Source organism: Diachasma alloeum, unplaced genomic scaffold (assembly GCF_001412515.2).
Source record: "Diachasma alloeum isolate Michigan unplaced genomic scaffold, Dall2.0 Dall_scaffold_00198, whole genome shotgun sequence".
NCBI classification, from domain to species: domain Eukaryota; kingdom Metazoa; phylum Arthropoda; class Insecta; order Hymenoptera; family Braconidae; genus Diachasma; species Diachasma alloeum.
The window spans coordinates 1,404,757-1,538,414 of record NW_021680363.1 but is presented as its reverse complement, the minus strand read 5'-3'; the positions used below and the strand labels follow the sequence as shown (position 1 = coordinate 1,538,414).

Below are 133,658 nucleotides of genomic sequence, written 5' to 3'. Positions count from 1 at the left end.
CGCGGTTCAGCGAACTACGTCTGGTGCACGACAAGCGTCCTCGGCAAGGGCGCCACCGGTGCAGTCTTCCAAGGAGTCGACAAGAACAACGGCCAACCCGTGGCCGTGAAGACATTCAACCAGCTCTCCCACATGCGCCCAATGGACGTCCAGATGCGTGAATTTCAGGTCTTAAAAAAGGTGAAACACGAGAACATAGTGAAGCTCCTGGCGATCGAGGAGGAGCAGGACGGTCGTGGCAAGGTGATAGTGATGGAGCTGTGCACGGGTGGCAGCCTCTTCAACATCCTCGACGATCCGGAGAACACCTACGGCCTCTCGGAGTCGGAGTTTCTCCTCGTTCTGGAGCACCTCTGCGCCGGGATGAAGCACCTGCGAGACAACAATCTCGTCCACAGGGACTTGAAGCCCGGCAACATAATGAAGTACATCGCCGACGACGGCAGTACCATCTACAAGTTGACGGACTTTGGTGCAGCTCGGGAGCTACACGAGGACCAGCAGTTCATGTCGCTTTACGGCACCGAGGAGTACCTCCACCCTGACATGTACGAGCGCGCGGTCCTCAGGAAGCCAGTGGGCAAGACCTTCGGGGCCACCGTCGATCTATGGTCAATCGGTGTGACGCTGTACCACGTGGCCACTGGTAATCTACCCTTCAGGCGAGTAAACACAGTTAGCTGGGTCAATTTATTTCAGTAGCCAAGTGGTAAAACGGTTTAAGGGTGACAAGTGAATTTGGCGATTACCTTGAAAATTTACATTCACCAACAAAGTTATAATTTTTTTAATTAATAGTATTAGACAGATGGTGAACATCGGTGACGATTTTAAAATTTTAGAACTTATGGATATCGAGAAATTAAATGAACAAAATCAGTCTTATACACGGCCTCTTATGGAGTTTTGATTAAATTGAACGTTTCAACCCCCTAGGAACTCAAGAAAAATTTGAAAAAATTTGAAGATATGGGGAATTATGTGTCAATGTGATGGCGATAAAAAACAATGGGGTAGCGGGGTGAATAAGAGAGATATTTCAATCCGCCGTACCCATTTGATCTCATGGTTTCTCGAGATTCGTCACGTGAAATAGAGGATTTTCCGCATTTATTTTCTCGATGTCTAGTTCCGGTTGCGGGTTTGAAATTTCGTCGGATGGATGAATACATATTTCTCCAATGATGGAGGGAAAGAAAAAATGTTTTTTGAATCTTTTTTCAAATTCACTTGGCACCCTTAAGGGGTCACAGAAGGCCACCGTTTCCTCGAAATTTTCAGCTGTGTGAACTTGGACTCGAAGTTTGATAAATCGATTGTCTTTCTTATAGTATCGTAAATTAATTTTTTTTTGCATTTTCGTTTTTCACGATTATCTCGGAAACTATGAGAGATAGAGCCTTAAAACCTATTCCATTCGCTTCCTGAGGAAATTTGGGTTCCCCATAGGCAAATGGACGGCTCAGAATTGCCTTTTTCCACTTCCTAGGGCTTATACAAGATGAATTAAATTAAATTTTTTTGGCATTTTCGTTTTTCGCGATTATCTCGGAAACTATGAGAGATAGAGCGACAAAACTTATTCCATTCGATTCCTGAGGAAATTTGGGTTCCGCAGAGGTAGATGGACGGCTCAGAATTGCGTTTTTCGAATTCCTACACCCTATACCAGATAAATTAAATTAATTTTTTTGGCGATTTCGTTTTTCGCGATTATCTCGGAAACTATGAGAGATAGAGCGACAAAACTTATTCCATTCGATTCCTGAGGAAATTTGGGTTCCGCAGAGGTAGATGGACGGCTCAGAATTGCGTTTTTCGAATTCCTACACCCTATACCAGATAAATTAAATTAATTTTTTTGGCGATTTCGTTTTTCGCGATTATCTCGGAAACTATGAGAGATAGAGCGACAAAACTTATTCCATTCGATTCCTGAGGAAATTTGGGTTCCGCAGAGGTAGATGGACGGCTCAGAATTGCGTTTTTCGAATTCCTACACCCTATACCAGATAAATTAAATTAATTTTTTTGGCGATTTCGTTTTTCGCGATTATCTCGGAAACTATGAGAGATAGAGCGACAAAACTTATTCCATTCGATTCCTGAGGAAATTTGGGTTCCGCAGAGGTAGATGGACGGCTCAGAATTGCGTTTTTCGAATTCCTACACCCTATACCAGATAAATTAAATTAATTTTTTTGGCGATTTCGTTTTTCGCGATTATCTCGGAAACTATGAGAGATAGAGCGACAAAACTTATTCCATTCGATTCCTGAGGAAATTTGGGTTCCGCAGAGGTAGATGGACGGCTCAGAATTGCGTTTTTCGAATTCCTACACCCTATACCAGATAAATTAAATTAATTTTTTTGGCGATTTCGTTTTTCGCGATTATCTCGGAAACTATGAGAGATAGAGCGACAAAACTTATTCCATTCGATTCCTGAGGAAATTTGGGTTCCGCAGAGGTAGATGGACGGCTCAGAATTGCGTTTTTCGAATTCCTACACCCTATACCAGATAAATTAAATTAATTTTTTTGGCGATTTCGTTTTTCGCGATTATCTCGGAAACTATGAGAGATAGAGCGACAAAACTTATTCCATTCGATTCCTGAGGAAATTTGGGTTCCGCAGAGGTAGATGGACGGCTCAGAATTGCGTTTTTCGAATTCCTACACCCTATACCAGATAAATTAAATTAATTTTTTTGGCGATTTCGTTTTTCGCGATTATCTCGGAAACTATGAGAGATAGAGCGACAAAACTTATTCCATTCGATTCCTGAGGAAATTTGGGTTCCGCAGAGGTAGATGGACGGCTCAGAATTGCGTTTTTCGAATTCCTACACCCTATACCAGATAAATTAAATTAATTTTTTTGGCGATTTCGTTTTTCGCGATTATCTCGGAAACTATGAGAGATAGAGCGACAAAACTTATTCCATTCGATTCCTGAGGAAATTTGGGTTCCGCAGAGGTAGATGGACGGCTCAGAATTGCGTTTTTCGAATTCCTACACCCTATACCAGATAAATTAAATTAATTTTTTTGGCGATTTCGTTTTTCGCGATTATCTCGGAAACTATGAGAGATAGAGCGACAAAACTTATTCCATTCGATTCCTGAGGAAATTTGGGTTCCGCAGAGGTAGATGGACGGCTCAGAATTGCGTTTTTCGAATTCCTACACCCTATACCAGATAAATTAAATTAATTTTTTTGGCGATTTCGTTTTTCGCGATTATCTCGGAAACTATGAGAGATAGAGCGACAAAACTTATTCCATTCGATTCCTGAGGAAATTTGGGTTCCGCAGAGGTAGATGGACGGCTCAGAATTGCGTTTTTCGAATTCCTACACCCTATACCAGATAAATTAAATTAATTTTTTTGGCGATTTCGTTTTTCGCGATTATCTCGGAAACTATGAGAGATAGAGCGACAAAACTTATTCCATTCGATTCCTGAGGAAATTTGGGTTCCGCAGAGGTAGATGGACGGCTCAGAATTGCGTTTTTCGAATTCCTACACCCTATACCAGATAAATTAAATTAATTTTTTTGGCGATTTCGTTTTTCGCGATTATCTCGGAAACTATGAGAGATAGAGCGACAAAACTTATTCCATTCGATTCCTGAGGAAATTTGGGTTCCGCAGAGGTAGATGGACGGCTCAGAATTGCGTTTTTCGAATTCCTACACCCTATACCAGATAAATTAAATTAATTTTTTTGGCGATTTCGTTTTTCGCGATTATCTCGGAAACTATGAGAGATAGAGCGACAAAACTTATTCCATTCGATTCCTGAGGAAATTTGGGTTCCGCAGAGGTAGATGGACGGCTCAGAATTGCGTTTTTCGAATTCCTACACCCTATACCAGATAAATTAAATTAATTTTTTTGGCGATTTCGTTTTTCGCGATTATCTCGGAAACTATGAGAGATAGAGCGACAAAACTTATTCCATTCGATTCCTGAGGAAATTTGGGTTCCGCAGAGGTAGATGGACGGCTCAGAATTGCGTTTTTCGAATTCCTACACCCTATACCAGATAAATTAAATTAATTTTTTTGGCGATTTCGTTTTTCGCGATTATCTCGGAAACTATGAGAGATAGAGCGACAAAACTTATTCCATTCGATTCCTGAGGAAATTTGGGTTCCGTATAGGCAGATGGACGGCTCAGAATTGCGTTTTTCGAATTCATACACCCTATACCAGATAAATTAAATTAATTTTTTTGGCGATTTCGTTTTNGCCTTTTTCCACTTCCTAGGGCTTATACAAGATGAATTAAATTAAATTTTTTTGGCATTTTCGTTTTTCGCGATTATCTCGGAAACTATGAGAGATAGAGCCTTAAAACCTATTCCATTCGATTCCTGAGGAAATTTGGGTTCCCCATAGGCAGATGGACGGCTCAGAATTACGTTTTTCCACGTCCTACACCCTATACAAGATAAATTAAATTAATTTTTTTTGGCGATTTCGTTTTTCGCGATTATCTCGGAAACTATGAGAGATAGAGCCTTAAAACCAATTTTGGGTTCCCTATAGGAAGATGGACGACTCAGAATTACGTTTTTCCACGTTCTACACCCTATGAAAGATAAATTAAATTTTTTTTTTGGCGATTTCGTTTTCGCGATTATCTCGGAAAAATTCAGAAAAACGTTTGTATCATTTTTCTGAATAATCTACGACTGTTTTTGAAGCTCTCAATGGTTTGTACTTGGTCTCATTATCATGTACAGTAAATTGTTCCGTTTGTACTGCGATGGGAGTGGAAGTACGGAAGATGAGACGTACCCATATCAAAACTTCACGAACTACATATGGAATCCATTACGATGATTTTACGGTTGATAACAATGGAATCAGGTGATTTGATTAGAATAATAATAATAATAATAATAATGAATAATTTTCGTTGGTACAAACTAGTACATACTAACGATTTAGAAGCTATCTGTATGTTTTCCTGACGTCCTTCATACATTTAAGATTTTAGAAGCGGGTAAAGTATTGAAGGGGTTGATAAATGAAATGGAAAAATATAGTACATACAAGTACTATCCATGCTGAATCCTTGCTCATGAAAATTTTTTCCGTACCTTCATTTCCGACGCTGCACGATTTTTTCAGCACCCCTTACGTCTAGGGATGCGGGGTACAAACGAAAATGAATGTGGTACGTTCAGTTACTCACTGAGTACAATCTATACTATAAGAAAAAAAATCGATTTATCATACTTCGACTCCAAGTTCACACAGCTGAAATTTTCAAACAATTTCGTGCTCAATGTTATATTAATATTTTTTGAACCCACAGCACATTGATCTTGATCATCGCATCTTGGATATTAATGTGCTTCGATTTGTAAAAATATCGATGGCCTTCAGCAGGAAATTTGTTCAAAAATTTGGCAAATTAGCGACATTCTGTTACTCCTTAACTCGACTTATCTGCCAGTAGAGTTAGTCCGGAATATTTCCGAATCTAAGGGAGATAGCGAAATTTTCGTAATTACATTTTTTGTAGCTCTCAATCGGCTCTACAAAAAAGGTTATAAGACAAATTTTGCTATCTTCCTTAGATTTCGAGATATTCGTTGAAAACTGGTCAGAAGTCAAAATTGACTTGTACCGTTTTGTACCATTGATTACTAAACGATTTGCAATCACCCTCTGCTCTCAGAATTTATTAATGTTTATATGTCCCTGCTAACAACCATTGACCCCTTCAGGCCGTTCGGCGGTCGTCGAAACAAGGAGACAATGTTTCACATTACGACGAAGAAGTCCTCGGGGGTGATCTCCGGGAGTCAGACGACGGAGAATGGGCCCATCGAGTGGAGCCGGGATCTCCCGAAGAACTGCAGACTCAGCTGTGGAATCAAGAAAATCGTGACTCCATTGTTAGCAGGTCTTCTAGAGGTCGACAGACAGAGGATCTGGAGCTTCGACAGGTTCTTCAGCCAGGTGACAGACATCCTCTCGAGAAAGGCCTTTCACCTCTTCAATATGCACACGATGCAGTCGATCGTCATCTACCTCCAGCCTGATGACAAATTCCACACGCTGAGGGCTGCAGTGCAGGAGCAGACGGACGTCTCGCCGAGTTCTCAGGTCATTCTCCTCGGGGAATCCCCGATCTCTCTGCTGATTGAGGAGTCGACGCCCGCCAGAGGGTACCCCCTGTCCAAGATCTCGGCGGAGAGCCCTCTGACGCTGTACTCGAGGGACAACAACAACGTCGTTCCACCGATCGTTCCCATTCCCGAGACGAGTAATATCTCTCCGAGCAGTGGTCAGGGGACTGACGCCAGCCAGACGTCTGTGACGTCCTCCCTGTCGTCTGCCTCGACTTCTGACAAGTTGAGGTCTTACGCGGGCATTGAAACGCCGATTGTTTTTCCGACATTCGCGAATATTGTTTCGGTGGAGAACGACGCGAGTCAAGCCAAGTTGGCGTGTTCGGCTGGGCATTCCTGCAAGAGGACGATTGACAAGCTAGTCTCCTCGAGTAAGCTGTCGCAGGAGGCCGTGACGTCCTTCATTGGACTCTTAATCTCGCAGTTGACAAAGCTGCTGCAGAAGGTTGATCGTCTCAAGGAACTGACGAAGGCTCACGAGAAGACGCTTCTGTCCGTCGAGCGTTACGAGTTCTTCTGCAGGCAGGCGTTCACAAAATTGTCCCTCGAGAAGACGATTCGTCCTGCGTCGGCTAGTGAGGCTCTTCAGTTCGACGTGAACGAGTGGAAGAGTGAACTCCAGACGAAGACGAAGCAGTTGTTCAGTGAGATTGCACCGGCTGTGAGTCAGCTGTATCAGAAGTACGTGAAGGACGGGCTTTTGAAGGGGGAGTGGGACTCCTCGACGAGACAATTGGTGTGTCCTTGGAGGAAGAAGGCCAGTGAGAGGGCCTCGGCCCTCGTCGACAGGCTGAGGGATGGCTGGCAGCATCTGCTGAGGGACAGGGCCACGAGAACTCTCACTTACAACGACGAGCAGTTTCACGTTCTCGAGAGGATCAAGGTGACCGAGACCGGGAGGAGGATGAAGATGCTTCTGGAGACGGAGTGCATTCCCTCGATCATTCAGAGGTCGGAGTCACTCGCCGACTGGTACAAAATGGCGCAGACTGTCTACCTGCAGATTCAGCTGTTGGATAAGGATCTTGATAATTACGAACGTAGCTTGGAGGCACTGGCCTATCGACTCGCGGATGAGAGCGCAGAACGCCACGAGGCACTTTGTAAATTACTCGATCAATTACCGAGTGGGCAAACTACGGAGAACGGCTCGCATCTGCCAAGTTGCATCAGGGAGGAGGGGACCAAGATGTGGAGGAATATCTGTGATACGCAGCTGGAGATTCGGGGGATTCTCAAGGAGAATAACGATCTTTTTGATGGCCTTGCCAGGCTTTCGGAGTCCTGCAGGCTGCAGAGGCATAGTGAGGGGAAGAGCGATGGTGATGGTGAGGAAGATGAGGATGAGAAGTCTGGGGGCGATGGCAATGGTGGAAATGAGGAAAAGGAGAATATTCAAGGGTATCGTAAGAATTGCTTTATTAATCATGAATAACGTTTAATAAAATATTGCTGGAATTTACGGATGTCTACGTGAGATGTAGATTTACTTGATCTTTTGTTTTTTGGTATTAAAGATATTTGGTAGTTTTATACATTACTCTATTGGTCAGTTCAAAATACCTCAAGGCCTGATTGTTTTGGTCTTTTTCGTCCTAATCCATTACGTTCATTTTGGCTTCTTTGATTCCCTCCATTTTTTGTCTATCGTTTTCTTAATTGCGACAAGCGTCATTAAGAATGTGGTGACTTGCGTTGCAATGACCAGAGTGCATTCAGGGGATAGGCATTGGATATTCAAGGGTATCGTAAGAATGACTTCATTAATCATGAATAACGTTTAATAAAATATTGCTGTAATTTACAGATGTTTGCGTGAGATGTAGATTTATTTGATCGTTTGTTTTGCGGTATTGACCCTTGAGTAGTCGCAGTTCTTCACCGAACATTGTTGGTCGCACGGCGGGCGATTCGCAGTCCCGTGTATTTTACAATTTTTGTAAAAAAATATTTATTTGTAGTTTACGGGCAATTTCGAACGTTCAAGGAAAAAGGAATGGAGATATCAAATAAGAATAGTGGACGAATAATCCTATAATTTAATTTAATTCAATGGCGAACTGCTAAAATGGTACAAGTCAATTTTGACTATTGACCAGTTTTCAATTAATATCTCGGAATCTAAGGGAGATAGCAAAATTTTTATCATAACCTTTTTTGTAGAGCCAATTGAGAGCTACAACAAATGTTATTACAAAAATTTTGCCATCTCCCTTAGATTAGGAAATATTCCTCAAAAACTCAACTGGGAGATGAGTCGACTTAAACCCCTTTACCATTTCACTACTGAATTTAATTTCATTAGATACAAAATGTTGATCTTTCGAGTGTAAACACTGGAATTTTTTGCGAGTCGAGTGTTCAGAAGATTCTGATAACTGATTGGTGCAAGTATGGACCAAAAAAAATTGTCAATGCGCTCGGTTTATTTGAGAATAGAAACACAAATTTTCATAAATTTTTCATTTACGAGTTTTTCACGTGAGAAAAAAAAATCGACAAAAGCTGCGATTCCCCCATAGTGCGACCACTCAAGGGTTAAGTATATTTGGTATTTTTATACATAATTCTTTTGGCCAATCCAAAACACCAATCATCTCCACCCCTCCTCGCTGTTTCAAGCCTCAAGCGAAGCAAAATGGTTCAAAACCAGTGTTTCTTCCCTCCACAATCACAAACTCATGACCCTCGTCTCACGTCCCCTCAGAAACATCCCTCTCAACAAGTAAATTCAGCCTGTGCCGATGTTTCAGCTCCTTGTGCTTCTCCTGAACACTCTCGAAGTGCCGCAGAAGCCTTCCAAAATCAATTTCACCGTTGCCCCCATTCCTCCCTCCCCTGTCCTTGCCGTCACCTCCAGCAGATATACTAGCTGGAGGAATGGCGGCTAGTCTCCGATGTAGCGTTCCAAACGCATCGCTCTGGGGCAGGATCATGAGTAGCCCATACAGCGTTCGAACGAGATCCTCATTTCTCTCCCGCTCCAGCAGTTCCAGTCTCAAATACGCGAAAATCGGCGACTCAATGAGCTGCACGAGCTTATCAATTTCCGTGAGAAACTCAACAGTAACTTCGATATTGGCAAAAGACCTGACGAGATCACAGGCGTGTGAGTAATTCTGCCCAAGCAAGCAGAGAGCAACAGTCGCCACTGGATTGTGACACCATGACTCGTACAAACAGACAAAAAGCCCTCGACTCTCCTCAGACTTCAGGTTCTTCAACTTGTTCCTGAGATCAAACAGCTCTGAACTAGTCAGCAGTATGACGTTCAGCGACTGAATCATTATGCAAGCGAACCGCAAGTTCTGCTCCTCCAGGAGAATCTCAGCAAGTGTTTTATAGATCTGCTCAGCACTCAGCAAAATACACAGCTCCCTGATGATAAAAGCCCCCCTCTCCTCCAACAAATGTCGATTCTGGGAGAATAGCCTCAGCAGATTAACAATGAACTTCGTAAAGTATTTATTGCCAACTGAGCCAGAGCCATAATCCCCACTGGTGCCGAGAGATTCTTTACTGAATTCTTTATCGTGCTCACTACCAGTGTAATCCGAATTCGATCCGATTATCTCGGCCAGGACAACGAGCGTTTGCTGAACAACATCGTCGGATGTATCCCCCAGAATTCTCATTAATACTGTGAATAATTCCTCGATGTGGTTGTACATTTTGTGGGGAATGTTCAGGAAGAGTAGGTGAATCCACTTTAGAACGGCCACTTTGGTCTGGACTGATGTGTGCATCAAGTGTTTCGTGAGGACTTCTACGACTGATACGAGGTCCAGGGTCTCCACCAGGATCACTCGGTCCTGATTGTTCTGGTCCTTTGGGCTTTGGTCTTGGGCGTTTTTGGGGCTCTCCATCTGTTCTGTCTCTTGTTCCTCGGGAATGATGTTGGCTTTCGATGGAATCGTTTCCTTACTGGTGATCAGCTTCATCAGGGAACTGTTGACCTGCGTCGCAGTGTCCTTTATGCTCTTCCTGTTGTCCCCGTCGTAGGCTAGGCAGGGAAGAATGGCTGTTAATATTCCAGAGGTGTAAGGCAGCATCGTCGGCCCAGAGAGATTCACGAACTCTTTGATCCAGGTGATGGCTGTCAGCTGCAGCAGGTCGTCTGTGCTCTGGGCGTGGGTTATCAGGATGTTTATCATTCCTGCGAAGTCTATTCTCAATGGGTTGGCCTTTATGCTCCGAAGGAACTCCCCCAGGACTGTGTCGGTTATTCGTTTTATCTCCGGGGTTGGGTCCTCCAGGATTTTGTAGAGGCCGTCCAGGATCTCGGGGAGGATCACCACGAAATCCATGTCCGGCACTGCGTCCAGGACCGACACCCAGGATATCACGAACTGGCGGCCGAAGGGGTTCTTTGTGTAGATCTGCTCGCGGAGGAGAGGCATGAAGCCCACTAGGTCGAACATTCCGCTTTCTGTCACGATGTCCTGGAAATTTAAAGGGAAGATTTCATTTGATTTGAAAGCCTTTATTTTCCCCTGTAAACACTCAAGTAATTAGATCACAATAGAAGCACAGTAGTGTTAAATTGAAATTTAAAAGTCTTTCGTATCTCATTTGAGCCTTCTTATCCCGTTGCTACTGAATTGATAGATTGAATTGATGATCGAAGGAGCTTCTTGCGAGGAGTTTATTGGGAAGAGGATTTGCATGAGAGTAGAAACGTAAAATTCATGTTTTTCAGTGAATTTGAAAGCGTCAGAGGGGAAAATACGACAGGAGCTTTGAGAATACTAAATTTTGAATGAAGATGTTTATATGAATTTCAAATGAGCTCTGATGGCGCTATGTAAATATAATATGCTCTTGACTGAGAGGAAGGAAATTTATGAATGAAGTAGACGGTCGAAACTCAACATTTCGAGTTATTATCCTGCAACTGTGGGTTTACATTTGCATGATTGTTGAGAATTTTTGTAGTTTTTTTAAGTTTAAAAACTGAGATTAAGCCTCGAGATGAATGAATATAATGGTCATACCTATAGCAGGGAATCCGAAATATTGTACCGTTCGGAAGGAATATATGAAAGCATCCTGTGGGATTTCTCACGTATTCCGTGGGGACTCAATACGAAAATAATGGACAGTCCAGGGTACTTCACGAGGAGATCACGCGATCATGGGATCTATGGGGATTACTATACACTGAGAGAGAAATAAAAATGGAGTAGTGAAAAATATTTAATTCAACAAAGCTCTTTTTTTCGAGGAGTTTTCAAGGAATATCTCTGAATCTAAGAGAGATACCGAAATTTTCATAATTACCTTTTTCATAGCTCTCAATGTGCTCTACAAAAAAGGTGTTGGCAAAAAAATTCTCATCTCCCTTGGATTTCGAGATATTCATTGAAAACTGCCCAACAGTCAAAATCGACTTAAACCTTTTTATCGCTGCATTGCTGAATTTTTTCTTACGTGCCCACATTGAGAGAAAAACGACAAAGTTCACAATCAAGTCTTACTTGTCCCGAAAAATCTTTGTTTTATGCGAAACAAGGGATAGTAGTTTTTCGTTTCGGCTGTCTAATAATCAGAGACAACAAATGAACCCTTAAATGAAACAATAATAATGACATGATAGCAATCTTGTAACTTGGGGATAAAATATTTGTTGACAAATTTTCCTCCATGAGATATTTTCACCCCGAAAAGGCACCGTCTGGTGTGAATTATCCGCCTCTTGACCCAAATATTTCGTTGCTGTCGAAAGCAGAACAATTATTCGCGTTTGAGACTTTCAAATTCGAACGAAACAAATTCTTTTTTGCCAATTTTCAACTAGCGATTTTGTTGGCCCAAACAAGATCGCAAACTTGTTTGACAACGTGTTTGTTTTTCTCTGAGTGCACCTGAAATTCCTCGAGATAACTTCATCACTCCGAAATTCCACAATCCCCTTCAAATTACCTTCATCAATCTGTCCAACAACTCGGTTGCATTCTTGACACTCTGTTCAGGATCACAAGCGAGTTTACTCAAAGCCCCAAAGATATCCGTGAAAAGTGGCAGAACAGCGCCTCTGGCTATCTTCACGACATTGTACAGACTCTCGCAGGCGTAATAACGTACATGAACATCGGGATCTGAGAAGCACGCCAGAATGGGGTGGATTAGCTCCTCGGTGTACTGTCCAGTGTCCTTTCCCAGGCCAACGGCTATCGCGGCCAATCCTATCAGTCCACCCTTCCTCGTGTGAGAATTATGAGAGGTCGCGAAGTCCTGCCCCAGAACCTTCAGAAGCTTTTTTATCTGGGGAGTGTTGTTTCTCGCTGAAAATTCTTTGACCATCCTGAAAATATGATTTTTTTATGAATAAAAAATTAGCTGATATCATGTAGAAGTCAATATTAAAGTCTTTCATTGCTGAATATTAAAATGAGAAATTTGATTCAACGACCAATTTGTGTATTCTAAAAATATTATTTGTAGAATGTAGGGGAGGTTGGGGTAAAACGGACACTTTTGATTTTTTTTCAAATTTTAATGAGGGGTTGAAATGTTGATGAAATTTAATAATTTTTTTTCAATACAAAGAACAACTCTTTCCCTTTGTGATGAGCCTAAACTTAACTCAATTGATAAATTTGTTTCTGAGTTATGAATAATTTTAAAAAAAGTCTAGTGTCCATTTTACCCCACCCTCCCCTATTCTAGAAATTCTATTAATAATATTACTATTCAATTTACGTAATTATTTATAGAATTTATTTTATAAATGAATAATAAATTCTCTATTCATCAAAAAATGAATAAATGAAAAAATTATCTGACTTTTTCCATCGACAGAAGCCTTTTTATTTCGGAAATCTCATTTCCTGCTGAAAATGCTTTGGCAATTCTAAACATTATATTCTTAGATGAATAAGAAATTATCTGACTTCATATGGAATATTAAAATCCTCTCATTGCTGAATGCTAAAATGAGAAATACGATTTGATGACGAATTTCTGTGAAAATATTTTTGGAAATGTCTTCTCAACAATTCCACAAATTCACATGAATTTAAACAATCATTCTTCTCCATCAGATACTGGAATTATCACTATCATTGAACAGTAAGCAATGCATAGGGGAGGGTAGGGTAAAACGGACACTAGACTTTTTTAAAATTATTCATAACTCAGAAAAAAATTGATCAATCGAGCTCAGTTTAGGCTCATCTCAAAGGAAAAGACTTGTTCTTTGTATTAAAAAAAAAATTATTAAATTGTATCAACATTTCAACCCCTCATTAACATTTTAAAAAAAGGCAAAAGTGTCCGTTTTAGCGAACCTCCCCTAATAACGAATAAATAATAATGAAAGATAAACAAACAGTAAATCACTGGATTCGTAAGAGAATGGACAGAAGAAATTGTTGTCATTTTTTCCATCAACATACGTAAATAATGCATAACCTTACTTCTCAATTTCCACAGCAGCTGGTTTTCTCTTCTCATACATCTTATCATTCAGAGATCTGACACAAGCTGCACTCAGCGGTGCATAATCCCTCTCGGATATCATGACTATTCACCCCAATTGTTTATCCCTTCTCGTTAATCTACGCTTGATAAATAAAAACAAACTGTTCAGCCGCACAATCACACGAGACAGAACTCCCTGTGAGACACGCCCCCTCCATCTGCTCACAAAACACACATGCCCGCGCTGATAACGAAACGTCAGATCATTTTATTTTTTTGACACTTCTGGACATGTCTCCGGACGTCGCGTGCCTGCAGAAGTGACAATCACGTGATACAGCAGAATTCTAACGTATCCCTGACCCCATTACTGACCTGTCTAACGATACCCAATATTTAAAAGGACGTGGAGTTTTTTTCACGGACGAAAAAATTTAATAGAAAAAACCAGCGAATTCGTTAGAAAATCCTATTGAATTTCTGTTGAACTATTCTATTAGTTTTTGGCCGATTCTATTGAAATGTTCAATAGAAAAAGTCAATAGAATCCAATTTTTCTATATAACTTATTCTTTGAGATATTTTCTATAGAATTTCCTCGCCTCAAACTTTCCAAGTTTTTTCGTTTGATTTTCTTGGTGAGAAGAATAGAAAAATAGAATGAAAAAAACTTGGAAAATTTGAGTCGAGCAAGTTCTATAGAAAATATATGAAAAGAATAAGTTACATAGAAAAATCGAATTCTGTTGACTTTATCTGTTGAATTTTTTCTATTGAACATGTCAATAGAATCAGCCAAAAACTAATAGAAAGTTTAATAGAAATTCAGTAGAATTTTCCAACGAATTCGGTAGGTTTTTCTATTAAATTTTTTCGTGCGTGTTCCCCAAGAATTTTGCAAAAAAGAAATTTAATAATTGCAAAAATACAACGGAAAAGGTCGAGATAGAATTTTTCGTGCAGCTTTTCAGGCCCTGAAATTATGTATAAATATTGAATAATAATTCAGTAGCGAAATGGTAAAACGGTACAAGTCAATTTTGACTATTGACCAGTTTTCAATGAATATCTCGAAATCTAAGAGAGACAGCAAAATTGTTATTATAACCTTTTTTGTAGTGCCAATTAAGGGCTACAACAAATGTTATTACGAAAATTTCGCTATCTCCCTTAGATTCGGAAATATTCCTCAAAAACTCAACTGGGAGATAAGTCGACTTAAACCGTTTTACCACTTCGCTACTAAATTTATATAGTGACAAAAACAAAAGAAATTGAACGGAATAATAATCTCTGATTTTATACAGAGAAAGAAAATTAATCGTTTATTTAGTTTATAAATTATTTATCAAAAAATGCAAAAAACATATCAGAGATCATAAAGAGGCCTGAAAAATTCTATCAATTGCAAAAATACAAATAAAACTGTCGAGAAATGGGTAATGAGAATAATAATCTAGATTTTTTTTATTGAGGAGAGATAATCGTCTCCTTAATTTATGAATTATTTTACGAAAAACTTCAAAAAATTGCAAGTAAAAATATCGAAAAATTGAAAAGAGAAGATATAATTATGAAAAAAAATCTAGACATTGAATAAAAAAATCGTCTGGGAAATGATTTAACTCCACTAATTTTTATATTTAAAAAATATAATTTATTACATTAATATCGACGAATCAAGTATATAACAAATATCATGTCACAATCTATGAATCCTCATACACCTGACAGATCCCTAAATCATATTCGGTAAACATTAAAAAGATCATTCCATTATGAGTGATAATTAATCTAATTAATTGCCCCTGTTTACTCTACCATTATGAGATTACACTGTAACGAGATTCTCTTTAATACATGAACCATGATTTTTCCTAATTAATTATCTATGTATACAGTACATAATTGAACCCTACCAACACCCCTGATGCATTGCAGAGTGACTAATTTCTATGTAAAGTGACATAAAAATATCCTGAACTATTTATATCAAATAAATTAACGATACAATCAATTCTACCCTAATACAATACAATTATAGAAAAATAATAACACTGCTGCTGATACTGGTTGAATCACATGTCTAATCGTCAGTCAATTGACAACAAATTCTCTCTTTTCTATAATCATATCAACAAATTAATAAAATCATTATGTACAATCAATTCATTATCAGATGCAAGGACGGACCAATATATCATAAAGAAAGCAATTACTTTCTCAAATAGCTAAACTCAATACTAATTTATTACTTTATTCAACTGAACATGTGTCAATTTTATCATCAATGGGGTTGTGAATGCTTTCGGGCTCACCAAAACCTTTTTTCAAAATTTTGAAAAATTCATTTGGATGAAATTAACATTATATTAATCATTCATCAATCAAATAATGATTTCTTGGTAAGCCCCTGCGTTTCGGAGAGATTCACAGAAAAATTTGCAAATATAATACCTTTTACACAATTCTAGAGGATCCTAAAGTTTCTGGTAATGTCTCAGGGACTGGGTTTAAAAAATGCAAAAGACATTTTTTCGTTTTTTCCCTAAACTCATCGAGCCAAAGATATTCCCAGAAAAATTGCGCCCAATCTTCATTCATTCCTTTTCACAGACCCCAAATCCCTTCTCACGTCACTGTGGCTGTTTGACCTCCAACAACTGCGGATAATTCTCCACAATATTCAGCAGAATCCCATCGATATACGCCCTCAACTGAGCATTGACCTCCTGCTGTTCCTTGAGGGCCTGCAGCACCTCCCCCAAACTCCTCTTCTTCCCCTCCCCATCCAGACTGTCCCTGGAGCCATCCGACATTTCCACCGCAAGACTCTTCGAGTTCTTCTCCAAAGTCGTAGGATTCAACAACAGGAGTTCCCTCCCCACCTGCAGAGCAGCCGCCGCCTGGAGTTCATCCCTGGCCTCTTCCAGACTCTTGTTCTCCGTCTTGAGCCTCGCCACCTCCACCAGCAGCTCCTCAATCCTCCCCCGATCCCTCGCCCTCGCCGCCAGCTCCTCCTTCGCAGCATCCAACATCACTCTCAACTCACTCTCCCTCAGCACAGCCGACCTCTCCCCCTGTCTCGCCCCCTCGCAGACTGCATTCGCCTCCTCCAGGGAATTCTCCAGCCTCTCCCTCTCCTCCCTCGCGACATTCAACTGCTGCCGCAGTCTCGTCACCTGCTCCCTCAACTGGCTGTTCTCCACCTCGAGGCCCTTCATCTTGATCCCACAGTTCTCCAGCTCCAGCTGCTTCTCCCTCTCCAGCCTCGCCATCCACTCCTTGTGCCTCCTCTGTTCCCCCAGGAGTTTCTCCTCATTCCTAGCCTCCGCGTCCTTGGCCGCCTCCTCCAGCATCAGCACCCTCGCCTGCAGTGTCGCATTCTCCTCCTTGACCCTCGCATACCTCTCCGAACTTATCGACAAACTCGACTGATTATCGACGAGCGCGTCCATCTGCTCCTGTATCATCCTCACCCTGTGATTCAGATCGATAACGTCATCCTCCAGCGAAATGTCACTGTACATATCGTCAGTTGCGTCGCAGGTGGAGCCCCTCCCAGAGCTGTTGAAACTTCCGCTCCTGTAGAGTTGGCTGGCTAGTGCATTTGAGCCGAGCTGTCTCTTCCCAGTGGTCGGGGTGCGTCGCAGGGAGGTCCTCAGCCACGTGTGTCGCCCTAGGGTGCCCACAGGGCTGTTGTTGAACGTCTTCGTCGAGTTGCTCGACTGTCCATTCGTAGGCGATGGCGCTGAGCTGCAGCTGCTGCTGCCCTGACTGGGCGACAGCTCCTCGACGTAACCGAAACCCTCGTAATTCTCCTCCAGAACTAGGCCTGATGTGATAGTCGGGGTCCCACCCGGGGCATTGGACACTGCTGTCGATAGGGATGGCGGACCACTCTGACTCTTCGCACCTAGGGGATCACTGTCTCCTGACAAGTCACGCCTACCGGCGACATTCTTGAGGGGAGAATCATTGTGAATGCTGGGAACAGTCTCGGTCGCGGCGATTGTCGTTACTGAGGTCACGGTACTCCCATCACTCAGTGGGGTGACGTCATTCAGTCCCATAGGTGGAGTGTAGGTGGGATGGACCACTTGGGCATCACTGGCCACCTCTGGGCGAGGGGGGCTGCGGGGGTCGAGAGAGTCCGGGTGGCCTTCTGCGGCAAAGGCCCAATTTACCATTCTATGGGGCTCGCGGTTTGGGGTTTCAGCTCGCTTCGCGTCGTCTGGGGCTCATTTTTTGGGAGGGTCATGCTGAAATTCGAGGGAAGGGCGTTAATAATGGGGAAAGGGTTTTGTCCGATGCGGTGGGTGTTGTGCGTTATGCATTGAGAATTCTCAGTGAATTATCTTATTTTATTGGGAGGGGAAAAATTATTTCAACTGAAGAGAATAATTTTTTGAATTCTTCCGTTGAATTTTTAACTTTCTAAAGAATAATTTATTTTTCTAATCATTAAAATCTAATATTCTACTCTTTTAGGCCTGTTTGGTCATTGGATTTTGACATTTTTTGAGGAGGCATACGGAAATTCGAGGGAAGGGAGTTAATAATGGGGAAAGGGTTTTGTGGGATGCGGTGGGTGTTGTGCGTTATGCATTGAGAATTCTCTGTGAATTATCTTATTTTATTTGTTAGTTATTGGGAGGGGAAAAATTGTTTCAACTGAAGTGAATAATTTTTTGAATTCTTCCGTTGAATTTTTAACTTTCTAAAGAATTTATTTTTCTAATCATTAAAATCTAATATTCTACTCTTTTAGGTCTGTTTGGGTCACTGGATTTTGACATTTTTTGAGGAGTGAAATTCGAGGGAAGGGCGTTAATAATGTGAGAATTCTCGGTGAGAATTCTCAGTGAATTATTTTGTTTTATTTGGTATTTATTGGGAGGGGAAAAATTGCTGCAACTGAAGTGAATAATTTTTTGAATCCTTCCATTTTTAACTTTCTAAAGAATATTTGATTTTTTTAAAATTGAAATCTAATCTTTTACTTTTTTCATAATGTTCATTATGCATGAACTCCTCTTTTAGAATCAAATAAACGATTTATTTAATTCTAGTAAAGGATTATTAGATGTGAAGCAATTAATTCTCTTCACCGTTTGAGCAATTATTTCAGTTCTAACTATTAAAGTCTTTATTTGGATGGAGTTGAATGGAGTTTATTCAACTCAAACTCCTTCATAATTATTCATGCATCCCGTTATGACTAAAAAAATCCTACTTTCAATCACCAAAACCAACGATTCCCTTCGATCTCTCAAACATAAAAACCTCTATCCCTCGCATTTTATCATAACAAATTCTAAAAAAATCCGAGACCTAATTAACTCGTAGGAGCTGTTCCACATGTGGAAAAACCCATCGGAAAAAAGCGGAAGCGCATGAAAAAAAAATTTATAACAATCGGATTTTCAGTTTTATTAATTTAAATATCCAAACAGAGGATTATTAAGACTTAATAAATTAATTCTTTTGGCCGTTTGAACAATTATTCTATTGACACTGAAAAAACTACTTATTTGACTCAAATAGAATTTATTCAATTCAAACAAACTACTTTGTAATTTTCTATGTATCCCGTTATGAATAGAAAAATCCTACTTTCAATCACCAAAACCAACGATTCCCTTCGATCTCTCAAACATAAAAACCTCTATCCCCCGCATTTTATCATAACAAATTCTAAAAAAAATCCGAGACCTAATTAACTCGTAGGAGCTGTCCCACATGTGGAAAAACCCATCGGAAAAAAGCGGAAGCGCATGAAAAAAAAAGTTTATAACAATCGGATTTTCAGGTGCATTAACAAAAGAACAACACCTTCTAGGGGGAGAGGAGGGGGGACAGACAGAGGTAAAAGTATCTTGACTTGTGATTGTACACGTCAACTTTCGCCGAAAATAGAATAGAAAACAATGGAATATTTTCCTACTGGCGATGCACTCTGATTGTTTTTCCACCGGTTCCCAACAGTCCAAAGGAATTATTTTCATTTTTTTTTATTCTAGGGGGGAAGTGGTAGTGGACTTTTAGTTATATGAATTATTGTGCTGAGAATTACCGTGAATTATAATGCGAAGCAGCTGTTGTCTGTGAGTGCAGCCATACTTGTGCGTATACAACACAAACACTTATTCAGTGGTACCTGTGGTGAACAGTTTGCTGGCACTGAGGTATTTAACCTTAAATTTGAGGGTGAATTTTCGGGAATTATGAAGAATTACGGGGCTCGGGGGGTGGTTGGAGTTTTTCGGGGGTTTTGGGGGGCTCGGGGGGGCGCGATAACGATGGAAATTCAGTGTTTTGGGGAGTGATGAGGGATTTTACACCTGTGCATACCTGTGCACTACTGAGACTACCTGACGAGTGGAGCCGAGTGGAACCGAGTGTGTCGGGCCGTACCACACCGTACCAAACGCCCCTTTTCGTACTATCGGTGGTATTGTATCGCGAAGAGAGGTGGGATATCAGCGGCGAGAGGATACGAAATTGGACGAAGGGTCATCGGGAAATATTCACGGGTTTTTCGAAATAAAATCAGTAGCGAAACGGTAAAACTATTCGTCGATTCTGACAATTGGCCAGTTTTCACTGAATATCCCGTAATCTGAGGGAGACAGCACAATTTTTGTCATGACCTTTTTTGTAGCCCGGAATTCGCTCTACAAAAAAGGTCTTTACGAAAATTTGGTGATCTCCCTTAGATTCGGATTTTTCCAGGGATAGCCACATTCATAAATCATAATTACCGTTAAATTTTGAAGCTGTCGCTTAGCAGACATTACTCTTAAATTTTTAATTATTTTTAGTAATCATTAATTTAATATAATATAAATTGATATCATATAATTTAGTATAAATTGATTTAATATAATTTAGGTAATCCTTTCAAGAAATTAGAATAATTTACATGATGAGAAATTCACAGTCCCATATTATCAAATATTTAATTCATCATCAATCGCAAATTTAAATTATCAACCTCATACTCTTTCTATTTTGATGGGGAATATTTAAATCTTTATCAATGTAAGTCGCAAATTCCTTTAATATTGATGGGTTTTTAATGGTGAATTGTCGTCGAAACAAGTGGTTTTAGGAGAAAATAAGATAAAATCTTTTTTGTAGGTGATGAAATTTCCAACAAAAAATGTCTATTGACTTTTTGCTTCACGATCACTCATCGCCGAGATAATTGCATAGTTAGAAAAAAAACATTTCGAAATTTTCGTTTCTGTTTTTATACTTGTATGTCATGAAAATATCTGTCAAGGTCCCTTCAAATTTTCTCGTGGGCTAGCTTGTTTCACAAGATAATGTCGAAATAATAAATGAGTCTATCTTACCTACTCGTTTTTCGAGATTCTCTCTGCACTTCTCCACTTCAGATAATTCTCCGAGTGAATGCGTGAGAAAAACCTGGTGACTGTGTGGAAGTGATTCACTGAGTCAAGCCTTTGTGACTCTACGTTTGCTTAATGATAATATTGTTGATATTAAAAATAGAATGTTAGTTTCTTCTCAAGCTTTTCGAAATATGTGGAAATATACTTTAAAATAGCTATCATTCATGGAATTTCTGGGGGAGGGTTCGAAAAATAATGTAATCGCTCATAAAATATATTTATTGAATAGTTCTGATATTCACACTTGCATTTTCATGTTCCGCAGAACGTGCTGAATGTCTCGATCATGAGAAAGAAATGCTAATGCAATCATCAAAATGATTCATTAATTCCGCGTCAGTTCTTCATTCCCCCCCCCCCTCCACATATTCATTTAACAATAATATCTTGGAGTTCAAACACATAATCATCACGTCGTGAACATTTCCCATTTTCATTAAAAAAAATCATTTTCCTGCTCATAATTTCTCTAGTAGTTCTCCTCAATATTACTTCATTCATTTATTATACGCTTCCTTACAAATGTCTTCGCAAACTCCTTATATTCTCAAATTCTCATGTGAAATCACTTTTTAACACAAAATAAAAATTGAATATTCGTCTTGCCATAACAAAAAAAAGAAAATCCCCAACTCTTCAAACACATTCTTCACATTATGTACATTTGCCACTCATGAGAAAGTGGTAATTGTCATCAAACTAGCCACTCATTTCCATGGGGTCCACCCAAGACTCTCCACTGGTATTCTCATTACTAATATCATTCGTCGAATCAGTTCCTCCCCATTCGGATTTTCAAAAAGTTCATTAGAGTCTTCGCAAATTCCTTTTATTCTCAAATTCTCATGTGAAGTCACTTTTTAACACAAAATAAAAATTGAATATCCGCCTTGCCATAACCAAAAAAAGAAAATCCCCAACTCTTCAAACACATTCTTCACATTATGTACATTTCCCATCTTCATGCAAAAAAATCACATTCTCGTTCACAATTTCTCTAGTATTTCTCCTCAACAATGACTTCATTCATTTCTTATACACTTCTTTATAAACCATCTCCTGTATCTGCATCCTCAGCAACATTTGCCGCTCCCCCGATAGCTTCTGAATGTGAGGTAATAGACTCATGAGAAAATGGTAATTGTCATCAAGCTGGCCACTCGTTTCCACGGGGTCAACCCAAGACTCTCCACTGGTATTTTCATTACTAACGTCATTCGTCGAACCCATTCCCTCCCCATTCTGTTTCTCAGAGGTTCTGTTAGAGTCCTCGCAACTCGTAAAGCCTTTATCAAAGTCCTCGTCCTCATCCTCCTCTCCATTCTCCTCAACCTCATCAGGTACGAACTCCGGTTCTTCCTTGACATCGATGAAGTTGACGTCCTCACTATCACCGTCGGCAGTCCCAGAGGCTGATGCAGCGCCCCTGATCTTCGTCCTCTTGGTCTTCTTTCCAGAAGTTTGAACAGTCGATGAACGAACGCTCAGGGTCAGAGGATCCACGAATTCCCATCGACCCGAACGGTCCGAGATCGGCGGCTTCGGGAGCATCTGCTCCTTCAGAAACTGAAGGTCCTTGTAGTGCCTCCAAGTCGGCTTGTTCTTCGGGTCTGCCGTCTTCCGGTAGAGAATGTCTTTCTTCATCTCATACCTGAACCTGTCCCTCAGGCCTTTCCATTTTGTTTTGAGATATGGCTCTGGAAAGTTGAGAAGAGGAAAGTCGATCAGTTCACGTTCAAGTTCAAGTTTCCAATAAGGATGTGCAATGTACGTGAGACATTCCAGCAGCGAAGCGGTAAAACAATTCAGTAGCGAAGTGGTAAAGCCGGCTTATCTCCCAGTTGAGTTTTTGAGGAATATTTCCGAATCCAAGAGAGATAGCGAAATTTTCGTAATCACATTTGTTGTAGCTCTTAATTCGCTCTATGAAAAAGGTTCCAACAAAAATTTTGCTATCTGCCTTAGATTCCGAGATATTCATTGAAAATGACTAGTGGTCAAAATCGAATTGAATTGTTTTACGCTTCGCTACCGATTTCATTGCAATTCAGACGCCAGCAAGAATGCTCACTATTTTTTCCACCGTTGCCTGTTATGATTTCGGAAATTGGTTTGGCTACTTCACGTACAAAAAATATCGTAGAAAAATTTAGGGAATTGTATTTTTTAATAGAAATGTTTAATGATAAATATTCCATTGAAAAAGTCAATTGAATTCGATTTTTCTATACAACTTATTCTGTTGAGATATTTTCTACAGAATTTTCTCGGCTCAAATTTTCCAAGTTTTTTTCCTTCCATTTTTCTTTTCTTTTCATCGAGAAGATCGAACAAAAAAACTTGGAAAATTGAGCCAAAGAAATTTGATAAAAAATATCTCAATAGACTAAGTTGTGCAGAAAAGTCTAATTTCACTGACTTTTCTATAGAATACTTCAATAGAATATGCCAAAATCTAATAAAAAGTTCAATAGAAATCAAATAGAATTGTCTAGCGCATTTGTTAGGTTTTTCTATTAAATTTTTTCATACGTGGTTAAATGCCTCAATACGCTCTCTTCAAAAATTTATTAGTTTCTGTGCATGATAGAGTATCTGTCTCCATCTTTCTTCACTCTACTTCTATGTCAGACCACTAGCTTTTCGTTGTATTCTTCAATAGTTATCAATTCCTCTTCATTTTTCGATGATGAACGTAAAAATTCATTTAATAAATAAATAAATAATAATAATATAATATTATAATAATATATAATATATCATATATATCATATATAAATAATATAATATAATAAATAAATAATAATTGCATAAATAAATAAATAATAATAATATAAAGTTCAATATAAATTCAATAGAATTGTCTAGCGAATTCGATTGTCTAGACAATTCTATTGGATTTCTATATTGTTTCGTAGCTATTGGCCTCTGCGGTCATTTGTTGATTTGAGGTGATGAAATTTGTGATGTCCAAATAATAAAAATTGATCAAGTCATTTCGAATGAGTTGTATAGAAGAATCGAATTCTCTCAACTTTTTCTATAAAAAAAAATATTTTCTATTGCACATTCCGACAGAATCAGCCAAAAACCAATAGAAAGTTCAACGGAAATCCCCAGAATTATCTAGCGAATTCGCCAGGTTTTTCTATGAATTTTTTTAAACGTGTTATGCGCAATACCGTTCATGTCACCTAAGTCACATTCGGTACTGATCCTATCGTGACTCCCCGGAGATTCTAGTTCTATTTCGGTTTCTGGCTCTTTCTTGATCTCCGGGACAGGTTCGAAATCCGCCTGAAAATTGGTCTCGTCTTCAGTGGACGGAGTATTTGGAATTGTTCCAGCTTCCTCATCATCCTCGCGACTTTTTAATTTTCTTTTACGCTCTCTCAACGCTCTCATGCGTTCAGCCCCACTTTTTGACGGCTGTCGGGAACTCGACGGCAGGTACAATGCGGCTCTCAAGGCATCATCAGCCTCCAAAACCTCGGGATTAATTCCCGCAGCCAATAGTCTCTTCCGCGCGCGGCACGCTCTCATCCGTTCGGCCCCAGTTTTGGGTGTTCGCCTCGGGACGACTTGCAATGGCGTCCAGTTGGGGCTGTTCAGAGAGATTTCCACGGGGAATTCCCTCACACCTGCCCCCCGGTTCTCCTCCATAATCGCGATTGTATTATTTATTCGCGGCGTCGATCGACTCGATTGCCAGTCTGACATGAACGGTTATGTCACTGTAACGACTATTTTTAAGGTAAGTGACGCAGGCTTGGTTATGCCATCCGCGTGACGCTCAGTCACACCGCGTATGGGACTGGCCAGTGTCGCCCGAGCCGCAATCGATGCTCCCCTTCACAACTTCAATCACTACCACGTGGGTGACGCTGAGTGACGCGGCGGCCATGAGAAATATTCAATAAAAATTACCAGAAAAAAGACGTAAAATAGTATATTTCGTAACGAGTGCAAAAAAGTGTTTTTTGGCGAGTGGGAGGTTTATATCACGAGCCGAAGGCGAGTGATATAATCCTACGAGCTAAAAAACATTTTTTCACGAGTTACGAACAATATTTTTAGGCTCCGCGTGCCTAAAAGTCCAATTTCCGCCACATTGTGATGAAAATTACGTTTCGAAACGTAATCTGGGAGCGAAGTAAAATGCAATAAAAAGTGTCAATCGTCACGTAAATTCTACGATCTGTTCCGTAAAAATTACTCATCCGTCCGACGCCTCACGGCTATCCATGAGTCACCGTGAGGGGGAGATTTTAACAACACGTTCCGTAATTTTTCCGGAACTTTTCGTAAAAATTCTTAAACATCCAAGAATTTTCATGTTCTGAGGCATAATAAGTCTTGAAGTTTCTGTTAGATTTTACAACTTCCAGAAAAATTACGTGACTTTTTCGTATTTTTTCGGTGACAGACCCGAAAATTTACTAAATGTTTCAGAATTATTCTCTTATATTGCTATAGAAATTCACTGAAAACGATTCTCGCTTGCGGATTTCGTGAAATGTTCCGTAATTTTTCGTGAATATTTCTCTCACTGTAGATTGCTATTGGGCTTTTGGCGGATTCTATTGACAAATTCAGACTTATTTAAAGTTGTTTTAAGTGTCAAAAGTGTCGGAGACCCCTGAAAAGAATTTGTGCTCTTCCCCAAGTACCCAATCTCGCCGAAAAGTTCACTTTTCGTCACAGCGTGATGAAAATTACGTTTCGAAACGTAATCTGGGAGCGAAGTAAAATTCAATAAAAAGTGTCAATCGTCACGTAAATTCTACGATCTGTTCCGTAAAAATTACTCATCCGTCCGACGCCTCACGGCTAGCCATGAGTCACCGTGAGGGGGAGATTTCAACAACACGTTCCGTAATTTTTCCGGAACTTTTCGTAAAAATTCTTAAACATCCAAGAATTTTCATCTTCTGAGGCATAATAAGTCTTGAAGTTTCTGTTAGATTTTACAACTTCCAGAAAAATTACGTGACTTTTTCGTATTTTTTCGGTGACAGACCCGAAAATTTACTAAATGTTTCAGAATTATTCTCTTATATTGCTATAGAAATTCACTGAAAACGATTCTCGCTTGCGGATTACGTGAAATGTTCCGTAATTTTTCTTGAATATTTCTCTCCGTGNGAAGTTTCTGTTAGATTTTACAACTTCCAGAAAAATTACGTGACTTTTTCGTATTTTTTCGGTGACAAATCCGAAAATTTACTAAATGTTTCAGAATTATTCTCTTATATTGCTATAGAAATTCACTGAAAACGATTCTCGCTTGCGGATTACGTGAAATGTTCCGTAATTTTTCTTGAATATTTCGCTCCGTGTAGATTGCTATTGGGCTTTTGGCGGATTCTATTGACAAATTCTGACTTATTTAAAGTTGTTTTAAGTGTCAAAAGTGTCCGTTTTGCCCCAACCTCCCCCACTGCGGAAACCCCTGAAAAGAATTTGTGCTCTTCCCCAAGTACCCAATCTCGCTCTTCATCCCAACGTAATAATAAAAACGAAACAAACACAACTAAAGAATATAACCTTACTCTGAACATTCAGTATCGCCGACAGCTCGATCCACATTCGATTCGTAACTTCCCGATTGTGATACAGCACGTGTTTCTGGTTCCACAGTGCCGGTCGCTTGTGCATTTCCGCTATTAACCGAGTAACGTCGACCGTGCAATCCACCTCCTTCATCTTCGGCAACGTAAAACCGCACGTCAGCGATAGCCGTCAACAAATGATGTTCTGTTTTTGCGGTCGTCCCACTTCTAGGTTTTACGGGCTGTTTATCCCTTTTTCAACTGATTGACCGTTATTTTTCAATCAGGATGTTCTGATTAACAGTGGGAGTCGATTGTAATGATTATAAAATTAAAGTCACTTTTTTTAGAAAAAAAAAATTTTACATTCGGAAACAATTCTCGTAACCATGGGGATGAAACCGCTCGCGCGACTGTGTCGCTAGCGCTAGTAATGATCGAGTTCTCCAGTGATTTTTCACTTTTATCTCCTCCGATCCCCGAGATTCAGCAATTTTTTTAGTGTCTGAACGTGAAATTCAGGAGTGCATCCTCGAAATTTGAATTTTCCGTCAATTTTTAGAGTTTATAAACTTTTTATTTTTATTTTTTCGTGTGTTTTGTTTCGTGTGTACACGCTGCACGTCGCGAGTACTATTATTACTATCTGCTAGCGCTACTGCGCATAAAGTGGGACGCATGATGAAGAGTGACGCTAATTGGAAACACTCGCCCGTCCACTCGTGTCAATGGAAACACTCGCTAAAACATAACCACGTGCCGTGTTTTGTTTACTCGTGGGTTTTGCATCCTCACAATTTCATGATTTCATAAATAATTTATTGATTGATGGATTCTCCGGGATATTGGATGATTTAATTAATTGAGTCAATTTAATAATCTATTATTTTTAATAATCTATTATTTAGTTGATTGAGTTAATTGGGGTAGGAATCCGGGGGAAATGGTTCGCGAGGGCTTTGAGCTCATCGCACAAGGCGCTGAAGCGCGAATTTACAAGGGCTCTTACTTGGGGAGGGAAACACTTGTCAAAGAGAGGTTCAAGAAGACTTACAGACATCCGGATCTTGACGAGGCGTTGAGCAAGGAGCGGGTGAAGAATGAGAGTCGAGCTATCGTTCGAGCTAAAATAGCAGGTGAATTATCACTTTAATTCGTCACTAGATTAATTTATACTATTTCATTTTATTTTCATTTCCGTCTTCACAGTTAGATTAATTTAATTGCGCTTAATTTATTATTTTTTGTTTTTTCTTAATTCACAAGAGGTTAAATTGTGTGAAGATCATGATCTGTAACAATTGTGTTAAAGATCAATAAAAAGTGCTTTTTCTTTGTGATCAAAACAAACACAAAACTAAATTTGTTTGACATCTCATTTGGGTGATGGAAAAAGTGGGCGGGAAGGAGTAATAAATTAATTATTCAATGTCTACGGAAAGTTTTGGAATAGATTTTTTTTCGGGCGATGGAAGAATTAATGACGGAAATTGAGAAGTGGAGACTAAAAAATTTAACGGATTATTATTATGCAATTTTATAAATTATAATAAATGAATAAGAAAAACCGGGAAAGTAGACCTTGGAAACCACTAATAACCAAGATGATTAAGCAAATAAAAGATACAGGACAAATAAAATATATGACAGATTCCAAATATTTCACCGAACATCCGTAATAAAACGATTTACATATAAATAAATGAAATTTTTAGCAATTTTGGAATAGTTATTTTCCCAGGAATCATTAATTTAATATTTTCGAGTTAAAAAATGGATTATTCAAAAAAAAAAATCCTTCTGCTCCAAAACAATCTCAATTTAATGGAAATGAAAAATTATCGTGGGGGACTTCCTCGCAGCTCTCGCCTTTCTTTAACGAAAAAGAAAGTTATAAATCTCCTGCCCTCTCCCTTCCATTTCCAGAAAAGAAATATTATAAATCGTCTGCCATCTCGTTCAGTCCCCAGATATTCATAAAAAAGTGAAGTTTTTGATGAATGAAAAATTGAAGTTTTAATGAATAAAAAACTGAAGTCTGATTAAAACTGATTCCACCACTAGATCATCCAGCTCCGACATGATAACGATTTTTCCAGGAGTTTCCACTCCCACAATCTTCTACGTAGACCTAGAAGAGCGCTCCATCTACATGGAGTACATAAATAACGCGATACCCCTGAAACTCCACATAGACACGAAGATTGAAAACAAAATTGATGAGAAAATCTGGATGAATGGCCTCGGCGAGTCTCTGGGAGTATTGATAGCCAAACTCCACTCGAAGCATCTCATCCACGGTGATCTGACCACATCCAACATTCTCGTGAAAAATGAACTGATTGAGGGGGAGGTGACGCGAAACGATGCCTTCATTTTCATCGACTTTGGCCTAGCGAGAATTGATTCGACCGCTGAAGACAAGGCTGTGGATTTATACGTTCTTGAACGCTCGTTATTGAGTTCTCATTCGCAAGTGCCGGGATTGTTCTCGGTAATTATGAATAGTTATCAGGGACATGTGGACGATAAACAGAGGAGGGAAATTGTCGCCAAGTATGAGGATGTGAGGGCTCGAGGGAGAAAACGACTCATGATTGGATGAACTGTTTGTTGTGCTTTCATTTTGTAATGAAAAATGTACTATAAGTGAAATGTTTGGATGAACTATTTGTTGCCCTTTCATTTTGTAATAAAAAATGTGTTATAAATCAATTGCGTTTGGATGGTTTCAATTTTTTGCCCATTTATTTTGGGATAAGAAGAGATGGTTGATTGACGATTGAGGAAAGTTCAATGGAGATTGGGGAAAGTTCAATGGAAATTAATGAATTCTCTGCGATTTCAGGACATGAACGAATTTGTTGGTGATTCTTCTCAATAAATGACACAATACCAATTGAATTATGGGAACGGTTCATTAAAACAAAACAAAGAGATCTTTTTATGATGGAGTCGACAACAAGTGAAGTTTGAATCTTAAAGCAGAAGTCTCTAGGGTTTATTATAATAATTTTGATAAAAAGAGATAATTTTCTTTTTTTAATTTTGAACAAAATTTATTGCAAGAAAAAAAATTTTTGTGTAGCTTAAAATAAGAATAAAAATTCATAAATTTCATTCACTTATTAAGAAAAATAGGGGAAGGGAGACCCATTTGTCTTCAACATTGAACAACACCATCGATTAATCAATAAATTTGTGTTTTATTTTGTTCAAAACGTTTTAAATGTTCAATCGACAAGAAATAAAATGAAAATTATTGGATAACAATATGGAGACGCTGAGCGAGGATCTGAGATACATATGTACAGTATTGAAAATGCAGAGTGGGTGAATCCATGTGCTCAAGTCTGCATATTATGAGGAATTCATGAGTAGGAAATTTGTTCCTGAGACTTTATGTCATTCGAAGTGTAATCCGGAGTATATTATTATCCAAGTCACCTGGAATGCGACCAAATCCAATTAATTAAATTGATTTAAAGAGTGAAATTCAATACAAAAAAGGTAAATATGTTGAATTGTTGTAATTGTTGAAATAGAATTTTAAATGTCAGGAAAAACTTTTTTGTAGAGAATAATTTAGAAAATGAATAAAGAATTCAGGCGCGAAAAAAATTACTGAATTTGATCTTTCTATTCAAATTATTTATTTGAGATATTTTTTATAAAATTCTTCAGCATCAATTTCCATGTTTTTTCCACTCTATCTATTTTCTCTGCATTGAAAAAATTGAACTAAAGAACTTGGAAAATTCATGTCAAGGAACTGTTACAAAAAAATTTTCAATAGAATAAGTTGTATAGAAAGATTCAATTCTATTGACTTTTTTGATAAAATAGTTTCTATTGCATATTTCATTTTAAAAAATTGAAAGAAGGGCTTTAAAAAAATCCATCAATACTTTTTTTGTAAAGGATTTCAAGAGTTTCAAAAAGTTCTCTTAATAAATTCTGAAACTGTTAAGGAGGGCACGATTGATTACCAAAAATCCTGCAAAAGACGTCATAAATCCTTCCTTCGTCAATTCCCAGATGCCCCCAAATTCCTCCTCATCAATTTGTTGGAAATTACTAATGTACAAATACGTTATTCCAGCATTAACAACAACAAATCTGCAAGAATTCAAATTAACTTTATAAAAAATCTGAGAAAAATTCCGATTGTTTGTCAAATGTCCCGTACGAAAAAATTCCATTGAAAAACCTAGCGAATTTATTGGAAAATTAGATTGGATTTTTATTCAACTTTCTATTAATTTTTAAGCTTTTCTGTTGTATAATTTCGCAGCTTATCTGCACCTTTTTGTCAATAGAAATATTCAATGGAAAATATTGCAATGAAACATTTTCTGTAGAAATTTCCAAGTTTTTTCAACTTTTTCTTTAAAGAGAAAAAAAAATTGAGTGAAAAAAAAACAGAAAATTCGTGTCGAGGAATTCGTATAGAGAATTTCTCAATATAAAAATGAAATTCTACTGATGTTTTCTATAAAATTGTTTCCACTGGACATTTTCTATAAAAAAAGTCGCGCAGCAAAGCTGTGAAATTATTCAATAGAAATCCAATAGAATTCGCTAGGTTTTTCTGTGAAATTTCTTCGTTCGTGATCCATAATATAGATACTGACAGCAACAATGCAACAAAGCCTTTGAGGGGGATTATCCCCCATGCAATTCCAATGATCAACCCTATGACCTGTCGACTCCAGTAGATAACATCGAGAAATTCCTCCTAAAACCATCAATTCCCCCCCATTAATTCATATTTCGTAAAAACTCGGTGAAATAAATTTGGAGTCAAGTGTACGAGGTTATGTTTACCTTGTCAGGCCACTCTGAGTTGGCAGTTATGGCACGCGTCCATATACTCAGCTCTGATTTTGAGCCGTTGGCGAGTTTATCACTTTTGGATGGAGACATTACTTAGAATTTATCACTTATAACACTGATTTTTAAGTAAAAAATTGCTTCAGGGGGAGATGAAGGCAATCTATTGCTTATGACTGGGATAACCTCAACTCAACAATTGGGTTGGGATTTTCTTTACCGACTGGTTTCGTCAACAATGCGCTGATTGGGGGGATCAAAGGAGCCGTTTACCGTTTACACCGGGACTTCTTCTGTCCCAATGTGATTCCCATGTCTACTATAATTATCTCAGCTTAAATGTTGTTATGAATCCACTGACTCAAGAGAACACGATTCTTAAAAAATTAAACTTTATTAAAGTTACCATCTCAAAAAAAAGAAAATAGAAATGTAATTGTTTTTAGTAATTTTTATTTTGGAAAAAAAATTTATTCAAAGAAAGATATTTTGACCCTGTCAACAGAACACCCATCCACTTAGTAACCACACTCAACGCTGCTTAGCTTTCCATAACACCATTCGCATTTCTTAATAATACACTGACAAGAATATTATTTAGATTGCGACACGATTCTTGAAGAATCCCAGAAAACAGATTGTGCCAGTGCCATCTAAAATTTAACAGGACACCGGCAATTTGTCCACAAATTGTCGACATACTGTTTGCTGGGATGAAATTGTACTCAAACTATCCACTCAAAATTAAGAGAACATGGAATAGTTCATATTTTCAATAACCTATATTTTGAAAAAAATAAATTATTCAAAGAACATTTTTGCCTCACTTCCTGGTATCATCCATCCATTTTAATTCTGCTCAACCATTTTATCAATTCGCTGACAAGAGGTCCCTTTAAGAAATGAAATTTTATTAAAGTTATCCTCTCAAGAAAAAAATATAAATATAAATGATTTTAGTAATTTTTATTTTGGAACAAGAATTTATCCCAACAGACTCCTGGCATTTCCCCGGTTGCCAAGACACAATTCTCAACTCTCAAAATCGTATTAGACGCTTTCATGAATAATCAAAACAATCCGCGACTACGATACGAAATAAGGAAATAAAAGTCGTGAATAAAATCCCATCAAAGGCACTTCTCAACCTGGATTTATTTCAAAATGTTCATCCTCCATCAATCCATAAAAAACCTACGTCTCATAATACATTATTTCCTAGACTACATGATCATTTCCACAGGGCTATAGATATATCTATTAAAACATGAATATTATATACAAATAAAACCACACAAATAAATTCACTCGTACAATTCCAAGCGTCTGAGCGACTGTTATCACATACCAGAAAATTCACTTATAATAAATGCTCAAACTCCAAGTCACAACTAGAAAATTCACTCAATTTCCTTCACAATATTTGCATTAAACAGAAAAATTAATGGAGAATTCTTAATTTCACGCGATTTCCTAGACTAGGGAATAAATACAAATGATTCTGAAGATGAAAAAATCAGTAATGGAGTGGTAAAATGTCAAATATTGTTGAATCTGAGGGAGATTATTTCAAAATTTTTATGAGGGTTTTTTTGTAGAGAAATATCAAGCTGTTAAAAGTACTATTGACAATTCTACAATTTTTTTGACGATTCTATTGAAGAATTCTGCAGGTTTACTGCCCGTTTTTTAATAGGAAAATTCCACTAGAAACCATTTTATAGAAAAAAATAGAATCTAGTAGTTTTATATAACTTTTTCTATTGTGACATTTTCTATAAGAATTCTTCGACATGAATTTTCCAAGTTTTTCTACTCCTGTTTCATTTTCTCTTCCTAGAATAATCAAACAGAAAAAACTGAAAAATTTGAGCCGATGAAATTCCATAGAAAATATCTCAATAGAATAAGTTGCATAGAAGTATCGAATTCTATTGATTTTTTCTACAAGTTATTTTCTAACCAACATTTCTGTTAAAAAAACGCGCAGATGAGTTGCGAAAATTTCCGATAAAAACTATTTCAGTAGCGAAGCGGTAAAACGGTACCAATTTTGACTCAATTTTGACTATTGACCAGTTTTTAATGAGTATCTCGGAATCTAAGCGAGATAGCACAATTTCTATTACAACCTTTTTTGTAGAGCCGATTGAGAGCTACAACAAATGTCATTACAAAAATTGCGCTATCTCCCTTAGATTCGGAAATAATCCCAAAAAACTCAACTGGAAGATAACTCGACTTAAACCGTTTCATTTCATACCGAATTTCATACTTTTATGCAAGTTCTTCTATTGCGACATTTCCAACAAAAATTCTTCGACATGATTTGTTCCCCTCTAGGGGAGGTTGGAGTAAAATGGACACTTGACTTTTTTAAAAATGTTAATGATAGCTTGAAATGCTGATGAAATTCATTAATTTTTTTTCAATGCAAACAACATTTCTTTCGCATTGTAATGAGCCTAAACTGAGCTCAATTGATAAATTAGTTTCTGAGTTATAACTAATTTAAAAAAAGTCCAGTGTCCATTTTACCCCATCCTCCCCTATTTATCTTTTCTTTTAATTAAAAAAATCACGGAAAAAGTCATGTAAAATGTCCACGACTTTTTTTCGCACAAAGAAAATAAATCCCCTCCCATTTGAGACATTTAGCAAAACCTCACCTCCAAATGACGGTTCCACCGAGTTCTACCCTCCCCTCTCCCCCGCTCCAAAATGACGATTGATGACTGAGCGAATATAAACTAAATCCTTAATAAAAATAATACGAAAATTGGCAGTTCAACCGCAGGTCTGAACACTGGTATTGCCCTCGCCATTGTTGTTCCTCCCGAAGCCTCTGGTGCCATCGGGCCCTGAGGGCATCCTCGTCACGTTCTCGGGCAGATGCGCCATGAGGACGAAGCCACTGTTGCTGCGGGACCTGAAGCCCCCGCAGGACTCGGAAGACGAGGAACACGAGGAGAGCCTCCTGGTGGCCTCGTAGCCGGAGTCCCTGCTGCAGGTGGAGAGTCTCCTGAGGAAGGGCCCGCAGTCGGTGGAGCCTCTCCTCGTCGTCTGGTAGAATCCACTGGGACTCCCGTAGTTGAAGGGCGGTGACTGGCTGGGGCCGCAGCAGGAGTACCTCCGCGACTGATTCGACCAGTAGTTCATCGGGGGGTAGAGGTTGTTGTGGGCATTCTGATGGGGATTGTGGAGGACGGGGGAGGTGTAGCCTGTGTCGGAGCCAGAGGAGCAGGTGGAGAACCGCCGGGAGTAGTTGGAGTAGTTGGTGGTGTCCGAGCTGGACCCTGAGAGACGGCGCACGAGGAGGCCACTCTCCAGCTGGTCTGTCGCTCCTATCACGCACGCGGAGAAACGACGCGGAAGCCAGACTTCCGGGGATGGCGGACCTTGAGACGTTTTTAAGGGGTTTATTTATTTATTTAAACCCACATATAGCCTATGTTGGAGTTCACATTCAAAAATATTCTCAAAAATTCCCAAGTCATTGAACAAAAAAAATTGACATTTCATTAACCCTAGATTGGTCACCATATGAGGAAAACGCCGCAGCCCGTCGTTTTTCTTGAATTGCCATTGAATGGCTGATCGGAAAAATGCAAAAAAATTTGACTTTTCCAATTAAAGTATCTAAAAAATTAGAGTAGTGTCAGAACAACATAATTCTCGAAATTCCTTTAGAAAACAATTTTTTCCTTACAGAGGAATTATTTTTTCCCATGTTGAATGAAATTGCCTGTTACGCGACGTTGCCGGAAACTCGCTAAACGCGCCCGGGCAGTGTAGAGTGAATTTGGCAACGTTCGGGCCTAAATAACAGGGCGGCACTTCCCCGCGGACGTGACCAAAGTCGGCGGCACTTCCCCGCGTAGGGTTGACCAGACTAGGGTTAAATCTCCCATGAACTGAAAAAATTCGTCCGTAAAATTTCGTGCATAACAATTACCTTGATAGGGTATGGGTTGTGGTCCACTGGCGGTAAACCCGTTCTTGGCCCCGGAATCGGTCCTCCTGCCGCCCCTAGCGGCCCTGGAGCTGCGGACCTCCTCGTCGGACCCACTGGGACAGCTAGAAGAATTATATCCATTCTGTCTCGCCGCAATTCTGCTGGCCCCGCTCTTCTTCACCGTCGGCCCCTGTCCCTCCTTGACGAGAATCGCCTGCTTCCGTTTCTTCTCGCCGGCGGACGTCTGCAGTTCAAACATCTTCGCCTCCCCCAGAGACAGCCCCACCGCAGCCCTCGCCGCCGCCGAATCCGTGAACTCAATAACCGCGCATTCCTCATCACTTCCCAGCTCAGATTTCTTGGCAATGGCCTGACGAATCTGTCGACAAACAAATCAATAAATTAACCAAACGGCTCATTAAACGCGTCAGCAAATAAATCAAATCCCAGAAACATAAAAATAACAGAATGAATAACTTGTTTTTGTACCTCTGCTGGTACAGGATGTCCGGGTTTGAGAATTCTAATGAGTGCAATTTCCCCGCACTGGCCAAACAATTCAGCGACCGATTCAATCGTTATTTTATCAACCGGAAGTCTAGCAGCAACAACAGTCCTCGACGGCAGTGTCTGATCATACTGGGGCAGGGGATTGAGCCTCCGCAGCTTCGTCCCCTGTTCATTCACCTGCAACTTTGTCGATTTGGCCCTGAGCGACGCCCCAACAACCCGCCAATCTCTGCTGAGATGCTTCACCCTTTTGAAGCTCGATATGAGCTTCAGGGAGACATAGCCCTCCTTATTTCGCTTGACGTGCTTCAGGAGGAATGCGTCCTTGACGATGTTGTCGTCGGAGAAGTAGAACTCCACCTGCGCAGCTATCTTCTCCGCCAAATCGTCGCTGACCGTTATGATCTCCTGCTGGGGGTCTTCGGCGACCTGCGGCTCCTCACCTGGCGCCTCAGGTGGTGCGGTGTCTGCCGTGTCCTTGAGATTATTAACGCTATTATCACACTGGGTTTGAGAGTCCGAGAGCCTCTCGTTGTCGTCAGTTCCGCTGTTGCAGTCCGACAGGTCAGCCTCCTCCCCTTTGGAACCGCGACGATCAAAGGACAGGCTGAGATCACTGTCCACTGATGATATGCTGTCACGAGTGTCCGATTTCTTCATCGGCGGCGGCACATGCGACAGACTTCCCACCGCGTCCAACGACTCCCGCTGAATCTCCAACTGATCATCCATTCTCACGACTTCTCGGGGTTTGATTTATTCGATGAATTTTCGTCACTTCACTTCACCTCAACTCAATTGCTAGGGTTTCATCGTTCAATTGCAACACCTGAAATGTTTTTTCAGAGGATGTGCTACTCCTCTTTGCGATTTTACGGCCGTCGCTGGAAGAGACAGCTTCGGCGGTCGAGGTGGCAGTGGCCTTTCAATTTGAATTACCTCAGACCTCTTTAAGTACTTTCCCCGGCTGTTGTGCGCCTGCGCCTGCACTACGAAGAGTCTCTTCCACCACCATTTGACGCACCAGGTTCATACCACCTCCATTTCTCGATAATCGTTTGGGGGGTAATGGTGATTATTGTGGTGGGTTTGAAAGGCGCGAGTTACGTGAGAGTATTAGACTCGTTTAACTTCCTTGGGGGAATTGTGGTAGCCGGCAGAGGTTTGTGGCAGGGTCACCAGGACCTCGGCTGGGGTTTCGACCTTCCAGAATGCCGGTCAAGAGTCACTCTATCCTCGTACCACTGAGGCCAATGTTACGTTATTTATAGGTTGTTAACTGGCCGGTTACGGGGATTTTTCGACCGGCGACGGGGGTTGCTCGAAAATTTTGATAAAATCGGGGGAATCACGCACGGAACAGTTTAATAGAAAAACCTATAGAATTCTTTAGGAAATTCTATTGATTTCTATTAAACTTTCTAGCTTTTGGCTCTTTCTATTGACATGTTCAATAGAAAAAATTCAATAGAAAAAGTTAACAGAACTCGATTTTTCTATACAACTTATTCTTTTCATATATTTTCTATGGAATTTGCTCGACTCAAATTTTCCAAGTTTTTTTCATTTTATTTTTATTTTTCTTCTCATCAAGAAAATCAAACAAAAAACTTGGAAAATTTGAACCGAGGAAATTCTATAGAAAATATCTCAGTACAATAAGTTATATAGAAAAATTGAAGTCTATTGACTTTTTCTACTGAATATTTTCCATTGAACATTTCAATAGAATCGGCCAAAAACTAATAGAAATTCAATAGAATTTTCTAACGAATTCGATAGGTTTTTCTATTAAATTTTTTTCTCTTTTCAATTTCACTTTAATTTCAAATTGCATTTGCAATCAAAATTAGAAAATTGAAAAATCGGTCAAAAACAAGGCTTCCATTCTAAAGCAAAAACCGAATCAAATTTCCGGCAGAATTTCAATAGAATGATAATGCAACTCCAATAGAATTAAAAAAAAAATCTTTGATGTACGCAAAATAATTCAGTTCAGAGAATATCGCATTTCCCGATATTTTTTTCCAATTAAAAAAATTATCATCCAATTGCTGAGTAAGTTATACCAAAAAATAAACATCTGTTGACTTTTTGGTATCGAAAAAAATCCTTTTAAAAACATGTGACAAAATTGCATAATCGTGCAACAATCAAGTTGTTTTTTTTTTACAATTTCCTCTAATTAATTTGCAATCAACTTCACTGAAAAAAAAAAGACAGTTCGACCGGGAATCAACCCGAGACACTTCCAACTGATTTATTCGCCCCCGAATCACTCAATCTATTTAAATATCTCTAGAAAATATTAACGTGTTATACTTGAACGCAATCCATTGAACTCCGTTCGAGCTATATCTGGATCTTCTTCGAAAATCCATTGTTGAACGATTACTCAAGAAATAATTGCTGAATTTACTTCATTCATAGCTCGAGATAATCGTCTCAATGGACTGTCTGCGATCGAACATTATGAAATTCGCACTGTATCTTCCCGAGTTATCCTTGAATTTAAGTATCTTCGTGAGAGAAAGCAGGGCTGAATGGATTGTCTTCAATGGTCAATAACTCAAAACTCAAGAGAGTGAAATTCAAAAAATTTTGACCCCATTTTTTAAACAATTCTTGGGTCCAAAATGATGATGGGAAAAGGTAACGGAAATTGAATTCATAAAGTATTGAATTTTATAAAAAATATTAAACTAAAAAAATTGTATATTTCTTTCCGAGTGCGTAAAAGTGTTTTTTCATCACTAGTGCCTAAAGTAAAATTTTACGCACGCGAAGCGGAGTAAAATCCCACTTTCCAGACATCGTGATGAAAAACCGGATTTGACATTCGTGGGAAAATTGTTCTTTGTAGTATATATAATATAATATATAAAAAAAAAAAGAAAATTAAAAATAGTACAGTAAAATTGTATTTCTCAGGGGGGAAATAGTTAATTCATTAAAAGAAACCACAAACAGATGCCTAAAACCTGCAATCAGCCACTTGTTATGACCTCGTGGGGAGGGAATTGCCTCATTGAAGGATTATGATCCCCAGCAGTTGCGGAACGAAGTTTGTTTTATTGAACTAGAATTAATGAACACAGATAATGGAAGATTTTATTGGGTTCGAATCAGCCATTGATTGGAACGATATAAATTATTTATCTATTTATTTGCAACAAAATACATTTATGAGTGAACGTTTCATTAAACTGCTCGACCTTCGCGCGATCGTTCATTAAAATTATTTTTTGTTTTTCTCTTTTTAATTGAAGTGTTTATTGACCATTCTGAGACATTATTATTACGTTTGATTGATCAGTTCAATCGATAAAGTGTAATTGATTGATTATTTCGCAAATGAGAATGTGTAGAGAGAAAATATCAGAATATCGTTTGCAATAATTAATCAAATAGGTAAATTATTATTACATTTAATAATTATTACATTTGATTGATCAGTTTAGTCGATAAAATGGAATTAATTATTTCGTGAATCAGAAAGTTTAGGAAGAAAGTATAAAAAACGGTTTGGAATAATTAAAGAAATTATGGAATAAAATAAAAAATGTAGAATAATCATGTTTATTTTTAATTATTTTTGTTTTTCTGTTCTTGATTGAAGTGTTTATTGATAATTCTGAGACATTATTACATTTCATTGATCAATCGATAAAATTTAGGTTCTTAATTATTTCGCGATCGAGAATGTTTAGAGAACAGTTTAGAATATCATCTGAAATAATTCATTAAGTAAATAACCAAATAAATGAGTTTGATGGGCATTGTTGAGAAAAATAGAGAATAATCATGTTTATTTTTACAAGATGCTTCATAAGATGATTTATCAATGAGTCTCTCATGAAAATTTCATAAAACTCGAAGATATGATGAATCTCGAATCAAACTTTGACGTCACACAAATGGAATAATATACCCACGAGCCAGTCAAAGTATCGAGAAAAATATGAAATAGTAAAAACACAAAAAGTTCCGAGAAATCTCCAGGATATGTTTTCTCATATGAGAAAAAGAAGGATGTGCAAATGTACGAAGGCCAACTGGATTGAATAATACACGGACTATTGATAAATCAAGAATGAAAACTCTGGGGGGGTACACGAGACGGATAAATATATTACATTGCGGAAGAATATTTTCGTAATAAATAGTTACTTTATGTAGACAACTGCAATTTAATCATTCCAGACGATTAGACGGGGCATAACAAAGTGAATGCTTTGGAATTGAGAGAAATAATGATAAACAGAATAAAACAGGAGTCGAGCGCGGGAATAGGATAAATGGATTTTACTTGAGATGAGAATAGATCAGTTGCATCTGCAAATATCTCAGGATTGAAGACAAATAGTGCATTTTTTTCCGCATTTTTTTCGTTGTTTTAATTTTTTTATTACGAAAAAAATTAATTGATTATTCAATTGTTTAATTAAATGTTAAAAGAAATTTTTCGTGTCGTTTTTTTTTGTTTTGACGTTGTTATAACAACAGAATTTGTTAATCAATTATTTTATGTTGTTAATTGTTCATTTTATTTGATGATTCATTTTATTTGTTTGTTTAATTGTTAATTCATCTTCAATAGGCTCGAGGATATTCAATGAAAATTGATCTGCAGAGTTGAGTGCACGTTCTTAACTCATTAGTATCTCCTAATTAAATGATGCGGAACATTTTTTTTCGAAATTAATTGAAAAAAAAAATTTACAAACAAAAATTTTTCAATTGTTATTGAATAATTTTTATTGTTAATTGTTTTTTAATTGATAATTTAACAACTACAAAATTTATTATTCAATTGTTAATTTATCTTCAGTAGATTCGGAGATATTCAATGAAAATTGATCTGGAAAGTTGACTGGACCTTCTTAAATCATCAATATCTCCTGACCAAATGATGCGATCGAGATAAAACAGGTCTCATTTGAAACCCAGAAAAAATATAATCAAAATGAAAAAAAAAATTAGTGAATTTCACTCTGCCGATCTTGAGTTATTGATGATTAAAGAAGCACTCGATTTATTCCCTCTTCCCTATTGTTTCACTCCTTCAATAGTGAATCGAGTTCTAACGAAATATAAATCAACGGGGTATTACATATGTACATTACATTGAGTCTGATAACCTCCAAAAGATCAACGCGATTCGCACCGCATCCGGACGCTGCGAGCATAATAAGATATGGGTCAAGTGCGGCTGGTGTCGCGTAAGGAGCCTTATATCGCCTCGGGGGCACTCAAAGGACGTGTACAACACGTTTGTTCCTTCTCACCAATATGTGGGTATTGAGGAGAAAAAATCTATTTCGAAAATTCGAGAATGTGTTCACAGATCGCATTGCATGAGGAGTGTTTTACTTTTTGAACCGAAAAAAATCGCAAAAAATGAATATTGCAATTCAGGAGGGGATGGCAAGAAGAAGAAAGGAAACTGTTCAGAAATAGGATTAGGATTTTTCTAAAGAGGAATTAAGGTGTTTTAACTTTGGAAATTACAATCCTAATCCTAATTAATCCTAATCCTAGGCAATTCTAATCCTAATCCTTATTTCGGATTGCTTCAATTTTGAGAATTAGGATTTTTTTCATTAGATTAGGTAATTGGGATTACAATCCTAATTCTAACACATCCGAATCCTAGTCAATCCTACGAGTTTTTGAATTGTAAAAAAATGAAAATTGCAATTCAGAAAGGAATTGCAAGAAGAGGAAAGAAAACTGTTAGGAAGTAGGATTAGGATTTTCCTGAAAGGGAATTGAATTGTTTTAATTTTGAGAATTACAATCCTAATCCTAATTGATCCTAATCCTAGGCAATCCTAATCCTTATTCCGTATTTCTTCAATTTTGGGAATTAGGATTTTCCTCATTTGATTAGGTAATTAGGATTACAATCAGTATCCTAACAAATCCGAATCCTAATCCATATTTTTTAGGAATCAGGATTTAGAAAATTACGAAGTCAGGAATAGGTATTATATGTTATTCTTTCACTTCTTCCTCACAAACTCATGCTTCTCATTTGCATGATTAGGAGCCGCGAAATGTTGAATCAGGAAGCTAAAAAATCAGGATTTAGGATTATCCAAATTACGCAATCAAAATTTTTACAATCAGAAATGTAAAATTTATGATTTTTCTAGTCATGAAATTAGAACTCACAAAATAAAAAATACATTTGTTTATTCGTTCCCCTCCTTTTTAGGATTCGTCATCCTCTGATTCTATTATCCACAAACACATTACGCTCCCTATTTGCATCATTAGCAATCAAGACATTCAGGATCAGGAAGATAGGAAATTAGGATTATCCTAATCATAAAATTAAAATTCAGAATTTTTCTGATCGTAAAATTAAGATTCACTAAATGAAAAACTCAGGAATAGATTTGTTTCTCCTTTCACTTCTCCCTCACAAACCTATTTGCATAATTAGGAGTTGCGAAATTTTGAATCAGGAAGCAAGAAATCAGGATTTAGGATTATCCAAATTGTGTCAATCACAAAATTGATGATTTTTCTAATCATGAAATTAAAACTCAGGGAATGAAAAATACATTTGTTTATTCGTTCCCCTCCTCTTCAGGATTCGTCATCATCCTCTGATCCTACTAGCCACAAACACATTATGCCACCCCACGTGGTGAGATGAACAAGCACGTTACCAATCACCCGTACTACTCCAGCGATAGAATATTACCCGTCAATAATCAAATTAACACGTTTACGTAAAGTTATTGGAGTCACCAGAGCATTCACATACAGGACAATAACAGTCGTACGGTTTCCCCCGGCTATTACGTGAGTATCTAATGGATTAGTTTATGAGATTTTATTGTGGCGAGATGAGAAAATCCCCGGTGATTTTTTTTTTTTCGATAGTACGGTAACTACTGCATTATACCGGTGAATTCGCTCTTTGCGTGATTTACTTTTTCCCTTTCAATCGATAATTGAAGATGCGTCATGCACTTGTTTACAATGCGTTTTTCTCCGACTGTTTTTATGATTCAGTGGGAATTCATGAATGCCGTTACGTTGTTTGGTGTATGCGAAGGCTGCGGATAAAATAACAATGGAGTTATGAATTTTTTAAAGATTATTTTATGAGGAGAACGGATCGAGTGAAAACATAATTTTTTTTCTTAATATTTATGGAATTATCTTGGAAAATAGTGGTTTTAGATGAAAACATCAGCTGAGATTTTTTGTAGCTGATGATATTTTCTGCAAAAAATATTGTGTGCGATTTTTCTGTAGCTCCACTCATTACTGAGGTATTTGAGGATTAATTAAAGGTGACTGATGTCGTAATGTTTTCGTTGATGGGTGAATTATGTTGGGGATGAGTAGTATTACGAAAAAAATTTTGGTAATTAATTAATTAATAATTAACTGATTCACTATTAATTATTTCTACATTGCATTAAAAAATGAGACATTCCCGAGTTCCGAGTTTGGTTTGCAATTTTTTCATGTTTTTTAGCCCATTCTCCAACCGAGGAGTACAACTCGCAAATTCAGATCGAGATAATGCAATTAGCCGCCGTCAGGCTGACGATAACGTAAAAGCCCTAGCGATTTAATAAGTCGGACGCTGCATTTGTCAGTGGGTCTTCCTCTCACGACATGTTGAATAAATCTCCTCTTGAACTAGACAGAGAAACGTTTGATATATCGAATTACATCAGAGCACATCATCGCGGATTTTATTGAATTATTACGAGCAGTTGTGACATAAAACTGAGGGGAAAAATTTTGTGGAGAGACCTAGCCAATTCTATTGAACTTGTCTAGTATTTTTTGGCTGATTCTGTTGAAGAATTTCGCTGCTTTACTGCCCTTTTTTTATTGAAAATGTCCAGTAGAAAATATTTTGTAGAAAAAATCTGTAGAAATTCATTTTTCTACGCAACTTTTTTTTTAGACATTTTCTATAGGAATTCCTTGACATGAATTTTTTTATTTTTTCTACTCTATTTTTTTACTTTTTATTCAATAAAACGAACGAAAAAAAATGGAAATTTGAACCAAGGAAATTCTATAGAAAATAACTCTATAGAATCAGTTGCATAGAAAAATCAAATTCTATTGATTTTTTCTGTAGAATATTCTCCAGTGAACATTTTTTTTATTTCAATAAAATTCGCAAAAAAATTCTATTAGTTTTTGGCCGATTCTATTGAAGAATTTCGCAGTTTTACTGCACTTTTTTTTATTGAAAATGTTCAATAGAAACTATTTCACAGAAAAATTCAGTAGAATTTGATCTTTCCATACAATTTTTCTATTGAAACATTTTCTATAGAAATTCCTCGGTTAAAATTTTCCAAGTTTTGCTTGTTGGATTTATTGAATGAAAAAAGACGGAAAATAGTGAAAAAAAAAGGGGAAATTCATGTTGAGGAATTTCTATAGAAAATGTCTCAATAGAAATTTGCACAGAAACATGAAATTCTACTGAATTTTTCTATAAAATCGTTTCTATTGAACATTTCCATAAAAAACACGTACAAATGAGCTACGGATTTTGAAAATAGAATCACCCAAAAACTAAAAGAAAATTCGACAGAAATCGAATACAATTTTCTACTAAATTCGCTAGATTTCCATTAAATTCCCTCGCAGAATATTAATCTTTCCCAATGTTCAGCACACAATTTCATAACTTAATAATCATCTTGTCTGAGAATATTCTTCTTTCCCACTGGTGTATCAAGATATTGAAGAAATGAATGAGCAAAAATCGTGATCACCAGTGAAGAGCGAAGGACGAGCATTCGACAAACATTAGCAATACGTCAATAAACATGTGATAAATGCACAGGATAACACATGCGAGATTCCTACACTCGACGCTTGTGCCCTGGGGCTGCATCGAGTGTAGCACGATTGGTTGGAGCCGCTGGCAGTAGTTCGCGAGACAGGAATCATATACCATGGGGGCCGGAAACTGGGTCAGGGTAGCTTGCCAAATATGTGGATCAGTTTTATCCCGATTCATCATACGAGGAGATTAAAAATGGATATAATGCCACGTGAATCAGGGAGAGTCACTGATTTCTGAATCCAAGCGATTTTTTTTTTCATCTTCGGTTCATTTCAATTCCACATTTCATTCTGTATAATTGATCTTTCGGTGAACATCCCGGGTTTAAAGGGAGTGAGGAGAATTTTTGCGGAAATGTCTTGCGTTTACAGAATAAAAATAAGTGAAATATGAAAATGAATGAGTAAATAATTAAGTGAATGAAATCAAGTTAATGCATGAGGGAATAAAATTTAAAACAAGTGGGAAATTGTTTCAAATTTTCACAGTGTAATATATTTTTGCTAATAAATTGGCAATTTGCTTCGGAATTAAATTTCTATGACGATGTATTTTAAATTGGATTTAATTATTAATTTAATTCGACATTGCCCCAACGTAAACATTTTCTACCTTTCTCTACATATTTTTTCCAAAATAAATTTTTTCAACAACAGATCCTACAATAAATCACATGATCGAACTCAATCAAGACGACGGTGGGAAGAATATTTTAAATCACAATTGGATTTATTTAAACAATTATTTTTTCTGTTATCATATCGAATATGCAATTGCATATTCGAACTCCCGAGGCCAAAATTAGTTACCCTGCCCCAAAAAATTGTAAACTTCAGATTTGACGAACACAATGTTTCCATTCGCCAGCAAAAACGAATGAATAAAAAAAGCTCAAGTCAAATAATTTAATTAGTTAATCTATTTATTTTCAATATTCAATCTTTTCAATCAAAAACAAGCCGAAATGTTGAATAAAACATTGACTTAACGTATTCCCCCGCTGAATGTAAATTGTCGTACAGATTATGATCTGATATTCCAGTCTCAGACATTTAGACGCGAACGAAAACCACTCGAGAATACCAGAACCAGATACTAGTGTATTTGTTAGATACATCATAGTATAATAGTTACACGAGTGCGAGGCCCCCGGGGTGATTCGCCACGATGGCCATGACCATATTACGAGACAGAGGCTCGAGGCACTCGCGGGCCAATAGACAATGACTTTCATCCATCCAAATGACATATCCGCACAGAGTTTAATGCTTTCAATGAGTCATTACAGAAATACATACGATTCGCTGTATTGTCCCCAAAGTGGGCTTCATTAGACTCAATGGCGGTTTGTCAAGTCATCGGAATGATTGATTTGTCGTTAATTGATCGCAGGGAAATGACGGAGAAATCCTCACACGGAGAGAAATATTCAATAAAAATTACCTATCTTTTCCGTAATTCCCTAACGAAATGTGGCTGTAGGAAATTTTACGGAACTGTCACTGAATTTTTCCGGAGCGTTCCGTAATTTTGATCTGAATCTCCTGTGATAAATTACGATACCGCCGCTTAAATTTTCTGAGTCGATTCCGAAATCGGTGAGTGAATTGAGAGTTCCGCAATTTTTATTGAACATTTCTCTCCGTGCACTCGACTATTAATTTGGGAATTTTTCATTGATTTTAGAATGCATTTTTTTTCTTTTGCGAATTTTTTCGCCTATTTTAATCACTTGTGCGTAAAGTCAAATTTTACTCACGCCCCACGCGCGCGAAAGCCTTCGGCGAGCGCCATATATGGGTCGAAAAACGCTTACGCAATCGTATCGAAATATAATATTCTTTAGATTGACATTTCTTTCATTCATTTTGGTTCGTTTAATTTCCACAAGTATTTTTTTAATCCTTTTCATTAAGTAGTAAATTTTTTAACAATTCTAGAAAGCGTTTTTTTAGGAAACACATTCTATTTTTTTTGTTGTTCAGGTTCTTTTTTTTTTCTGTTTCATTTAATTTTTCACAAAAAGTTTCGCAGCTTTACCACGCTTTTTTTTCATAGAGGATGTCCAATAGAACCTATTGACAGAAAAAAATCAATAGAATTTCATCGTTCTACAGTGTACAGAATCTACACAACTTTATCTATTGAAATTCTATTATCTATGGGAAATTCTCAACATGAATTTTCCCATTTTTTTCCACTCCACATTTCATCTCTTTTCGTTTAAAAAAATCAAATGGAAAAAAATCGAAGAATTGAGCCGAGAAATTGTTATTATGGAAAAATCTAATTCTATTGATTTTTTCTCTAGATTATTTTCCACTGCAAATTTATATTGAAAAAGAGCACAGATGAGCTACGGAATTTTCCAATAGCATCGACCAAAAACTAATAGAAAATTCAATAGAAACCCAACAGGATCTCCCAGCGAATTCCCATCAATTTTTTTTGTACGTATCTCTAATAACAAAAAAATTAACACATCTATTAAAACAAGCAAAGTACCCATAGCCCGAGGCATTTTCCACGTACATATGAGTGTCCGTGCGTGTCCCATAGAAAGTTTTCTGTCGAGAAAATCATTAAAATCAGTAGAATTTAATCTTTCTGTACAATTTTTTCTACTGAGACATTTTCTGTAGCAATTTCTCAACATGAATTTTCCAAGTTTTTTCCACTCCATTTTTCCAAAATTTGAGCCGAGAAATTTCTATAGAAAATATCTCGATAGAATAAATTGTATAGAAAAATTAAATTCTATAGAATATTTTCCATTGAAAAAAAACCCACAGATGAGCTACGGAATTTTCTAATAAAATCAACCAAAAACTAATACAAAATTCCAGTCAAATCCACCAGAATCTCCCGGTGAATTCGCTGGGGGTTTCCCATCAAATTTGTTCGTACATGTCTCTAATAATAAAAAATAAGAAAAATGTAGAAAATTTGAGCCTAGAAATTTCTATAGAAAATACCTCAATAAGAATAAATTGTATGAAAAAATCTAATTCTATAAAATATTTTTCATTGAAAATTTCCATTTAAAAAATCCGCAGATGAGCTGCGGAATTTTCCAATAGATTCGACCAAAAAGTAATAGAAAATTGAGCAGAAATTCGCCAGAATCTCTCAGCGAATTCCTCAGATTTTCCCATCAAATTTGGTCGTACGTCTCTAATAATAAAAAAATAAGAAAAATGTAGAAAATTTGAGCCTAGAAATTTCAATAGAAAATACCTCAATAAGAATAAATTGTATGGAAAAATCGAATTCTATAAAATATATTTTCATTTAAAAAAACCCGCAAAATTCAACAGAAATCTACGAGAATCTCCCAGCCAATTTGCCAAGTTTTTCCATCAAACTTTTTCGTACGTGTCTCTAATAATAAAAAAACTCACACATCTATTGAAAAAAACCAAAGTACCCACAGCCCGAGGCATTTTCCACGTGCATGTGAGTGTCCGTCGAGTGCGTCGCACGAACAAACTTGAGATCCCTTGACCCAGTAAACAATATATCGTGTACATACCAGCAATGTCCTTCGATTCGAACCCGGAGACGTCTTTGAGTTCTTCGTTTTTTTTTCCTCTGATTTTTGAGTCTCGTTTCTCCGCCCCTCGCACAACCCTGTGGAATTTTTCGTTATTCTGCCCTTGGCTTGAGTTTTTTTCAGCACTCGTTTGTTGATATATTTAGTTTTTTTTTTATGGAGCTCCCGGCACTTTTATTACTCCAAATATATTCGGAGTAATTATGTCTCGGGTTTTATGATATTAGTATATTTAGATGTCTGGAGCTGCGCGGTTTATTACCGAGGGGTGAAAATTGTTACAATTAGACCATTATATTTGTACTCGACCTCAATTTTTTTTTTCTCTCTACCTCGTCTTTGTAGACTTGTTTTAATGACTTAAAATGAGAGTACGGAACAACAGTGTGTAATGATAGATATTTTGAGTAATGACGAGCTCAAGGATTTATCTTCGTGTTTAAAGTTAAACTTGTTTGTCGTGTCTCTCATTAAATCCCGATACCGATGCAAATTTGGTGTTTAATTGGTGCACTCGTTGAAGGCGTGATATTTTTCATAGGGAAATGATAATTTCACGATTCCTATGCGAATTTTTCCAAGAATAGCTCGGAAATGAGTGAGTACAGGAGGAATGTCAGGAGATATTTCTCGAGAAAAATTTCAAGAGCTGTAAAAAAAAGAACTATAAAAGAAAAGACAAGTTTAGCTTGGAAATGGAGAGAAAAACTTTTTTTCTGTACTTCGTGAATATCTCGGGAAATAATGGATTTATCGAAAAATATGAGAAGAAATTTTTTGTTGAACTGGATATTTTCTACAACTTTGTTTTCGAGCATTTTCCGATAAATCCATTATTTGCGGAGATATTTGCAAAGTAGGTTTGGTGAAATTTTGAAATTGTCAATATTGATTTTTCCTTCATTCCGCGAATATCTCCGAATCTGTTGGGTTCTGGAAAAAATGTCACAAACATTTTTTGTAGAGAATTGCTAGGGCTATGAAAAAGTTCTCTGACATTTTTCCCTAAACCCAATAGTTTTCGAGATTTTGGGGAATAATTCTTTGGAATTATTCTGTTTTTTTCTAATTTTTCAATAATTTTTTCATCTCAAACCCAGCATCACCGCTTTATTTCAACGCCTCTGAACACTATATGTCTTTGGAAAATACCGAGTAATATAAGAGAAGGTTCTCAGAATAATAAAACCAAAATTCTACCGAGAGAATTACATCAAACTGAACAATGACTCGTTAATCCTTCATTACACTTGTCCTAACAAAAACAAAATGAAAAAAATCACGAAATCTCTTCGTTAATTATTCTCGTGAGACTGCACTGGGGATTATGATGCTCATTACGCGCTTAATATTATTTCTGGTATGAATTTATTACGCGTAAATTATCAATTGATCCAACGCAACGTTATTTCACTAGCAAAATGATAAAACAAGACAGTATGTGAAGAAACGATCCCCCTTCAATCCCCAATATCTCAACATTGGCAGAGTGAAAATCCAAATATCTTACGACATTGTCAAGGTATTTTTCCACCCTTTAAAATGAAAAAAGATTTATTCAAATCGGATCATTCGTTCACGAGATATTGAGTATTTAACACGGATCGTTTTACCTCATTCTCTGAAATTTCGATTTCGAAAAAATTGAAATTTCTCGTTCTTTTCTTCTTCTAGTGATTTCTATTCGTCATCATGCTCAGAATCATCTCCATTTAATTCAATCATATAATGCTTATATTCTGTGCTTTATAACTTTGTTTACATATTTATAGTTATTGTATCGTTTCCTCACAAATTGTTCATCATTTCTCATCATTTTGGAAAGGCGTTAGCATTAGATCAGATTAGATTCCCCGTTTATTCGTGTGGCTTCAGAGTAACGGAATGAATTACCCCCTGACGGATGAACAATACATTTCAGGGGAACAAAGATTCATCCAAATTACCGTGATTACTTGTTCACGAATATTCAACAACAATCACTCTCTCTCATCCTCTGAAATGAATTTCTATATCCATTGAATTTCCGTATTCCTTTTATTTACTTCAATCAATAATCATTTTATTTTTCATTACACTTCTAAAGTCATCTTAGCACGACACATTATCATTAATATGAAACGCTGAATTATGGCATTAATGAATGATCGAAAGATGACAACTACTAACATAACAACAATGCACACCTCGAAATTCACGTAATGAATGCCTCATCTCGATGATTCATTCACCATTTGTTCTCATAAATTTTCTCAATTCATTAGAAATTTATATTAATCCTCTGGTTTTTTGTCTCTTTAATGCCATCAGTCATCAGTCGTAAACACGTATGAAATACTCGTTGATTTAGACTAATTAACATTACACATTTTTCATGATGTATAAGAGCTCTTTAATTCCTACTGTCTCATCATAACTCCCATTTTTTTAGACACACGTATTCGTTATTATTTATTTTTACTCATCAACTATTCTATTATATGGTGAATAGCGCTTTTATTTCATAGCATTTTTATATATATTTTTTTTCGTTTATTATTTATTAATCTCTCAGACGTACACTCACGTAACTTTACATAATACAGTATTTTCTTACTTAATTCATATTTAAACACTTCCATAATTATCTTCAAGGAGCTCTATTGTCTAGTTTTTTATCCTCTTGTTTTTAATCGGAAATTAAAAGTCTTTGTTTGCATCAGATATTTGTAATGATTTATTTAGAGAAGTGGTTGAACGAGAGAATTCAGGTTTTCGCGGATTAATCTGCGTATATCTCGATGAATAATGGATTTATCGAAAAAAGTCACAAAACGTTTTTTGTAGCTCTTGACATTCTCGAAATTTTGTGTCATGAACATTTTCTCGATAAAACCATTATTTTCGGAGATATTCGCAAAATAGTCTTCATGAAATTTTCAGATCAATTGATCATTGTTGCCAGAATGTTTTTAAATCAATCATTTCCTCTGGATTCATCTCGGCCATCACTTTCCGTCGATTGAACTCATCGTGTCACGAATTTTCGTCATATTTTTTATAAAGAAAGCTTCAAAAGCATCGTCCTCAAGCGCGGGGAAGTGAAAGGTAACAATGGTGAACGATTAGCATTTTTTTCCTCCTTTAGTCATTATTTTTTTCAGTAAAGTTGAGCGAGAATAAAGACTGATAACAATTGTTCGTTAATATTACCTTCGTCCTTACCTCGGTTTGACTCCTCTTAAAATCATATCAATGATACATTATTGACTAGGTAATGTAAGTTAAATAACAGTAATTGGGTGATTGAATGAATGAAGAGGTGAAACTTTTCATTCTCAGTATTTAATAATCTAAATAATCTCAGGAGTCTTGGTGGAAACAGCGATTATGTACAAAACAATGACATGGTCAAGATAAAGCTGTAATATGTAATAAAGACTCGTTAACATGTCTAATTAACTAGAACGAAAAAAAAAAAATTAAATAAGTGATTGGGGAGAGTGAAGGGTTGTGACCGAGGCTTGAGGATGAAAGAGAACTTAAAGTACGAAAGGCAATGAAGTAACTGGAGGTACTTAACAGATAATTACGTCATAGACTATTAATAATTATCGAAGATTAGGGTAGACATGTTTGGTTTTGGGGAAAAAATTATTCGAGGGTAAAAATGTTTTTCAATACTCCGTTTGTGGATATCTCTGTAAATAATGGATTTATCGAAAAATATCATAAGAGATTTTTTGTTGTCCTGAAAATTTCCTACAATTTTGTCTTTTGGACATTTTTTGATGAATCCATTATTTACGGAGATATTTGCAAATTAGTTTTTAGGAAATTTCGAAATCGTCTAAATTGATTTTTCTATTATTTCGCGAATATCTCCGAGTCTATTGGATTTTTGAAAAAAATGTCACAGACATTTTTTGTGGGGAATTTCAGGGGCTGTTTAAAAGTCTTATGACATTTTTTTCTAAACCCAATAGTTCCAGTGATTTTGGGCAATTCTTTGGGAAGAATGGCTTTTTCAAGCTTTTCGATAATTTTTTCTCCTCAGACCGAGCATCATCGCTTTGTTTCAATACCTCTGAACACTATATGTCTTTGGAACGTACCGAGTACCATGAGAGAAGGTTCTCAGAATAATAAAACCTGAATTCTACCGAGAGAATTACATCAAACTGAACAATGACCCGTTAATCCTTCATCACACTTATCCTAACAAAAACAAAATGAAAAAAATCACGAAATCACTTCGTTAATCATTCTCGTGAGACTGCACTGGGGATTATGATGCTCATTACGCGCTTAATATTATTTCTGATATGAATTTATTACGCGTAAATTATCAATTGATCCAACGCAACGTTATTTCACTAGCAAAATGATAAAACAAGACAGTATGTGAAGAAACGATCCCTCTTCAATTCCCAATATCTCAACATTGGCAGAGTGAAAATCCAAAAATCTTACAACATTGTCAAGGTATTTTTCCACCCTTTAAAATGAAAAAAGATTTATCCAAATCGGATCATTCGTTCACGAGATATTGAGTATTTAAGACGGATCGTTTTTCCTCATTCTCTAAAATTTCAATTTTGAAAAAATTGAAATTTCTCGTTCTTTCCTTCTTCTAGTGATTTATATTCGTCATCATGCTCAGAATCATCTCCATTTAATTCAATCATATAATGCTTATATTCTGTGCTTTATAACTTTGTTTACATATTTATAGTTATTGTATCGTTTCCTCACAAATTGTTCATTATTTTGGAAAGGCGTTAGCATGAGATTAGATTAGATTTCCCGTTTATTATTGTGGCTCCAGAATTACAGAATAAATTACCTCCTGACGGATGAATGAGATCTTTCAGGGGTGAAGATTCCATGTTTTCTCCAATTGTCAATTTCATCGTTAATCTACTTAACTTTTTATCGTTAATACTTCACTCATTGTCAATTAAATCAACAAGACGAGAACCAATAGCCAGGAATATTATGCAGTTTTCCGAACAAGTCTTTATAATTTCAAAAATTAAAAAGAAACAACATTTCGTATCAACATTTTAGTAGAGGAGTGGTGAGACGAGGTGAATGGGACTTTACTCCATAATTAGTTTTTGGAAAATATTTAGAGATCCACTAAAAATTTTCAGTCAACAATTTTCTCATCTACGAAATAAAGTCTGTTTTAAATGAAAAAAAAAATTATTGACGACTTTTTCTCAGTCTGACATTTTCGTGAATATCTAGAAATCCACAAGAGATGGCAAAATTTTTGTCGGAACCTTTTTTGTAGAGAATTTTCTCACCTTCAAATAAGATACATATGAAAATGTCTCTATCTCCAATAGATTCAGAGATATTTACAAAAAACTGAACATGAAATGAAAAAAAAAATTACTAATAACTTCTTTCTCAATCTCAATCTTTTGTAAATATCTAAAAACCTACCAGAGATACAAAAATTTCTGTTGAAACCTTTTTTTCGAAGAATTTCCTCACCTACAAAAAACATCTGAACAAAAATTCGCCATCTCAAACAGATCCAGAGATATCCCCCAAAAACTAAATCCCAAATAATCTCATCCCACCAAATTCCTCTCAGCCCCCCTAGAACTTACTACTCGACTTCTCCTCCCTGCTGAGTTTCAATGCCAAAGCAAGATCAGCCTCCTCCTGCTCCTTGATCCTCTTCCTCTCCTCCTCAGCCCTCAAACTCTGCTGTGCAGCCCACTCCAACTGCTGATGCTCACTCAAATTCCCAGTGATCATTGACGCAGCCTCTTCACTCCACACTTTACCATTATTATTATTCTTGCTCTTCTGCAAGTTGTTGTGACCCAGGCCTAATTTATCCTTGAATGCCTGTGCAATGCTCACATTATCAGACCTCTTTGTTCGTTCTCTCTTGATCGATGAGAATGCCTCATCAAAATTAATCGGCTTGTTCACTGGCTTCGGTGACGATGAATTATTATTACTGATATTGCTATTTTTCTCAGGTGTAAAACTGAACTTGTCATTCTTGGACTTGACAAAAGGCTGAGAAAATGTCTTCGAGAAGTCAGACTCAAAGTCTCTAGTGAATGGATCCCTCTTGCCATCGTTCGTCATCTCAAGACCGAATGGATCGAATTTAACGTCTGTTTTTTTATCCTTCGTCTTCAATTCATTCGCATTTGTCTCGTCATCAGCGAATGGATCAGCTATCTCGAAGACATCCTCGTAACGATAGTTTCGGAAAGGATCTTCAGTGAAGTCTGGCAGCTTCTGGGGTGGGGAAACTGCGTTCGAAGGTCGAGAGGCCACTTCCGGCTAAAGCAGGTTTTTTCGTGTTGGTTTTTTTTCGAGTTATTGAGGTTTTGAGATTTTTTTTGTTATGTGCTTTTGGTTTATTTATTTATTTTTTTTGCGAGTTTTACTGAAAAGCAGAAGAGGGGCGAAAACCCTGGTTATTGGCTTGGATTAGTTTTGGGGTGAATTATTGTGAAATTGCAACGAAAAAATTGCTCAGGGAATTGAGAGGTTTTTGTGAATGGGGCTATTTGACACTTCAGGATTTGCTCATTTATTAAAAAAATATTTTTAATATCTCTCAAAATCACTGATTATCGAGATAATTTCGTAATTAATGAGATGAGAAAATTAATTTATGACAATTCACCTTTTTTGAGAATGTCAAATTTTCTACAAAAAATGTTCCCCCACAATTTTTCAAAAATTGTTCATGAAATATTTTACGAGAATTTTTGCTAATCAATCATTTATCCTCTATTGAAAAATAATAATCTAAATGTCAAAATCCCCTCCTATCGATCAAAATGATCACATGCTCTCAATAATAAAAAAAATCACGGAATCAATGAAAAAATAAATAAATAAACAACATAACAAAAAAATCTATAAACGTAAGAAATATGGGAATATTAAACACAAAAAACCATCGAGTATTATTTGACAATTACGAAATTATAATAGAATTAAAGAGTAGAAGAGGGGCCCAAAAACCCTGGTAATTGGCTTGGATTATTTTTGGGGTGAATTTTTGGGGTGAATTCATTAAAAAGACTTCTTTAACATCTCTCAAAATCACTAATTATCGAGATAATTTAGAAATACTGAGATGACAAAATTAATGTTGAACAATTCTGCTTTTTTGGAAGATATCATAAAATTTTCAGCGAAAAAACTTTCCTCATATTTTGTTTAAATCGAGAACTTTCCGCTGTTCACGGATTTTTCCTCCGCATTGAAAGGAAAAAACCAAATATCAAATTCCCAATAATAAAAAAAATGATGGAATCAACGAAAAAATAAATAAATAAACAACATAACAAAAAAAATCTATGAACGTAAAAAATATGACACTATCAAGCACAAAAAATAATCAGCATCGAGTATTATTTGACAATCGTGAAATCAATTGAATTGAAAATGATAATTCGAGAAAATTGATTGATTACCTTCGAGTCGAAATTAGCGAAATCAGCGAATCCAGTGATGGTGGAGCCAAATCCAGTGTTTCCATTGTTGTTGTCATTTTGTGCAGCGAATGGATCAGAACTTGTATTGTTGAAGGGATCAGGCGTTGGTGATGGGGTTGGTGGGGCTGGTGCTGCTCTGAGATTTGGACCAGCTGCTGGACGAGGTGGGGCAGGCCTTGGTGGTGGCTGTTTCGCCTTCTTCGGTGGAAGAGCTGGACTTGGACTCTCTGCACGTGTTGGGGCGTGGAGATTGGCGAATGGATCGTCACCGAAAGGATCTTTAGTCTGCTGTTGAAATAAAATAGAAAATAATTAATCTCAATTTATTTCAATAATTTTTTAAATTTATGTAGCTCGTTAATGAGTGGTTCTAGATGAAAATGTGAGAAGAACTTTTTCGTGGAGGAGAAAATTTCCAACAAAAAATGTCTTATGACTTTTTTGGCTAAAACTACTTGTTGACAAGGTAACTCGAGATTTTATCAAATGTAAAAATTGATTTGTTGAGTTTTATGACAAAATAATGGCCTCAAATCTGATATTATCCCAGGAATCAGTTTTTAGTCGAAAGTATCAAGAAACATTTTCTTCAGAGAATGAAGTTTCCAGAAGAATGTCTTCCGATGTTGAACAAAACGAAATAAAAAATAACAAACCAAAAAAAAATTATCATCTTCCTCAACTCCAACGCACCTGTATGCTCTCCCCTCCAGCTTTATCATTCCTCCTGCCGTCCCCGAAGGGATCGTAAGCCTCCTGCTTAGCAGCAAAAGGATCACTGGTAAATCCACTCGAGGCACTGTTCCTCCCATCGAAATTGGCAAAAGGATCTCCCCCAGAATTCCCAAAGGCCTCAGCAGCCTTCGAGGAAGCGAAGGGATCCTCCTGACCAAACCCATCACTGGCCCCATTGACCCCCGTGAACCCGTCCTTTCCCGTCTCACTGACCCCATTGATCTTCGCTGACATTTCACTCTCGATCTGCTCCACAACATCAATGTCCGGATGCAGTTGGAGAATTGCGTCTGACACCAGCGAGGGATCACCAACAGCTAATGCTGAATCGTACATGGCAATTGCATCGTTCATCTGCCTCTGCTGCTCCTCCAGGTGCGTGATCTTCAGCTTCGCCTGGCTGATCTGCAACTGAGTGTTCTGAAGATTTTTCGTCAACTCGTTCAATTGGTCTCTGCTTCTGTTTTGCTGCGTCTCAAGCTGCTGCTCCTCCTGGCGCAAGCCCTCCAGCTCCTGTCTCTTCGAGTTCAATTCCTCTTCCTGGGTGCGGAGGACTGACTCCTGCTCCTCAGCTTGCTGACGGAGTTTATCCACCTTTTGGAAACGATCTTCATGAGTGATGAATGGAAAAATCAGGGAGAAGGAAAATGAGAGGATTTTTAAGTTTTGGTTTTTGGAAAATAGCTGGGAATTGGAGAGAGCTAGCGAAATTTTCATTGAATACTTTTTTGTAGGGGGAAATGAGAGCTACAAAAAAGGGCATCAGGAGTTTTCTGATATCTCGCTCGAGTGAGGAGATATTCAGGAAAAACTAATCAAGTTGAATTTTGAAAAAATGAGAAAAATGAATTTCACGTTCAGATTTTGGGAAATATCTTCAAATTAGTAGGAGATAGCCCAATTGTTATAAGGACCTTTTTTCTGGAGAATTTTCTCAGCTACAAAAAAGGTCCTCACGAATATTTCCGTATCTCCGTTAGATTCTGAGATATTTCCGGAAAACTAAACATGAAAATCTCTTCACGTTCTGTTTTTCTTTTGATGAATGTTTTTTTCAATATCATTGTCGTTTTTTCATATTGGGCAATAAAAAATATGCAGATGATAGGGGGAATGTTGTCTAAGTGATGGATGTAATGATCAATCATCCTCGACGAAAAAAAAAATTATCATCCCATATCAATATCTCATTCATCAAATGCTCATCTGTAATGCATTTAATTTCATCCAAAGTGCATGTGCAATGCTATCTTCAGTGTTCGATAATCTCATGCAATCATAAAACAATAAAATTACCTTGCACGTAATGCGCTCGTTAATATGGAAGCCACAGTCGTCATTCAATATCTGAATTACCATTTGGTTTTATATCGGTTTTCTTAAGGGAAAGAAGAGAAAATAAAAGAAAAAAAAATTGAGGGAATAATTGTGTACCTTTTCCTGCTCCTCACGCATTTCCTGCTCGACCTGACTCAATTCTTTTTCTACATCATCCCGCTAGAAAGGCCGAATAGTGACAACAAAAAAATTTCATAAAGTAAACAAAAAGAAATGAAAAAGGCTGATTAAAATATTGGCAAAGTGGTAAAACATAAAATGTTGTTAAATATTAATTTATCTCAATGAATATTTCTTTTAGAAGAAAATTTCAAGAAATATCTTCTCCTGAAGTCGATAATTGTCAAGATAATTTCATAAATAATGAACAAAAATGAATGTTACCTCGATCCGGAAATGGAATTTGTCAATTGTTTCATTATCTCAACAAAGAAAAAGGAAATGTTCAAAATATTTCCTCCTAAATTCATTCAAACCCCAGATAAATTTCACATTCAACACAAATATTAAAAAAATTCATGGTTTATCAATTCTTTTCAACAACTTTTAAAAATTATCTTCTCTTAGAGTTGATAATTATTAAGATAACTTGATAATTAATCAACGAAAATGAAAACAGAGTCGATGTAAGAATGAACTTTGTTAATTATGTAATTATCTCCTCAAATAAAAAACAAAATATTCAAAATATTTTATCCTTAATTCACTTAAACCCCAGATAAATTCCACATTTACCAAAATTTTCAAAAGATCACGTTTTACCACTTCAAAACTTAAAAAATAAATAATCTCAAAAAAATGATAAATCATAAATAATGAAAAAATAAATTGAACTTCTACTCCTCATGTCATGCATGCATTCAGTGGACATTCTGTCGAACTTTAGATTTAACTCTGGCTTTAATCGTTCAATTTTAATGCAAAGCTGATATTGTTGACTTTAATTACTTGAATAATCTCACCTGAGCCTTCAGATCATTCAATCGCTTCTGGGCCTCGCCCCTCTGATTCTCCAACTGCTTGAGTGTAGCAGCCAGCGTGTCCAGTTCACTCTGAAGACTTTTAATTTCACCGTTTTTAATTTTAATATCCGCCTCCTTCTGTGCAACATCCTGCTCCATTGCTCTACGCTCCCTCGCTAATTCCGCAATGTCCTTGCTGATCATGTCTAGTTCGGGATTGGAGTAGCCCGAGATATTATTGTTCTCCTGCGAAACAAAAGAAAATTGAAGGATTATTCAATTCAGCAGTGACTGATGATCGAAATCATCAGGGAGAATATTCCCAGGAAAATATTTGTAATTTTGCTCTTTCATTCAATTTATTTGATATCCTTGACTGCAACATTTAAATTTTCTAAGAAGTTGGAGGATATCAGGAACAAGTGGAAGAAGTTCTCGAAGGGAAAGGGCAAGGGCAGGAGATTCTCCTGGAGATCAACCAGTTGGAGTCTCAGAGGGCGAATGAAATCTTGAGGGCTTTCCACGAGGAAAGATGAAAGGATTATTACAAGTGTCTGGAGCCCGAGGTATTGTTTTCCTGTAAGACAAAAGGGAATCAAAGCCCGAGATGTTATTGTTTTCCTGTGAAACAAACAAGAATCGAAGATTTAATCAATTCAGCATTCACAGACTATGGAAATAATCAAAATCATCATGCAGAATATTCCCAGGAAAATACTGCTTTCCACGAGGAAAATTGGAAGGATTAGTACAACCGTCTGGAGCCCGAGATATTATTCTTCTCCTACGAAACAAAAGGGAATCGAATGTTTATTTAATTCAGCATTGACAGACGATTGAAATCACGAAAATCATCATGAAGAATATTCCCAGGAAAATGCTTATAATTTTGCTTTTTCATTCAATTTATTTGATATCCTTGAGTTCAACATTTAAATTTTCTAAGAAGTTGGAGGATATCAGGAACAAGTGGAAGAAGTTCTCGAAGGGAAAGGGCAAGGGACAGGAGATTCTCCTGGAGATTAACGAGTTGGAGTATCCGAAGGCGAACAAAACCCTGAGGGCCTTCCACGAGGAGAGGTGGAAGGATTATTACAAGTGCCTGGAGATGAGGCATGCTGCAGCTGGAGTTCATAAGACTCTTTATCCTGCCGCGGTGGTGACAATGCAAGGATCTTCAGTATTGTGAGTTTTATCGTGATTAATAATAATTAGCTCTCATTCAAGGGTTGATTAATTATTTTTCAATTAAAAATGTCCAATAAAAACTATTTTATTTAACACTACGCCCTCTGTTCGCTAAACCCCATATGACCCCTATGATCCTTATTCTGACCCTTAAGACCTTGATTTTGACCCTTAATTTTGGAGTCTTATTTCGAGCACCAAATTTTCATCACCAGAACTCGATTTGGATTTTTATAATATAGAGAGAAAATCATCAGAATTTCATCATTCTATACTTTTTTTTATTGAGAATTTTCTACAGGAATTCCTCTACGTAAATTTTCCAAGTTTTTTACACCCTGTTCTTCTCCTCTTTTCATTAAAAAATCCAAAAATTTTCCATGGAACATTTCTATTGGAAAAAAACGCAGATAAGCAGAGGAATTTCCAAATAAAATCAACCAAAAACGAATCACAAATTCAGTAGAAATCCAATAGAATTTTCTATGAAATTTTTTGTAAATTTTTTCTTGTTTAACAAAAAAAAAATTTCTTGAAGACAGACTCGACTGCGGAATTTGCATCTCCCCAAGCGAAGTTCACACAACAGAATCAATCGAATGGTTCTACAACAGCACGACGGATGGTAATTCGACGAATGTGCCAGTGAATAGCGACGGATACACCATAATTTCCTCGAGCGACAGGAGCCTCCACATGTTCAACATTGGTGCGGACAGAGAGGGCTTTTACTGGTGCCAATTGGAGGACACAATGTCCAATCCGTTTTACGTGCACGTCAATAACGAAACGGAGTCGCTGAGGGCTGTGCAGGGGGAGGAGGCACCTGATGCCCTCCATCCCGAGCCTCCGGAGGTCATCGAGGAGTACGGGCTGAGGGTTTTCACCGACTGGGCCACGTGGTCCAGCTGCTCTAGGTGCGATGGTGTGGGGAGGAAACAGCGGTATGGATATTGCACGATAGAACTGGTGAATTATGGAGGGAGGGAGGTCCGGCGGAGGAGGAATGAGGGTAAATAAGATATTTTTGATGGAATGCACAGATTAATTTTCCGCATTATGTCGATTTTTCTTCTGAGGATTTTTGTTTCAATAAAAATCGCAAATTTTGTGATATTTTTCGTTGAAAATGTTCAGTCCATTTCAGAAATATATTTGAAAAACTGAACTCTTCTTGCTCAGAAAAAAAGACAATAATTATTAATTTTCACCATTTGTCAATTTTTTTGGGACGAGTTTTCGAGGAGGAAAAAATGTCAAAACATGTCTTACTGGAAGTTTTCTTCTCTAAAATGAAATTCTACACGAAAATTTCGCTATTTTTCTCCATTTCGGAGATATATTCAAAAAACTAAACCCTTTTCGGTCACAAATTTATTAAAAAATCTTTCTTACGAAATAATGATTACTTTTTCCTGTTTGTTAATTTTCACTATGAATTTTTCTCTCTGAAAATGGAAAGTTTCGTAACATTTGTCGTTTATGTAATGAAGAGATTTATTATATTGATCTAAAGAATAAGAGTTTTCAGGGAAAAAAATATCAAGAAACATTTTTTATTGGAAATTTTCTCCTTCAGAAGAAATTCTTGCACGAAAATTTCGCTATTCCCCTTTATCTTTGAGGTAAATTCAAAAAACTAAACCCTTTCTACTCAAAAATTTATTCAAAGCGCTTCCTTATCCTTTTTTCTGTCACAAAAATAGATAAAATAATAATCTGAAGTGAATTTCTCCATCTCCTATTTCCCAAAAACCCATAAAAATGAAAATATCGAAAAATTCCTCTGATATTATTCCAGACATTGAAGAACCAATGGAATCCGACACAGACCTCTCATCCCTGATCGAAAGAATCCTCATTTTCTTCGGTAATAAACTCCCCTGCAGATCCTTCTACACTCCCAAGAGGATCCAAGAACTACCCCAGATAAAGAAACGAATGAACGAAGTGATGAGAAAATTCTGCAAAGTCAAATGCCAGGAGAATGTCATCTTCGAGATACGAGACAAGTATGGTAATGTCATCGAGAGTGCAAACAACAGCGCTGGAGTTTATTCGGTATTTCAGGGTGTGCCTGACCCCCTGCCACCAGTTCAGCGTGAGACATTGTATAGTAAACATAACAGTAAAGTGGAATTGAAATGCCCTGGGTAAATAATCTCAAATGACGATTGAAGAAATCATTTGGAAATGAAAAAATATTACGAGACATTTTTCGTAGCGAATTCCTAAATCTATGAATTTTACGAACTAGAAGACCTTTTCAACAAAAATTTAAAAGTTCTATCTCTTAAAATGTTGTCTTTTCTTTTGATTAATGACGAGATGAACGAATGAATTAATTCATCATTAATTATAAAATCAATGAATGTCCGATAATTACTGAAGAAATCTTTTGAAAATGAAGAAAGATCACGGGACATTCTTCGTACAGAATTCCTAAATCTGTGAATTAATCAATGAATAAATTAATTAATTAATTCGAATTGATTGATCGATTAATTTGATAATTCTATGAATTTCATGAACTAGAGGACCTTTTCAAAAAAAAATTTAAAAGGTCTATCTCTTAAAATGTTGTCTTTTCTTTTGATTACTGACGTGATGAATTAATTAATTAATTCATTATTAATTATAAAATTAATGCACAAATGAATAAATCGATAATAAAATTGATGAAAGAAATGAAAATTGATTATGATTTTCAGAAATCTGGACAGTGACACTCCAATCACATGGCAAATAGCCAGCAAAACCGTGAATCCATCCTCAATAAGTCAGGATTCAAACGGAAGAATATCCCTAGACACTCACGATCGATTGATCTTCAAGAAATTGCGTTTCGCAGACTCCAATGTGTACAGCTGCTGGCAGAGGGGTAAACTTGCAGGGACTATAAGACTCGAAGTCACTTATGAAATTGAAATGAAGGCTGACCATCGAGTCATGATGGTTGGGGCCATTGCCATTGTTTCGACTTTTCTCATTGTCTTCTTGCGTGCATTCAGGGGCAGAAAAAGATACACTAAACATTGAGATACTTTCGAGCATAAAATGCAGTGAATTTCAAAATGATTCCTACTTCTCGGCCATTAATGGTCATCACAGCAATGTTAATTCAAAAACGAAGAAAGGAAAGAATGAAGAAAAATAATAGAGAATTTGCATGAATTTTTCTCAATTTTCTAATCTCAAGTTTAGGACCTGAATAATTCATGTTGTATTCACAAACGTTTCAAATATTGCTCATTAATTAATAATTAGTTAAAAGTCCAATTTTTTTCGTTAAATTCATATTGTGGAAATAATTAAGGAAAGTTTTGCCAAGTGAAGTATTAAATATCGAATAAATTATTGATTACGACCTCAGCATAATTTAAAGATCTTGAAATTCTCTAAAAAGAATTTTTGATATTTTCTCCTCACAACTCATTACAAAGATAATGAAACTATTAGTAATAGACGTTAACGAATAATTCACCACTTCTCGAACAACATTTTCACTTGCGAGTAAATGCAAATGAAAAAAATAAATGAAGAAATAAAATTATTTCAAATAAAAAAACGGACTCACCACTACACCTCCGTCTTTAGCTTTCCTGAGAGAAGGTGGCATCATTTCAGGGGTCAGTGCCTGAGGTGGATCAGTACCCCTGAGTTTCTGTTTTATGAGCCACATGGCAAGAGCAAACTGTTCCTTATTGAGTTTCCCACTCTGGCAGATGTCACAGAGGCCCCTGTAGCATAATTCATTCAAAATTGCATGAGCTATTCATGAAAACCCAAATACTTTAAGGAGAAACGGAACCCCTGTGTCTATATGAACTTCTGGAACTGTTTTCTCCTATAACTATTAATTTTTATATATGAAACAACTTTATCGACTCGATCATTGCATTGTTGAGCCAATGATGTAGTTTTATAACTAAACAAGTGGGAAATTGCTCTTGTATCGCCTATAGTATAGTTATTTTTTCTAATAAACTAGCAATATGCCTCCGAATGGTTATTTTGTACATCATTTCCTCCTATCGCATATAATTCATTGTTTATTTCATTTTATTGAATTGAATAAGATTTATTTTCAACTAATTTTGTCAGATTTTCAATTTAGTTGAATGTTATCATCATCATATTTCTTATTATGCCATTCTCCTATACAATCGATTGTCTTTTTTACAATTCTATCTCCCCCCTCCGCGCTTCGATAAAATGTTAATGGACAAATTTTATTTACGTTTTTTTAAGTTACAAGATCACTATCATATCATTATTATTGTTTCATTTAAGGGTTCATTTCTTGTCTGTGATTATTAGGCAGCCGAAACGAAAAACTATTATCTCTTGTTTCGCATAAAACAAAAAAAAATATTTTCTTGGCACAAGTAAGACTTGTTTGAGAACTTTGTCGTTTTTCTCAGTGCAGACGATCCGTTCTTTCTCCTGACTTATTTCATACTGCCAACTTTGTTACATACACACACGTACGGATGAGATCTAAAAATTGCATTTTCGGACTTTTTGGACCATATTGGGCCGATATAACACAAAAAATCCAAAACTGAAATTTGAACGATAAAAAAACTTCCATTCGGAAGCAAAAATAATAATTGCAGGAGAAAACGCAATTCTAAAATTTTATGTAGACACAGGTGTTCCGTTTCACATTAACGAAATTGAATTTATACCAAATGTGAGCTAGAATGTTCTGGGGCAGTCCACTCTGTAGAAAGACGTCCTTGATCTCACCACCAGACACGAAACCATCCATATCCATGTCAGCCTGGAGGAAGAGTTTATCAGCTGCTGCCTGATCCTCTGCTGTCACTACCCACTGCACTTGAGGCTGGGGTGATGGTTGCTGGGGTGGCATAGGCTGTAAAATCATCGGCATGAGTATTTACTCATAAGAATCGATGATAAATTAGGAAGAGAAGATAATTTAATTTCTCTATTTTAGTTTTTGTTGCATATCTTGAAATCGGAGGGAAATATGTGCAAATTTTGACAAAGAACATTATTTTTTGCAGCTCTCACTTTCATTTTCAAAAAGGATTACATGAAAATTCAATTATTCAGAATGGATTCAATAATATTTAATGAAAATGCATGTGTTGTTATGAAAATTCAGCTCAACTCTTTTTAATTATTTTTCTTTGCTGAATATCTTTAAAATGAACGAAAATGGAAAATTTCTTCTGGTTTTCAACACATTCAACAAAAATGGAATGTGCAAATAATAAAACAGCTCATCGAACAAATAAATTATCTTCAATGGCCATTCTGCATTCTTAATAATCTCAGATACCAGAATTTATCTGTAAATGCATGAGAAACCATAGGGATTTACCTGTATAGACTCCAACCCAACTAAATTATTAACAGCAGCAGCTGTTGGTAGAGGTGGAATGGCTGGTGGTACTGGGGATGTTGAATTCATAACGAGAGTCTCTTTTCTCTTGCCAGGGGGCATAAGTTCTGGTGGTAAGACACTTGGAATTGCGTATTTCTCCAGTGCTTTGTACACCAGGTGCATTGCCTGCATAAAAGAATAAATAATCTCCATAAAACTTGATTTCGTTAACATTGTTTTATAAATATTTATGAAATTATCGTCTCATTGGCAAAATAATGGAACATTCTCGGAATTTCACGTTTAATTTTTGTGTTTTCCTATAAATTATCCGATTATCTATGGAATTTTGTAGAAGAAATGTGCCCCGACAATTTTGTGTACAGCTACTCATAAACGAGATAATCCAACAATTAACAAGAATTCACCCACAATTTTCTCGTCTTTGTTAATATGCAATTATCTCGTTAATGAGTGGTTCTACGAAAAAATGTCAAAAGAACTTTTTTGTAGCCCATGAAATTCTCTACAAATTTGACTTTTCATATTTTTCTCTAAATTCCTTAGTTCTCGAGATACAAGTGACAGAATGCAGAAACTCACCACAACAAACTCATGTCTATCCAGCATTCCATCCTTATCCATATCAGCAAGATCCCAGATTTTTCCTAGTGTATCAAGAGGCAGTTTACTGTCCATAAGCACTCCCTTAACTTTATTCCCAGGTATGTAACCATTAGCTGGCTGAAGACTATCGAACAAACGATCGTATTTGATCCTCTCAGCTGGCTTTATCGCCCAATCCCCATTGGCAATTGAACTTATCACTGGTGGAGGTGGTACAGCTGGACTCTTCTTCGGTATCACTGGTATCTCACCCATTTTTGGTGGTGGTACATCGATGTTTACATTGGCAATATTTAACTCATGTCCAGCCTGGGCGAAGGCACATAATTTGAGGGCAACAAACATGCCAGATTTGTCGAGGGAGCCACGGGACTGGGGATCCGCCATGTCCCATATTTTACTGAGGATGATGTCACTCAGCTGGGATTTCTTGAGAAACCGAGCCGCCTCCATGGCTCCAATCCTTCCACAATTATTTGGATCCACCTGGTTGTCAATTAATCATTAATTAATCCAGAATAAAATTATTTATGCATTCATTCATTTATTTTATTCTTAAGGATATCCAAGTACTCTGGCTATTTTTTTCTCCAGTGAAATGTTTTTTCTCCTTTTGCGGACATTTTACAATGACTTTATTATTTAAACTTTGCAGGTCTGAATTTGAATATCGATATCGAACGGTTGGAAAACATTTTAATAATCTAAAAAAATGGAAAGTATAGTTTTGGAGGAACATTGATGAAAGAATTTGAAAATTCCAATTTTTGAAAATTACAAGCATTTTCTATAAATAATTCATGAACAATCAGTTTTTCAGTATAAAAATCTTTTGCTCAGAAATGTAAACAAATTTATTTATATTCAGAATTTTACCACACATCGATTTCATGCCTAAAAAAATCAGGCTTTCGAAGTTTAAATAATTGCAATTATTTATGCAAACAAGGAATGTTTAAGAGAATAATGATTCAGAGCAAAATTTAATTTGAATGACGCTGAATATTCATATTTTTTGTTCCAATTTTTCTCACGCGATTCAATAATTAACACAATTTCATGCAATTTAATAATTAATGGAAAATTTCAGAATATGAAAACGGTTTAAGTCGACTTATCTCCCAGCTGACTGTTTGAGTCATATCTCCGAATCTAAGGGAGATACCGAAATTTTCGTGATTACATTTTTTGTAGCACTCAATCGGCTCTACAAAAAACGTTATAACAAAAATTTTGCCATCTCCCTTAGATTCCGAGATATTCATTGAAAATTGGTCAATAGTCAAAATTGACTTGTACCGTTTTACCACTTCGCTACTGATTTCACTTTTAAAAAAATAGCCACAGTACTTGCATCCCCTCAGATCCGAATCCACCCCCGAAAATCAAAACTCAAATAAAATAAACTTGGTTAGAAACTCGAAAAATCATACATCACCTGATGATAATACGCTTCATAAATGGCGACATGGCTTCCAGCCACCTGAAATAATGAGCTCAATTGAAAATACAATCACGAGTGAAACAACAATGATAAATATATTATCAGTGACCTTCTCGGCTTCCTCCAGCCGAAGAGAAGCTACGACTTGTCAAATTCGATAAGAAAAAAATAAATTAAAATAATCAATAAAACCCGTGATTAAACGACGAATCAGTGATGCTGGAGTCACTGAGACATCGTTTACCCATTTAATATCACGAATGAGAGATTATAATAGGTAAAAATTGTTAATATACCTGCGTCGGTGACGGCAGGGCAGCCATACTTGCATGGACTACTGGCTTAACCAATCGGACGTTTAAATCGATAGCACTAGTACTTGTTTCTAAAAATTTTGTGCCACATTTCTTGACAGTACCACCACCAACAGCTGATAATATTCACCACTGAGAGAAAGATAAGATACGAAATTCCTCTCGTTTCCCCGTGATTACGGATTTTCTCGTTTCAGAGATGGAAAAATTTATGACTTTTTCCAGCGGAAAACACTCAACACCTCACGTATGCCTTAATTACATTCAGCCAAGGAGCACTTGAACGTTTTTATTGGTCGTTGTTGCATTTGACGGGTTCATCAATTCCACTCAACACTTGTACACTACAACAATATGTCCGGAGAGCGATTTTATTGATAAATTATGATTGAGAAAATAGCGCTGTGACGAGGGCAAAACGCCGCAGAATCGATGATTTGTGGTGATTAAGGGTTGGTGGGGGAATTTATGGGCGAGAATTTTGCACTTTTGTTGGTCCTGCGAAAATAATTGAAAATAAAATCTAAGGGACCCAGTGAGCACGACTTTCACGATTTTATGCCCTCGGGGATTTTTACTCGTCAACTCGCGCCACTTGCCATCGGCCGTTACAACTTCGCGTTTTTGGCGAGTGCTTGCGACTTACGGGTTTGCGTCGTTTATCGCCGTTTGCGATTGTTGGGTTTTTTGTGTGTGTCTGTGTGTGGGGGGGGGGGCTTTTTGGGGTTCTCACTCACGCCCTGAGCAAGTGGGAAATGGAGTCGGTAGGTGTCGCCTGTTGCTGGACCCTTCGGGTAAAGCAGGAATGGTTTGAAAATTATTTGGAGGGATTAAGGTGGGTTTAAAGGACTCCAGATGAGTCGTTGATTGTAACAAGAAATAATGACTTTTAGATGTGAAAAAAAATTCTTCATCATTGATTTTTACTTTCATGAGTGTACGAAATTGATTCATCAAATAATTTTTTTTAAACCTATCGTTTGACCAGGGTTTTTCAGAAACATAAATTATTTATTGCGCAAGCTTGACATTGACGATAATTTTCATATTGGGCATAGAATTTTTATTTATTTTTTCTGATTTTTCGACATTTTTCTATAGTTTAATCTTCTCTCCAAAAATCCATTCTCTGGCGACTCTCACATCACAACAAATAGTACAAATGCTTCGTGAGGTCTCCGAGTATTTCAACTCGTTGCTCAATGCACTATTAGCTGCATCCGCAGATTGCAGTGCACCCCCTTTAAGTGAGGATCTCATAGATAGAAAGAAATAGTGGATTTTTAACAAAAATGTGGAGTTTTCAACAACTGGATTACTATCAGTTTGACCGTGACACTTTGAACTACTGATACCAATTCAGTTGTTGAAAGCTCCACAATTTGTTAATAATCTCTTCAATAATCTCTTGTTCAAACCCCCCCATAACCGATGGCATTGAAGACTATATAAAAAGATTGACCGGATCCATTGATATCAGTGATCTTCATCCAAGCGATAGACGATGAAGTGCCTTGTCTTCTTGCTTCTACTTTGTGTTTCAACAATATTTTCGATTGATGGTAATCCAAAGGTGATTATCATCGGCGCCGGACCGGCTGGCATAGCTGCAGCTTCTAGATTACTACAGAATGGTATTAACAATGTCACCATTCTGGAAGCTGAAGACAGATATGGTGGAAGAATTAAGAAAACAAAAATAGGTAAAGCAATGAATTTTTGTCTGAAATTTCCGGTACAATTTTTGAAAATTGTTATCGAATTTAATTATCACTGAAATTTCAAGGAATTTCGTAATTGAAAATTCAGAATTTCGTGGAAAAATCAAAGAGAACTGTAAATTTCAGTTCCATTTCTCCCTAAAAATGAATAGGAAACCAGAAAGATCTAGTAAATTAATTCTTGAATTTTCAGAATAGTGACAGTGAATGCGATTTAGGGGGAAAAATCGTGAAATTTCAGATTTCACGGAAAATTCAAATAAATTAAGGCATTTTCGTCTTTATGCTGCTTAAAATTCTGGAATTTTACTGAACTTTCAGTGAAATCTGAAATTTCACAATTTTTTTCCCCCTAAATCACATTCAGTGTCACCGTCCTAAAAATTAGTAGTCAACGGTCCATGAAATTTTATTATTTTTCCAACAGTGCACACTGATAGAATGATTCATTTATTCCAAACAAGATTCGTTAAATATTAACGAATGGTACAGTTGAATATGACCAAATAAATATTCGTTAATAGTTATGGATGGTTCACTTGAAAAATGAAAGTCGAGTCAAACAAGACTTCTCAAATATGCATTCGTTAACTATTAACGAATGAACATTTGGTGAGTCTAAATAGACCCTAGCCTTCAACCAAATCTATTTGTTAACAATAACTAATCCTGTCTATCAGTGCATGATTCATACGGTGGAATTTTCCAGGGGAATATATCACAGATCTGGGGGCTCAATGGGTCCACGGAGAGGTAGGAAATGTGGCTAATCAACTCGCTGCGCCATTAGGTCTTCTGTCGAAATCCGTGAGGCCGGGGGATACCGAGCCAATCTATGATGTCATGGTTTTCGATTCTTCTGGAACAAAACTCCCGGAAGAAGTAATCCGTGGGTTTCCAGAATTCGGGGGGGAAATTAAAGGTGACATGATCGGGCTTGATGATTTGAAAAATGGATCTTTTGGAGAATACATGAGGAAGAGGTGAAATACATACATAAAGTATAATAATGAAACAACTAAATTTACATTGCATTACATTTCAGTTGTCTTTTCCCGGTTTCGCATTGTTTTATTCATTTTGTGATTTATTTAACTAATAATTGTTCTAGTAATTGAGGACAATCAATATTGCCTTGCACTAACTTAATTAAAACAAGTGGGAAATTGCTTTCATCACAACATAGTCAATATAGTTTGATAATAAATTAGAAATTTGCTTCCGAATGGAATTTTTATGGCGATGTATTTTAAATTGAATTTAAAGATTCATTGGATTCAACATCGCCCCAACGAGTGGCTAATTCATTGGAATCAATTTCCTAAAAATGATAAACTTTCATTATTTATTTCAGAGTTGACGATTGGTTCGCGAAACGCCCCGAGATTGATCCTAAATTACATAAACCTTTAACTCACTCAATGGAACTAGTTATGATGGCGATAGTTGGAGCCGAAAGCTCAGACGATGTATCTGCACTGGGAGTTAAAAACGCTCCTGCATGTCCTGGGTTTGGGGACCTCAATTGGAAGGAAAGAACTTATGGAACTATTTTGGATATACTCATGGTGAGTATCCAGGGAACATCCCCTTCCTTGAAGAGCAATAATAATTTTCATAATCCAGAAAAGGTATCCAAACCCCGAAGAAGAACTGCCAGTCTTGAACAAAACTATGCTAAACAAAAAAATAACGAAGGTTAACTATGCGGAGGAAGGACCAGTGAGAGTGACTAGTGCCGATGGAGAGGAATACACGGCTGATCATGTTATTTTTACCGCTTCATTGGGAGTTTTGAAGGCCGATCATGAAAAACTTTTCGAGCCCCAGTTACCAGAAAAGAACAAGAAAGCTATTGAGGTAATAATCGGCAAATTCAAACTACACTATTGGAAAATTACTCCTGAAATTTCAAGTAAAAAATCTTGTAACTTTTAAGAATCACTCATTCACCCGAAATTTTCATGTATTTTGTTATTGAAAAATCAGTTGAATTTGCGGGTATTCAATCGAATTGCAATTTTCAGGTCCTTGTACTACTCTCATTACGTTTTCCAGGGGGTTGGTGATTTTTCAGAAGATTGTCCTCAAGAACATTCTCCAGTAGGAGTTGTTTATTTTTTTTAGATATATCACGTTCAAAAAATTTTTTTTTGTGTGAAAATCGCAAAAAAATGACCATTTCACCCTTTTGCTACCCTCAAGTATCTTTCCCAGGAGGTGGGTGATTTTTTAGGGGATTGAGGGAGTCCTTAAAAACATTCTCCAGTGGGAGTTGTTTAGTTTTTTTAGATATATCATGTTCAAAAAAATTTTTTTTTGTGTGAAAATCGCAAAAAATGACCTTTTCACCCTTCTGCTACCCTCAATTATCTTTTCCAGGGGGTTGTCGATTTTTTAAGGGATTAAGGGAGTCCTTACGAACATTCTCCAGTAGTAGTTGTTTATTTTTTTTAGATATATTACGTTCAAAAAAAGTTTTTTTTTGTGTGAAAATTGCAAAAAATGACCGTTTCACCCTTCTGCTACCCTCAATTATCTTTCCCAGGGGGTGGGTGATTTTTTAGGGAATTAAGGGAGTCCTCAGAAACATTCTCCAGTAGGAGTTGTTTTTTTTTAGATATACTACAACAGTCCGCGCGCTCCGCGCGCGTATGTCCTATGCCATGGGGCTCAATAGGTAATATATGTAAATTGTAGTGAATAATCTTATATTAAATTTATAAAGTTAATATCAAAGTTTCCGAAGGAAAAGTTTCAGGCATGTATCCTATTTTTGATGTAAAATAAATCAATTTTGTCCGCTAACTGTATTTACCCGTAATAACCAGTGACCATTAACTGTTTCAATATTTTATTAACAAAAGTTGATTCCTATTCATTGTCCTCATCTTTGTAGGCACTTGGCATGGGTAAAAGTGCTAAGATATTGCTGTATTATGAAAATCCGTGGTGGGAATCCGGAGGACACTGGGCCATACACACATTTTTATGGACTGAGGACGACCGCAAAGCCCTAGAAAATGATGTAAATGAAAGGATTCTCGCTAATCATTCACTTGAAAATCGAATATTAATATTTTCATTATACATTACAGCCTGAGAGAGCATGGATGTTGGGCCTGACGTACGGCTTCGAGGTCGAGTACAAGCCGAAATTGTACCAGATTTGGTTGAGTGGGCCTCATTTAGAGCAGATGGAGCGCCTTTCCGAGGACTTATTCAAAAATCAAACTCTGGAAATAATTCAAAGATTTTTTGGCAAAACGCACAATTTAACAGAACCCACCGAGATCCAGAGAACATCGTGGAATACTAATGAGAACTTTCGTGGAAGTTACAGTTATCCAACGATGCAGTCAGTGACGACAGTGTCAGGCCCTGCCGAACTAGGCGAGCCAGTGATGCGCGGGGGAATCCCCGTTCTATCATTTGCAGGAGAAGCTACCGAACCTAAGTATTTCGCAATGGTTCACGGTGCAATAGCCTCCGGCTGGCGTGAGGCAGATCGCCTCATAAATTTGTATCAACAATAACAATTCGGTTAATAAAGCTGATTAATAAAGTTAAAATTGTCATTTTTAATTGACGATCGACTCTTTTCAGCTCTCAGTTACCTCAGATTTGTTCCCCGGAAAATCGTTCCCCATATTTCCCATACTTTATTTTTATTTTTCCTTTCCGTTCTTCAAATTTCCAGCCCCGAAGAACTGTACTCTCTTTCTAGTTGACAAAATCGACTTTTGCCAAGTTCTTAGTCTCGACAGCAATGGGTTTTAGTACCTCCCTGACATGGATGTCACGAGAACATCCAGTATGATTCTCACCTTCACCCAAATAGATACAATGTCACCCTAATTTCACATAAAAAATACTTGACTAAGTTCATCGAACAAAGTCTATTACACGTTTATCTTATCGGTGTCGTCTACCTTATCCCACACAATCTGCAGCTGTAGAACCACTCACTTGCGGCATAGTCCACACGCAATACCCCCTCCCGTGTGCACTTCTAGTGCGGTAAGGTTTTGAGGTGTTTTCTTATGTTTTCGGGTATGAGAAATCCGAATCCGGTGGTATTTTTTATGTAAGTGTACCAGCTCTTTCGTTTGAGCCCAAAAAAACATTCATATCTTGTCTGACATCGCTGCTACAAACTCGGGTCTACAACTCGGGCCTTCAATTGAAAGCCCGAGTTGAAGACCCGAGTTTGTAGCAAAGATGTCAGACAAGATTGAACAACAGTGTTAATTCATTCATTTACCCCCGCTTCCGATTGATCATTGAAACGCGATCGTCAGAAATTGATATGTGGATGCGGATGAGTATTTTTTTCGTTTTCAAGTAACGGTGTGGAGTTGTACAGATCGATCATTCGCTCGCTTCACCCTCATTTCATTGAATTTTGACTTCTATGTAGGATTATCTTCTTTGAATTACTCCTTCAATTGTTGCATCCATGACGAAAGCATCAAAATGATGTGAAAATGGGTGCGTACGCGACACGGAAGAGGTTCGAGCGGACTGCGCGCGCCGCGCATCCTCCCGCGTTCACCTGGTGGACCATATTTCGGCAACGGATTGATGGATTTCGATTTAAAAAATTGATCATTATTTATTACACAAAAAGGAACAACTTTTGTTATGAACATTTTCTTCTATTTGCCAATGTTTCCCATAAAAAAAAATCATCAAAAAAACCACTTAATTTGTTTATAACTATTAATTGCACGCATTTACATAAAAAATACCACCGGATTCGGATTTCTCATACCCGAAAACATAAGAAAACACCTCAAAACCTTACCGCACTAGAAGTGCACACGGGAAGGGGGTATTGCGTGTGGACTAGCATACGCCCCGGCCTATTACGAAGATGTTATGACTTGCATTAGTTGACCATTGCCCCCGCTGATTTATTTTTAATCCATCATCTTCATAATTCGCAAGGCGATATCCCACTCACGATAACGTGATTTCATTGAAAGAACCGAATTGATAGAAAAGTCTGTGGTTTCGAACTGATAAATCTGTATCGAGAGTTCGATGCTGCACAGTCATATAATTTTTCAACGAAGTATGATTGATGGCTCTTTGTGAGGATTGGATTGAGTTACTGACATTAGTTATCAACAACTGAGTAATCAACGATGAAGTATGTCTTGTTTTTCCTTCTGTTGTGCATTTCAAATACTTCATTGATGAAAAGTAATCGAAAGGTGATTGTCATTGGTGCTGGTGCCGCGGGTATAGCTGCTGCCTCGAAATTGATGCAGAATGGGTTTGATGATGTCATTATTTTGGAAGTTGAGAACAGATATGGTGGGAGGATTTATTCAACGAGGATAGGTAAACCTATTCAATTAATTCAGTAGCGGAGTGGTGAAACGGTACCAGTCAATTTTGACTATTGACCAGTTTATAAATAAATATCTCGGAATCTGAGGGAGATAGTTAAATTTTTGTTATAACCTTTTTTGTAGAGCCGGTTGAGAGCTACAATAAATCTGTCGTAATTACGAAATTTCGCTATCTCCCTTAGATTCCGAAATATTCCTCAAAAACTCAACTTGGAGATGAGTCGACTTAAACTGTTTTACCACTTCGCTACTGAATTCATCATCAAATGTGAATAAATGATCCATATCTCTGGGGGAACATCGCAGGGGAGTACTGGGGGGATTTGGGTGCCCAGTGGGTCCACGGGACAGAAGGAAATGTTGTTTATGAACTCGCTTCGCCATTGGGTCTTCTCTCGACCTCACGCGGCCCAGGAGAACCCGAAGAGCCGCCTTTTCAAGTCAAACTTTGCGGATCTTCGGGGAATACATTACCAGCGGAAGTCACGCAAGGTGTGTTTGATTATATAGATACTATTATGCATAATTACACAGGACTTGAGGATTTGAAGACTGGTTCTGTTGGAGAATACGTAGAAACCAGGTAATGGAATTGAAGCGAATGGGAGAATTCTTTGGATCAATATTTCATTCATTCTAGATTCAATGAGTGGTTGAAAACACATCCGGAAATTAACGATGAGCTTCGCAAATCACTGTTGCATAATGTAAAATTAACGACGCTGTCAGAGGAGGGTGCAGATGATTGGAATAAAGTATCCGTATTTGGATCTAAAGATGCTCCTGCGTGTTTGGGTTTCAATGAAATCAATTGGAAGGAAAGAGCTTATGATACAATTTTCGATATTATGATGGTGAGTAAAGAGTGAAAACACAATCACGACCGGAATTCTGAGACGCAATAAACGATTTCAATCTCTTAGAAACGGCACCCAAATGCCGAAAACGAACTCCCTGTCTTAAATAAAACATTCTTGAACAAAAAAGTCTGCAAAATAAATTATGCCGAGGAAGGGCCGGTGAGAGTGACTACTACAGATGGGCATGAATACACAGCTGATCATGTTATTTTTACTGGATCGTTGGGAGTTTTGAAAGCTGATCACGAGAAGATTTTCGAGCCTTCGCTACCAGAGAAGAACAGAAATGCTATTCAGCGGATTGGAATGGGCAGAAATGCTAAAATTTTGATGTATTATGAGAATCCCTGGTGGAAACCACGAAATCACACACTCAACTCGTTCTATTGGACCGAGAAGGATAGGAAAGAAATTGAAAATGACGTAAGTGTCAATGATATATTTTAATTTTAATTAAAGAGCAAATAAACAAAAAAACCTGCACTGGTAAAATTTTTTCGAAATTTCCCGGAAAATATGGTAGTAATTCTCATGAGAGTGACATTGACATGAATTCAAGGAAATTCATGAGTTTTCAGTGACAGTGAGACGCAAATTTCACAACTTGATTGAATGTTCAATGAACATGAACATTGAGAAAAAAAATGACATGAATTTTCAATTTTTCCAAATTTTCCCGGAAAAATGGAACTGAAAGATCAAAATTTTTATTGATTTTCAGATTATTTGAACAGAAAAACAACGGAACATTTGATTTTTCAATGACAATATTTCCTCAAATTCAGTGAAAATTAAACATGATAAAAATTTCCGGGATTTGATAGTAAAAATTCAGACGAAAATTTTTAACAGTGGGTTCCAAGCAATGATCGGCATCAATCATTATTTCTGAAATATTAAGAGTATTATTTCCCCAAATAACCGAATTCATTCGTTTATCATTGGGACTTGGAAAATAATAAATAATTGAGAATTAAAATTTTTTCAATAACTATTAAATAATTGGAAATTTTTTCAAAAAAATATTGGAGATTATCAAATAATTGTCATTCTTCCGAATTCGATTATTGATTGGTAAAATAATTCGGAATTCAGATATGTAATTGTTGATTAATTTAATAATTGAAAATTGTTAAGTTCTATTACTTGATTGAGGATTATGAAATTAATGGCAATGATAATTTATGATTATGCCTATCTCTGGTCCTAAGAAAACGATGTTTTCAGCCTGAAAGGAGTTGGATATTGGGAATAATAGACGACAGCATAGTCGAGTACAAGCCGAAATTGTACCTTCTCTGGATGAGTGGACCCTACGCTGAGCAAATGGAGCGAATACCTGATGAACAATTCAAGAAACAAATAGTGGAATTTCTAAGAAAATTCTTCGGAAGCACTTGCGAAATCACAGAGCCAACCAAAATTATAAGATCCTTTTGGAACACAAATGACAACTTCCGGGGGACTTACAGTTATCAAACTATGCAATCTGTTAGAACGCACGTGGGACCGCGTGATCTTGGAGCGCCAGTAATGCGTAAAGGGGTGCCTGTTCTGCAGTTCGCGGGTGAAGCTACTGATCCGGCCCATTTCTCGACTGTCCACGGCGCGATAACTTCCGGCTGGCGTGAGGCGGATCGCCTCATAAATTTTTATAATCAAAAATTATCTGACCAATAAAGCATTCTGCCATTTTCATTCCACTCTTTTTCTGCCCATACGGAAATATATATATTTTGAAAATTATATATTTTATGTATGGAATTGACCTGATTGATATAAAAGTTATATAAAATATAAATTTATATATGACGAGAAAAAATGGACGAATAGTATTATTGGATGAAATAGCATTGGACCAAAAGATATTGGACCAATGAAAATTGGACGAAAAGTACCGCTCCCGTTCCATATATATTTTATATAAATCTTATATATATTTGAAGAATATATTAAACTGGCCAAAGACTGAGGCAGTCAATTTACTTATTTGTAGGCAGAGTAACCTTTTTTCTTTTGATAAGACTAATTGTAAGTTACGTTGTAATTGATACTAGTCAAAACGAAAATTTTGTATCTAGTTATTAGATCAGTCCCTATGGCATTTATATTTTTTTTTTGTGATTACGCAATATTGTTTGTAACACGTTATTATACTCAACATTTCTATCTGGGAGTTAATATTAAAGGGAAGGGAACAAAAATGTCAAGACCCGAGAGGGTATACATATGGATGAATAAAATAAAATAAAATATTAAACTGGCCTATATTATATGTATTTTGTATCTATTTTTCCATGGAGGTGACTGAAAAAATTCCCACGAAAGACAATTATTATTATGGTTGAAGACATGAATAGCGATTGAGACCACACTATTTTAAACATAACAACGAATTGAAAATTGTAGTAAACACTCCAGGAAATTTTTCATTGTATAGCATCAAACAAGTGCGAATTGGGCTGTTCTTCAGCGTTGATTTCTGGATATTTTAGACGAAGAACAGATTGGAGTCCTCGTTATATTGAATTTTAGAACTCTTCAGTTATCAGTCTATTACAATTTTTGCTAAGAAAACTGCAAAAAAACGAATTAATAGACCACCCCATTTTAATAATTATCGTGTCCTTTCTCCATTGAAGACACCATTACAATTTAAATATCACAAAAACACTCAGCATGATTCTGACATTCACACAGACAGACACAACGTCACCCTAATTCAAACCCAAAATACACGGCCAGTTCGTCGCAGTAAAGCCTATGAGGCAGACGTGTTGTCACGTTTATCGTATTATATCGGTGCTGGTCTATTACATCTCGTCCCACATAATCTACATCTCAGAAAGCACTCACTCGCTCACGCATGTGTTACATTGACTTGCATCGGTTGACCATTGCCCCACTGATTTATTTTTAATACATCATCTTCATAATTCGTTAGGCAACAACCCGCTTACGATAACCCGATTTCATCGGAAAAAAATGCGAGATAGGAAATCCAGCAGTTTTAAACTGATGAATCTACATCGATAGTTCAGTACTTCACGGTCATCGAATTCATTAACAAAGCAGTCGATTGCTGTATAAAAGGATCGGATAGATTTAATAAAATCGGTTATCACCAATCGAGTAATCAACGATGAAGTGTTTTGTGCTCTTCTATTTATTTTGCATTTCAAAAAGCTTGTCGGTTAATGGTAATCCAAAGGTGATTATCGTTGGTGCTGGTGCGGCGGGTATAGCAGCGGCTTCCAAATTAATACAGAATGGGATTGATGATGTCATCATTCTAGAGGCTGAGAACAGATATGGGGGGAGGATTAACTCAACGAGGATCGGTAATGTTAATTAATTCACAATGTTGAAAATTTTCGTCTCAATTTTCCCTGCCAAATTCTGGAAATTTTTATCGTGCTGAATTTTCACTGAAGTTTCAGGAACTCAATTCAATTATTTATTTCCTTGGTAACAACAAAAATTTTTCTTTGTTTTATATCTACATATGATTCTCTCTTCCTTCACCATAGAACTGCACGGGGAATTCGTTAGAAAATTCTATTGAATTTCTATTGAACTGTTCTATTAGTTTTTGGCCGATTCTATTGAAATGTTCAATAGAAAGTATTCAGTAGAAAAAGTCAACAGAATTAAATTTTTCTATGTAACTTATTCGATTGAGATATTTTCTGTAGAATTTCCTCGGCTCAAATTTTCCAAGTTTTTTCGTTTGATTTTCTTGATGAGAAGAAAAGAAAAATAGAATGAAAAAAAATTAGAAAATTTAAGTTATATAGAAAAATCGAATTCTGTTGACTTTTTCTATTGAACATGTCAATAGAATCAGCGAAAAACTAATAGAAAATTTAAGAGCAATTCAATAGAATTTTCTAACGAATTGGACAGGTTTTTCTATTAAAATTTTTCGTGCGTGTGAGAAGTTTCAAAAAATGTTGTCATCGAAAAATCAAATATTCCATTGATTTTCGGTTCGAGTGATCTAAAAATCAATAAAATACTTGTTTTTTTCAGTTCAATTATTTTGTGAAACTTTAGAAAAATCTGGATAATTCAATGAAAATTTGACAATTCATGTGATTTTGTTCCTGAATATTCATTGAACCATTGAAAATTCAATCAAGTTGTGAAATTTACATATCACTCTCAGTGAAAACTCATCAATTTCTCAAATTCGAGAACTACTATGATATTTTCCAAGAAATTTCAAAAAATTTCTAACAGTGCACGAACGATTATGAATAAATGATCGAGATCATTGAAAATTTGGAACATCGCAGGGGAGTACTGGGCGGATCTGGGGGGCCAATGGGTCCACGGGGTGGAGGGAAACGTCGCTTATGAACTCGCCTCGCCACTGGGACTCCTTTCGAAATCTCGTCGCCCAGGCGGACCTGAAGAGCCTCCACTTACATCTAAGCTACGTGAATCTACGGGGAATACATTGTCAGAGGAAATTACGGCGGCTCTACTAGAGCATGTGGAATCTATCTCTTCTAATTACACGGGAATTGAAGAACTGAAGACCGGCTCTTATGGAGAATATTTCGAAACAAAGTAATTATAAGATGACGAATCGGACAGGGAAATGATCATTTTTGTTTTTAACCCTCGACCACTTTATATTTTAGCGTGTTTCTCGACGCTTAAAAATTCTGAAACAATTAAAGTTCCTAGTTCAATCCTTTCATTAAGCGTTAGCGTTGTCCGTTTTTTTCTCGGAAAATTTGTTTAGCTAAACAAAGAAAAGAAACGTCGAATGAACAGACAAACGGCGCCGCGTCTCCCGGCGCCAGTGTTGCTACATTCGCTGGCACACATGGAATGCGCCTATAGCGGTAAGCGGCAAGGCGGCAACAGCGCGCTCGGTTTAACCCGGGGACGCTGCGCTAACCGCACGACGGATCAAGGCCAGCGGCCGAGCGCGAGTGATCGAGGGTTAATTGTAATGCAATTAATTGTAGGTTCAAGGACTGGTTTGAAAAGCATCCGGAAATCAGCGCTAACTTGCGAAAGCCATTACTACATAATATGGAACTAATGACAATGGCAGCGGAAGGTGCAGATGACTGGAATAAAGTATCTATACTTGGATCTACACAAGCCCCTGCGTGCGCTGGTTTCAACGAGATCAATTGGAAGGATAGGGCTTATGGCACAATTTTAGATATCATGATGGTGAGTAAAGGATGAGAAAGTAGTATACACGGAAAAGAAAGTTGGAGAATAATTACCGAATAAGTCAACACTGAGAAAAATAATTACTTTTGCCAAAGAATTATTTTCTTGGGAGACGAATTAATTAATTTCTGTGGGGGTGAATTTTTCCAGACAAGCTATTTCCTCTCCCTTGACAATTATTAACATTTGGAATTATTTCAAATTATTTTGCGTAAGAAAATCTCAAATGAAAATCTGCGGGGGCTGTATCTTTGATACAGCCGTAATTTTACGCGGGTACGTCTATGGTCTTCAAATCCAAAATTTGTGATCAATAAATTTCATATCTTTCGTGCATCAATAACCAATTGTTGGTATACTGCCGATCAGCGCATAAAATCCCTCAAAAATGTAATTTGATTCAATAAAAACTGGAGAATTTTGTAGAAAATTCTAGAATTCCGATAGATGGCGCCACTGCCGATAAGGAACCATAAGGACTTTTTCCTTAAATGCGCCCCCCCCCCCCAAAAAGTTGAAAAATAATGAAGGGTGTTCATTCAGGGTCATATCTAGCGTAATCATCTCATGATTCAACATAATTGTGAAATTTTGAGACGAACAAGGATCGCCTGGGCGTGACTTGTCTGGAAATACGCTCCTAAAAAAATGAATTCTTCTTTCACGATTACATTTCGTACAGCAAAATATGCCACTATTTTCTGGGTAATTTTTATCCAACTTTTCTCTCTGTATAAGCATTCTGAGTGTCAATAAACCAATTTAATTGCTCAGAAAAGGTATCCAAATCTCGATGATGAACTGCCTGTTTTGAATAAAACTTTGCTGAATAAAAAAGTCTCAAAGATAAATTATGGCGAGGAAGGATCGGTAAAAGTGACCACTACAGATGGGAATGAATACACGGCTGATCATGTTATTTTTACTGCATCATTGGGAGTTCTCAAGGCAGATCATGCGAGAATTTTTAAGCCTCCTCTGCCAGAAAAAAATAAGAATGCTATTGAGCGACTAGGAATGGGTAAAAATGCGAAAATCCTGATGTATTACGAGAATCCCTGGTGGAAATCTCGAGAAAATACACACAATTCGTTCTATTGGACGGAGGAGGATAGGAATGAAATAGAAAATGACGTGAGTATTAATTCCTAGAATAAACAACGTATGTGTGGCGCTCTATTTTCCGTAATTTCCCCATCCACCCATTCCACATAATCCAGACAGCCAAACGAAAATGATTATGAGGATATATTGCCAAGATATTTCAGTAGCGAAGCCGTAAAACGGCTCAAGTAGATTTTGACAATTGATCAGTTTTCAATGAATATCTCAACATTTAAGGGAGATAGCGAGATAGAAAAAATGCAAGATATGACACTTTTGGCCCCAGGTAAAAAAAAAGTTTTTAATGTTTTACTTTTCCCATATACTATTGAGAGTTCTGGATAGCCCGTCACTTAAATAGTCGGAATTGACTTTCACTTGGCGGAAAAATTCGATTTTGGCGAAAGTCGACTTTTCCCCCGAAAAAAGCCTAAATACGACACCTATGGCTCGGGGTGGAAAAAAAAATTTTTTTATTTCTGCCTTTCTGGGGCAAGTGAGGGTCTCAGGGGTATCAGGCGGGCCAGAAAATATAGAATCAGCGTTTACCCGGCGGATAAATTCGAATTTGGCGAAAGTCGACTTTCCCCCCCGAAAAAAGCCTAAATACGACACCTATGGCTCGGGGTGGAAAAAAAAATTTTTTTATTTCTGCCTTTCTGGGGCAAGTGAGGGTCTCAGGGGTATCAGGCGGGCCAGAAAATATAGAATCAGCGTTTACCCGGCGGATAAATTCGAATTTGGCGAAAGTCGACTTTCCCCCCCGAAAAAAGCCTAAATACGACACCTATGGCTCGGGGTGGAAAAAAAAATTTTTTTATTTCTGCCTTTCTGGGGCAAGTGAGGGTCTCAGGGGTATCAGGCGGGCCAGAAAATATAGAATCAGCGTTTACCCGGCGGATAAATTCGAATTTGGCGAAAGTCGACTTTCCCCCCCGAAAAAAGCCTAAATACGACACCTATGGCTCGGGGTGGAAAAAAAAATTTTTTTATTTCTGCCTTTCTGGGGCAAGTGAGGGTCTCAGGGGTATCAGGCGGGCCAGAAAATATAGAATCAGCGTTTACCCGGCGGATAAATTCGAATTTGGCGAAAGTCGACTTTCCCCCCCGAAAAAAGCCTAAATACGACACCTATGGCTCGGGGTGGAAAAAAAAATTTTTTTATTTCTGCCTTTCTGGGGCAAGTGAGGGTCTCAGGGGTATCAGGCGGGCCAGAAAATATAGAATCAGCGTTTACCCGGCGGATAAATTCGAATTTGGCGAAAGTCGACTTTCCCCCCCGAAAAAAGCCTAAATACGACACCTATGGCTCGGGGTGGAAAAAAAAATTTTTTTATTTCTGCCTTTCTGGGGCAAGTGAGGGTCTCAGGGGTATCAGGCGGGCCAGAAAATATAGAATCAGCGTTTACCCGGCGGATAAATTCGAATTTGGCGAAAGTCGACTTTCCCCCCCGAAAAAAGCCTAAATACGACACCTATGGCTCGGGGTGGAAAAAAAAATTTTTTTATTTCTGCCTTTCTGGGGCAAGTGAGGGTCTCAGGGGTATCAGGCGGGCCAGAAAATATAGAATCAGCGTTTACCCGGCGGATAAATTCGAATTTGGCGAAAGTCGACTTTCCCCCCCGAAAAAAGCCTAAATACGACACCTATGGCTCGGGGTGGAAAAAAAAATTTTTTTATTTCTGCCTTTCTGGGGCAAGTGAGGGTCTCAGGGGTATCAGGCGGGCCAGAAAATATAGAATCAGCGTTTACCCGGCGGATAAATTCGAATTTGGCGAAAGTCGACTTTCCCCCCCGAAAAAAGCCTAAATACGACACCTATGGCTCGGGGTGGAAAAAAAAATTTTTTTATTTCTGCCTTTCTGGGGCAAGTGAGGGTCTCAGGGGTATCAGGCGGGCCAGAAAATATAGAATCAGCGTTTACCCGGCGGATAAATTCGAATTTGGCGAAAGTCGACTTTCCCCCCCGAAAAAAGCCTAAATACGACACCTATGGCTCGGGGTGGAAAAAAAAATTTTTTTATTTCTGCCTTTCTGGGGCAAGTGAGGGTCTCAGGGGTATCAGGCGGGCCAGAAAATATAGAATCAGCGTTTACCCGGCGGATAAATTCGAATTTGGCGAAAGTCGACTTTCCCCCCCGAAAAAAGCCTAAATACGACACCTATGGCTCGGGGTGGAAAAAAAAATTTTTTTATTTCTGCCTTTCTGGGGCAAGTGAGGGTCTCAGGGGTATCAGGCGGGCCAGAAAATATAGAATCAGCGTTTACCCGGCGGATAAATTCGAATTTGGCGAAAGTCGACTTTCCCCCCCGAAAAAAGCCTAAATACGACACCTATGGCTCGGGGTGGAAAAAAAAATTTTTTTATTTCTGCCTTTCTGGGGCAAGTGAGGGTCTCAGGGGTATCAGGCGGGCCAGAAAATATAGAATCAGCGTTTACCCGGCGGATAAATTCGAATTTGGCGAAAGTCGACTTTCCCCCCCGAAAAAAGCCTAAATACGACACCTATGGCTCGGGGTGGAAAAAAAAATTTTTTTATTTCTGCCTTTCTGGGGCAAGTGAGGGTCTCAGGGGTATCAGGCGGGCCAGAAAATATAGAATCAGCGTTTACCCGGCGGATAAATTCGAATTTGGCGAAAGTCGACTTTCCCCCCCGAAAAAAGCCTAAATACGACACCTATGGCTCGGGGTGGAAAAAAAAATTTTTTTATTTCTGCCTTTCTGGGGCAAGTGAGGGTCTCAGGGGTATCAGGCGGGCCAGAAAATATAGAATCAGCGTTTACCCGGCGGATAAATTCGAATTTGGCGAAAGTCGACTTTCCCCCCCGAAAAAAGCCTAAATACGACACCTATGGCTCGGGGTGGAAAAAAAAATTTTTTTATTTCTGCCTTTCTGGGGCAAGTGAGGGTCTCAGGGGTATCAGGCGGGCCAGAAAATATAGAATCAGCGTTTACCCGGCGGATAAATTCGAATTTGGCGAAAGTCGACTTTCCCCCCCGAAAAAAGCCTAAATACGACACCTATGGCTCGGGGTGGAAAAAAAAATTTTTTTATTTCTGCCTTTCTGGGGCAAGTGAGGGTCTCAGGGGTATCAGGCGGGCCAGAAAATATAGAATCAGCGTTTACCCGGCGGATAAATTCGAATTTGGCGAAAGTCGACTTTCCCCCCCGAAAAAAGCCTAAATACGACACCTATGGCTCGGGGTGGAAAAAAAAATTTTTTTATTTCTGCCTTTCTGGGGCAAGTGAGGGTCTCAGGGGTATCAGGCGGGCCAGAAAATATAGAATCAGCGTTTACCCGGCGGATAAATTCGAATTTGGCGAAAGTCGACTTTCCCCCCCGAAAAAAGCCTAAATACGACACCTATGGCTCGGGGTGGAAAAAAAAATTTTTTTATTTCTGCCTTTCTGGGGCAAGTGAGGGTCTCAGGGGTATCAGGCGGGCCAGAAAATATAGAATCAGCGTTTACCCGGCGGATAAATTCGAATTTGGCGAAAGTCGACTTTCCCCCCCGAAAAAAGCCTAAATACGACACCTATGGCTCGGGGTGGAAAAAAAAATTTTTTTATTTCTGCCTTTCTGGGGCAAGTGAGGGTCTCAGGGGTATCAGGCGGGCCAGAAAATATAGAATCAGCGTTTACCCGGCGGATAAATTCGAATTTGGCGAAAGTCGACTTTCCCCCCGAAAAAAGCCTAAATACGACACCTATGGCTCGGGGTGGAAAAAAAAAATTTTTTATTTCTGCCTTTCCGGGGCAAGTGAGGGTCTCAGGGGTATCAGGCGGGCCAGAAAATATAGAATCAGCGTTTACCCGGCGGATAAATTCGAATTTGGCGAAAGTCGACTTTCCCCCCGAAAAAAGCCTAAATACGACACCTATGGCTCGGGGTGGAAAAAAAAAATTTTTTATTTCTGCCTTTCCCGGGCAAGTGAGGGTCTCAGGGGTATCAGGCGGGCCAGAAAATATAGAATCACCGTTTACCCGGCGGAAAAATTCGAATTTGGCGAAAGTCGACTTTCCCCCCGAAAAAAGCCTAAATACGACACTACGGCTCGGGGTGGAAAAATTTTTTTTTTATTTCTGCATTTCTGGGGCAAGTGAAGTGCGCATTGTCATTAAGGGGGCAAGAAAATACAGAATCAACCTGCCCTCGGCGGTAAAATTCGATTTTGGCCTAAATCGACACTTTTGGCCCTGAATGAAAAATTTTTTTTTTATTTTTTACTTTTCTCACATACTGTTGAAAGTTTTGGATAGCCCGTCACTTGAATCGTCGGAATCAACTAACACTCGGCGAAAAAATATGATTTTGCCGGAAGTCGACTTTCCCCCTGAAAATAGCCTAGATATGACACTTCGGCCCCGGGGGGAAACAACAAATTTTTTTACTTCTACATTTCTGGGGCCTCCGAGTGTCACATTAGTCGACTGTCAAGACATTTCCAGAAGATATCTCCAATACCGAACCCTTTTTAACCACCCTATCAGAATCTGCCCATCCGGGAATGTGTCCACAAATTTCCGTGCCCATCTGTTCCACCCCCTTCCGTACTATCTTCATTTTTCTCTAGAACGTGTCCAAAACGAAATGTGTTCATCTGCGATTGTACAAACGACCCCCTCCCTATTGGTTCAGCGTTCAACTACCCTGTTACGTCATTCGCGATTTTACAGCGTTTAAAATCTTCAACTTTCGACAATCAATTATTAATTAGCGAGCCATATTTCTAATGTTTATAAATGAAAAATTAATCATTTAGGGCTGAAACTTGAGATTAACAAATTTTTTTAAAAATTCATGCAAATTCTTCATTACTATAATTCCTGATTTTATATGAAATTAAGAAGCTAACGATAAAAAAAATATGAAATTAAGATTCAATATATTTTCAGTCTGACAAAAGTTGGCTGTTAGGATTGGCGTACGACAGCATAGTCGAGTATAAACCGAAACTGTATTTTCTCTGGTTGAGCGGACCCTACGCTGAACAGATGGAGCGAATCCCTGATGATCAGTTGAGAAATCAGACTGTGGAATTCCTCCAAAAATTCTTGGGAAGCACTGGCAACATAACAGAACCCACCGAAATCATAAGATCGTTCTGGAACACCAATGAGAATTTCCGTGGGTCTTACAGCTTCCCAACGATGCAATCTGTCGGAACTAACGCGGGTCCTCATGATCTAGGAACGCCGGTAATGCGGAAAGGAGTTCCTGTTCTGCAATTCGCGGGTGAAGCTACTGATCCGGCTCATTTCTCGAATGTCCACGGGGCGATTGTTTCCGGCTGGCGGGAGGCGGATCGACTGATAAATTTGTATTCCAAAGAATAAATTCTTGGCATTTCAATGAAATGTTAAACCCGTTTGCATCAGTTCAACGATTAATTTCTTTCAATCCTAGTCTCGTCACCATGCGCGACCCTGCGGCTTTGGTCATCTGCGCGATAATTGACGCGCTATTTAGGCTTCGGCGTTGCCGGATTCACTCTACATAAGAGATTTGATGATTCTCGAGGCGGAAAATGTAATTGGTGGTCGAGTGAGAAGCATTCGAATGAGTACGGAACATTATGACTTCAAATTGAAACTTTTGAAGGTCTGAAATTGAGATTTTTTGACGCGTCAAAGTAGCTCTAATCCTCGGCCAGGCTACACTGCACTTTGGAAATTTTCAGTTTTTGGATTTTTCAACTAAAATGCATGGCAAAAATTTAAAAAAAATTCAAACCTTTCCTTCTGATAATTAAATGATAAAACTTGTTTCCAAAACGGTAGATTATTTTTTATAAGGTGTTAAAAAAATTATTGATTTTTTTCACATCTGATGGAAAAAAATTCAGATTTTAATCTTTGATTCCAATGGAAATATCTATTTTCACCTAAGACACAGGATTAAATTCTGATTGTTAAACATTTCTCCTTTGAAAAACTAAAACGATAGTTAAATGGAGAAAAAAAATTCAGATTCTGAATTTTTCACTTTCAGCCTCACAGTATCCCAACTCCTCACCATTTTACGGTAGTGTGAATGCACATTTCTTATGACGTTCCCTCACGAGCTAAAAACAAAAAAATTCAAATGGAGATAGAGTCGAATGTTGATTTATCAGGACTTCGTTTATTTTAACTGAAGTGCAGCTGAAATCTCCACACCCCACCAAAATGAATCGATAAATCCTGATTGTCAACCGCTCCAGTGACATGCGGCCAATAATTCTGAATTACTCCCGACACTCGAATCCTCTTCAATTTCATTAGAACCTTTTCCCACACTTTATATTAGTACCAACGTTTTAAGCAAGACAAAAGTCAATACTCAAGAGCTCTATATAAAGAGCCGAGGATTCTGTAAAGGAGGAGACATTCGCAAGAGTGCCGAGCGCGAGTCCACACGTACGAAAAAAATTTAATATTAAAACCTAGCGAATTCGCTATACAATTCTATTGGATTTCTATTGAACTTTCTATTAGTTTTTGACCGAAAAAGGCAAGAGAATTCTATTTTTTATACAACTTATTCTATTTAGATATTTTCTATAGACTTTCCTCGGCTCAAATGTTCCAAGTTTTTTTGTTCGATTTTCTTGAGGAATAGAAAGAAAAAATGGAATGAAAAAAACACGAAAGATTTGAGTCGAGAAAATTGTACAAAAAAAATCTCAGTAGAATAAATTGTATAGAAAAATCGAATTTGATTGACTTTTTCTACAGAATATTTTCTATTGAACATTTCAATAGCATCGGCCAAAAACGAATATGAGTTTCAATGGAAATCCAATAGAATCCAATCTAATAGAATAGTCTAGCGAATTCGCTAGGTTTTTCTATTAAATTTTTTCGCACGTGTAGAACCTTCTCCTGCCCTTCTACGTGAGGATCTAGATTTTAAATCAATCACGAAAAATTTGATATGAATGTGCAAGACCAATTTTGGCTGTTGTTATTTTTTATCTTGAGTGGTCAGTGCTGGATAAAGGGAATCAACTCGTCGCAGTGTAATCATTCTACTTTTGGTAAATTCGTACTTCAAACAGACTTGTGAAGGATAAAATTCAGTACTGTATCCCCTCAAAATCCTGATCAAGTTGGATTGTCTTAATTTTATGAATGCAGGAAAGCTTTTACATGGGCTACACAAAGATGTCGAATTCATGCACACGAGGAGGAATCAGTTGAACGTCGATTCGGCTTTCGGATTAGCTTTAGCCGAAGGTGAGAAGATATGAACGTCTCATTCATTAATTTCATCGACTCTAAACCGGGTGCTTACTTACAGCCAATCTCGGAATGATATTGACTTCCGAAAATTGGAAATATCTGAACGATGAAGATTTCAACTTGGTATTTGAAATTCGTGAATTAGCCGCTGAATCACGGAAATATGTTCAGGAGAATTTGAGAACCGAAAAAGATCGGATATTCTCAAAAGGTCAGTAATTACCCACATCGAAAAAATATATCCCTGACGAATATATCCCTGATCCTCATGACCATTATTTTGGCCCTTGTGACCCTTCATCTGACCCTCATGACCCTTAATTTGATCCTCGTGACCCTTATTCTGACCCATAAAACCCTGATTCTGAACTTCGTGACCTTTATTCTGACCCTCAAAACCCTGATTCTGAACCTCATGACCCTTATTCTGATCCTCATGACCATTATCTTGGCCCTTAATTGTGGAATCTTAATTTCGAGTACCAAATTTTCATCACCAGAAGTCGATTTGGATTTTTATAATATAAACGGATATATGAGATATATTAGATATATTTTTGGCAAAAAACAATATCCAAGATATATGCGAGATATAAGTTTGCGGATATATCCACACACTTATATTCAACATATATCTCGGATATTGTATATTTTGCCACAGATATAAGGGTCATATTTGAAATCTATCCACGGATATATATTTTTTCTGTGGGTGCCTCAATAGCAATATTTCCCCATCATAATTGTTTTTTTTATTGAATTGCATATTTTCCCCCTTCATTCTCGCGTTGCAGTCCTGACAAATGTGGACTTATGGATTCGCCCAATATCTTGGAAACATGTTTCTTCCCTGCCAATGACATCACCGAATCCAAATTTAAGCGATTTGACGATTAATGACGTGATACACGCCGGAGCTCCCAAAGAAAACGAGAGTGACTATTGCCTATTACTCCTGATCAATCAGTCCTTAAGTGGGAAATCCTGTCAGTTATCGAATGAATGCATCGAGATGATGATGAAGGAGGATGGCTCGAGGGGGTATGCAATGACCCATCGTTTGCTCATCATTCAAGTTGCAAATGCTGTAAGTAGTGAAAGCCATGCTCCCTTCATCATCTACACGTTTTCCTCCAATGACTGTTTATAAAATTCATTCACTAGCGAAGCGGTAAAACTGTTTAACCCATTGAACAGCCTCACAGTACCTCATATCTCCGAATCTAAGGGAGATAACAAATTTTTCGCAATGAATATCTCGAAATCTAGGGGAGATAGTAAAATTTTTGTCATGACCTTTTTTGTAGAGCGAATTGTGGGCTACAAAAAAGGTCATGACAAAAATGTTGCTATCACCCCTAGATTTCGAGATATTCATCGAAAGCTGGCCAATGGTCAAAATCGACTTAACCCTCGATCACTCGCTTCCGGCTGGTTACACCGGGCGCGCTGTTGCCACCTTGGCGCTTACAGTTATGCGCGCATTCCAAGCGTGGTAGTGAATGTAGCAACACTGTCGCTCGAAGGGTCGACAGGGACTCGCAGCGCGCGGCGCGGCGCCGCTTTTCTATCCGTTCGACGTTTCTTTTCTTTTTTTAGCTAAACAAATTTCCCGAGAAAAAAACGGACAACGCCAACGCTTAATAAAAGGATTGAACTGGGAACTCTAATTTTTTCAGAATTTTAAAGCGTTGAGAAACACGCAAAACTATAAAAAAACGAAAACGGGCGGCGCCGCGCTCATTGAGCGAGTGATCGAGGATTAAACTGTTCTAAAATTTCGCTATTGAATTATGAAAATATCTCCTCTCAGTTGACCTGTGACCAACATCCATCGATGGATTCTAAACCTCTAATTGAAGAATTCTGCCGAAATATCTATCAAGATCTGCTAGATCTAGAAGCCTCGGGATTCCCTGGAGTCGGAGTGGATCTGGCGATTGAGCAAAGTAATCCATATTTCCACACCGAATGAAAATATTCCCAGGAAAGAAATGGTGAATTTTTTTTTACGAAGAAAATAATTTCAGTCTTTCTCTGCGGCATGGAAGGCTACTCAGAATTCGTCACAAGTCATTACAAAAACCTTCTACTGGGTCTACCAAATTTCCTGGGATGCTACTCAGCTAGAGGGTATTCGCCTAAACCACCAATCGTTACTTGATTTTTTGACGACTCATATTTTGCTCTGATTTTCAGATTTCAACGGAAGAGATATCCCCGATATTATCGAACTAAGAGATCATCAAACCCCATGGATTATGGGTGTGACAATCACACGTCTGGAGTAGCTGCTGCAGCATTGAGCTTGCTACTTCGAGAATGCATCGAGAGCAGTGAATTTTATATTGATGAAAATTCAGATACTCGATTTATGGAATATTCATAAAACTTTCGAACCAGTTCTTTAGTTTGCTGTATACCCAACAGCTTGGTCTACATCCGGTACTATTCATGAGAATGTTAGCTCAGGATGGCGTGAAGCTGATCATCTAATTTATCAAACTCCCGATGCGTAATGATGCGATTTGAAAATTTTTTTTTCAATCGACGTGTGTTAATATAACTCAGAACTGATTAGTTTACGACGCTGATCGTCTCAGCGGTTCGTTAGTTATTTTCATAAAACGTGTGAAAAAAATGAGTGAAAATTTAGAAATTTCACCGACAGACATCGGGATAATCATAATTTTTAATTCCAGTTAAGTTTTGAGTGAATCAATTGTTAATACTACTCACTAATTTTTTGGTTATTAAATTAACCATCAATTTAAATCTTCAAATTCCGAATTCTTTTAAAAACCATGAACTTGAATTTTCAAATTCCGAATTATTTTATTAACCAATAATTGAGAAATTTAAATTACCAATTATTATATTATTTTTCAAATTTCAATGAAGATAAGTAAAAACTTGTTTATTGTAAGGGGCAACTTCTCATAATATTACTAAAGTAATGATTGATGCTGATCTATGTTTACCGAGAATAATGATGGGATTGGATTTTTTTGTGGTACGATCGATGCATCTACATTTCATGCCATTCGATTTTGATTGAATGCTGAGCACAATTGTCCCAGCCGTTTTCTCGTTATCCGGATGGTCGTTTCAAAATTTTCTTTTCTGCGTAAAAAATTATATTGATAAGAAATTAAATTAAAAACTTATTATCTTCTCTGAAGAGTTCTTTTCAACATCTCCTTTCATTGAATCCTCTGCAATAAATTCCTCGCTATTTTCCTGTGAATTCAGTCATTTCTGAGAAATTTACAAAATAATCCGCGTGAATTCTCGAAAATTCTTCGCTTTCCAAATGCTTCCAATCCTCCACCTGTCATTAGAATTATTATTCATGTATACTGTTCTCATCATACAAAGTCACTACACAGTTAACAAAACATACGTCTATGAATTAATAAATACAAAATAAATAATTGAAGTAATGGCATATGGATTGACATGAGTGTAAAATCTCGAGTGTTGTTGTCATGAGATCACAAATTTCCCCGCTGAATTATTCACGCGCGGCTGTAATTGTACGGCCTTCCGTAAGGGTCAATTTTTCCCTTTAACTTGTCGTCTTTCAATTGTCGATGGTAACTGAGGACAACCACCCACAAGTAGACGTAAATTACTGAAAAAAAATTGTTTATATGAATTTTTCAGGCATTTACGGGAATTTGTTGATTAAATCGATTCGTATTTTATGTCGTTCTTTCTCTGGTGACAGAATTTAGTAGCGAAACGATGAAACGATTTAAGGATATCCAAGAGGCTTTTACAGTTTGGTACAGACCATACTATAGATTAAATCATTTTCAATCATCAAATTTGTTTGAGGAAAATTTGAAAAAAATCATGAATGTTCAGCGTCATTGGAATTAGATTTTGAGAAGAATTATAATTTTTTTAGCATTCGTTGATTGTAAATAAATAATTGAAATTGTTTGAAGTTTCGAACAAAAGATTTTTATAGTGAAAAATTGATTTTTTATAGATTATTTATAGAAAATGCTTGTAGTTTTAAAAAATAGCGCTTTTTAAATTATTTCATCAATCTTCCTTCAAAAGTAAACTCAAATTAAAAACAAATGGTGCTCAAATAAAAGCTCTGATGTACGACTACAAAAGTAGAAAATCTATTCACTGGAGAAAAAATAGCCAAATAACTTGGATATCCTCAAGTCGACTTAGTTCTTAGCTGAGTATTTGTGGAATATCTCCGAATCTAAGGGAGATAGCAAAATTTTTGTAACCACCTTTTTTGCAGAGAAAATTACGCGCTACAAAAAAGGTCATAACAAAAATTTTGGTATCTGCCTTAGATTCCGAGATATTCACTGAAAACTGACCAATAGTCGAAATTAACTTGAACGAATCAAGTTTTACCGCATCGCTACTGAATTTTCAAGTGAAAAATTCTCACCGAAAACTATGAGACCGATCACCAGCCACAAGACGCCTCCCCATATGCTGATGTTGATCATGTGGCTTATGGCTGTGTAGAAAATACTGATCAATAATCCAATTGCTATCATGAGACCAAGTACTATCCATGGAAGCATAAGAAATCTTTTTTTCTGTGGATTAAATATGTAATTATTGTAATCATTTATTGGGGTGATAATATCAACTGGAAAATTATTGCTCGGGCTACCTTCCATGCTCCGTAAATCAATAAAGAACTGATGAAGATCGTCATGAAGAGATTTATGATCACAATTATCCTTGTGACGGTTTTGCTGAAGATGTCAACAATCACCATTCTTATCTCCATATCCGCTAGGAGTATGAGGAGTATGGTGGCTATTGATAATATCTGATGAAAATAGAAGGGATGTCAATTCATATCGCATGAATTTCTTAACGATTAATTCTCATAATAATTCAGTAACAAAACGCGTGAGAAAAAAATTTCACAGGAAAACCTAGTGAATTTGCTAGAAAATTCTACTGAATTTCTACTGAGTTTCCATTGAAAATTCTATCACCTTTAGGCCAATTCTATTGAAAAATTCCACAGCCTATCTGTGCGAAAATATTCTGTAGAAAAAATCAATAGAATTTTTCTATACAACTCATTCTATTGAGATATTTTCTGTAGAAATGTTTCGACTCAAATTTTTCACGTTTTTTGTTTGATTTTTTAAATGACAAGAGAAGAAAAGTTGAGTGGAAAATACTTGGAAAATTCAAGTCGAGGAATTTCTATAGAATGTCTGAATAGAAAAAGTTGTATAGAAAGATGGAATTCTACTGATTTTTTTCAATAACTAGTTCCTATTGCACATTTTCTGTAAAGAAACATGAACGGTTGAAATTAATAGAATTTTCTATTGGATTTCGATTGAACTTTCTCCGCAGATTCTGTGAATATTTTTATTATAACTCTACAGAATATTTTTCAATGGAAAATATTGTAAAGAAACATTCAATAGAATTCGATTTTTTAATACAATTCTGTTGAGATATTTTCTATAGAAATTCACTGGCTCAAATTTGCCAAATTTTCTTGTTTGATGTTTTTAATGAAAAGAGAAGAAAAATGAAGTAAAAAAATAGGAAAATTCATGTCGAAGAATTTCTATAGAAAAAGTTGTATAGAGATTAAATTCAGATTTTTTCTATAAAATAATTTCTATTGAACATTGTCAATAGCAAATATTTTTCTCATCCCATACAATGCCCAAAAATCCAGTGAACAAAGTTCCGAATCTGAGACTCCATCGGCAGCAGCAGCTGTTGACTCGCACTCTAAAGCAAAAAGGAAATTATAAAAATTGATATCGAAATTAATGTTTCAACAGACGTATTTTCATGTTATGATTTGATTGAATTTCGCTGAGAATTCCAAAAAAAATTGAGAATAGAGAATGATATATGGGTCATTGACAAACGCGTGCTTCGCGCCACAGTTATTTTTGAATTCTCCGGTGTTTCTGGCGCTGGTTAATGTACACACGGGTATTGCTGACCTTGCTGTTTCCCCATTTGATTCAACAAACAAATGGTTGAATTTTGTGAAAGACGGGAGCTACGGAACTTCAGCGAAATGCCTATTACCTCTCAGAATACTACGTGATTTCCCATTCTCTCAATGAAGTTTAAAAAAAACAAGTGATTAATCCCATTTTTTTATGAATGAAGATAGTTATTTTGCTAATGAATTAGCAATTTGCTTTCGAATGGATTCTCTTTTTTAAAATTCTTATTTCACTATTGTCTTCTTCTATTTGTTCATGTCATAGTCCTATCATCAATTGAAATGTCATCAAAATTTTGCGTATTATTTCGTTCTGTCAAATAATTCTACATTCAAACTCTGTCAAGACTTGAATTCGTTCTCAGTCCGGGTTTAATCGAGGTTCAATCAAGGTTTAGTCAGTGTATAATCGGGATTTAATCAGGGTTTATTCAGGATTTACCCAGAGTTTAACCCAGGTTCTGTCAGAAGTTAGTCGGGACCATGAATCAATATGAATAAGTATTCAACATAACAGACTCGTATCTGAGTTCAATAGAGATAGGGATTTTTATGTAAAAAGTTCATGATGGTATTGTGTAACTTGATAAGCAAAGCCTCTATTCGCAAGCAAAACTAAATTTTCTCGACGTAGTTCCCCATTTTGCGCCGTAAAAGTAACTATTATTAGAAAAAATTTATTGTTTCCGTTAGATACAAAAGATTCCCCCAAGGGAAAACCGAAGTACTATATTTTTAGCCGTTACTTGTCATTATTTGTTTCATTTATTTATTTTTTTCCTGACAGATCCTCAAGCTTTTATCTATCAGAAGTTCCAAAAAATTGATTTTAGGTATTTTTAAATTTTTCAGTTTCACGTTTTCCTTCGATAATTGCCCCTGTCAGGAATAGAGGTCATCAGCGTTATCGATAACGAGTGTAGACCGTCCCTTTCCTGAACTTATCTAAGAATAGAAATTTATTGCCTATCAATTGACATGTGGGGTCATAAATTTGAAATTCCCCAACTCTGTGGAATGTTTTATTTTCCAAAAATCTAATCGCCTTGATGCAGCCACTACTTTCATTTTACAAATGAATGTAGGAATGATTCATATCAAGGAAATTTGTTTTTTGCTTCCGAATGGAAGCTTTGTAATCGTTCAAATTCAAGTTTTGAATTTTTTGTTTTTTATCGACCCAGTACGATTAATAAGGTATACGATTAGTAAAAATAACTCCACTATATGCAATACGAGAGTAATTTCCCACTTGTTTTAGTTTTTTAAAATTTTACGGCTAATAAAATGATAATAACAGTAATAATAAAATGATATTTTTAATAATAAATAATATTGCCACCGCGGAAATGACCTAATTGAATTATAGAAGATGTCAAAGACCTTTCGTGGAGCCCCTCAAATTAAAAAAAAAAATGTGATGTGATAATTTCCGTCAACATCTCTCGTTACCGTGATATTTCAAGATTTATCCGTAACATCGCGACATTTTTGCAATGAAAATCCACAGCCGTGTGCCACAAACATAATGACCATGAGACCCCGAGACCCAGTCCGAGGTCTACCGGAATGATTCCGTAAACTGAATCGCTCCTCAAAAGGAAACATACGGATACAATTCTTCTCCGTTACTAATAGTGTAGTGGTAGGTAATAAAGGTTGTTTTCATTCTCCCTTTCTCCTTTTCCCATTAAGCGGTCTCACCCTGTCTCTCTCTCGCTCCCGTTTACCTCGCTTAAAAAAAGCAATGTGCGTCATCGGCCGCACAAGCTGAACAACGATCTCACGTTTTTCTCAGCAGTAAAAAACAATTTGTGTATCTACATACATGAAAATTATTGGGCTTTTATTGCTGCATTATCTTAAAGAGTAAAATTTTTAATCCGGGTTTGTCGTCCAATTCTTTAATTTAATACTTGAATATTGGAATAAATGCAATTGATGAAATGATGAACAAGTGTGTAATTGAAATATTTTTAATTAATAAAAAGAATAGTAAGGGGAGAAAACAAACTAAATTTGTTTCTTAACTCCTTTTCCTAAACTGAGACAATGCAAATTGTTTAATTTCAAATTCAATGTTTGAATGTTGAGGTGCATCATTGAGTCATTAAATCAACGATGAAGTAACGCAATAAATAAAGTGATGAACACATGTGCAACAGGAATATTCATCATCTTGAAAGAACAACAAATGAAGCGAAATCAAAAACGAATTCAACATCATTACTTATCGACTCACAAAAAAACTGATTTATCTGTAAAATGCGTAATTTTACCGCAAAATGTCAAAAGACATTTTCGATAGAAAAAGAAATTCCCCACAAAAAATTTCTTCTGACATTTTCTCCTAAACCCCCTCATTCCCGAGATAATTCCCCCTCCAACGATTCAATAAAATTCCGTAAAAACCCAGAACCAAAAATACGAAAAAATACTCCGCACAAAAATTCACGATCATCGTCCATAAATAAACATTAAATTATTCACACTCACTTATCTTGCACTGTCATTGTAAAATTCTATTTGTACCGCAGGCCGAATGCAGGATGTAACCCCTCAACTGACGTTTCAATTCAATTACTTTTGTTACAATTAGAAAATTAGAATAAACTCTTTTGTGCGATGGATTACTGTTGCGGGCCCGTTTGACTCCGCTTGCAATAGGAGATGGTCGGAAACTGTGCCAAGAACAGTCGCGCCAAACCACCGTGGCATACACCTACGGTTAACTCACACAAGTGTCCAATGACAAACGTATATTCGTTCGGTCAATGGATCAAGTGGGATTGTATAATTGTACGATTATATTAAATTTTATCAATGACACAGTACTCCATAAAAATCCCCCATAAACATTATGATCTCGTTCTCCAGTGGGAAACGCCGTCTGGAGACTAATTGTTGTTTTTAAAATTTTTAAAATTTTGGGAGAGGAGTTTTGCAACGCAACAACGAATAGAACATTATGATATCATCATGTACACATGCTACTATATGCGGCGGTATAACCAGTTTTTATTCATGTGGTTCTCATATGACGAGTATTGCGTAATTGTGGATAGTAGTCCCTTTTTAAATCTGAAAATGTTAAACTGTGTGTTTTAAGGGTGCCAAGTGAATTTGAAAAAAGATTCAAAAAAAATTTTTTCTTTCCCTCCATCATTGGAGAAATATGTATTCATCCATCCGACGAAATTTCAAACCCGCAACCGGAACCAGACATCGAGAAAATACATGCGGAAAATAATCTATTTCGCGTGACGAACCTCGAGAAAGCATGGGATCAAATGGGTACGGCGGGTTGAAATATCTCTCTTATTCACCCCGGTACCCCATTGTTTTTTGTCGCCATCACATTGAACACATCATTCCCCATATCTTCAAATTTTTTCAAATTTTTCTTGAGTTCCTAGGGGGTTGAAACGTTCAATTTAATCAAAACTCCATAAGAGGCCGTGTATAAGACTGATTTTGTTTATTTAATTTCTCGATATCCGTAAGTTCTAAAATTTTAAAATTCTCACCGATGTTCACCATCTGTCTAATACTATTAATTTAAAAAATTATAACTTTGTTGGTGAATGTCAATTTTCAAGGTCATCTCCAAATTCACTTGGCACCCTTAATTACCGAATAGATACTTTTATTCGTGAAGACGAAATGATGATTGTGGAAAATGCGCAGGTTTACAAGGGAGATGTCTTAAAATATTTTGGAGGAAAGTCGCGATCTTGATCGTGAGATAAATATGATGTCTCCAGTTGGTGATATAATAGGTGTTGATGGTGGAGGAAGGAGAGCAAAATGCGCCTTTTATCGCGTATTTGAAGATTGGGGGCATGACAAATACAGGCAATGATGATTATCAAAGTTTCAAGATTAATTTCAGAGGGACTGAATGAACTTGTACAGTAAAACATTATGAGACAGTTTACGGAGTTGAAAAATTGAAAAACAAAGTGAAAATTCACGTGTCTTCGGAAGAAATTTGCAAATTAAATTATCCTCTCAATGAGTGATTGAACAAAACATCAGGAGCTCTTTTTTCTTAAAGAATTTGTCCAGTTATAAAAAATTCGGATGATTTTCTTTGTTACCCCTTATCCCCAAAACAAATCAATAAATCATTGATAATATCGGTTGAAACATAATCTTGATCGTGAGATAAAAGTAGCTGTTAATGTCGGAGTAAGGAAAGGAAAATGCGCCCTTTATCGCGCATTTGAATATGACAAATGTAGTCAATGATGATTATCAAAGTCTCAAGGTTAATTTCAGAGGGACTGAATGAACTTGTACAGTAGAACATTATGAGACAGTTTACAAAAAAATTGAAAATTAAATTATACTCTCAATGAGTGATTGAACAAAACATCAGGAGCACTTTTTTCATAAAGAATTTTTCCAGTTATAAAATATTCTCATGATTTCTTCTGAAACCCCTTATCCCCAAAACAAATAAATGAATCATTAAAAATATCGTTTTAAACATAATCATGTAATAGAAACATTCTCATTGAAATGAATATCAAAACAAGTAATTCCCAACAAAAATGTTGAAGTAAATAGAAAAAATTCAAAACAAAATTTTTTATTTTATCAAGAATTCCCCTGCGATGTTCAATATTTTCCACTGGAATTTCCAGTGAGAGTCTTGGAAATTTCTAACAATTAACATTTCTACTGAAATTTCAAGGAATTTTGTCATTGAAAATTCATAATTTCACGGAAAAATGAGTGGCAACTGTAAATTTGAGTCCAATTAGTCCTGGAAAATTAATGAAAAATTAGGAAAATTCAGAGAATTCTCTCCTTGATTTCCAGATTCCTGTGAATTTTCAACAAATTCCTTTAAAATTCCTGGAATTCCAAGAACTTTAAAGGAATTTCCTGGAAATTCAAGGGAATTTCTCAGCGAATATTCATTTTCACTTAAAAATTCATGTAAATCGTGGAATTTCCGTCTTCCTTCCGCCACAAAATCGCGACTTGCCTTTTCCACGAAACTTGAAATTTCATTCACCATTTCCCCTTAAATTGAATTCAACCTTTTTTCGCGAAAAATTAATCTAAAATTTTTGAACAGTAGACTGCGAACTCGCCTTCCCCCTCAAAAAATCTGTAAAACTGAAGAATCAAACTGCTAATTCCCGCCTAAATACGACCGTCGAACCTCCGTTTCATTCAAAAATATGCCGTCCGGAAACGCCCGAGCCCGATGATCCCCGATTGCCTGCGTTAGCGCCCGACACCTTCCGATCGTAAAATCGGCGAAAAAGCTCGAATATTCACGACGAGAGGAAAAGGCAATTGTCGAGTGGCGCCATATCGTCAGTAGCGGCAAAAGCCTCGACGAATTGTCGACTCTTTTGCCAGTGATGCCCAACGACATTACAATCCACTCGATATACAGTTGAAAGGCACGCGAGTCTACGGCCCAGTAGAGGAGGTCGAACGCGTTTTTTTCTTCTCCTCCCCCCTCCCCCCTGACACATGAAAGTGAAGTGATTGCACACGATATGCGAGGCATACGTGATTCAAAAACCATAAATAACCGTAAATTTAATTCACCAATGCAAATGTGAACAAGTTATTTACGTTTAAAATCACCTCAACTCGAAATATTCGCATTGTGGAGGGCACAAACGGTGGGGCCGAGAGTCATTATTTTGTCACAAAGCTAAATGCACAGTGGAAAGTACAGGCTGAAGGTGGTATCAATGCAGTGTGAAATAGTGTGCCGGTGATCGTGAACCCCAATCAACCACTTAACCCTTTTGTTCATTAAAAACGGATTACGATTCAGGATAAAGGGAATAAGTCCCATTCAGGGAGGAGCAACAAGTGTTATTTTTGTCCGCAAAGGAGTCCTATTTTGTTTTTTCAATTTTTTTCTAAATCGTCAAAATGCTCAAGTTCATACGGGGAAAGAGCCAACAGCCGACACCGGAGAGGCAGAAGCTGCTGAAGGATCTGTTTGCATTTAGAAAGGTAGATTGAATACTCATAGATCATGGGATTTTACATTTCGTGGTGACGCATGCAATTAGTCCCCATTGACGTATGCATTCTCCCATTTTCCGGTACATTTGAGGTGTTTATTTGACACTGGGGCAAAATGGGAGGGATTCAGGGGGCGATTATCTCGGGATTGGCTGAGTGAAATTGAAAAAAACAGGCGCCATTTTAAAGGTATTTTTCGAGGCTTTGATATGACCTCTGATTTATTGAAATCGCATCGTTGGGTCACGAGATATTTACCGAACTCCGTTTTACCCCAGTCGATTATTGGGAATTGGTTGAGGGAAATTCAACGAATTTTGCGACATTTGCGAGATTTTTTTTCAGAGATTATGATGAATTCAAATTTTTGAAAATCCTATCGTTTCATCGAGACACATGGGAAATTTTGAGAGGTCCATTTTGCCCCACCTCTGTGTAGGATTGAGAACGAGTTCAATAACTCGAGTCTAGGATTTTTCGAATGAAATGTGTTGAGAGGTTTTTATGTATCCAGTGCCTGGGGATAATAACCTAGAAGCCATGTCAGGTTTTAGCAGTGGATTTAGTTCCGACGAGATTTTATCGCATTCCAATGTACACATCGAGTGTTAGTACCCAATGCGTCATGTTTCATTCCGGATTTTACGAGGTTTCCCACAAATTAATTAGTTTTCCTGTAATTGAATTTTTGTGGTTTTCCATCTATTTTTGGATCACTCCGGTTGCAGTCGATCGATTGGGGCTGGTGTACGTGAATAAACCGATTCTAATTGTTATTTTTTATTATAAATGTCGAACAAAAAAGAATAATTGAAAATAGAATGTTATTTAAGCGTCTTCAAACATCGATATCTCCTGACCAAATGATGCAATTTAGATAAATCAGAATTCATTTTAAAGTTTCAAAAAATACCTTTAAAATGAAGAAAGATTCGGGAAATTCCACTCTGCGGTTCTCGAGTTATTGACAAGTAAATGCCGCCCGTTTTGCCCCAGTATCCCGTAAATTGACAGAGTGAAATTTAATTAATTTTGTGGCATTTCAAAGAGATCTTTTTAGAGTTGAAAATGAGACTAGATTCATCAAAATCAAACAATAATTAATGCGTCAATAATTAACAATAATAACAATAATTGACAACTTTCAGAGCAAGCAGTCATCGCATTTTCGGTGTTTTTATATTTGATTTGTGATGTCAATGCGAGTTTTTTACTGCAAATAGGTGCTCGTGCACTATTGTTAGCATTTAGGACATTAGTTATGTCAAGGACCTGATAAAGCTAAAATATGTAGCGAAACGTCGCACTATGACAATTTAATCGATGTTGTGAACTTATTTCTCTGCTATCTCTACGAACATCTGTTTGATTCAATCAATTATTTACGAAGAGATGGAAAATTAGGGAAATATCGACATTTTTCCCATTCTTTTAAAAAAATCATGATTAATGAAAAATCATCATCATGTATGTGAAGAACTTGATTCTATTTATTCCTTTTTTTACTATAAATCGCGAATAGAAAATAATAATCCAAGATATAATTTTAGTTAAACATCGTGACCAAATGATACGGTTTGGATAAATCAGAATTCATTTTGAAGTTATTTTTTTAAACTTCAAAATGAAAAAAAGATTCGGAAAATTCACTAGGGAAATATCGACATTTTTCCCATTCTTTTTAAAAAATCATGATCAATGAAAAATCATCATCATGTGAAGAACTTGATTCTATTTATTCCTTTTTTTACTATAAATCGCGAATAGAAAATAATAATCCAAGATATAATTTTAGTTAAACATCGTGACCGAATGATACGGTTTGGATAAATCAGAATTCATTTTGAAGTTATTTTTTTAAACTTCAAAATGAAAAAAAGATTCGGGAAATTCCACTCTGCAGTTCTCGAGTTATTGACAAGTAAATGCCGCCCCGTTTTGCCCCAGTATCCCGTAGAGTGACAGAGTGAAATTTGATTAATTTTATGGCACTTCAAAGAGATGTTTTTGAATTCCAAAATGAGACTGGAATCGTCAAAATCGTGCCATTATTTCCGAAGATATAGAGAAATTGAAAAACATCGACATTTTTCCCAATTTCCTTTAAAGATAACCGACTGGTTAATCCGTAAATTAAATTCTAAAGAAACATTGAATCATCATTGCTATCTCCCCGAGTCTCATTTATTCGGATGGTTTGAGCCGCACAACAGTTGGACATCTCACAAAGATCTGTATCTTATCTATCGCTAACGAAAAAAAATGAAAGGCCTATGTAAACACACGGATAAACTTAGCCTCCTGGTGTCTATCGGCGAGTGTTTCCTGCACGCAATGCAGTATGTAATGAAAATTCCCCCACCGCACGCACAAAGAAATTTCTATAGAAAAACAGAAAAATTGCCAGAGAATTCTGTTAGTTTGTTCGCCGATTCTATTGAAAAATTTCAGATTTTCTCCGCGTTTTGTTTTTCATCACAAAATATTTTTTATTTTACAGAGAAAATGAATAGAATTTGATGTTTTGGTACAACTGCTGTTGAAATATTTTTTATAGAAATTCCGAAGCTGAAATTATCTAAATTTATTGGAAAAAAAAATTGGGAAATTTATGTCCAGTAAATCCTATAGAAAAATCGATAGAATTCGCTTGTTGTATAATGTATTCTATTAACTTATTCTATTGAGATATTTTCTGTAGAAATTTCTATATAAGTTCTATAGGAAAAAAATGAAAATTTTTTTGGCGAGCAATTTCTATAGAAAATGTCACACTAGAAAAATCAAATTCTGCTCATTTTGTCTATAAAATTATTTTCATTACACATTTTCTACCGAAGAAATGTAGATTAAGCTACAGAATTTTCGAATAAAATCGGCGAAAAACTAATAGATTTTTCAAGAAAAGTTCAGTAGAAAACATTGAATAGATAAAATCAATAGAATTCGCTTTATTTATAATTTATTCCATCACCTTATTCTTATTGAAATATTTTCAGTAGAAATTCCCATAGAAATTTCTACATAAATGTTCTATAGAAAAAAATCTAGTGAAAATATCTCACTAGAAGAATCAAATTACTGATTTTATTCCGTAAAAAAAAAATGAAGTCAAGCTTCCGAATTTTCAATAGTTCAATTGAGTATAATTTTCTCCTCTCCAAGTCCGAAAGGAAATAAATCATTATAAGAATTTCCACTGAATTCGCCAAGTTTTTCCGTAAAATTATTTAACGCCAGCAGTCGTATTTGTGCGTCAATTTATCGAAATGAGAGATATGGGCCCCCCTATTGGGCTAGAGAAAGAAAGGGAGAGTCTACAATTATACATTCTTGTTATTTGCGATTGGTATTTCACATACTTTGTTGATTGCATGTCAATCATACTAACCGCAGTGGAGAAATCATTACGAGGGGGTTTTAGTGGGATTGGAATTGGAGGCAACGCCCGACTCCTCAATTTACTGTATATACGGATACATACTTTCAGCATCTCGTGTGGACTCTATAGATATACAATGTGGCTTTTATTTAATATCAATGAAAAATATGTTTCATGCTGCATTTTCTGGTTGAATGTGGCACGTTATTAATATTCATTCATCGGAATGTTTCAATGTGAATGAAATTTTCACGCTAATTGTGAATGTTTCGGGTTTCATCTGTGATTTTCGCATTCTTTTTCAGACTGTCCAGCATGGTTTCCCCAACAAACCGACCGCTCTTGCGTGGGATGCGAGCCTCCGGCTGATGATCATCGGCACTGCCTCTGGTGCCATCAAAGTGTATCCTTTCGGCGTTATTATCATTACGTTATACTTATTTTTGTACTGAATTTTCATTCGTCGAATTTTTTCGGAAGTCGATGAGAAAAAACTCATTTTTAATTCAAGGATTTTCCTCTTATCGATTGGGACCTCATGTTATGCCACGATATGACGCCAAATATTCTATAAATATTTATAAATATTCATATATGGGAATTTTTCATCAAATATATGGGAATTTTTTTTTTCAAAATATTATTCTTTTCGATTTTATTTTTAGAGTTGATTTTTTATTGGGACTTGATGAGGAAAAAATTATTTTTAATTCAAGTATTTCCTCTTCTCCATTGGACTTCATGTTATGCCGTGATATGACTCAAAATATTCTACATATTTATAAGTATTCATATTCTTTCAAACAAAATTTTATATGAAAATTTCTCTTTTTCCCCCAGAATATAATTTTTTTCGATTTCATTTTTGTAGTGATTTTTTTATTCGTTGAATTTTCTTTTGGGACTTGATAAGAACAAATTGATTTTTAATTCAAGGATTTCCTCTTCTCGATTGAAGTTCATGTTATTCATGAGTATTCATATTTTTTCAATAATTTTTTATATAAGAATTTTTCTTTTTTCCCAAAATATTATTCTTTTCGATTAAAAAAAATGAATAAAAATCTCTATTTTTCATTCACGATTTTGACAACTCTATTCAAGAATAAAATATTATACTTTTGATTTGATATACTACTGCCTTGATATTTGAGATGTGTTTCAATCCAGTAATGAAATACGTTTCGTATTTCGTATGTTTTCATTTCCGCTGATTCGTTACAGTTGAATTTATCAGTCCTTAACCCACATTTAATATTGATACAATAGTTTTGGAAGGCCTGGTGTTGAATTTTACGGACAACATTCGACTGAGAGCGGTGAGAATGCTGTTACCAGAATCATTGCACTACCGAATGAGGTAAATGTTGGGTTGGGTAATCATAGCTTTCTGGGAACAATGAAATATGGGAGGCTCAAATTGCACTGGGGGGGGGGGGGAGAAAAATAGTGCTGATATTGGAAGTAATTTGATTGAGTTGGAGAAACATATATTACAATTGTGTTTAAAAAGAACAATTGTTAAGATTTGAATTCCCTCGATATTTTGTTTTAAAGTCACTCATTTATTTAGAGGTGTTCGAATAATTTTATGCACCAAAAACATGTCCCAACATTTTTCAAACCGCATTATGATGCCAAAATTAGTAATGACATTTTACGAATGGGCTTCATCTCCCATAAAAAAATAGTTCACCTCAATTTCCTCCCAAAAACAATTCAATTTGTATTGTTAATCTATTCTCTACACCGATGGAAAAACGTAAACCCATTCGCATTGTATAAGAGGGGAGTATTGTAGTGGACACGCCATAGAGTAACATCATGACACTTCTTTTGTTCGCCTGTATAACGGTAAATGTCCGGTCAACACGCAATGCCCGGAGATTCTAATGTGGCATCGAAAAATCTATCAAACATAACAGAGTAGATGAAGCTGGGGCCAGCGGAATACTTGACAGCGAAAAATTCAATTCAGGGGATTTTCGAGGGCCAAAATATCGCAGGAGGATGTTGAGACATTTTCTATAGGAATTTCTTGACATGAATTTTCATTCTATTTTTCTTCTTTTTTTATTTAGAAAAATAAAATGAAAAAACATGGGAAATTTGAGTAATTCTTTTCAAAATTCTAGTAGGTTTTGGTTGATTCTATTGAAGAATTCCGTAGCTTTACTGTGTTTTTTTATAGAAAATGTCCAATAGGATCTATTTTATAGAGAAAAAATTTATACTATTTTGAATATAAAAATTTATTATCAATTATTTTTAGTAAAAAATTGATATACTATTTTATAAAGAAAACTTTTTCTATTGAAATTCCTTAACATGAATTTTATAAATTCTTTCCACTCTATTTTTCTTTTCTTCATTAAAATTTTTTTTTTAAAACAAAAAATTTGAGCCAAGTAATTTCTATAAGAAATATCTCAACAGAATAATTTGTTTAGAAAAATCGAAATCTATTCATAATTTCTATAAAATATGTTCCATTGACTACCAAAAATTCCAAATAATAGAAATCGAATAGAATTTTCCAGCGGATTCGCTCAATTTTCCCATAAAATTTTCAGTACATGCCCCTAGATTCGCCGAAATCAAATTTTTCCCCAGTTTCCGTTTCATGCAGAACAGACCTTTGATCTAAAAAATATTCGAATCTCCCGTTACGTATTCTCTCCGAGGCACGTGCTACAGCGCAAATACTGATCCCAAGTTGTAAAAAAGCAGAGTAGAGCAGAAATTATTTCAGCAGACTACAAAAAGTATCTCCACAATTATTCCCTGTTTTTATTACGAATACCTATTATGCACAGTGTAACAACTGTGAGAAGCCGGTGAAGTGTCGGTTGCGTAACAAGCCCTGTATGCACAGACGTAATTAAGAGAGCAGTGGTGTGATGATTCGATGTTGTAGTAATCCATTTAGTTCCCGAACATATGGGGAAAAAATAAAGAAAAGGTAAAGATGAAACTGGTAAAACTGCATTAATGCGTTATTGATGGTATTTCAGGGACGTCTCGTGTCGCTGTGCGATGACAATTCCCTCCACTTGTGGGAGATTAATGAGAATTCAGTTGTGGAGACAAAGTCATTGGCACTTGAGGGTAAATTGAAGAAAATTTCGGCAATGTGTCTGGAGTCATCGGGAGAGAATTTACTCCTTGGAACTGAGGGGGGCAATATTTATCTCCTGGATTTGAAGAAATTTAAAATGTCTGATAATATTATTTATCAAGATGTTGTTATGCAGAAGTGAGTAATGTATTGATGAACAGTTACTGCAATAAATCCTGTCCTTAATTCAGTAGCGAAAGGGTAAAACTGTTAACGGTAGTTTAAGGATATGCAAGTCAATTTAATTGTGAATTAAATTGCTTGAAAACAATTTGAAAAAAATCATGAATAATATCATAAATTATTTTTTTTATTTATTGTTTATAAATCAATAATTTAAGTTTTTTTAACTCCCGGAAACCTTAAGTTTTTAGAGATGAAACCGATTTCTGGTAAAATTCTGAATATGAATAAATTTGTTACAATGCCAAACAAATGATTGTTATGATGGAAAATTGATTGTTTAAATTATTTATAGAAAATGTTGGTAATTTACCAAAATTGCACTTTTCAAGTTATTTTATCAATATTTCTTCAAAAGTAAACTTCCTAATCTTTTTCAGATTTTTAAAATGTTTTCTACCGGGTCCATATAGAGATTCAAATTCAGACCTGCAAAGTTTAAATAATAAAATCATTGCAAAATGTCCGGAAACTTAAGCTCAAATGGTGCTCAAATGAAAGTTTTGATGTTCGAAAAATTACCATATTCTCAAGTCGATTTTGACTATTAGTCGGTTTCAATGAATATCTCTGGATCTAAGGCAAATAGCCAAATTTTCGTCATAACCTCTGTCGTAGAGCGGATTAAGATCTACAAAAAAGTTCATTACGAAAATTTCTCTATCTCCCTTAGATTCGGAGATATTCCTCGAAAACTCAGCCACAACCCAAGTCAACTCAAGTCGTTTTACCACTTCACTACTGAATTGTCGATAAATCAAGATTGGCTGAGTGAAATTGAAAAAATCTTGCGCCATTTGAAACGTATTTTCATAAGCTTCACAATGAGACCTGATTTTTTCAAATTACATCATTTTCCCAGTAGATATTCACCATCAAATATTTCCCATTTTGTCAAACTATTTTTTTACTTCATTTTTCAAATTTACCGATTGAACTGGAGTACACGAAAAATTATGATTGACGAATTAACAGTGTCCCTGAGGACTACAAGAAGAATCCAGGAGCGGTGGAGGCTATAGCAGAGCAGCCTGGCCATCCCGACAGCATCCTCATTGGTTACAATCGTGGCCTCATGGTTCTGTGGAACAAAGCCACACCCGGCGCTCAACAGGTGAGTGACAACTCCCTAAATTACGCAAATTAATCGTAATCGTGATGTCGTATGAATGCACATGAGCAAAGTACTAGCCTTGTATGCAAGTTGTTGATGAAAAGAAGAAAAAAAAATGAACAAATGTTATGTTACACATTGATAATGGGTCTGGAGATGGGAATTTAAATAGACTGACTGTGTCGTTTGTGTCTTTTGTTGTTCTTTCCTCCTTTGGACGAACGTGTGTGTCGGCAGTTGATGGGTTTATTTTCCCGTGCCCAGACATTTATTTCTAATCAACAACTGGAATCGGTTCACTGGATATCTGAGGACAGATTTGTATCGTCACACAATGATGGATCATACATGTTTTGGAGTCCTGGTAATGATTCAACACCCGAACCAACAACTGTTTATGGACCATTTCCATGCAAGGCCATATCGAAAATCTTTGTCTACGGATTGCCTGAGTGAGTAATATGTTTATATTTCATTGGTATTGTAATTTGGGAGAATTGTAGGGTTGATGTGTCATGAAAAAGGTCAAGACACTTTCAAAATATCTGTGAAAGTGGAAGGTTCAACCGAAAATGTCGAGAGGGTTCAAAAAGGGCAAAGATTAATTTTTATGCCAGCATGAATATTGCAGATTTTATTTATTCGGTGAGGCTCCAATTTTGCCCTCGACTCTTTAAGAAATTTTGAAAAACATGTCATTCTTAAACGCTCAATCCTTAAGAACGTTTGACCCTTAAAAATGGCCGTTGAGAAAATTTCATTTTTAACTTTTGAACCGTAACAACTGACCCTGAAGAGTGTTTGATCATTACGAACATTCGATCTAAACTTGCGAGTCTGAGGAACGCTTGATTCTTAAGGACGTGTGACCCACGCTAATGTTGCAATTTAATCCCTAAGGACGTCTAAAACTTGAGAGCATTTGAACGTCAAGAACGTTTGACCCTTAACAACGTTTGACCCACACTAATGTTGAAATTTAACCCCTAAGGACGTCTAAAACGTGAGAGCATTTGAACCTGAAGAAGGTTCGACCTGAACGTTTGACTGTTAAGAACGTTTGACCCATGCTAATGTTGAAATTTGACCTAAAGAACATTCAAAAACTTCAAAACATTTGAACTTGAAGAACGTTCGTTCCTCAATTCCGCTATAACAAACCTCCAAACAATAACAAAATCCCCAAAAAAGCTTACATAATCCTCAAATGATCTCAAAACCCCTAAAATTCTGAAGCCCCCAAATAAAATTCCAGCGACGACGAGATGATCCTCTTCTCCGGTGGCATGCCCCGCTCAAGCTACGGAGACCGTCACACAATAACCGCAATGACAAAATCAAAGCACGTGGTATTCGACCTGACCTCCAAAGTAATAGACTTCTTCGTTGTCACCTCTAAACCCCCCGTGGAAACGGAGTCCTCAGACGACACCGACGAGAAAGATCCCTTGAAAAACATCCCCGGCCCGGAGGCCCTGATAATCCTCGCGGAAGAGGAAATTGTGGCAATAGACTTGACAGACCCCGACTGGAAGATGATGGCCCTTCCGTACCTCGTCTCCCTCCACGCGAGTGCAGTCACATGCTCCCAACACGTGCCCAACGTCCCCGAGGACCTCTGGAGCTCAATCGTAACGTCCGGCAAAACACAGACCGAGCACCTCTACTCGGATAAAGAGTGGCCGATAGACGGTGGTGTTCTTCTCTGCCAGAAGGGCAACAAGAAGCTGACGGAGAACAAGAGAGATCTCCTGTTAACCGGTCACGAGGACGGAACAATCCGCTTCTGGGACGCCTCAGGTGTCACCCTGACCCCTCTGTACAAATACAGTTCATCCCTTTTGTTCACGGGTGAGCATCTTGACGTTCTCGAGCAGTCGCCAGACGACGACGAGGAGGAGTGGCCGCCCTTCCGAAAGGTCGGCACCTTCGATCCTTACTCGGACGATCCTCGTCTTGCTGTCAAGAAGATCCTCCTTTGCCCACTGTCATCAACCCTCATCGTAGCAGGCACTGCAGGCCACATAATAGTGGCCAAAATCGTCCCGGAGGTCACACAGAAGCAGATGAAAGCCGTCACCATGAACATTGTCAACGATCGCGATGGATTCGCCTGGAAGGGTCACGACAGTCTCCCAGTGAGAACAGCTGAGATCTCATTTTCCACGGGTTTTCAGCCTCAAAATCTCGTCCAACTTTATCCACCAGCAGCTGTTACAGCACTGACGATTCACAGCGAATGGGGACTGATGGCTGCAGGAACAGCCCACGGCCTCGCAGTCTTCGATTACACTCGGAATAAACCGGTCAGTGTTAAATGCACATTGAACCCGAATGATCGATCAGGCTCTGGTGACACACCGATCTCACGAAGGAAATCCTTCAAGAAGTCATTGAGGGAGTCCTTCAGGCGATTGAGGAAAGGAAGGTCCCAGCGACGAGCTACCACAGCCAGTCCTTCGGGTAATGTCACCGAGAAGAAAAAACCAGAGCCACCGTCTCCCGGTGGAATTGGTGGAGAGGGGGCTGTTGATATCAGACCTGTTGAGAGACAGATTGAAGCCCGTCCAGCTGATGATTCACTTGGTTCAATGGTCAGGAGTCTCTACTTCGCTAGGAGTTTCATCGTCAGCATGCAGAATACAACGCCAACACTCTGGGCTGGCACCAACAACGGTACTGTCTATGTTTTCACACTTGCCATACCTGCTGGTGTCAGAAGGGCTGAAGAGGACGTTGTTTGCACACTTGGCAAGGAAATTCAGCTTAAGCATCGTGCACCAGTGATAGCCATTACAATTCTCGATGGATCTAGTGTACCATTGCCCGAGCCTTTTGAAGCTGAAAAAGGTGTTGCACCTGGGCCAGACATGACTGCACCTCATCGCGTTGTCATTGCCAGTGAAGAGCAGTTCAAGATATTCAATTTGCCATCATTGAAGCCATTCTGCAAGTATAAACTCACTGCCCATGAGGGATCGCGTGTTCGTAAAACAGGTTTTTCCAAGTTCACTTGTCCCGTTGAACCTGCTGGCACTCACGAGGAAACTTGTCTACTCTGTCTCACCAATCTTGGCGACTGTTTGATACTGAGTATACCTGAATTGAGGAGACAGCTTAATGCAGCTGCCATTAAACGTGAGGATATCAATGGCATTTCGTCACTCACTTTTACCAGAGGTGGTGAGGCACTTTATCTTCACTCGAGTTCAGAGCTTGAACGCATTTCACTGTCTGTTAATAATGTTACAAAAGCACATTGTGCCTTAAATTTACCTCCCAATGCGAGATCAACACCGGAGACAACTGTCAGCTCGGTGCAATCAGTTAAGGAGGGGGAGGGGGAGGGCGAGCAGGAGGGGGTGGTTGAGGGGACTGGGGAGAAGGAGATTGAGGCCCCAGGGGCGGCTAGGGGTGTCACGGAGAATGGCATCGTTGGATCCAGTGAGTACAGGATTTTTTCACATCACCCGGGGGAAATTGAAACTTGGCTTTCAATCTGATCATTCTGAATAATAATTAATTTGAATAAATAATTCACTGATGTTTACATTTATTTAACAAAAAAATAACTTTAGCTCCTGAATCATTCAAGATCATTAGTGCAAGCGTAATTAGTTATTGAACTTTTAATTTTTTTAGTAATTAATTCTGAGCCAAAAGGGGATGATGCAAAAATGTGAAGTATGGCTTTAAAAATTTGTTCTTTTTTTAGGAACTGAATGAAACGAGTTGGAGGGAATCTGAAGAGGATAAAGAATTTTTAAAATGTTCAAAAATACGAGGTGGCCCAGAGTTCTAGGCGCCGACATCTTGCTTGGATTGCTCCCTCTGCCGCAAGGATTTCTCCACCTCGTATTTTCAAATATTTCTTAAAATTGTTTATCCTCTTCAGATTACCCTCAACTCACATCACCTCGTTTTTATAAAAGGAACAATTTTTTTAAGTCATCTCCCAAATTTTTCCATCAACTTCTTGCAGAGAATTCATGTGACAAAGTTTTCAAAAAATTCAGATTTGTTTCGAAAAGTTTTATTTTAAGACCCGGTTGGATTATCTTTCGAACGTGATCTTCGTTGTTTTTTTTTTATTTTCATAATCTGAAATGATCTCCAATTACTATTCAGTTTTACATACTCCTGGATTCTCAAAAACTTATGATTGTACAGACAAAAAAACGTTGAAAAAAAGCTGAACATTTTTAAAGAGCTTTTTTTAATAATATTGGGAAATAAACCCAATAGGGAGGAAATTGCAACTTTATAATTCAGTAGTGAAGTGGTAAACCGATTCAAGTCAATTTTGACTATTGGCTAGTTTTCAATCATTATCTCGGAATCTAAGGGAGATAGCAAAATTTTTGTTATAACCTTTTTCGTAGAGCCAATTGAGAGCTACAATAAATGTAATTACGAAAATTTCGCTATCTCCCTTAGATTCGGAAATATTCCTGAAAAACTCAACTGGGAGATAAGTCGAATTGAACCGTTTTACCACTTCGCTACTGAATTTGATGTATCAAAGCCTGTCAGACCGATATTTCCCACGATAAATTATGCATTCACTATTTCCTCTCTATCGAACTTATTTCTCAATCTTTCTTAAAAACGCTCTTTGAAAATGTTAATTTTTTTCTACTGTTTTTTATTGTACAATCATAATTTTTAGGGGATCCCGCCTGACGTAAAATCCAATGGAAATTGTGCTATATTTTACACTATGAAGATGGAAAAACAATCGAGATAACGTTCGAAAGATCATGCACCTGGGCCTTAAGGTCTTTGAAATATTAAGCCAAGTGAATTTTTCCTCTGGTGATTGGCATTATTTTTCGATAAATCATTTGTCGTTCATTTGACATCCCCTTTACCCGTAAGTTCGTCTGCATCTTGTCGCTATGCTTGTCTGTGTAAAATTGTCCCTTTTAGCTGGTGATAATGACTCTAAAGAGCCATCATTGAGGCCAGCAGCGAGCACCAATGATATCAATGGAGACGAGGATCGACAGGACATTAATTCCATCGGTGACATCACTATCGACAGCGTTAAGGACCATCTGCTGTAAGACTATTATGATTTCTCCTTTGTACATAGAACTTGAATTGAAATTTTCGTTAATTTTCGTTGTTGATTTTTTTTTATTCATCCTTTGGGTTTTTTTTTTCTTGGTACTTGCCATTCTATTTGGCAGTAACAGTTCACTTTTCAGAAATGCAACGAGCTCGGAGGATCTTCATAACAGGCTTGCTGGCCTCAAGATGGAAGTTACATCACGCACTTCGGAGATATCAACACAAAATCAATCGGTTGTTGTTAAAACAACAACTGTGATATCACAGACCTCGAGTAATGGCACCACTAATGGTGAAGTTGAAACGAATCAGAGTAGTGAATCCCAAGAAGTTAATAGTGAGTTTAGTTTTTCTTATTATTTTTGTCGTTGAGCTTATTTGTTGTATTTCATCGTTTTATTTGTTTAATGACGATAAATATTGTTATTCTATGCAAAGAATATCCGCATTGTTTAATTGATGTTTTGAAAGATTTAGTAGTGAAGTAGGAAAACGTCTCGTCGAAGAATGGAGAATTGAATTGAGGAAAAAAGCAAAATTACAATTTTGTACCTTCAATATCTCTTGTTGAAATGAAACAATTTGGACGAATCTGGTCTTATTTTGAAGTTTATAAAAATATCTAAAAAATGGCGCCAAATTTTTCAAATTTCACTCTACCAATCTCGAGTTATCGTCAGTTTAAAAAAGTCAATTTTCTTATTCGCCTTTATTTTCCTCTAAATCTCCACTGCTAAATTCTTTTTTCATATTAATTTATTTTTATTTGTTACTGTTATGTATAATTTGTAGGCACTACAGTAGAACGAGAAATACGAAGTGGTACCGAGACAACAACAACGCATGCAACAATTACACTACCGCCCAATGTTGAGGTTTGCTCATGAGCTGTTTAAAAATCAATTGATTTAATGATTATTTTTCGTAATGCATGTAACTGCTTAAACTAACCAACCATTCATTAATTCAACTGGTGGTTAGTGACATCCCATCATAACAAATTGTTGACTAACAAAATTTTCATTAGTCAATTGAACCACCAATGGTCAATGTTGAATGCTTTCATTTTGCAGATTAGCGCTGCAGATCTAGCCAACTTAGAAGTCCAAACGATCACAGTGACAACGGAAAAATCCAAGTCAACGATGCCGAGAACCGAGGAAATAAGCTCTCAGAATTAATTTACAGACTGCATATTTTCCACCCTCAAATTACCAGAAATACTGCATATATTTTAATGCCCCCATTATTTTATCAATAATTAGAATTTTCCACGATTAATCACCGTTGCAAAGGCGATAGATAGAATTTATACCTATGCCGAAATAAATTTTATATCATGACGAGAAAAAAAAGAACATTTAGATTTGTATGCAGATTATAGTATTACGAGTGAAGTAGCACATGCTAAATTTTCAACGAACTCAACGCGTCAAAAGAAAAAAATTACATTGATACAGGGAATTCTACTGTCAATGATTGAGTTTCAATCACTTGTTTTCAATATTCGTGTGGAAAAACAAAAAAAAAATGCAGGAAACCATTGACGAAGAGGATGTACTCAATTTGTGATTAAATATATTTTCGTTCGAATAACTCATAACTAAACTGTTATGATTTACGATTCAGATTGTCCATTTGTCACGATAAAGTTGCATTTATGTTAGGAATTTACACTTCCCAAGTACCAGTATTTTTCTTCGTTCTTTTAATTGTTTGTTTTTTTTTTATTAAAGAAGGGGTGAAGTAATAATGAGTTGAAAGGGATCTCTTGAAATGTGCATTTATCCCGATACAGAGTATTTTCAATGGAAAATGTCGAGAGAAATAAACTAATTTCACATTTTCTCGCTGAACAATTTGTTATCGTGACAATTTCATATTTAATGTGGAAAAATTAACTTTTTTCACCCCTTCACCACTTGCATTGGTCTTAATGCTTTTATTTGCAACCACAATGTACATTAACAATATGTATTTTATCCGTTGAAATTGTTTAATACCCGGTAGCTTAACGCCTCATCTTCGCAATGCGCAATTGTTAAGTTTTTGATGAAAAAAAAATAATAATAATACTTCCAGTACAGACAGTACGAGTAGAATGAGACCACCAGGCGATAGTTTACTTAATAAATTTACTTATAAATTAATAAATAAATTTTATCATACCATAGAGATAACGATTAAATCCACAGGCCATACTTCTCGAGGATTATTGATGTTTGTTAGCCAATAATAACATTCCATAAACAATAATTATAAGATTCATGATTTAAGATGAATGAGAAAAAAAAACAACACCGAGAGCTTCGTCGGCATCTGATTAACTATTTTATTATCACAACTTTTTATTATCTGTAGATAGTTTATACGTGGTTACGATTTTAATACTTTTTAAATGTAAAAAAATTTGATTAAGTTTTCAGGCCTCTATTCAACTAATCGAATGACAATACACGCTGACACTTGATTACAAGTTCATTCACTCATTAAACGAAAAATGTCGATTATACTCAAATGTAATTAATTATCTAACACGACACTGCCCTGACACTGGGAATTCTTTTTTTTTTCGAAAATGGTTAAACGAATTATTGGCAACTCTTGTAGCATCACTTGATTTTTAATACGATTAAACGCTTTTTTAAGGAATTTTATGTTTATTATTTCCCATGGATGACGAATTACTTGGTGTTTTAATTTTTTGGGGGTGAGGGATGTCAAGAGACGTTTTTTGAGGGAATATTCTCAACTGAAGAAGCAAGCTCTTGATATTTTATTGTAGAATTGAATGTTTTGGAGATAATTGAGAATCAAGGAAATGCATTTTGCATTGGAAATCGTTTACGATTGATTAGTAATGATATATCAATAATCAATATTTTTATTTTATTTTTATTTTTGAGATTTCAAGGGATTTTCAGATAAATTTAACGTTTTTTAAAGGAATTTTATGTTCATTATTTCTCATGGATGACGAATTACTGGATAATAATTTAATTTTTTGAGGGTGGGGGATTTGAAGAGATTTTTTTTGTGGGACTATCCTCAACTAAAATAATGGGCTGTTAATATCATGTTGTGGAACCAATAGTTTTGGATAATGAAAAATTGAGGAAGTACATTTTACGATAGATTATTAATTATTTATCATTATTTTGGGGCTGGGCCAATAGTTTTGAAGATAACGAAAAATTAAGGACTCGATTATATTTTATACTGAATACATTTTCTTGGAACTACGTGATGCAGAAATTTGAGAATTTATGATATTTTAAATAGGGGAAAATGACCAGAATCTTCACGGTTGTTTCCTGCTGTGCTGGGTCAGACCATCAAATCCTGGCCTAATCCTGTGTTTAGGGTCTCTAGTATTCGAACACCTGCTTACCTACTCTCACTACAATTTTATGATGTTATTTTTACGAACCCTTCGGGTGTAAATATGATGGTAAAGAATGAAATTTCATATTCATTAAAAACGCGTGAAGAAAAAGTTTATCGCACTTCTATAAAAAATATTTCACGGAAAAAAATCAATAGATTCCTAAGCATAAATTCTCCAAATTCTTTTGTTTGATTTTTTTGTAAGAAGAAAAAAATTAAGTTTAAAAATTGGGAAAATGAGGACGATAGCAATAATCGTTACTTGGATTTATTGGATAATTTTCCGAAATTTTGTATTTTACCCCACCTCCCCCTATGATCCCCTACTAATAAGAATCGCTTGAAGCAACCTGATTTCTCCTATTAAATTTTTGCACACCTGTTCTCAACTTCTCATCATTTTCCAAAATGAAAAAAATCAAAATTGTTTATTTTACCCCGCCTTCCCCTATAATCCCCTACCAATAGAACCAAATAGAATCGCTTAAATCAACCTGATTTTTCCTATTAAATTTTTTCAAACCTATTCTCGACTTTTCATCATTTTCAAAAATGAAAAAAGTCAAAATTGTCCATTTCACCCCGCGTTCCCCTATAATCCCCTACCAATACTCAAAAAAATTGCTCGAAGAAGCCTAGTTTTTCCTATTAAAATGTTACACACCTGTTCTCAACTTCTCATCATTTTCAAAAATGAAAAAAAAATCAAAATTGTCGATTTTACCCCGCCACCCCTATAATCCCCTACCCCTCCCCTTAATTAATCCCATAGACTCTCCCCAAGCTAGATAGCACACTAGACCCGTAGAAATCCCCGAGCCACCACCAGCGCCGCATCCTCAACTCGCTAAACCTCCCGAACAAAAAGGCAACCACACACACACGTACACACACACACACCCTCCCAGCCGAGAAAATAGTCAGAACCTTGGGATGCGCCAAGATACTGGTTAGGTAGGTAAAACTTGGGTGTATTGGAGTGAGCCTAGAGGTGCCCAGAGGCCCGTGAAACGAAACAGTTGGGTATTTTACCAGCGAGTAGAATAAAAGATTCCCGAAAAAAAAAAAGAATAAAGAAAGAGGAGAAACAAGTGTAGTGATGGCTGTGTGAGAGTTGACGAGCGGAAATGCGATCAAACATGGAGATCGCAAATTCTCAGAGTCTCTGAGGCAGTTTTCTTTGATAAATAATCCCCCCCTTTTTTTTGTTACTTCCATCCCCCTTTTATCATTTTACACCTGTGGTTATACAATTGTACATTGTTTAACGCGAGGACTCGAGGATTTTTCAAGAGAACGAGGGCAAACTCCTACGCAAAGGCTAGAGGCAAAAACGAGGGGAGTTGTTTTTTTTTTTTATATTTTTATAATTTCTGGAAGAAAAAGTGAAATACCAAGATACACACACGTTGTCCGGCCAGCACGCGGCCAACGGCTGCAACAGAATGGAACTCCGCGTCGGCAGTAGATACCGACTCGGACGGAAAATTGGGAGTGGTTCATTTGGAGATATTTATTTAGGTATTGTTGACTTTTTATAAATCGTCATTCAGTCGTATGCATTGCATTCTCTCACCACAATATCATTACTCCGCCCCCTCCCACTCTCTCCATCATCATCATCAGCATTTTCACGGAATTAATCGCGACTATTCATCCGACATTTGGGCTTTTATGCATTGTTCATTCATTAGGTTTATCAGGGAATGCTTTATATTCCGTGAGGGTTGCAGGGCCCTTTCATCGTTTGAAAGATACATCTATTGTTTTGCTGTGATTTTTTAGCACCCGTGGGTCATCCATTGCTCTCCCGTTGTTGCCATCTCCCTCTCCCTCTCTTCATCCCTCACCAATCGCGCTCCTCCCTCTTCAGCCCAACCTCATGTACTAGAGGATACAGACGAGTCATGAATCTTTTTCTTTGTTATTATATCAGGCACCAACATCTCCACGGGCGAAGAAGTCGCCATCAAGTTGGAATGCATAAAAACACGTCATCCACAGTTACACATAGAGTCGAGGTTCTACAAGATGATGCAGGGTGGTGGTATGTAGATTTGAATATGAGGTTTTCGAAGGAGTCAAGGGGTCTCGGCTGGATTTGAAGAGATTTTTTTTGTGGGAATCTGGAGATATGCTCGGCTACGAAATTGGCATGTTGATATTTTCGTGTAGAATCGATAGGTTTGAGGATAGAGGACGTGCATTTTCTATAGCAAATCTCATGTAATTGATTATTAATTATTTTGCGTCGTCTTGTACAAATTTTGAAGGTGTTTTTCTTTCTTGTCCTCAAATACAAAAAGTATTTTGACATTTCTATGTCGAATTGAATGTTTTAGAGTTCATTAATAATGAATATGTAAATTTGGGCTTTAGGGGGTTTGAAGAAAAAAATCAATTGCTCTAAAAATAATTCCAAATTAAGAAAATCGATTTTGCGTCACTTGGAATTTTTTCCTCATCAACTTTCCACCCTAATTAATTATAAAAGCATTTCTACAATTGAAGGATGCTAATTGCATTGAGAAGACATGACATTTAACAAACTCTGCTCAGATATTCCAATTGACGTAATTACGTATTCTCCCGAATTCTACAATATCTCCCTCAAACAGCTGTAACAAATTTCAATAGGATGATATGTCGTAGCAATCACGTCTTTCCAGTCCACTCACCCCACGCAAATCACAATTATTGTGATCATTTGAAACAATCAATTTTAGTTGGCATACCGACAATAAAATGGTGCGGATCGGAAGGTGACTACAATGTCATGGTTATGGAGCTACTTGGACCCTCACTGGAAGACTTATTCAATTTTTGTTCACGTAGATTTACGTTAAAAACAGTTCTTCTACTTGCTGATCAAATGGTACGTTAATTAATCATTTTCATCAATCATTCTGAGAATTATTCTGTTACGATTTTTTTTCTATAAAAAATACAAACTCTTGGGCATGAATTTTGCATTTTTCTCCTGAAATTTCGTGATGAGAAATAAAATGAAAAACGCAAATGAATCCCAAAAGAATGAATCATTTTTTTAATTCAACATCTATTTACTTTTTGTCATAAGCATATATATTTTTTTATAATACAGATAATAAAAATGGTTCATTCTTAATTTTTGTATTCCAATATTAGATTTGATTTTTTTTTCTGTGGATTCAATGCGAATCTACAAGAAATAGGCAATTTCCCCTAAATTTCGAAATTAAACTTCATTAAAACTTGAAAAATAAATGAACATTCAATGCACATTAATTTTTGTATTGAAACCTCATGTATTCAACGTGATTTACATGATTATTCACAGATCAGTAGAACAGACTTCATTCACAGTCGCCACTTCATCCACCGTGACATTAAACCTGATAATTTTCTGATGGGACTAGGTAAAAAGGGTAATCTCGTGTATATTATAGACTTTGGATTGGCCAAGAAGTATCGAGATGGTCGTACACACAGACATATACCGTATCGAGAGAATAAAAATCTTACAGGAACTGCCAGGTAAAAAATCAAAACTCGTTCCACTCATTTTTCATTAAAATCGAGAACCATTGAAATGATTAAATCTTCATTTTTTCGGAAATATTTGCAACTCCAAACGTCATAATGAAATTTTTGTAGAGACCTTTTTTCTAGGGAATTTTCTCAGCAACAAAAAAGGTTCTCATGAAAATTCCACCATCTCTGTCAGATTTCGAGATATTTACCAAAAACTCATGACAAAATTCAATTAAATCGACTTCTGATCTTTTCCACGAATAAAAATGAAATTATTTAAATAATTAGGGGTTTAAGGAGAAAAGATCGTCTCAAAATGACCAATATCATCACTCCAGAGCCCTTATTACTGAAATAATTCCATAATCAAGGCGAGAAAATAATTTTTGACAATTGTTGACATTGAAAAATTAACATTACAGATACGCTAGTATAAATACACACATGGGAATTGAACAATCCCGGAGAGACGATCTCGAGTCATTAGGTTATGTCTTTATGTACTTCAACATTGGAAGTTTACCTTGGCAAGGACTGAAGGCTGCTACTAAAAGGCAAAAGTACGAGCGGATATCGGAAAAGAAAATGTCAACACCTATCGATGATCTTTGCAAAGGATATCCCGGTAATGGATATTTTTTTTCACCAACTCATCAAACACTAACAATTCAATCAATGACAATGACTCCCACGAATGCAAATGCAAAATTGATAATAGAAACTTGAGAATAAGCCTGCAGTGGAAAAATAATTCAATATTCATAAATTATTTGTGATTGAATATGAATTATCGATGATTATGTTAGAAGTGGGCGATTTGAATAAAAAATTTCAGACTTTTTTTTTATTTCTGAACTTTATAAAACATCTTTTCATAATTTGCTGTAGATTTCATAGTTTTCGAGATAATTGAAAATTAAGAAAGTGCGTTTAGCATTGAAAATCTTTGATAATGGATCATTAATTATTTAGCATTATCTTGTTAAATAAAAAATTCAGTCAATGCCAATGACTCGATACGAATGCAAGTGCAAAATTGTTCTAAAAAACGTGAGAATTAAACCCCGTAGCGGAAAAATAATTTAACATTCATGTTAATTATTTATTTTTCTCCATAATGAGCACCTTGAAGAGGAAATGTCCGATAAAAAAAAGTTTATTGACATTTTTCAATGAACTGTAAACGATGAACTTAGTTTTTTACGGCTGCAGTCGTGCATGAGAAAATCATTGACAATTTATTTTTGTTTTTAAAGTTGAATTTGCCAAGTACCTAAAATACTGTCGACAAATACGTTTCGAGGACAGGCCAGATTACTCATATTTGCGACAACTATTCCGCACCCTTTTCCATCACGAGACCTTCACTTACGACTACGTATTTGACTGGAATCTGCTCAAATTTGGTAATGCCAGACAGCAAGCATTGCCACCAGCCCAACAACCACCAACTCACTCACAGCCAGCTAATATTCCACTGTCGTCTGGTACGAATAATGAGCAAGAGCATCCATCAAGGTCAGTAGTTCATGTCATTAACAATCCAATAACTTTTGACACGTAATTTTGACACCAGAGACACAAACATAATGCAGGGAATTTCAGAGTTAAAAAAATGTCTGAGAAAATTGAGTTGTCTCTTAGATTTCCAGACATTTATGGAAAAGAGAAACTAATTCTGGAATCGATGAAACGTTTTCTGAAGGTTTTTGTTAAATGTCTTGGAATCTAAACGAGATCGAGACATTTTCGTAAAGATTCTTTTTCCAGATAAAACGAGAAGCTGTTAGAACTTAAATTTAACCTTCCCCTTTTGATTTCAAGATGTTTTTGAAAAAACATTCACAGTTTAGAAGCTGTGGTGAATAGAAAGTGAAAAATTTCTAGACATCAGAGATAAAAAAAAATGTGAAAAAAGGGGGAAAAAGTCAAAATGTGAGTTTTCTAAAATTTTAATTTCAATTTTCATTTTCAATTTTCCTCTACAAAAAAGGAATTCATGAAAACTTTCTCACTGTTTCAAACAAAAATTTAATTTATTTGACTTTGACTGAGACTTTAAAAATGCGCAGATTTCAATTCCTCCCAAAAATATTCCGATTATCCTCAACAATGAAAAAAAAAATCATAATGTAAGTTTTTTCAAAAACCTAAATAGTTAAAAAATTACGTTCAGTTGAAAATAGAAAATCCTAGACATTTTATTTCACGAAAACTTCCCCATCTCCAACAGCTTGAAACTCGAATTGAATTAATTAAAATTTCCTGAAATGTTTTTTCGAAATACCTGAAGGTTTAACTGAGGCATGAAAATTATCCGAAAAGTGTAATCTCCGAATGCCTCCCAAAAATATCCCCATTATCCTCAAAAATGGAAAAAAATCTTTTTTTTTTTCAGAATGTACACCCGCCAATGCCTCGCAAACGCCTCAGGCACAGCAGGTGCAACAGTAAGCACATCAGGGCGTCGTCAGAAGCACGAGACTGATCAGGAGGATTCCCAAGATAAGAATGATCTCCAAGGTAAAATACAATTCTACCAAAAGTTGTCCTCTAGCCATCAGCAGCTGACACCAGTTAAGCACGTGTCATCAAAACCAGCAAGTGGTCCTAGTGGTCATGGTGGTGGTTTACCACTGGGACAATCACTAACACCAGAACGCCAATACAAATTCAACACATTCAAGCTCACCCAACCATCTCAAGCCCAATCAACCCCTGATAATCTCGATATATCCGGTATTTGTATTGGACAGATTGACAAACACAGGGAACACATTAATTACAATTCTCAGCGTTCACACAATTACTATCAATCATTTATAAAACGTTTACCCAATGATAACGCGGAAACACGTCGTATTGACAAACAGAGTTATTTTTTTCATGGGCATAAAACTGAGAAAAATTTAAATTCAAAGGAAAAAGTAACGGTGGAGGAGAGCTACAATAGATCACATAATTCACTGGACGATGTTGTTGACACTACATTGACCAGTTTCTACGGTCCTGGCGAAATTAAAGACATTGAAAAACCGAAGAACGTGGAATTCACTGAGCTCGAGGGTGAGATATTCAAGAAAAATTCCATTCAAAATGAATCAAAAGGTTGTAAGAGCCTAGATTCCCTAGACAGCACTGCAGACTGGCCTGCCAAGAACGCCAAGAGTCTCGATGAGCTCGAAAAAACTCCCACCCCAGGATACTTTTCACGCAATAAAACCTACAGGACTGTGGACTCCACGACAAAACGAAAGCGAACAAATATATTTCATCGCATTGGGCGTTCCCTTCATTTTTTACCCAGAGGGAGGAAGGAGGGGAGTCCCCCGGATCCTCGAAGGGACCAGGAGCATCTCCAGGAGAAGTCTGATGAGTATTTTCTGAGGAAAAATCAGGACAAACAGATGCATTTTTTTGAACTATCCAGGAGTGATTTTTTTGACAAAAGGAGGCAAAAAGTCACGAGTGATAACGAGAGGGAGGGAGAGGACGAGGAGGAACTCCTGAAGGATCTGTTTGGGATGAACTCAGTGATTGATAAGTTTGAAAGATCGAATGGAGATGATTATTCACTTGGAACAAGTGCCAATAAGGATAGCCTGGAGATTGGTTACTCCATCAGTCAATTTGGAAGACTTTATCTTCAAAATGTACGGCAGAATGAGGGGTGGGGCGGGGGTGAGGCAAAGGGGGGAAAAAGGATCGAGTGTTACAGGGATCTCAAGCCTCAGGGGAATCTTGATATCATCAAGGGAATTCTCCTGGATCTATTCGTTTGCATTTGCATCTGAATTATCTTGGAGGGGAGGTAGTCTCTTACCACCGTTACTTATTTTTGGAAATTTTGGTGTTAGGAGTTGAGGGGAGAGCATTGTAGCCTCGTCAGAGTAGGGAGATTGGGGTGAATGGAGTCTTTGATGAGAGATTTCTGGAGATCGGCTGAGCGAGATCCAACAAGTCTGGGCTCATTTTCAAGGGTGGAAAAATGTCTTTAAAATGAGCACAGACTTGCCGCAATCAGACCACTGGATCCGGAGATATTGTAGATTAAAGAAGATTTTTGAAAAGTTTAGTTTTTTTGATCCAGGAAAAACCGGGGATTATCTCAGGGGGGAGTCGGTTTACGAGAAAATGTCAAAAGATCTCTTTTGAAGAGCTTTGAATTCTCTACAAAAAACGTGTTGTGGCATTTTGTCGTAGCACTCCTCGTTACCAAGCTATTGCGATAATAAAAAAAAGAAAAGAAAAAATTCGGATAATTCCGTGGAAATTAATGCTCCATTTTGCCCCATTTCTCTCCTAATTCTTAAATAGTCCAGTTGTCATACCAATTTTACTTATTACCAACCGATACATATATGTTCCTATGATTAAACTCAATGCAGTTCGCGACTTATACCAAATTATAACATTAATACGTTCAATAGATAATAGAATATCCTAGGTAAACCTATTTTAAACGATCATAAATGACGCACATCTGACAAAATTCATTACATACGGCTGACTAGTGATCATTTGGAAATCATTTAGTATTTTTTATTGAGATTGTGGCGATGAGACTGATCAATACAGTCATTCATTCGTTATTTTAAACTTGAGACTGCGAAAATTTTGATACTCTCGTTTTTTTTTATTAGTTAATTTACGTCTTCTGGGGAATTATGATGACTTTTAATCCCTGTGTTCACACTTTTTATACATATTTACACAATTTAATTCGTAGTTTAAGGACTCTAGTGTGCATCGTATGAGGGAATCAGAATTCTGGTGAAATGAGAATTATTTTCAAGTTTTTCGATTATTTTTTTGTTATTTTTTGATTGATGGAATAATCTTGGGGTTTGCTCTTAATTTTGAGGATCAGAGATGATTATCAAGTGCCTTAATACACTATAAGATACGTTTTGCAGATCAAATAAGACGAAAAATATCTTCATTTCACCAGTTTTCTGAGATTTTTCAATTTTTTCTCAATTTATCGTTCAAATGTCCCCATTTTTACGGACATTTAATGCCATTTGATAAATGTAAACTTAATTAGGAAGATTTTTTTCTCCTCCTTTATTTTATCGATTTATTAATTAATTATAAAGTTCATTAGACAAATGAATTATAGAAATAAATGTTTTTCCATTCAAGGACTGGTCTAATTTTATTTCTCTCTGCACACCATGAATTATTAAAAGTAGTATTGTGATGGTTTCTAACATCCTTGGTTCATTTTTTCTCACTTGGCTTGAATGGAAAAACCGTTATATCGTGTATTAGATTGAAATGTATATCAACTGAGGTATCGATGGGTTAATAACAAAAAGTTTCATTGACTACACATTTTTTGTCAACTTTTTGTTTTTTCAATATCGATATCCTCTCGCTTTATTCTGCTTAAACGATGTCTTTTAGTTTTTGACGATAATTTTAATTAGATGTTGTTCGTACAATTTCTTACCATTTCCATAGCCAAGCGTGAAAAATTATTATCTCATATTTGCTCATTAACAATTGGAATTTTGTAGTGAAGTAGTGAAAAATTTGATGATTTGGTTGTTAGTTTTTTACGAATATCTCATGAGGGAGTGGGTTTGGAGAAAAATGTCATAGAAGCTTTTTTTAGCGCATGAAATTCCCTGCAAAAAAGGTACTGTGACATTTTTTGCTAAACCCAATAGTTCCAGAGATAATCGCAGCCATATCTGATTGTCAGAAAATCACATTATTAGCTTTTTATTCGAACTTATTTGGAAATATCTCGGAATCTAATAGGTTTAGAGAAAAACGCCACAAGAGCTTTTTTGTAGTTCTTGAAATTCTCCATAAAAAGTGTAACACCATATTTTTCTCTAAACCCAATAGTTCTCGAGATATTCGCAAAACAATAAAATCGAAATTTTGGAACTTATTGCATTTCACTGCTTCGCTAGCAAATAAATATCAAAGAGACTCATAACGTGAATTTTCGCACAATTTCATTCATCATAAATTAAATAGTGGTGATTAGACGGTTGCACCGGTGGGTATTCATCCAGAATAATATCAGAATTTTTGTGAAACCTTTAAAAAAATGAAGAATTTAACTGAAATGCTTAATCCGTCAATATCGCATGATTAACGGCCCTTGAATGATCATGAGATGATATGAATTTTCATGGCACGACTGTTGATTAATGGATTAAAAGCCTCAATTTTTCATGCTCGGTTTTTTTACGAGGAAAGAGGAAAATGAGTGGTCTTTGAACATCTCTGTTTGAAAGAGAAAAGATCACTCATTCTGCATTCCTTTCCTCTTGTTTTTCCTTTAATGATGACGGAGATTACTTCATTATGAGTGGTTTATGTGGACAATATTTTTCAGCAACCACTGCAGACGGTCATGAGAAACGAAGGGTCAGCATGCGAGTCCTACGTAATCCCGCACCCACGCCAGCGATAGTTGATTTGACAAAATCAAAGTGAGTTACATTACATGATATCACGTAGGTTACGTGGAGAGAATTATCCGGTGAAAATCAATGAGTTAATAACATTTATCATCATGATGTCATAAAAAAAATTATGGGAATTACAGGGGAATGTTCGGGAATATTTCAATTATTGCATCGAATATGCCGAATTCTTCGAGAAAAGTCAAAAGAATTTTTAATTCATTTATTGAAATGATTCCTAAATTGATGGAAATTGAAAAAAATCGGATGAAATTCGGGAAAAACATTGCATTATGAATTCTCAGGCAAGGGGGATAACAAAATTTGATGAAAGGAATTATTCATAATTTTTTAAGCCATTTTTTTAGATTTATTTATCCTTTTCTGGCGGAAAATGACAAAAGCCTTTTTTCAAAGAGAAAGAAATGCAAAAAATGGCGTGAATTTTTCTCGTGAGATTTATTATTAATTGACTGAAATGATTACTAAATTGATGAAAATAAAAAAAAACTAATGAAATTTGGCAAAAATATCGCGCCATGAATTCTCCGGCAAGAGAGAATGAAATAATTTGAAGAATAACTTCAAAAATTTGTGTGGAAACTAGGTGAAACGAATTCTTAAAATTAAAAAATAAATATCTTGAATTTTTCTCCTGAAATTTCTCATCATCGAGACAAATATTACTAAAACTTCAATTTCCCAATAATTCTCTCCACGTACAGCACCCTAAAAACAACACACTGGTAACGGGTTTTCGTGGTTCATTGGTATCTAATAAAACATCACAAGACATTCACCATAATAATAAAATCATAGCTTTACACTGGGATATGGTGTCACTATACCGTGGCATGGTGCGGTATGAGGTTATCGTTATCAATCCTAAACAAATAATAATTCCAAAAAGACTGATAATCAATTGCTCTTACCCATTATTCTAAAAACTATCTAAATTTCAAAATTCTAAAAACCATAATCCGTAATTTAACGTTTTATTTGCATGCAGGGAAGTGTCGTGAGACATGAAACAACAAATTTGACAAAAAAAAATTCACTCCATTATTTCTGTTTCTGCGTTGATTTTTCAGGTAAACTGACACTGCTATGATTTAAAAAAAAAAACAATTCTAGAAATCGAATAGTGTATAAGACTAGGGGCAAAATCTATTGATCGAATAGAATAAATCGAGAATAAATGAAACAACAAAACAGAAAAACAAAACAGACAGAACATTTAAAACAACAACAGAACATTAAAGACCACTGATTGATTGTTTGATTGATTAATGATGAAAAATAAATAAACAATACACAGAAGGATTCGAAAGAAAATGGTTGCTGTGCCACGGTAGAGAGGACTCCTCATCCAGAATTCAGAAAGTTGATTAAAAAAAAGTCAAAAACTTGAATAAAGAAGTACAATGAAACGCCTAATGTGGCCGTTTGTGTATCTTTTGTTTTGGAAGCGACATAGTGAGGGGTTTGACCCCAAGGAAGCTCAGCTAGGCAAACGTTCAACGCAACAAGTGAATCGACAAATTAATCAAACGTCTAGTGGAAATCGACAGTCATCGTCAACGGGTGCTCGTCAAACTCGTAAACAATAGTATCCATTATGATTTGAAAAAAAAAAAAACTGATGATTGATCTATCGATTTTATCGTGATTAATCATTAATTCAATAAATGAAAAACTATTGTGAATATTCACTGTGCAAGGGAGACTGTGTACATGCGTATGATATGGATGAATGCATAATGTGAAATTAATCCATTATTCGTAAATGCAATATTTAATACGCCCTAATGACTATTATGTGTTTATTAAAGTATGGCATCATTAATTAACCATTTTTCATGGGTGTGAGGCACGTCGGATCATCCCCCAGCCTTTGCTAATATTTTTTTTTCTCATGTGGGATTGAAGAATTTACGAGTGGAGTTGTGAAATCGAAGGGAGTGAGTGGATAAATGTCTCTTGATGAGAATCAACAGGAATTAAAATGAAAGTTATCAACTTTATTCAGTTGAAAACAAAAGTTTTTCAACTCATCATCGAAGTAATTCACTATAAATGCATGAACATGTGATTTTTCACTCGTTATATTTCACAACTTCACTGCCGAATTCATTGAAGAGAAACTCGTGTATTGACATGTGCAATTTTTGTATAATTTGATGATAAATGAACATTTTTTTACATAAATGTTGTCGAGAATACGATAAAATTGGCTGCAAGTTGCTGATAAAACTTGATTGAATCTGTATATCAATTGATCAGTTATTCTTGGCGTTTAAAGAGAGTCTCGTCTGCAAACTGTCATAATCAATAATTTGCTATTTGTAACTGATGTAATAAAACTCGTGATCCTGTTACCGCTGCGTCCTCAGGGGTGGGTTTTCGTAAAATGGAAATGTTCAATCTTCGATATCTCCTGAACGAATGGTACCACTTCAGCAAATCTGGTCTCATTTCAAAGTACAATAAAAAAGCTTCAAAATGACGCCAAATTTGAGAAAATTTCACTCAGCCAATCTTGAGTTATGGAAGATTGAAATCTCGCTATTTATACGATATTTCATAAATGCTTCTCTAACGCTTTAAGATTGAATTATATACTCTTCACTAAAATTCACATTTTCCTCTTCTGTTACTACTCTCATTTAGAATATTTATGTGATTTTTGTATATTACTTTTTTCTGTATCGATTATCACCGTACGTTTCAATTCATTCGAGACGAGAACGAAAATAAAAGACACTGCCAGGAATTTTTACAATTCTAGAAAACGGGATTCCCTCCTTCCCCACGGTTATTCCAATGTTTATAAATCGTTCAAAGATCTTATCAGCGGTTTAAATTATTTACATGTGGTTAAACTAATGGGGGAGTGATATGAAGTTGAAACCAATTATAAAGATGATTTTGAGAATATCTCAGGAACGACGAGGTTTAGAGGAAAATGTGAAGAAACTTTCTTAGAGAATTTTGTCAGCTTTAAAAAAGATCTCTTGACATTTTTCTCTAAACCTACTAGTTTTTGAGATATTCGCGAAATAGTGATCTAGAATTTTCTGAATTTCCAACTGATCATTAATTTTTAGTTCATTTCATGAGTGATGGTTTAGGAGAAATTCTTCATTTCACGCCCGACTCGGAGAATTTTATCATTTTCCCTCACAAACGCATTCTCGATATCGTCATACCATGGGTTAAATTTCGAAATGACTACATACTCCTTAGATTTTTATTTGTTAGGGGATTTTTTTTCATTACTTCATAGATAATCCAAATGATTTTTTTTATTATCCGTTAATCATACGTAGGTATTGCACTCGTGTGCGTTTGAATAAGGCCTTTGCTGGCCTACTAGCAAAAATATGTTGATAATGAGAGGGTAGATGTGAGTGAGTGAGAATTTTCATAGCATCTGCAGACGCGAAAAAAAGGGATTACGAAGCAATGATAAATACGTTTTTTGCTAATTGGATGATAATCGTTGTGACGCATCAGACGATTTGTACATATTATATACGATTTACAATATATGATAATCGATTAAGGATTTATATCGTAATTCGAGTGGAATGGACATTGAAGTAATTGAGTGTGTGAGCATATGAGGGCGTTATAAAAAAAGATGTAAAGCGAGATGACTGTGACAAGCTGAGCATGAACACAGAATTGAATTGTAAACTTTTGTGTACAATATAGAATCAGAATTGAGGTATTTATGGTTTTTGATTTATTTGAGACGCTTCGAGCATCCCACTTCTTCGAAAATTATTAGTACAGAAGAAAATCCTTCCGGAAACGGCCGTTAGCAATTCGTTAAATGAATAAATAAATGAGTATGTTGGAAGGACTCACCGGCGTTGGATGAAAACAACAGCTCCGTTTTCACCTCTCGTACCGCGTACCTCTGCTGTCACCCACAGGGTTGAATCCTCCCTTCTCCTTGTCCTTTGATGTGCTGCTTTGCGCATCCGGCCGGTGTAATCACAGTTGAATCCTCTCAAATGCACTTTCACTCCCAAAATAATAAATTTTATTTGCACTAATAAGAAGGAATGAACGAAAGAAATTCCCTGAACTATGGAAAATTTGAGACTCTTGGCACATTTCACCAATAATAATTGCATCATACAATGACTTCCCTCCCCCATTATCACTATTTCACCCTTCACTCACGATTTTTTAAATTAAATAGCCCCGAATTCACTCAAAAGAAAAAATACAAAGAACACCCGCGACCTCGAAATCGCGCACTGAACGCCATCTTTTGTATTTATCATCACGTCGACAACGACGGAATTCCCGAGAACACTTTGACACTTTTCACAACCCCACAATCACCACAAAATCCCTCATGTCCATTGACTCCACTAATTCCACACTTTAATCACATTTTTAGTCAATTAAAAAGTCAATAATCACGAGGAGACGTCCAAAACCCTAGTCCCTTGTCCAGAATTACACAGCAGGCGTCATCTTGTCACGTCACAAAGACGTCGGTCACACAGGGACGAGAGATATTTTCCGTGTGACTTTCATATTGTCCTGGCACTTGTAAAGCACCAGGATAATCGCCAATTCAATCATAAAATGGTTGCTGTCCATCGTTATTAATTAACTGTTGCATTGTTCATAATTATTTAGACGATTTTACCCTCATTTCTCCTCAAAAACGCGCCAAATCCTTTGTTCAGCGTTAAACACTGGTCGTCATCTTGAATGTGCGCGGAGAGAGTGCGCGAGGGACTAGAGGTTTTGGTGGTATGAATTATTTTTCAGTCTCCAGTGTTTGTAATTCGCCACACCAATCATTAATTTCATGATAAAGTCATTGTTGGACATGATGAGTAATTAATTGTTGCATTTTTAATTATTATTAAGTTCATTTTACCGTCTTTTTCCGCGAAAATACGTAGAGAAAACGCCAACGTGCCGTTCAGTATCAGAGACTCTCCGCCATCTTGAATATGCGCAGGGAGAATGCGTGAGGGGCCAGAGGTTTTGGTGGTGTGAATTATTTTTCAGCCTTCAGCGCTTGTAATTCGCCACACCGATCGTTAATTTCACGATAAAATCATTGTTGGACGTAATGAGTAATTAATTGCTGCATTTTTAATTATTATTCAGTTCATTTTACCGTCTTTTTCCGCGAAAATACGTAGAGAAAACGCCAACGTGCCGTACAGTATCGGAGACTCTGCGCCATCTTGAATGTGCGCGTAGAGAATGCGCGAGGGACTAGAGGTTTTTGGCGTTGTGAATTAATTTTCTTCATGTCCTTACGTTTGCATTACGCGATAAAAACTATCAATTTCATGTTAAAAACTGTTGTTGGACATTGTGATCCATTAATTACTGCACGATTAATTATTATTCTGTTGATTTTACCCTGTTTCTGCCCGAAAATACACGAGGGAACGCCAAACACGACCAGTCCAGCCGCCATCTTGAAAATAGTCCCGCGCATTGAGACCTCCGAATTCCAATATGGCGACTGGCCTTTCTACTGATTCGGGAGTTTGGCGTTCGCTCTACATGTGTTCGCGGAGAAATAGGGTAAAATCAGCTGAATATTAATTAAAAGTACCATAATTAATTAATCATCACGTTCAAGAATCATTTTATCGTGAAATTAATGAGTGGTATGGCGTATTACAAGCGCTGAAGGCTGAAAAATAATTCACGCCATCAAAACCCCTAGTCCCTCGCGCATTCTCCCTGCGCCTATTCAAGATGGCGGAGAGTCTCCGATACTGAACGGCACGTTGGCGTTTGCTCTACGTATTTTCGCGGAAAAAGACGGTAAAATAAACTGAATAATTATTAAAAATGCAACAATTAATTACTCATCATGTCCAGCAATGATTTTATCATGAAATTAATAGTCGGTGTGGCGAATTATAAACGCTAGAGACTGAAAAATAATTCACACCACCAAAACCTCTAGTCCCTCGCGCATTCTCTCCGCGCATATTCAAGATGACGACCAGTGTTGAACGGTGAACAAAGGATTTGGCGCGTTTTTGAGGAGAAATGAGGGTAAAATCGTCTAAATAATTATGAACAATGCAACAGTTAATTAATAACGAGGGACAACAACCATTTTATGATGGAATTGGCGATTATCCTGGTGTTTTACAAGTGCCAGGACATTATGAAAGGTTCACACGAAAAATATCTCTCGTCCCTGTGTGACCGACGTCTTTGTGACATCACAAGGTGACGCCTGCTGTGTAATTCTGGACAAGGGACTAGGGTTTTGGACATCTCCTCGTGTTTATTGACTTTTTAATTGACTAAAAATG

The 133,658-nt window shown here is 36.7% G+C and overlaps 16 protein-coding genes across 34 annotated transcripts; 9 read left to right on the top strand and 7 right to left on the bottom strand.

Annotated features, from left to right (window-relative positions):
- LOC107048976 (inhibitor of nuclear factor kappa-B kinase subunit epsilon) lies at nt 1–7,962 on the top strand (the record flags this gene model as incomplete). The annotated part of the gene is given in 2 exon segments (XM_029126856.1): nt 1–662; nt 5,749–7,962. Coding segments are annotated over 2 exon segments (2,505 nt in total), but the record flags the coding sequence as incomplete, so codon positions are not given.
- Nucleotides 7,963–8,388: 426 nt separating this feature from the next.
- LOC107048977 (protein VAC14 homolog) lies at nt 8,389–13,881 on the bottom strand. The gene is made up of 3 exons (XM_015272476.1): nt 13,575–13,881; nt 12,079–12,460; nt 8,389–10,598 (listed from the first exon to the last, which is right to left on the bottom strand). The coding sequence occupies exons 1-3, from the start codon at nt 13,676–13,678 to the stop codon at nt 8,850–8,852; spliced, it is 2,235 nt and encodes a 744-aa protein (XP_015127962.1). The 5' UTR covers nt 13,679–13,881; the 3' UTR covers nt 8,389–8,849.
- Nucleotides 13,882–15,214: 1,333 nt separating this feature from the next.
- On the bottom strand, nt 15,215–21,120 carry LOC107048979 (rab11 family-interacting protein 4). Of its 4 annotated transcripts, XM_015272478.1 has the most exons (3): nt 19,933–19,952; nt 19,655–19,738; nt 15,215–17,840 (listed from the first exon to the last, which is right to left on the bottom strand). In XM_015272478.1, the coding sequence occupies exon 3, from the start codon at nt 17,766–17,768 to the stop codon at nt 16,215–16,217; it is 1,554 nt and encodes a 517-aa protein (XP_015127964.1). In that variant the 5' UTR covers nt 17,769–17,840; nt 19,655–19,738; nt 19,933–19,952; the 3' UTR covers nt 15,215–16,214. The 4 variants fall into 4 exon arrangements, with proteins under 4 accessions (XP_015127964.1, XP_015108274.1, XP_015108273.1 ...); XM_015252788.1 differs by lacking the exons at nt 19,655–19,738; nt 19,933–19,952 and adding an exon at nt 20,940–21,120; XM_015252787.2 differs by lacking the exon at nt 19,655–19,738 and having other exon boundaries at nt 19,739–20,026.
- Nucleotides 21,121–21,200: 80 nt separating this feature from the next.
- On the bottom strand, nt 21,201–27,198 carry LOC107035416. Of its 2 annotated transcripts, XM_029126857.1 has the most exons (3): nt 26,918–27,198; nt 26,552–26,844; nt 21,201–22,696 (listed from the first exon to the last, which is right to left on the bottom strand). In XM_029126857.1, exons 2-3 carry the CDS (start codon nt 26,703–26,705, stop codon nt 22,026–22,028), a joined length of 825 nt encoding a protein of 274 aa, XP_028982690.1. In that variant the 5' UTR covers nt 26,706–26,844; nt 26,918–27,198; the 3' UTR covers nt 21,201–22,025. The 2 variants fall into 2 exon arrangements, with proteins under 2 accessions (XP_028982690.1, XP_015108278.1); XM_015252792.2 differs by lacking the exons at nt 26,552–26,844; nt 26,918–27,198 and adding an exon at nt 24,182–24,817.
- On the top strand, nt 24,535–29,266 carry LOC107035417 (EKC/KEOPS complex subunit TP53RK). Of its 2 annotated transcripts, XM_029126858.1 has the most exons (3): nt 24,535–24,753; nt 27,482–27,687; nt 28,651–29,266. In XM_029126858.1, the coding sequence occupies exons 2-3, from the start codon at nt 27,495–27,497 to the stop codon at nt 29,154–29,156; spliced, it is 699 nt and encodes a 232-aa protein (XP_028982691.1). In that variant the 5' UTR covers nt 24,535–24,753; nt 27,482–27,494; the 3' UTR covers nt 29,157–29,266. The 2 variants fall into 2 exon arrangements, with proteins under 2 accessions (XP_028982691.1, XP_015108280.1); XM_015252794.2 differs by lacking the exon at nt 24,535–24,753 and having other exon boundaries at nt 26,679–27,687.
- Nucleotides 29,267–29,737: 471 nt separating this feature from the next.
- LOC107035418 (uncharacterized protein RAB5IF homolog) lies at nt 29,738–31,718 on the bottom strand. Its single transcript, XM_015252795.2, has 4 exons — nt 31,379–31,718; nt 31,186–31,289; nt 30,541–30,670; nt 29,738–29,998 (listed from the first exon to the last, which is right to left on the bottom strand). Exons 1-4 carry the CDS (start codon nt 31,475–31,477, stop codon nt 29,957–29,959), a joined length of 375 nt encoding a protein of 124 aa, XP_015108281.1. The 5' UTR covers nt 31,478–31,718; the 3' UTR covers nt 29,738–29,956.
- A 2,189-nt stretch (nt 31,719–33,907) lies between these two features.
- LOC107048978 (la-related protein 6) lies at nt 33,908–36,759 on the bottom strand. Its single transcript, XM_015272477.1, has 3 exons — nt 35,829–36,759; nt 35,340–35,718; nt 33,908–34,782 (listed from the first exon to the last, which is right to left on the bottom strand). The coding sequence occupies exons 1-3, from the start codon at nt 36,579–36,581 to the stop codon at nt 34,172–34,174; spliced, it is 1,743 nt and encodes a 580-aa protein (XP_015127963.1). The 5' UTR covers nt 36,582–36,759; the 3' UTR covers nt 33,908–34,171.
- Nucleotides 36,760–50,265: 13,506 nt separating this feature from the next.
- On the bottom strand, nt 50,266–68,336 carry LOC107048836 (epidermal growth factor receptor substrate 15-like 1). Of its 4 annotated transcripts, none has more exons than XM_029126852.1 (11): nt 67,660–68,336; nt 67,358–67,402; nt 65,896–66,405; nt 65,290–65,478; nt 64,628–64,815; nt 63,514–63,676; nt 58,749–58,994; nt 57,883–57,945; nt 56,407–57,042; nt 55,693–56,001; nt 50,266–54,544 (listed from the first exon to the last, which is right to left on the bottom strand). In XM_029126852.1, the coding sequence occupies exons 1-11, from the start codon at nt 67,684–67,686 to the stop codon at nt 53,840–53,842; spliced, it is 3,081 nt and encodes a 1,026-aa protein (XP_028982685.1). In that variant the 5' UTR covers nt 67,687–68,336; the 3' UTR covers nt 50,266–53,839. The 4 variants fall into 4 exon arrangements, with proteins under 4 accessions (XP_028982685.1, XP_028982686.1, XP_028982687.1 ...); XM_029126853.1 differs by having other exon boundaries at nt 55,693–55,998; XM_029126855.1 differs by lacking the exon at nt 50,266–54,544 and adding an exon at nt 54,611–54,650.
- On the top strand, nt 59,605–62,975 carry LOC107035415 (Ig-like V-type domain-containing protein FAM187A). Its single transcript, XM_015252790.1, has 4 exons — nt 59,605–59,933; nt 60,479–60,948; nt 61,738–62,089; nt 62,648–62,975. The coding sequence occupies exons 1-4, from the start codon at nt 59,605–59,607 to the stop codon at nt 62,973–62,975; spliced, it is 1,479 nt and encodes a 492-aa protein (XP_015108276.1).
- Nucleotides 68,337–68,930: 594 nt separating the features above from the next.
- On the top strand, nt 68,931–72,983 carry LOC107048870 (spermine oxidase). Its single transcript, XM_015272306.2, has 6 exons — nt 68,931–69,380; nt 70,108–70,381; nt 70,753–70,966; nt 71,025–71,258; nt 72,298–72,426; nt 72,497–72,983. Exons 1-6 carry the CDS (start codon nt 69,182–69,184, stop codon nt 72,932–72,934), a joined length of 1,488 nt encoding a protein of 495 aa, XP_015127792.1. The 5' UTR covers nt 68,931–69,181; the 3' UTR covers nt 72,935–72,983.
- Nucleotides 72,984–74,543: 1,560 nt separating this feature from the next.
- Nucleotides 74,544–77,871, top strand: LOC107048932 (spermine oxidase). Its single transcript, XM_015272381.1, has 5 exons — nt 74,544–74,747; nt 75,065–75,341; nt 75,399–75,612; nt 75,682–76,041; nt 76,846–77,871. Exons 1-5 carry the CDS (start codon nt 74,549–74,551, stop codon nt 77,296–77,298), a joined length of 1,503 nt encoding a protein of 500 aa, XP_015127867.1. The 5' UTR covers nt 74,544–74,548; the 3' UTR covers nt 77,299–77,871.
- Nucleotides 77,872–78,380: 509 nt separating this feature from the next.
- On the top strand, nt 78,381–87,303 carry LOC107048885 (spermine oxidase). 2 transcript variants are annotated; one of them, XM_015272326.2, is made up of 6 exons: nt 78,384–78,486; nt 78,563–78,959; nt 79,917–80,193; nt 80,601–80,814; nt 81,592–81,951; nt 86,821–87,303. In XM_015272326.2, exons 2-6 carry the CDS (start codon nt 78,761–78,763, stop codon nt 87,259–87,261), a joined length of 1,491 nt encoding a protein of 496 aa, XP_015127812.1. In that variant the 5' UTR covers nt 78,384–78,486; nt 78,563–78,760; the 3' UTR covers nt 87,262–87,303. The 2 variants fall into 2 exon arrangements, with proteins under 2 accessions (XP_028982696.1, XP_015127812.1); XM_029126863.1 differs by having other exon boundaries at nt 78,381–78,959.
- Nucleotides 87,304–88,305: 1,002 nt separating this feature from the next.
- LOC107048945 (UPF0764 protein C16orf89 homolog) lies at nt 88,306–91,869 on the top strand. The gene is made up of 8 exons (XM_015272400.2): nt 88,306–88,323; nt 88,780–88,943; nt 89,044–89,142; nt 89,207–89,359; nt 89,943–90,235; nt 90,962–91,097; nt 91,179–91,281; nt 91,363–91,869. The coding sequence occupies exons 2-8, from the start codon at nt 88,841–88,843 to the stop codon at nt 91,535–91,537; spliced, it is 1,062 nt and encodes a 353-aa protein (XP_015127886.1). The 5' UTR covers nt 88,306–88,323; nt 88,780–88,840; the 3' UTR covers nt 91,538–91,869.
- Nucleotides 91,870–92,315: 446 nt separating this feature from the next.
- On the bottom strand, nt 92,316–97,827 carry LOC107048876. 2 transcript variants are annotated; one of them, XM_015272316.1, is made up of 5 exons: nt 97,628–97,827; nt 94,830–94,902; nt 93,806–93,967; nt 93,575–93,728; nt 92,316–92,782 (listed from the first exon to the last, which is right to left on the bottom strand). In XM_015272316.1, the coding sequence occupies exons 1-5, from the start codon at nt 97,642–97,644 to the stop codon at nt 92,667–92,669; spliced, it is 522 nt and encodes a 173-aa protein (XP_015127802.1). In that variant the 5' UTR covers nt 97,645–97,827; the 3' UTR covers nt 92,316–92,666. The 2 variants fall into 2 exon arrangements, with proteins under 2 accessions (XP_015127802.1, XP_015127801.1); XM_015272315.2 differs by lacking the exon at nt 97,628–97,827 and adding an exon at nt 96,584–96,720.
- Nucleotides 97,828–100,500: 2,673 nt separating this feature from the next.
- LOC107035511 (lethal(2) giant larvae protein homolog 1) lies at nt 100,501–116,659 on the top strand. 5 transcript variants are annotated; one of them, XM_015252959.1, is made up of 11 exons: nt 100,501–101,125; nt 104,825–104,922; nt 105,789–105,879; nt 107,534–107,775; nt 108,796–108,934; nt 109,199–109,386; nt 110,190–112,378; nt 113,864–113,996; nt 114,127–114,344; nt 114,800–114,882; nt 115,081–116,659. In XM_015252959.1, exons 1-11 carry the CDS (start codon nt 101,042–101,044, stop codon nt 115,186–115,188), a joined length of 3,573 nt encoding a protein of 1,190 aa, XP_015108445.1. In that variant the 5' UTR covers nt 100,501–101,041; the 3' UTR covers nt 115,189–116,659. The 5 variants fall into 5 exon arrangements, with proteins under 5 accessions (XP_015108445.1, XP_015108444.1, XP_015108442.1 ...); XM_015252958.1 differs by having other exon boundaries at nt 109,172–109,386; nt 114,145–114,344; XM_015252956.1 differs by having other exon boundaries at nt 109,172–109,386.
- A 1,652-nt stretch (nt 116,660–118,311) lies between these two features.
- On the top strand, nt 118,312–131,070 carry LOC107035490 (casein kinase I). Of its 5 annotated transcripts, none has more exons than XM_015252914.1 (9): nt 118,312–118,915; nt 119,331–119,441; nt 120,121–120,269; nt 120,714–120,910; nt 121,330–121,532; nt 122,164–122,425; nt 123,306–123,430; nt 127,266–127,362; nt 128,801–131,070. In XM_015252914.1, exons 1-9 carry the CDS (start codon nt 118,840–118,842, stop codon nt 128,943–128,945), a joined length of 1,365 nt encoding a protein of 454 aa, XP_015108400.1. In that variant the 5' UTR covers nt 118,312–118,839; the 3' UTR covers nt 128,946–131,070. The 5 variants fall into 5 exon arrangements, with proteins under 5 accessions (XP_015108400.1, XP_015108401.1, XP_015108403.1 ...); XM_015252915.1 differs by having other exon boundaries at nt 128,805–128,935; XM_015252917.1 differs by having other exon boundaries at nt 128,427–128,892.
- The last annotated feature ends 2,588 nt before the right edge of the window (nt 131,071–133,658 follow it).

Coding starts and splice junctions, on each gene's coding strand:
- LOC107035416 (XM_015252792.2), bottom strand. CDS start 24,719: ATGTCAGACTGGCAATCGAGTCGATCGACGCCGCGAATAAATAATACA. Junction 22,697..24,181: donor TGACTTAGGTGACATGAACG/GTATTGCGCATA, acceptor TCAACTTTCCAG/AGCCATATCTCAAAACAAAA.
- LOC107048945 (XM_015272400.2), top strand. CDS start 88,841: ATGAATGTGCAAGACCAATTTTGGCTGTTGTTATTTTTTATCTTGAGT. Junction 89,360..89,942: donor AGATCGGATATTCTCAAAAG/GTCAGTAATTAC, acceptor CTCGCGTTGCAG/TCCTGACAAATGTGGACTTA. Junction 91,282..91,362: donor GGATGCTACTCAGCTAGAGG/GTATTCGCCTAA, acceptor TCAACGGAAGAG/ATATCCCCGATATTATCGAA.
- LOC107048885 (XM_029126863.1), top strand. CDS start 78,761: ATGAAGTGTTTTGTGCTCTTCTATTTATTTTGCATTTCAAAAAGCTTG. Junction 78,960..79,916: donor GATTAACTCAACGAGGATCG/GTAATGTTAATT, acceptor GGAACATCGCAG/GGGAGTACTGGGCGGATCTG. Junction 80,815..81,591: donor CAATTTTAGATATCATGATG/GTGAGTAAAGGA, acceptor TTAATTGCTCAG/AAAAGGTATCCAAATCTCGA.
- LOC107048977 (XM_015272476.1), bottom strand. CDS start 13,678: ATGATATCCGAGAGGGATTATGCACCGCTGAGTGCAGCTTGTGTCAGA. Junction 12,461..13,574: donor GCTGCTGTGGAAATTGAGAA/GTAAGGTTATGC, acceptor TCATATTTTCAG/GATGGTCAAAGAATTTTCAG. Junction 10,599..12,078: donor TGTTGGACAGATTGATGAAG/GTAATTTGAAGG, acceptor TTAAATTTCCAG/GACATCGTGACAGAAAGCGG.
- LOC107048836 (XM_029126852.1), bottom strand. CDS start 67,686: ATGGCTGCCCTGCCGTCACCGACGCAG. Junction 65,479..65,895: donor ATAGACATGAGTTTGTTGTG/GTGAGTTTCTGC, acceptor TCTTTTATGCAG/GCAATGCACCTGGTGTACAA. Junction 56,002..56,406: donor CTGGAGGGGAGAGCATACAG/GTGCGTTGGAGT, acceptor TTATTTCAACAG/CAGACTAAAGATCCTTTCGG.
- LOC107048979 (XM_015252788.1), bottom strand. CDS start 17,768: ATGGTAAATTGGGCCTTTGCCGCAGAAGGCCACCCGGACTCTCTCGAC.
- LOC107048870 (XM_015272306.2), top strand. CDS start 69,182: ATGAAGTGCCTTGTCTTCTTGCTTCTACTTTGTGTTTCAACAATATTT. Junction 70,382..70,752: donor GGAGAATACATGAGGAAGAG/GTGAAATACATA, acceptor TATTTATTTCAG/AGTTGACGATTGGTTCGCGA. Junction 71,259..72,297: donor AGAACAAGAAAGCTATTGAG/GTAATAATCGGC, acceptor TCATCTTTGTAG/GCACTTGGCATGGGTAAAAG.
- LOC107048876 (XM_015272315.2), bottom strand. CDS start 96,612: ATGTTACGGATAAATCTTGAAATATCACG. Junction 93,968..94,829: donor TCACTGGATTTTTGGGCATT/GTATGGGATGAG, acceptor TATTTTCATCAG/ATATTATCAATAGCCACCAT. Junction 93,729..93,805: donor TGATTTACGGAGCATGGAAG/GTAGCCCGAGCA, acceptor TTTAATCCACAG/AAAAAAAGATTTCTTATGCT.
- LOC107035415 (XM_015252790.1), top strand. CDS start 59,605: ATGAAGAATATTCCCAGGAAAATGCTTATAATTTTGCTTTTTCATTCA. Junction 59,934..60,478: donor ATGCAAGGATCTTCAGTATT/GTGAGTTTTATC, acceptor TCTTGAAGACAG/ACTCGACTGCGGAATTTGCA. Junction 60,949..61,737: donor CCGGCGGAGGAGGAATGAGG/GTAAATAAGATA, acceptor ATATTATTCCAG/ACATTGAAGAACCAATGGAA.
- LOC107048978 (XM_015272477.1), bottom strand. CDS start 36,581: ATGGATGATCAGTTGGAGATTCAGCGGGAGTCGTTGGACGCGGTGGGA. Junction 35,719..35,828: donor GACATCCTGTACCAGCAGAG/GTACAAAAACAA, acceptor GTTTGTCGACAG/ATTCGTCAGGCCATTGCCAA. Junction 34,783..35,339: donor ACAACCCATACCCTATCAAG/GTAATTGTTATG, acceptor AAACGTCTCAAG/GTCCGCCATCCCCGGAAGTC.
- LOC107035418 (XM_015252795.2), bottom strand. CDS start 31,477: ATGTCTCCATCCAAAAGTGATAAACTCGCCAACGGCTCAAAATCAGAG. Junction 31,290..31,378: donor ACTCAGAGTGGCCTGACAAG/GTAAACATAACC, acceptor TGATGGTTTTAG/GAGGAATTTCTCGATGTTAT. Junction 29,999..30,540: donor CGTCTTTTGCAGGATTTTTG/GTAATCAATCGT, acceptor GTCGCATTCCAG/GTGACTTGGATAATAATATA.
- LOC107035490 (XM_029126848.1), top strand. CDS start 118,840: ATGGAACTCCGCGTCGGCAGTAGATACCGACTCGGACGGAAAATTGGG. Junction 120,911..121,329: donor AATCTTACAGGAACTGCCAG/GTAAAAAATCAA, acceptor TTAACATTACAG/ATACGCTAGTATAAATACAC. Junction 121,533..122,163: donor TCTTTGCAAAGGATATCCCG/GTAATGGATATT, acceptor TTGTTTTTAAAG/TTGAATTTGCCAAGTACCTA.
- LOC107035417 (XM_029126858.1), top strand. CDS start 27,495: ATGGTTCGCGAGGGCTTTGAGCTCATCGCACAAGGCGCTGAAGCGCGA. Junction 27,688..28,650: donor CGTTCGAGCTAAAATAGCAG/GTGAATTATCAC, acceptor CGATTTTTCCAG/GAGTTTCCACTCCCACAATC.
- LOC107048932 (XM_015272381.1), top strand. CDS start 74,549: ATGAAGTATGTCTTGTTTTTCCTTCTGTTGTGCATTTCAAATACTTCA. Junction 75,613..75,681: donor CAATTTTCGATATTATGATG/GTGAGTAAAGAG, acceptor TCAATCTCTTAG/AAACGGCACCCAAATGCCGA. Junction 76,042..76,845: donor GGAAAGAAATTGAAAATGAC/GTAAGTGTCAAT, acceptor CGATGTTTTCAG/CCTGAAAGGAGTTGGATATT.
- LOC107035511 (XM_015252956.1), top strand. CDS start 101,042: ATGCTCAAGTTCATACGGGGAAAGAGCCAACAGCCGACACCGGAGAGG. Junction 105,880..107,533: donor TCATTGCACTACCGAATGAG/GTAAATGTTGGG, acceptor ATGGTATTTCAG/GGACGTCTCGTGTCGCTGTG. Junction 112,379..113,863: donor GAATGGCATCGTTGGATCCA/GTGAGTACAGGA, acceptor TGTCCCTTTTAG/CTGGTGATAATGACTCTAAA.